General features: G+C 54.1%; 17 protein-coding genes across 17 annotated transcripts; 8 read left to right on the forward strand and 9 right to left on the reverse strand.

Annotated features, from left to right (window-relative positions):
* Positions 1–316: 316 nt before the first annotated feature.
* Positions 317–2,867, reverse strand: NCLIV_039420 (putative thioredoxin; the record flags this gene model as incomplete). The annotated part of the gene is made up of 4 exons (XM_003880851.1): positions 317–424; positions 1,247–1,390; positions 2,026–2,184; positions 2,661–2,867. 4 exons carry the CDS (start codon positions 2,865–2,867, stop codon positions 317–319), a joined length of 618 nt encoding a protein of 205 aa, XP_003880900.1.
* Positions 2,868–6,726: 3,859 nt separating this feature from the next.
* NCLIV_039430 (hypothetical protein) lies at positions 6,727–7,407 on the reverse strand (the record flags this gene model as incomplete). The annotated part of the gene is made up of 2 exons (XM_003880852.1): positions 6,727–6,940; positions 7,394–7,407. The coding sequence occupies 2 exons, from the start codon at positions 7,405–7,407 to the stop codon at positions 6,727–6,729; spliced, it is 228 nt and encodes a 75-aa protein (XP_003880901.1).
* Positions 7,408–19,835: 12,428 nt separating this feature from the next.
* NCLIV_039440 (putative serine proteinase inhibitor) lies at positions 19,836–20,666 on the reverse strand (the record flags this gene model as incomplete). The annotated part of the gene is made up of 3 exons (XM_003880853.1): positions 19,836–19,969; positions 20,198–20,320; positions 20,579–20,666. The coding sequence occupies 3 exons, from the start codon at positions 20,664–20,666 to the stop codon at positions 19,836–19,838; spliced, it is 345 nt and encodes a 114-aa protein (XP_003880902.1).
* A 3,012-nt stretch (positions 20,667–23,678) lies between these two features.
* On the reverse strand, positions 23,679–25,555 carry NCLIV_039450 (hypothetical protein; the record flags this gene model as incomplete). The annotated part of the gene is made up of 4 exons (XM_003880854.1): positions 23,679–24,353; positions 24,623–24,745; positions 25,101–25,163; positions 25,553–25,555. 4 exons carry the CDS (start codon positions 25,553–25,555, stop codon positions 23,679–23,681), a joined length of 864 nt encoding a protein of 287 aa, XP_003880903.1.
* A 12,263-nt stretch (positions 25,556–37,818) lies between these two features.
* Positions 37,819–38,981, reverse strand: NCLIV_039460 (hypothetical protein; the record flags this gene model as incomplete). Its single annotated transcript, XM_003880855.1, has 2 exons — positions 37,819–37,885; positions 38,782–38,981. 2 exons carry the CDS (start codon positions 38,979–38,981, stop codon positions 37,819–37,821), a joined length of 267 nt encoding a protein of 88 aa, XP_003880904.1.
* A 1,214-nt stretch (positions 38,982–40,195) lies between these two features.
* Positions 40,196–41,424, forward strand: NCLIV_039470 (conserved hypothetical protein; the record flags this gene model as incomplete). The annotated part of the gene is made up of 3 exons (XM_003880856.1): positions 40,196–40,386; positions 41,029–41,090; positions 41,315–41,424. The coding sequence occupies 3 exons, from the start codon at positions 40,196–40,198 to the stop codon at positions 41,422–41,424; spliced, it is 363 nt and encodes a 120-aa protein (XP_003880905.1).
* Positions 41,425–43,395: 1,971 nt separating this feature from the next.
* Positions 43,396–44,269, reverse strand: NCLIV_039480 (hypothetical protein; the record flags this gene model as incomplete). Its single annotated transcript, XM_003880857.1, has 2 exons — positions 43,396–43,605; positions 44,195–44,269. The coding sequence occupies 2 exons, from the start codon at positions 44,267–44,269 to the stop codon at positions 43,396–43,398; spliced, it is 285 nt and encodes a 94-aa protein (XP_003880906.1).
* Positions 44,270–49,143: 4,874 nt separating this feature from the next.
* On the forward strand, positions 49,144–51,473 carry NCLIV_039490 (hypothetical protein; the record flags this gene model as incomplete). The annotated part of the gene is made up of 4 exons (XM_003880858.1): positions 49,144–49,239; positions 49,685–50,059; positions 50,534–50,962; positions 51,288–51,473. The coding sequence occupies 4 exons, from the start codon at positions 49,144–49,146 to the stop codon at positions 51,471–51,473; spliced, it is 1,086 nt and encodes a 361-aa protein (XP_003880907.1).
* A 3,200-nt stretch (positions 51,474–54,673) lies between these two features.
* Positions 54,674–80,005, forward strand: NCLIV_039500 (hypothetical protein; the record flags this gene model as incomplete). Its single annotated transcript, XM_003880859.1, has 34 exons — positions 54,674–54,704; positions 55,628–55,785; positions 56,074–56,095; positions 56,450–57,646; positions 58,054–58,164; positions 58,431–58,478; positions 58,730–59,704; positions 59,935–59,997; positions 60,816–61,136; positions 61,528–61,800; positions 62,126–62,197; positions 62,593–63,363; positions 63,610–64,149; positions 64,520–64,615; positions 64,919–65,326; positions 65,658–65,978; positions 66,366–66,398; positions 66,785–67,012; positions 67,354–67,527; positions 67,893–68,156; positions 68,425–68,634; positions 68,944–69,006; positions 69,265–69,336; positions 69,525–69,662; positions 69,888–69,959; positions 70,713–70,850; positions 70,978–71,232; positions 71,473–71,541; positions 71,720–71,854; positions 72,273–74,123; positions 74,432–74,547; positions 74,833–76,200; positions 76,362–76,661; positions 77,336–80,005. 34 exons carry the CDS (start codon positions 54,674–54,676, stop codon positions 80,003–80,005), a joined length of 13,563 nt encoding a protein of 4,520 aa, XP_003880908.1.
* Positions 80,006–83,333: 3,328 nt separating this feature from the next.
* Positions 83,334–85,091, reverse strand: NCLIV_039510 (conserved hypothetical protein; the record flags this gene model as incomplete). The annotated part of the gene is made up of 1 exon (XM_003880860.1): positions 83,334–85,091. One exon carries the CDS (start codon positions 85,089–85,091, stop codon positions 83,334–83,336), a length of 1,758 nt encoding a protein of 585 aa, XP_003880909.1.
* A 2,130-nt stretch (positions 85,092–87,221) lies between these two features.
* NCLIV_039520 (conserved hypothetical protein) lies at positions 87,222–96,719 on the forward strand (the record flags this gene model as incomplete). The annotated part of the gene is made up of 18 exons (XM_003880861.1): positions 87,222–87,665; positions 87,861–88,017; positions 88,344–88,442; positions 88,889–88,952; positions 89,137–89,252; positions 89,818–90,099; positions 90,565–90,614; positions 90,979–91,012; positions 91,318–91,443; positions 91,612–91,692; positions 92,209–92,665; positions 93,165–93,417; positions 93,962–94,117; positions 94,534–94,656; positions 95,143–95,279; positions 95,857–95,891; positions 96,170–96,426; positions 96,675–96,719. 18 exons carry the CDS (start codon positions 87,222–87,224, stop codon positions 96,717–96,719), a joined length of 2,916 nt encoding a protein of 971 aa, XP_003880910.1.
* Positions 96,720–99,017: 2,298 nt separating this feature from the next.
* On the reverse strand, positions 99,018–103,872 carry NCLIV_039530 (putative DNA mismatch repair protein; the record flags this gene model as incomplete). The annotated part of the gene is made up of 5 exons (XM_003880862.1): positions 99,018–99,080; positions 99,247–99,665; positions 100,071–101,160; positions 101,704–101,878; positions 102,194–103,872. 5 exons carry the CDS (start codon positions 103,870–103,872, stop codon positions 99,018–99,020), a joined length of 3,426 nt encoding a protein of 1,141 aa, XP_003880911.1.
* Positions 103,873–106,206: 2,334 nt separating this feature from the next.
* Positions 106,207–109,146, reverse strand: NCLIV_039540 (conserved hypothetical protein; the record flags this gene model as incomplete). Its single annotated transcript, XM_003880863.1, has 1 exon — positions 106,207–109,146. The coding sequence occupies one exon, from the start codon at positions 109,144–109,146 to the stop codon at positions 106,207–106,209; it is 2,940 nt and encodes a 979-aa protein (XP_003880912.1).
* A 5,989-nt stretch (positions 109,147–115,135) lies between these two features.
* NCLIV_039550 (hypothetical protein) lies at positions 115,136–121,142 on the forward strand (the record flags this gene model as incomplete). The annotated part of the gene is made up of 10 exons (XM_003880864.1): positions 115,136–115,381; positions 115,747–116,306; positions 117,007–117,112; positions 117,324–117,425; positions 117,753–117,857; positions 118,390–118,443; positions 119,121–119,209; positions 119,407–119,566; positions 120,341–120,385; positions 121,029–121,142. The coding sequence occupies 10 exons, from the start codon at positions 115,136–115,138 to the stop codon at positions 121,140–121,142; spliced, it is 1,581 nt and encodes a 526-aa protein (XP_003880913.1).
* A 4,400-nt stretch (positions 121,143–125,542) lies between these two features.
* NCLIV_039560 (putative BT1 transmembrane domain-containing protein) lies at positions 125,543–128,584 on the forward strand (the record flags this gene model as incomplete). Its single annotated transcript, XM_003880865.1, has 1 exon — positions 125,543–128,584. One exon carries the CDS (start codon positions 125,543–125,545, stop codon positions 128,582–128,584), a length of 3,042 nt encoding a protein of 1,013 aa, XP_003880914.1.
* A 3,037-nt stretch (positions 128,585–131,621) lies between these two features.
* Positions 131,622–132,497, forward strand: NCLIV_039570 (conserved hypothetical protein; the record flags this gene model as incomplete). Its single annotated transcript, XM_003880866.1, has 1 exon — positions 131,622–132,497. The coding sequence occupies one exon, from the start codon at positions 131,622–131,624 to the stop codon at positions 132,495–132,497; it is 876 nt and encodes a 291-aa protein (XP_003880915.1).
* A 2,502-nt stretch (positions 132,498–134,999) lies between these two features.
* Positions 135,000–136,115, forward strand: NCLIV_039580 (uncharacterized protein; the record flags this gene model as incomplete). The annotated part of the gene is made up of 1 exon (XM_003880867.1): positions 135,000–136,115. One exon carries the CDS (start codon positions 135,000–135,002, stop codon positions 136,113–136,115), a length of 1,116 nt encoding a protein of 371 aa, XP_003880916.1.
* Between the last annotated feature and the right edge of the window lie 1,113 nt (positions 136,116–137,228).

The raw sequence follows: 137,228 nt of genomic DNA on the forward strand, positions 1-137,228 counted from the left end.
AGAATGCAGATAGCCCTCAGGGGAAAACACATGCTGGCGCGATATTCTGGAGGACGCAGAAAACACGAACCGCAGTGCATTGGGAAGGTCTTCTACATTGCATGTGGAACATGCGCGTGTCTTTGTTCGCAGAGCGCTCTATCGCGACCTATTTGCACAAGAGCGAAAAGGAAAGGGCTGTCCAAAATGTTGTCCTTTCGCCGGATAAAGGATATGGTAGCGGCAAAAAAATCGAACGTTTGCACGCAAAGTGCCTCTTCAGAGGCAGGCACTCAGAAGCAGGGGAAGTGTCCTTTCCGTGAGGGATCGTAGGTCCCTACTGGTCTTTTGTTGACTCCTTTTCGTTTGATGGGCTGTCTCCGTGACGAGGAATCGAGTGCGTCGCCACGAGATTCTCCCAGTCGCGGCGGTTCGCGCCAACCGCCTGCAAAAACGACAACGTCCACGAAGGGGCTTTGCATGAAACGAGGAAACCACGCCATATGTGGACAGTGGAAAAGCCATGGAAGCTTCGGGGACGTGTGTGTGTTGTCTGATCTTCGTCAGTCTTTAACAGCCCCTCGAACAGATTCGACACGAAACTGCCTTGTCCACGGTTGAGTGCGAGTTTTGACCTGCTCAAAGACGGAAACCCTGGGCAAGCACCCCGCGCTTCCAGCTACCGAGACCATTTCTAGAAACGTTGTCACCATCCGCATATATCCAGAAGAAACTCTTTACCAGAGTGTACAGGCCGGCGCATGTGTCTAGAGAAGCAGGCATGCCCCAAAGCGAGTTTGGGCTTTTTGTCAGTTTATTACAAGGAGCAAGCATAAACCATACAACTACGAGTGCTCGACTTCGGGCACTCCGTAAGGTCCGCATTACTCGACGTGATGGAATGAGGTACAAATGCGTCCCCGCACGAATACATGCTTTCAGATACACTGCCCAGATGTGGTTTCCCACAGAAACCTGTCGGTCTATTTTAAGTGTATCTGCGCCTCACCAAGCAACCAAGGTCGCACATGAGACGCCAAAGAATGATGCAGTCACACAAAAGGGTTTCAGGCAAATGGGAAAGACGCAAACGAATCTCACAGGTACTGTCGCGCGGTCAAGCAGGTGGATTTCAGTTACATGCCGATTAGATGTTGGGGACCAAAACTGGGAGATGTACCGGACACTACGGGGAGCAAATACAACAGGCAATGCCTGGAAACGAAGGAAAGGCAGACAAAAGCATCAGAAGCGTCTAGAACCTTACTCGCGCTACAACTTCCCACTTTCCTCCTGAGGGCGCCATGACGCAGAGAGTCGGAAGGGCCTGGACCGCCGCATCGTCTGCGCTATCGGGGCACTCATCCACATCCACCTTCACGAACGTTCCCTCGTAAAAAACACTAAGCGCCTGTACAAGGTAACGAACACAGGCACCGGAAAGCTCATGCTGTTAACACACCTATGGGTGTCAAGTTATGGTCTCTAGAAAAACGAGAGACATCAACTATCTCATTAGATCCGGTAGAGACAGACATTCAGGATCCAAACCCCATAGATATGGATGACCGCAGTAAGTGGTCTCACGGCATCAATGTCAGACCGCCGCTACCATCTGCTTTATGGGATTTCTATGTATGTAGCGATGGCGGAGATAAACGAAACAGCTTCGAAGAAGATACCAAGATGTGGCGCCTCGAGTTCTATCTGTCATCAACGCCTCTTCTTCCATCGCGAAGGCAGAACATTCGCGCTTCCTCATCGGAAGAGCCACAGATAGGTTGATGATGCTCCTTTCGGATTCCTTATTCGGTTGCAATATTGGCGGATGTTCCATGAGGGGACCCGTGGCGGCAGCGAAGGAGCTACAGGCGCCTACCCGGAAGTGCAGCATCACACTCATACTAGAAGAATGTTAAAAATAAAACTTAATATATGGCATAGGATTTCGCCACTGGACAGATGCAGTTAAAACGTTCGACAACAACTGTCGTCACTTATTCCCTCCTACCCGCCATGTTCTCCGTGTGTCAGGAGGTAGGTTACCTCAAAAAAGGGGCACATGGATTTGCAAGGTTGACACCACGTCGCGCCAAAATCGACAAAAATCATCTGGGGTTTGTTTCCACCGGAAAGCCGCCTTTTAAGCGCAGCCAACTGGTCATCGGAGTGTACAGACACCGCTTGAGATGGGTATTCGCCTGCCTGAAGGCATGAATCAGCAAAACCGTATACATCGTGTCAAAAGTCCAGCTGAGCCGAATTGAAACAACAGAACAGGCCTGAAGCACCATTATGGGTTGCCTATTATGTATGTAAGAAAGGACAACTACACTGGATTTAATAAACAAAACCACTTCCGATGAGGAGCATGTGCAACAGTTATGCCGACGGAGGTTAACACAGTCCCTTTTACCTTCTACCGCCAAATGCAGTTGGCTTTAGTTTTTCAACCTCACTTCCTTTCCAAAGGCGACGACATGGAAAGAAGAAAGTACAGAAAGGGATGTTTCTAGGAAGATAGACAAAAAGAAGAAAATTCTGTACAAGCCCAGTGCCTGTGGACTGCGTCACTTGGTAGCCGTGCTTGGGCGCTGTCCTCAACACGCTTTTCAATGCACATTTCTTCAGTCCGGTAAGCGAAAGATTTCTCTGGCTCATTTGATCCGGGCGTGTCTCACCGTTCTCTTGAGAGCGGTATCTGTCGTTCGAAACAGTTCCAAGTTTGCTACTCTCAGTCCTTGCGCTCCCGTCTCTGCACAGTGCGCTCTGCGCTTGCAGCACCGACTATATACATAAACAGCAGCATTCTTGAGGGGGTTCAGAAGAAATGCCCCAACAATGCCCAGCTGCCAAATAGGCACGCAGACAGGACCAATGCAGATCATTTTCTTCACCTTTCTAGATGTCTCACAGACGATTCCACCTGCCGGTCCCGCTGCATGCCCCCGATTTCCTCAGCAATCAGGGAGAACGTAATTTTCTACGGCCGAAGGAGACTCAAATAAGAAGCTTCGGGAATATGAATGTGAAAACATAATATAGCAGCTGTCGAGCCTGCGGTTCACGCAGTCTCTATCAAATAAGTAGGCTAGCGGGAATCGTCAAAGCGCTGGGCACACTTGCATGCGACCACAAAACTGAGAGGCAACGGAGAGCGCTACTGGAACAAACTGCATTATTTTGGCAGAAAAGGGGCAACCAGAAAGAGAACGGCGAGTTTCCACAATATGTGTTGGACGCCAGAACAAAAATGAAAGCCTTCTGGATGCAGTTTTGCCGTTGGATCGACAGCACCCGGTAATCCTGCGTGTGCATCATCACGTGCAACTGTTCGACCGGCAGAAGTGAACGAAGAGGTTCTGACGTCAGGGACTACCACAGCCGCTGCCGCAATGGGAAGCATTTAGCGCTTCCGAAAGAAGTGGGCAGTGGATATGCAATGTAGGGGAATCAGTGTACCAGCGCAGCAGCCCGTCTTTTGCCGCCCTGTACTGCGCATGCGCAGAATTTCTACGTCGGAGCAGTGTCAACAGGAGGCTCCTCCGACTCCAAGGAACCTCGCGCGCCCACTCCAAGCGAGCAGCAACTGTATCTCTAACTTCGGCGGACGTTATTGTTACAGCTACGCTTTTCCTGGTACAAGGAAACCAAGAAGCGCGACGAAAAGAGTAGTCAGATACCTCTGGCTGCGGTGCTGGCTGATTGTCGTGCCGCGTGTGGGCATTAGCCTATAACCAATGATGAAGGCTATTTAGTGAGCATCACGAGGTACACGGTTTAACCCATTGTTTGACGCAATGTGTCAGACAGAGTTTGGACAACACTGGAAAGAAAGAGGACGAATGCTCGTGGCGTGAGTCGTCAACTCAATCGTTGGCATACCCAGTTCGTTACCTAGGGGGTTACCCAGTGCTTGATCCGTCGCGGTCACTAGGGATTTCCGGGCAGTTAAACTCGGCTGGATGCACAGATAGGGTGCACTTTCTCCTTCTAAGATGACGATTTTTCCGAGAAAGAAGACGAGTGAAAAATAAGGAATGGATGGTGCCCAGCTGTCGATGGCTACGAGGACCAAATGACGTATAGTGGCAAACCAAGCCGACCCAACAGCTATGGATTTCCGTGTCTCATTCACAATCGTAATACCTGACTGCACGCACCATCTGAGTACAGTTCTTGTTCGAAGTTTTGAAGAATTTGAGCAGGGTGCTCTCTATTGGACGTATATCTGTCTTTGCCAGCTGTCTCGACGGGTCCGGTCTTTCCGTGTGTAGGCGTAAACCCGAGGCACGGGCATCCTCTGACAGCCAAAGCTCTGAACATTGGGTCACATACGGGATGATGATACAGACAGGGAGGTTGCTGGTAAGGGCTGCCTTGAAAAGTCAATACAAGACTACATGTGGCGTACGGGCCATGCCTCGTCGAACACTAAATTGAGTTTGAATTCTCCTTCGCTGGCGACTTTACGTGTCGTTACACAGCTCTGTTGGGATCTGTTTTCCCTGAGCAAGGATGCATTTACACCAGGAATTGACTTTGTAGGAGAAAATGGCCCGGGTGTGTGATCGAATGTACGACGCCATGGGGATAGCTGACACCGCTCTGGCCAATCAGCATCGGATTCCTCCTTTCCCTAGATGAGATTTTGCAATGGAGAAAATGATGACACGCAGAGGAAGTTCATGTACATTGCTTTCCCGTCTGGAGAGTTCGTGTCTCACGTTCAACGCGAAGCGACGAGCGTATCTTTTTCCTCACACTTTCCATGTCGACATGTACACCGACAACGGCTAGAGCATGCGGATCCACTACATCCACACAGGGGGTTTACGCTGATCATGTTTTTGACACGACGTCCATCAGGAGCTACCACGCTGCTCACTGTGATTCGACGAATGTTCCCCTCTTCGGAGGCACTGCGTTTCGAGGGATACGCAGTCTGTGATGTTCTGCTCCAGAGTCAGTTTTCCTAATTATACGTATATGTCACAACTGCACGAGGTTGCGCTCATCGGCAGAGAACAAGCGCGTCTAGTTTAGTCGAGGAACGACGCAGTGGGTCCGTTCATGACGTGTTTGCTTCTGACATAATTATTGCATGTTGCATTAAACACCGACGACTTAAATGGATTCATATAAGGGCCAAGAGCGACCGGTTGTGGCACCGGCGATTCAGCTGAAAAGGAGAACGGCACTCTTCCACCAAGCTGGTGGAAAGGAACCCCGTATTGATCCCTAGTCCAACAAGGTTGCTCCAGTACTACAGACGTCATAAGCAGCAGTTGCAGGGCATATTACAGGAATATCCAGTGATAATATGTGGATCACTGCAGCTTTCTTCAAACCGCCGACCGATACGCGTTGTTGAAGCGGCATGAGTTCTTGCAGAAAACAACATTCGATCCTACCATGTGCGTGCTTGTGCACTGGAGCTCGGTAGATCAATGATCCAGTCTCGTAATGGTTCTCATCGGCGTTCCAACTAATCCTGGAAAAGTAAGTTCCTGGGTCTTAGAAAAGCCTCTGTAGCGTCCCCTACCTGTGGTTGCCACACAGAAACACAGCCGTCAGGAAGCAACAATGTCCGAATTCTCACACCAGTAGGAAGAAATGGAAGTCGCATCGTCGCCTCTGAAGTGATTTGGGTCATGTGACCTGCCGCAGAGTCCTGTAGCGGCCACGTACACTGAAGTGGGGCTTGTGCTTCCGTCACTCTCTCCGGTGGCCATCTCGGGACCGCCAAGCTGCTTCAGAGGTCCGTCGTGAGCTTGCTTTGACCTGTCTCGTCACAAGAACAGGTCTCCTCTCCAGCGCAACTAAATGATCGTTTTTGTTCGGTAACTTCCTTACGTATTTTAATGTGTCCCTACCGGTGATTAGAGAACAGTAAGTCAGTGTAAGGGTACGCCTATATTACGCTCAAAGCCTTTGATGCGGCAGCACTGCTATTTCAGCGGCTTCAGCGGAGGAGCAACCAAACCCACGGGAGATGGCGTTATTAGCAGCTACCATGTCCTACATCTCACCTTGCAGTTCGCAGGGGCCTTCATGAAGCAGACGTATGCCTTGACACTCTCGCTGGCAGTGGTTTATGTACGTTGTCCCGTTCTCGCCACAGTTCAGGAAAACAGTCGACGGGCACACGTCGCACCTTATTGGCTCTAATCGGTTCAACAAACACAAACCCAATACACACACGACAGCTGGGGTTGAACAAGATGGTACTGCGCAGATAATATTGGTGTTCAGCCTGAAGTTCTAGCTATCAGGTGCTCTTTTTCCTGGACGTTTTTTCTGGGACCCAGGAGAAACCAACACGATGTGTGGAACCAAATGTACCCCTGGGGGCTAGCCTAGGGTGTTCCACAAAAGTCTGTCGACAATCCAATGCTGCTTGCTGCTCGAACCTTTTAATCACGACCACAATGAGGGGCTGAAGCACTAACGTCACCCGTTCAAGGGTAAGAGGGCTCTTTAAAAAATCTTTTACAGGGAGGGAAACTCACTGTGTGAAGGTCTGATTGTCGCTTCCGTAGGGGCTGTATCTGTAGACAGAGACACACGGTTACTTCATAACTTCATAACTCCCTTCTTGTCTTTTGTTTTGCTTCTCTGGATTCGTTGATAAAAAGAGCCGACATAGACAGCCTGATATGAGGATGAATAGGCCCCACCAGAATTGCGGTTTGTTGCCGTATAGAAGACTGAATTCGTCATCGCCTATTCGTTAAAGCCAAAGCGCTACTTTTGGGCTGCCTTGTCACAGGATCTGTCGTAAAAGTGAATGGTGTACCAGGAGCGTTTGGCGTGTCGTTCGTCTGTGGAGATGAAGAGATAGTGCTGTTCGTCATTGTCATTGTCGTCGTTGTCGTCACGGTCGTCGACGTTGTTGCCACGGTCGTCGTCATTGAAGTCGTTGTCGTCGTCGTGACGTTTGGGAGGGACGGTTTCTGCTCTGCAACCGTCAAGCCGGAACACACATCCTTGTATTCGGGGATCTACAGCGGAACCCGGATGGCACAAACTGCACTGCATATTCGCTTTTCAACCCTGGAATCCGCCGTTCTCACCATGTCGATGGCATAGGTATACGCCCTCGTGTTATACCACCACGGGACAAGCACTGCAATCACGTTTGAAGTCTTGATTAGTTTCTCAATAGAGTGTAGCTGCTTAATATCTCGGAGCGTGCCAAGCGGCCCCTTGATGTGAAGGACGCACACCGTTGATTCACACTTCTTACTCACTGAAACAGCGGAACGCCTGTACGATCAGTCCACTGCATCGACTCTAACGTCCATACCGCGCAAGGCGGTTGGAATCTCTAGGTGATGACTTTCAGGAGAGTGATATCCTTCGAGCAGATCCACAGACGAGCGCATAGACATGTCGGAGCTTGAGGCATTACCTGAAGCGGGACATGGCCCCAGTGAACCGAGGGAGACGCCTTGACACTCACGCATACAGTGGTTAGCATACGTTTTTCCGTCTTCGCCGCAGTTTAGTTCAAATATGGGGGAACAGGAACAGTCTGCGACAAAATATTGGTCACAGTGTACATTTAATGCTAGAACGGGGAGTTATCGAACGACGGCACACGTGTCGAATTCGATAGATTGCGTGTTTGATGCTCTCGTTGGCGTGCGCCTTGGTGGGATATCTGCTCCTTCCCATACTGCTGAAGCTGGAGACCTGGGGCACTGTATTTGCTGTATTGGCAATTCCGATCGTGTATTCCTTGGTACAGCATCACTCGTGTACGATGTTGCCTTGTATGGCTCGATGGAGAAGAAGGCTCCTCCATGTGAAGCCTTGGAGGTGTACTCGTATCTCAGGATATCGAAAACAGCGATTGTGATCCCCGGGCATCACCACAACAGTTCCTTGTGGAAACTAGGTGGCAGGAAGCGTTTGACATGCCCTCTAACTTTGTTCAGAGGCGGCTCGCTCACCTTCTTCTGTGCAACGCCCTTCGTGTTTAAGTTCAACGTCGTGGCATTCTCGGAAACACTGGTTGACATACGTCTTGCCGTCCGCCCCGCAGTTTGGTTCGTTGAGCTTCGGACAGAAGCACGCTGGACCATGCGGGGACGAGGATACACAAAACCGGACTCACCCAACTGCAATCATATCCCTGGATCATGTGATGCGACTCGGAAGAGGCCTGGATCGGGAACATTCACTTTCGACCCCATGTTCCTTTCATTTTTGAAGCGTTTGTGTAGTGGTTATATGCCATGTACGCTCAAACTCATAAACTCTTCAAAAACCGATCTGCTGGTGATACGATAAGCTGAATATCCACCATCGAAATTGGAATCGCTGAAGACGTGTGAAACACATGTTTATGGCTGGTGATTGGCACAGATATGAAACAAGAAAAGGCGTGGCCTCGTACGCTGGGCAGGAGGCGTGACGGGGGCGTTCGATTCCGGGTCTGAAATCAGCAGGGGAGAGCACATCCAGAACACACCCGAATGGCGAAAAGGGCGGCAGCTGTCGTAGCCATGACAGGGCGGTAGTACATACTAGAATGTTTTAAAAATGAAATTCTAAAACTAATGACGGTAGATGTTCCCTCCTTTGATTACTCTCGGTTGTGTACGTTATCTTGTCCACAGGCACAACTACGTTTTCAAAATCAAGCTTAAGAGGAGCGCGGTGTTCAGCGACACATTCACAATAGCTCTGCACGGGCCTTGGCTACTTTATTACCGAAACAGTCTGGACCTTTACTTTGGGGAGCATATACTACATACGACTAGTGGGACGGCAATCCTCACCCTCGGATACGGCCAGTCGGAGAAGCGATTCACTGTTTCGTTCCTCATTCCTGTTCTAGAACTGGGCAGGACCTCAGTATAAAGTTGTTCTACCAATGAGCATGAACATGACGAGTCAACTTCTGCAGCGACATACACTTACTGTCATATTGGTCGCACGAATCTGTCCCCTTGAGGCCGACACCCTTACACTCTCGAAGGCACTGATTGGGATAGGTCTTTCCATCCAGCCCACAGTTGATATCCAGCGTGAGGGGACAATCACACTCTGTACAAAAAGATTCCACCTAGCTTTCTCACATCATAGATCAATCAAACAAGTTTTTCAGCATCTCGAGGCACGAACGTATCGTTTTGTCCAATATTTTTCCTCTTATTATGCTTTATTGGAACTACCTTTGCCCAGTCGAAAACCGAGGCGTAACGAAAGTTGAATCGGATGAAAGTGAGCGTATCCCTGTGGCGGAATAGTGGCAGCCATTCGCGTAAAACATGTTTGTTTGTTAACACGGAAGCTAGACTGGCCTCTTGTTTTCATAGTTCAGGACGAGCAACTCCTGTGCTAACAAACTCGCGCATGGTACATCGACGATGGCCATGCCCACGACTCAAAGACAGGTTCTTACGTGCGCTCGGCCAGATATAAAGTGTATCTGGTACTGCGTAGCTGGCCGGAGCAGACTTGACCAGTTACACGATTTGTCCTCGCGTTTCCTTTGAATACTAGCCAGATACAAGTTCATATTGCAACGCTGGCGAAGAATCTGGCTGCACTGTTGAAAGTGAAATTTTGGAGCACGGATGCTGAAGTTGCAAGTGTGACATTTATCTCTTACCCTCGTCGGTACACGGGCCTTCGTGGAAGAGTTCTACGCCTGCATGCTGCCGCAGGCAGTGGTTGGCGTATGTGAGTTTGTCTGTGCCGCAGTTTGGCTCGTAAAACCTTGAGCAGCCGCAATCTGGGAGCAGAAAAGCAAGACCGAAGGGGTAGCCAAGGCTCTGCAGACGCGGGTGTTCTTCGTGTTAAAACGATGTCTAGGTTAGCAGGACGGTTAGTGGGGCCTTACGCTGATGACGACTGTTTTGATGCATTCTAGGTACTCCATCACCTATCAGCAAGCGGGTTCGTGCAACTGGATGGCCGCCCCCTGGCACTAGTATCAATATCAACACGCATCTAGCTTTTTTCCATAAATTTTCGTTCAGATGGCGAATTTAAGAACAACATCGACTGTCACCGAACGTGGAAGCACTTCACAAGTCACTCTCATTTTCTCCATACCTCTGTCTTAACCCCTTCTCTGCCTGTTCTACTGATTCCCTAGGAAGTGATACAGAACACCGGTGCGCGTGCAATTTTGTCACACCCTGGTCTCTCGGCTCTCTCACCTGACTCTGCTTTGCTCGGCGGCATTGATGTTGTGGTTGTCGTTGCTTCAAAACAGCAATGGAAAAAACTTAAAGCGGCATTTTTGGTACAGATCCTTGCTCCAGACAGCGCATCTTCGTCGAAGCCGAGCAGGCGATTTTCCTGATCTCAATTAGGACTTCATTCAAGTGGCAATCAGGTTTGTGCCAGCACATGCATCGCAGCCAATTGTAATCGTTCTACAGTTGGAGAAGGCTGCGTCTACGGCGGTTTCACTTCCCGTCTCGTGCAAGGTAACCGGGGAGTATACTTCTGGTCGCGGTTCTGTGAAACCAAGATCATCCTCAACGCGTGCGAGGCTGCTAACTCCACAGAAAAGCAATTTTCCCTATCGCCGAGCCACAGCGACGGCGGTTCGGCCCATCAACCATTCAACGTTCTTTTGGGTGGAAGACACTTTATCGTAGACTTAAGGTGTTAGGCTCCCTTACCCTCAGTTTCACAAGGTCCTTCGTGTTGGATAGCCACGTTGTCACATTCGCGAAGGCAGTTGTTCGCGTACGTCTTGCCGTTCACACCACAATTGAGCTCTACTCTCAGAGGGCAATGACAGCCTGGAAAGCAAGTCCGTTCACACAAGCCAACGTGCATTCCCTTGTCGGTTAGGGTTCTAGGGTAATATCTAAAACGTAAAGAAGCTAGAGGATTCACGGCGATGCACAAAGATTATCACCGCCTGGTAACTTGTAGGATTGGAAGAAGCGGCAGGCCTTCTATGGGCACCAGATAAGATAATTTCCAATCCGGACACCCCCATTTCGAGGAGACAGCCTGTCCCATCCGTCTACGTGCGTGATTCTTGGCAACACCTTCCACACAGCGCACAGAACGGACTGGGCATAGCAATGCGTTTTCGCACGCATATGGTAAACGGGAGCACCAAATCACAAGTAATGCTCTTACTCTCTTCCACGCAGAAACCCATGTGTTTGAGGCCGACCCCGCCGCACTGCCGAAGACAGTGATTAAGATAAGTTCTTCCGTCGTCGCCGCAGTTCAGCTCTAGAATTTTCCGGCAGGTGCATCCAAGCACTGCGCAATCACATCCTCACTTCCAGGAACAAAGTGTGAGCATCAATGACGGGTCACCTCAAACTGCAACTAACGTGTTACTGAACCAGTTTCAGACAAAATGGCAACTATAGTGATGCGGGACAAACAGTCAACAGAGGCCAGCATAATCCCTCCACAACTGACAAAGGCCGAGGAAGGAACTAAAGTACAGGAAGGTGCAGAGATGCCTACACATTTCTTTCACGACTTATATAGCTCCAAACTCTTGAACGCGACGCAAGGCGCGAAAACTCCTGCGTTTTTGTTGAGATGCGCTCCTTCAATCGCAGGGACGGCCACTCCAGTCTAGTCCGCGCCCACGCGGGAAGTAGGCTGTTTCCTGCAAGGCTTTCAAAAACGATTAGGAGCATTAGAGGCATTCGACGATAGACTTTCATTGAACAGCGAACTGCTTCTCACCTGTATGTGGACGGTCGTTGGTTTGTTCGCCGACAGGTTCTGGAGACGGTACAACGGACGTGTCTGAGAACAAAGTTTGCAACGCCGCGTACGACCACGCAGCCCCTAGGAGTCGATTTCATTCCTTCGAGAATTAGGTGGGACCGAGGCATTACTAACCGAACGGTATGTAGACACAATCACGAAATATTCTAGAACGACAGATTCGAAGATGTCGACAAACCGATTCTCTGGAGGAAACGCCATCGGAAACCCACGCAAAACATCGTATTTGTATAAGCGTCATCGGTGGTGCGCCTGTATGGGCACCGGAGCTAAGGGAAAATATCTGTGTTGCACAATGTCGGCCTCCTCTGGAGTCCATGGGGAATGCGGCCAGCATTCGATGCGATCAAGAGGCGTAGTCCCCGCACGAGGCGCTGCGTCCTCTTATCGCAACAGGAGAGGGAGTCCCGTTTCTAAGCAGGCCTCCGGCAGATTTCTGCCCGAGCACCAAGAAAGGCTAAAAACGGGAACATGTAGCTACATTGTGGTAGGAATGCTTGCAATTTGTTCGGATGGTGCGGGATGAACCTCAATCGAGAAGTCAGTGTGCTGACCTGAAGAGATACATGCGCCTTCATGTTGTAGAATGACGCCTTCGCACTCTCTGATGCAATGATTCACATACGTCTTGTCATTGGTCCCGCAATTCGGCTCCACGTGTCTGGGGCAGTGACACTCTGAAGGCAGATCCGGCCTCACTGTTGCAACAAATTGACCTCAATGCCGATGGCCTTGAGACCAAGGGCCCACAAACGCGCAGCTGCAGAATGACAAAACTGAGCGTCCCTTCAAAGGCAACAGATATGGCAATCTCAAATTCGTTGTCAACCTATGCGCAAAACTTCGGCTCACGGCACTGGAGTATCCAGATACTGGTCAAAGACACAGACGACAGAACGTTACAACGTTTCACTTGGTGGAAAGGTTACGGCTACCGCGGGCACGCCGCGGACACTGAAGGAGGAAAGGCCCCCCGATGCAGACCTGAAGCTGAACGCCAGACGGCGGTGCGACGCGCTCCCAGTATCATCGTCAAACAGAGAAAAGTTATCCTGGTAACGCAGCTTACTCGGAGAGATATTTGTCGGAGTGGACAGTGCAAACGTGTTCTTTGAAATAAACGAAACTTACCCTTAGTTATAGGGGGTGCAAGAGAGTTCGTCGTTGGCGGTGACGCAGCTGACATCGTCACAGAGGGAGCACACAATGGAAAATCGAGGCCGTTTTTCTACTTGGAAGGCTGTTGTGTTTTTTCTCTTCATTCCTGGGCCCAGGACTAGTCCGCGTTTCAACGCAGCAGACCTGTCTCTAGCAACGCTCAGTGTAGGGCAGTCCGTCGCCTCTGTCAGCAACGCCTTCTGATCGCTGACGGCGTCCTTGTGCATACAATCACAACGCGGCCTGCAGCTATCTTGAGTCACCCGAAGGCGGTCAATGTCCCTTGTTTAGCATGGTCAACCCCAGTCGCCGTATACCGTAAATGACTCTCATCAGCTAGAGAGAGCACTCGAGATTAGAGTTAAAACCATCTCGGGTCACTTACATGCCTCGTCGCAACGAGCCCACTGACCAGCGCATATATATATATATATATATATATATATATATAATGTGGGTTTTGCCTATATTTCTCACCATATATGCATACGTATATGCAGGCGTATACCGAGAAAGGTTTACCTGTTTTGTGCGAATAATGGCACACACGTCCCTGACTTCCTCATGTTTCCAAAAGAGGCTGTTTGGTAGTCACCGCATTGGAGTGGAGTGACTCGTGAAAGTCTCAAGTAGCCATTCACCATCAAGACAGCAAACACCCTGCCACGGTATTGCCCAAATGAGGCGGTCCCACAGGCCTGGTGTTACACACAAGCGACACTCCACCAACTGGAGTCGCTGAAAGTGCCGAATAAATCTCCTCATTCACAAAAACAGTATTCTCCAATCCTGTCTAGACACTAGAGTCCATTCCTTACCACGGAGGTTTTGGCTGGTTGTTAAGGCGTCTGCTGAAGCATATCACAGAGCAGGAAGGGGAGAATTCGGAATTTTCAGCAAACAGAAACAAACTTGAATTTCAGGTATGCCGTTTCCCGGAGCAGACTGTTTTACTTTGCAAGCGAACCGTCGCTGTATCTTCGTTGTTTTTAGGATCGAACTGCCGCGTTCTCCATAGCAGCAGCTTCCGGTTATGTTAGCCACACGCAGGAAAAATTGCTTACTGAAGTTGGAGGCAAAAAAAACTGGCACAGAACATGAGACGACAGGCCTCCTGTCCAAAGGCGGTCGTGCATGACCAACAGACTGCCAGGGTCCGGAACCGATTTAAAACACACATAGGAACAAGAGCACTGTGAAAATCTGCCGACACTCAACTGGCAGTAATGGAAAATTACTACAACAGGGCATTACGTTCTCCTGTTGTACCGGATCTGTAGGCCCATTAACATCTGTGGAAGCATCCAGTTCTGCTACCGACAACATTGCGACCAAAACGGACAAACAGAAAATATCTCTCTCCGCTGCTATGTCCACCCCGCGCAGTGAAAAGGCGTAGGAATCGGGTGAAGTTGCATTGCCTGCTTTGTATCGCTAGACGCCATATATTCTGGGTATTGTTTCCCCTACGGGCTGTGGAAATAGCACGCTTCCGCCAACACAAATGCACCGCAGTTTTGCCCAAATTGCTGCAGTCGGGTGTGCTGCAGTACCATATAAGCCCCCTGATCGGTCTTAGTCACATTGTTCCTGTCAGCACGGTTTCCGTCATTGTGGGGTTTGACCGCATATACGATTGCTCGCTGTGTCTGCTCCGAATCAACCGGCACATGTCTCCACCCATTTGAGGAATCTGTTTTAATCGTAGCTACTCTAGCATTTTCATCCTGCCAAGTGCGCACGGAGCTTTATTCTCCCGAAAGTTGCCACCACTTCGTGACAAAGGTAGTTTCGAACTAAACCGCATGTACGTTACGTGTTTTCCAACAGAAGGTAAACAACCAATCTCTGCTGCGTACTTATCTTCGAGGTACATGGCCCTTCGTAGTTCAGTTGTACACCATCGCATTCCCTCATGCAGTGGTTGTAGTATGTGTTGTTGTCTACGCCACAGTTCAGCTGGGCCTTCTGAGGGCACCTGCACTCTGAAGGGACATGCACACAAGGACTACGAGGCAATCTACCAGTCAGTACGTCGCATGAGAACCCTTCGGTTTGGCATGTAGCAGGCACCACCCCCCTGACAGTCACATGCACCTTCCCCGAGTATTTCACTTTCCATCCGGAAAAAAGTTCGTGTGCTCTTGTGGGCTTGCACGAACGAACCAGCGAATGACCTTGCATCCGCTGCTGAGCAGGGTACCTACCTGTCTGCGTTGGCATGACACTCTGACCCGACAGTGTGCCTGCATTAACAAGATCGCAAACGAATCAAGAGAAGTGTAAACTCATATCGCTACAGTGGCACCATTGTTCGGGTACGCATTTGCCTCTGGGTAGGGTTTATGTGCGGTCGACAGACTTCCTTGGGATGGCCTGCGGCGTCAGCAATTGGCCTAGTGGAAAATCAGCAAGGCCACGAAAGGATTAGCTAAACAAGCTTGTCACAGTATTTTGTATTATCAGACGGCAGTGAATTGAGCTTTTGTGTATCTATCTGTCTATCTATTTACACGTTCATGCGGGAAGGCACATCGACATACAGACATGAGATCGCTTTCGGCTCGAGCACCATGCACGTCCGTCATATACGACCAATAGGATCTTGTAATTCGGCGACAACAGATCTGTTGTGATGTGTCAGCCTGACAGACGTGTTCTTGTTCAATTACGACTCTCGTTAAGTACACGTTTGTTACGCCACACGGTGTTCAGGACACGCGGATACTGCCGCAATTCGGGACGACAGTGTGCGCATTTAGCTGAAGCCGTCTGTTCGGACGGACTGAGTATCAGAACATGATAAGCTTTCGGCTCTGTGTGAACGATTTTGAGAACATTTCGCGGCTTCCATCGAAGCTTAGTTTAGTTCAAGTCGTGCTGGCATGGTGGCAGTCAGCCTTGGAGCTTAGGTTTAATCGTTCATCCTGTAGTCCCTGTCGACGACATCTCCTGGCGGTTCCCGAGCACGCTCAAGCACAAAGGCCTAGTGGGCCGCAGACGAATGCCACATCTCTTCCCCTCGTCGATCCGATAGTCCCCGCGGTTGCTCTCGTTTGGTGACGAGTCCTGACCGGTGACAGTGAAGAACTTTGTAGAGATGCGCTGGATACCTTATGATACAGCGCGTATATCAGCAGGCATATACTCAGAAGCACCGAATGACTTTGTCGCTTGGCGCTTGCTCGCTTCCGTCGTCAGAGAGCGCTGGTACGTGGTCACCAGGATCGTCCTCGTATCGGTAAGATTTTGAGATTCGACTCTTTTCTTTGGCCTCAGCTGTCTCTGGTAACCATTCTTGGAGAAAGGAAGGCCACTGAAACTCATCTGCTACTAACACAGTCCCTGCAGTAATTCGCAGTGGCACCTCTTGCACCGCATCGGCGCGGCTGCTCGCTTCAGAACATACGCTAGCGCACCCAGAATAAAGGCTCCTTCATTTGACAACCAAGAGTCTTGTTTTTATGACTTGTGGTAGATCGCCATCAGCTCGGCGGTCAGGATGATCCATCCGAAAGTTTGGCTCTACGAGGTCACCTGCTGCATGTTCAACGCGGGACAGCGGCTTGACATCCTCATCTGCGACTGCCTTACTCTCCGGATTTGGACGGTGTTAATAATTCGGGGACAGTGGCGCAATGCGCGTCTACGAGTCAGTGGAGTGACGAACCGAACGGAAACTCCATTCCGGCTGTGTTCCGGTGTGCCACCTCCACCAGCCTTGCGCCACTCTTTGATTCGGAACTATGGAGCTCGCAAGGTCCATTATTCTTGTAGGAACCTCTCAAACGTTGCCGTCATCTCTTGCTCTCCCTTCCACCACTGTCGCATTAATATGTTGAGTGTTGGTCGGCGAGCCGATGCCTTCCTCACGCACCACCAGAGCTGGCTATGACACAAACACTTTATATGCGTTACCTAGGAGCGGCGCATGAACGTGTTCTCTGGATTGCTTGCAGAACACAGGGCCTTTACGAGTTCCTCCGATATAGTCGGGCTAGGAGAGGACTAAACCATTACTGACACGGGCACCAGTCAGCAGCCACCCTTTTCCCTTTTTTTAACCTCAAGGGCGAAGGCCCCCCGGCGTGTGTGTACATATATTTGTATGCACTCACGTACACGTACGGGCGCGTACGTGACGGCTGGCGGGAAACTTCCAAGCATATATTTCCTCTACCTGTCGTCGCAGGCATTCCGTTTTTATTGAGGTCAAGTCGTACTTAAATCATGTGAAACACTATGCTGTGGTAAAGAACTGTGACTCCCTGGCGACCTTGCCGTACCTTCGGAAAAGCAGATCTAAAAGAATGCATTGTATCACATTCGGTACAGGCGCTGTAAAAAAGAGTGCATTTTGTTCCATACGGGCTGTCTGAGAGCTTACCCGTAGAAAAGGGGCTTTATTTGGCATACCTGTTGTGCAGTAACCCAGATGCTTGAGGCGCACGCCGTTGCACTCTCTCAAACAGTGACTCGAGTATGTCTTGCCATCCATCCCGCAGTTGACGACAATGCTGGCTTCGCACTGGCAATCTCTCGACACCGCTGAATGCACACGAGAGATTGAGGGCAACATCGCACAGAGTCTACACATCTGGCTGCCGTTCAAGGTCTGTGCAGCAAAAGGGCACTCATCTCTCCAACAGCAACAATTCCAAAAGAAAGCTGAATGCGTGGGCATCCCTAGGCTTCTTGATGAAGCGTTACGCTTCACCTCCCTATGAGAAGCCGGGAATTATTTGACGTCAAAATATCGAGTGAGTCACAACGTCTGACGGATAGTTTCGGAGTCGGCATGGCAACCTTCGTTTGAATCGTCATTGCAGACGAACTTTTGAGAAGCCCCAAAAGCGAGCAAATTGGATACCCAGTTAGTGAAAAGTGGAACAGTGTCAGCTGTCATCAGAAGAAGCACCGCACTGGACAACTACTCTATGCGAAGATATCTTTGCAAGAAGACACGGTTCTCGCAGACCTCGGCCTAAAATAGGACATCCCACTCTCTCTCAGAAACTACTCCAAATGCATACTTGGCTGTCGTTTCCACTACACATTCTAGTAGAGCACTGACACCTCCCAACTCGTTCCCTACAACATCGTTTGAACTGCGATTGCGTTTTACTGCAAAATTGTCACCACGAGCTCGAGAATATGGGAGACACGTGACAGAAGGTGCCACAGCGCGAAAGACTTTTCATATACCCATTCCAAAAACCATCGCTATGAGCAACCTAGCTACAAACACAAACCGAAACGTGGAATGCCAGCGCAACGACGCAAGGCGTCTTCCAAAGAGCCGCACGCTGAGTTACGTTACGAAATGGCGATATTTGTACGAAACAAGCAGCGCTGGCCATCAACCTTGGCTGCCGGAACTCCGAAAGCCAACTTACAGTTTGTCGATATTCCCTCCTCTGCGCCAGCCAGTGGCTGGTAGACGGAGACCAGCACGAAAATGAGAGACATGTATCTATTCATCGTTCAAAATCACGAACATACTCATCCGCAAGGTTCCGTGGTCAGCGATGGCACATTCTAGGTCATGTGGTACCGTGCCACCCGAAAAAACTGGGCAGTGCACAGGCGGTATGTCTTCGCGTGGACACGAGGGTGGTCCCCCCAGAAGCCAGCTCAGTTTCAGATCGGGCTCTCAACAAAATGTACACATCCACTCCAGCCCACAGAACAGCAGCAAGACAACGAGGGAAGGCGAATCCCAGTGTATTTTGGGCGGGATCCACCGAGAAGGCCGATCACCGCCACTCAAATCGTGCTCGAAGTTACGTTTCGGATGCGGGAGTACCGTATAATAATTGAAGCTGTCGCTTGAGCCTATTTCCACCTTCTGAATGTGGATAACAAAATCTGTGACTAATTGTTTCTGTGCCTACAGAGCAAGAAAGTGCCCCCCGGCAAGTTTTTGGCTTCCCTGCCCCTCTATCCATCGTCGGGTGTACGTCTCCTCGTGTCTCGAGAGCCACGACTTTCAGTAGCTATCGAGCGGGGCCTCACGCATCAGTGACAGCCTTCATTAATCAACGCGTCACAAAGACGATCCGGTTGGTTCGAGTACATGGTAGTATTCCAGCCACGTGTTTGTTCGTCCAGGCCAGACTGTTTTTATGCTAGAGAAGCAGTTGTCACTGTGACCATCGGAGCCTCATTCACGGGGGCATTGTCTCTTTCCCTTGAAACATTTACAACAGAGTTAGCACGTTGCCCGGCAATTTCATTTGCATCGACGTTGCATCATTTTTCCTTGCCCACCGAGGAAACTCACTCACAGCGAAAGATACCTGAAGCAAACTAGAACCTATATCCACAGGCCACGCCCTCTATACAGCAGCTGACGCACTGCAGAAAACTAACTGCGGGGGGTGATAAAAAGGCGGTGATACAAATAAACAAATGGGGGATAAGGAGGAATTCACGGCATGTGGAGTTGGGAGGGGGGGGGGGGAGGTTTTCAGCGGAAGTTATCATGCGTCGGTTCTCTCTTTCCATCCCCACTTAAGTGCTTCGCATCGCAGCACCGCGCCCGATGTCCGAGAATTTTGGATTAAAGAAAGCGGTTCATTGTGGAAGACGACTCGGAAGCATGTCAATGTGTTTCTCTGGTTACCTTGGGAGTTGGAGTCGTGGCGACATGGGACAGGGAAACAGTACCACTAGACGGGTCGACGGAATTGCGTTATTTTTCTTTCCATCTGCAACAATACTCTGTGTTGGAAGCAGGCCGTCTTCACCTTGCAAATATAGAGAACTTCGACTTCGACCAGCGCGAGCATCGCGACTTCCATGTATATATATTCTTTAAAGCAACCACCGAATTCAGTGTAATCAGAGGTTTGTGCTAATCTGCATTAGAGTGGTTCTGGTTTTTCGTAGAACCTGCAACGCCTCATCGTCAGCGAAAGTGCAAGTGCGCGTCGACGCTTCATCACTCCTAGTGAAACGACTTAGCACGGCCCTTCGTACGCGAGCTCAACCCGAGCAGCTTGACGGAAGCAATCGTTGCCGTACGTAACGCCATCAGAGCCGCATACTGGAAGCTCATTCAAAGGGCAGACAACGGGGATCTCCTCAGCACCACCTGAAAGCATTTAAAGCCAGCAAACACAAACCGACTCACCACGGGCGGCTACACGTAGTTTGAGCAGCGGCAAATTCGTCATTGGCGTGGCGTTCCACCTTTCCATACTTCAAAACTGCTACTCACCGTAGGCTCATTCTCCATAAACATGCAGGGCTACACGCCCTGCCTGACCGTATTTTGGTACTCTAGCCGAGCAGAACGCTGGCAAAGGAAGAAGAGACCTACCTGGTGGACAAGGCCCTTGCCTAGCGACCGCAGTGCCAGCGCACTCCAACAGGCACACGTTTCCGTAGGTTTCACCGTCAGTGCCGCACACCGGTTCTAGAATTTTCGGGCACGCGCACACCGCTGAAGACAAAACCAAGAGACTCGGCACCTGAGTATCGACCGCGGTATGAGCCGCTGAACGCCGTTGCTTGACGTTGTCAACCCTCTTACAAAAAACTGACAGTGCCCATCATAAATCCAGTGGTGGTTAGCTGTCCGCATCAATTCAGTGTCGTACTCCTTCCACTCAGCAGTTTTGTGTAATAGATCACACTTAGGCAGCGTGGCCCTCAGCAGCTAAGGGTGCTGAAGCGCATTGAGTGGTTGCATCCTACTTACGCGCCGTTTCCGGCGTTTGTGCTTTGCACACCGCCACGTACAGGGCCGCAGTGCCCAGGTAAAGAGTCAGCTTCGACATGAGCCCCATGCTATTAAACTCCTGAAGAATGAAATGACACACTTGCGGTGGACAGGGAAGCTACTGACACTTCAGGAAAATTCAAGATAGTGGGTTGTCGTCCCTTTTCGTTCAACGGTTTGCTGTATCCGTTCATGGAGTCACAATCCCCGCCCGAAGGCGAAAACACGAGGGCCCGCCTGCAGCTGGATCAGCCGGCACGCGCACGCGACGCCGCGGTAGAGCGTGCCCGCTAGAGGACGGCGAAATAACCGCCGAGTAGCGCGACGACGGGACCTTTGTCGACGACCCCCGGTGCTGAGCTGGGGTTCCGCATCAGCGTTTCTGTCTCCCATCAATTTCGGGACTCAAATTCTTTTCGGAACCCGTACCATGGAAGTAAAGCGGATAAAACAGAAGAGCTGGCTTCTGCGCAACAACACTTGAAATATGTGTGCGCCGGATCCAGCCGGTGCAGTGGATTCGTGGCCGGCTAGTAGGACCGCTTGCTGGGTGGGTACGCGAGACTTTTGTGCCTTGCGGGAGGCCTCGCCCTGGTAGTACCCCTTCTTGCCATTCCAAATCTAGTACGTAGCACACACAACCATCACGTGGCGTGTAAAAGCTGACTTCGAGCTTGGCCAGGATTATATTTGTGCGCATATCTGTTCAGAACCGCCACGAGTTGAGCTGCCAGGACGCAATGCATTTTCCACTCCCAGCAGCGAAAACTCTTGCTGCGATGACTGCCACCAACTTGCCGGCTGGGTCGTGGCAATGTCTCGTTCCCAGTTGAATACCGATACACCAAGTGCATCATTGCTCCTTCAGGCTTTTGCCGCTAGCTGTTTAGACTCTGAACTTTTAGAACCGGGGCTGTGGAAGCTCAAAGCAAGGAGCAGGCATTGTTGGATGTCAGTCGACCCAGCGGTAATCAGAGCCTCGAATATTTCCGGACACCGTTCACACCACATTCAGCCCCACAAATGCTAAACATGAAACAATTTTTCTTCTGCTCGTGAACACAATACTTGAAGGCACGTGGGCACTAAAGAGGGAAGAACTGCGATGTTTGATGAAGACTGCAGAGGCACATTGCGCTGTGACTACGTCAATGTGGGCCGGGCATCAGTAATGCTGTAGTTTAATGTTGTATATCTTGACACGTTAACAAAGTATTTCTGTAATGCATCATGGTAGCGAAGCCGTGAGATTTTGTCCTAGTTGCTTGGCATCTCTTGAAGGGGAGCGCTGCCGCGGCGGGGACTTGTCACTGCGATGTTCAGTCGCGGTGCCATTTCTGTGTGTGCGGTTTTTTCTCGCGGACAGGAATACCCACGGGTGATAGTGGAGTAGCGAAAAATAAAATAAAAGTGCAAGAGAAAGCCCCGTGGGCCGCAGCAGGCATCGTTCAATTCCCGTCTACTACGTCTGGATGACGGCAGCAAGCAGTAGATGAATCAAAGGTGCGAGAGAGACCAGACAGTCAGTACTCGGGCGCCGTCAAAGTTCGCACGATAAGGGTAGCGAGAGGAGGAACACGAGGAGTATCAAAGCTGTGTGTTGAAACAAGAAAAAACTCCCCAGAAAAAGGTAGTTTGTATAAACCTAGGAATCCCATTTTATAATGTGTAACAGGGAGTCTAGCTTCAGTTGTTATCGGATTGGTATTGCATGCCCTAACTATATACGGAAAAAAGCTGTCTTTGGTGTACGAGCTGTATTGGCAGCAGCCACGAGCGGATGTGACCAACAGAGTGAACCACCCATGTATAAGCAGTGTAAGCACTCTAGAAAACATAACGCCTCAGTGACCAAGTACGAATATCGCACATAGACCAAACTCTATGAAAGAATCAACAGTCTTAACGATTGGATAAGAAGAGGCGACGAGATGAAGTCGTCCTGACAGGGGCGCAAAATGGACGAGAGAGCAGGGCGCAACACAGACGAGAGGGAAAGGAGGAAGAGAGTTTGACAGGAGGAATCAAAGGGAATGACGGAACACAGAAAGGAGAAGAGGGCATTCTTTTGCTCAGCATAGTAGTTTGTGTCTACATTTTATGTTTCCTCTGGCTTCAGTATATGACGCCGCATATACATTGTTGGTCGAGTTCCGCTGTGTTGTCCAGATAGCAAAATGCACTAGATTGTGAATGCAATTGCCAATGGAGGCCCAATGAATCTCTCTGTCATTTACCTAAAACTCGTTTATCGGTCTTCTGCATCGTAGTGCCGTAGGTTTCAACACATACGGAACAGTTTTAAAACCGTCACGTTGCCGGAGACTGTGCAGGTAACACGGGCACGCGGCATTCACAACAGTGCGATTCTGTTCCGTCCATATGACAGTACCTGGACAACGGAACAACCGTAGGAAGCTCGGCCGCTGGAGCTGGTTATCTTACACCACTTGAAACGCTACGGCAAAGACGCGTGCACGTGCCTTTTCAAAGGCAGGTGTCGGCGGAGATGCAGTAGCATTTTACAGGACATCACAGACCTGAGTACGCATCATGCCAGCGTTTGAAACATGGGGACAGATATGAAGCCGAATCTCTAGAGAACACAAACCCGCCTGGCTGTTCGAATCATACGAATACCTTGTGCACGTATCTTCACATCCACCTCACGGAGACGGAACGCAATTTCTCGTGACCAAGTACGAATACACAACAGCAGTGTCCACCTAAGTACGCGCACAAGTCCTCTTGACCACTTAGTCACAACCGTCCTCTGTCGTAGCATCATTAGCATTAGTACGGCCAGGAAGAAATCTGTCCAGTAGAATGCTTGTTCGGGCGGGCATTCAAACCGTCCCGTTTTATTTAGCCCACTTCGCGCTCTCTTACTCGCAGCGCCTGGCATCGCCAATCTCGTAATCGTCAAAGGTACAAAGAAAATAGTAGACGTATTTGTTCGTCTCACATGAGAATACCACTTATAGCGGGATTCAGTTAATCCAAACAAACGGACTTTCATGGACACGGCACCGACGCTTCTCGTCGCTTATCATATATCCCCCTCGAAGAGTGCTCATCGTTAATATGACCGCACCGCGACCACGGAGCGCCAGTGATTCCTGGCGGGCTGGTAGTTAAAATAAACTGATGGGGCACCAGGTATCAGCGGTCCGCACGCTTGCCACGAGTCCACGTGGGTCCCGAATGCCGAATTGCCTTTTTGATCTGACACATGCATCCACACGTTGCATTTCGCCATTTTCGCGAAAACGCTCAGCAGCTCATCCCCGCCCCAACGGCCTGGCATCGCAACAAGCATAGCGTACTGTTCTGCCAGAGTCTCTGTAGGCTCATCTGACAGAAAAGGTATGTTGGCGCCGGTTAACTCGTCAACCATCGCAGCCCGGGGAACGGAGTCAGGGTGTGTAAGAATGTACTCAGCAATCCGGTTCCGCACGTGTTGGTGGTTGAGAGGATCGCCCGTAAGCCAGTAGGCGAATGCTGCGAACAAGCACTCGCCTGGCTTGGGTGACGTGAGACCAAATTGTGTCGGTTTGCCTAAAAAGACAGCTGGTTGAAACTGCTGTTCGACGTTGTGCTGAGTGAATCCAAGATCCTCTTCGTACTCCCCTGGTTGTTCTACCCCATCCCAATCAGGGAAGAAATTTTTCGCCATTTCTCGTCGCTGGGCGGGGGTCGGGCATATGAAAGGCTGCCCATATGATGGTGCGGGAGGAGCAGAAGCGCGTGCGTACTGGGAACAGACAAATACACAGAAAAAAAAGCGACACAACAAGTCCGGCAGCGTGTCGAACGGTGGCTCCGATCCATGGCTTCCACTCAGGCATTAGGGAGGCGCAGTAGCTTCACCAGTATCGTCGATCCACACATCAAGTCAACATACGGCCGGATTCGCCGTACACAAGGCAGGACGGCACGTCGAAGCGTTGCCTGTTTTGTCACGCTGCTTCCTTGCCTACAAGGTAGGCGCCAGGTGCACATTATGTTTGGTACAGAACTTACCACCCGGAGAGCTGTTGCGGCGACTGTGGGCGTTGGTCCCTGGGGTGTCGTCGAGACAGCGACAGCTGACTTAACAACAAGTTCATCGACGCCTTCAGTTCCTGGAGGCATGTCACTGATGAGCTGCAGGAAAGTACAAACACCGGAGAAGAGACTTAATCCTCAGCCGCTGCCATTGTTCAGTCAGCCGTTGACAGAAAGGCTTTTTCATCTTGAGACCATCTGCAGAAAAGTGCCGGCAACCGTGCGGTGGTCTATCGCAAACATAAGGAACTCCGTAGAGTGTAACATGATAACTTGCTCGATGAGGAGCAATGGGTGTACGGGAACATTAACATGCATTGCATGCCCAGATCCCCCTCTTCGAATGATCTAAGTCTTGCTTTCGCGTTGCCGCAGTTGATGATGCCGTTGCAAAGTCTGTGTAGTCACGGGTATATCGGTCTCAGAAAATGTTCGTAGAGAACTCTGGACCCACCGAGGCGAAGAGGGCATTTTCAGCGGGCGTCAGGGATAATGGCGGTCGGGCACGGTTAGGCTCCTGCATGTCACAGAGTTACGGAAAAAGGCGACACGCGATTCAAAGTATTTGTAAATCCTTGATCATCAGCCCGCAGGTTCTTGGCAGGCTGCTGATGATAAAAGTGATTCCTTCTCTGCAGAGTCCGCCAGAATCCGGTTCAGCAACTGAAATGAAGTCGAATATGCCAGCAACGCCCAGATTCGCACAGCAGCGGCATTGGTGGCGAGGATCAGCGAACGATAGCCGCTTGGGTACACGCCAGAACTGCGACGTCACTATTCGGAGATGCAACCTTTTTACAAAGGTTTTCGTCTCAGTACAAAGTACCGGAGTCCTGTTGCGGCCGCGCTGTGGGGCAAGCTCAGTGATGTACGAGCAAAGGCGCAAGTGCAACATCTTGGACTTACCATCTGAGAAAAGGAATGTCGAGCAAATCGTGGGCGATACATTGTTCAAACGTTGGCCTCAGACACAAAGAAGTAAGACATTTATGTATCTCATGTATGCACATCCTCTCTTATACGGAAAGAGGAATACGGATTTCGGCGGCGGCTCATGTGCTTGTAACTAACGACAAAGCAACGAGAGCTGTCGAGGACTCACTGATGGCTGCCCGTTCACTACACTGAGAGCGCAAGTGCAACATCGTGGCCTTACCATCTGAGAAAAGGAATATCGAGCAAATCGTGGGCGATACATTGTTCAAACGTTGGCCTCAGACACAAAGAAGTAAGACATTTATGTATCTCATGTATGCACATCCTCTCTTATACGGAAAGAGGAATACGGATTTCGGCGGCGGCTCATGTGCTTGTAACTAACGACAAAGCAACGAGAGCTGTCGAGGACTCACTGATGGCTGCCCGTTCACTACACTGAGAGCGCAAGTGCAACATCGTGGCCTTACCATCTGAGAAAAGGAATGTCGAGCAAATCGTGGATCAATACTCTGTCGAAATGTTGACCCTGTAAAGCGAGAGAATATGAAAGTCGAGGTCACATGTGGAGAGCTGTTGATTCAGGAAACGGTTGTGTTTCCAGACCATCAATTTTCTTTTGGTCGCTGTCTCCTCTGCTCACGTCTTGGTCTGAGGCAGCCTCGAGGTTGAAGCGCATGCTATGTGCGACAGCATTTTTAGTTCGCTCCAGAACGGTTCAAGTACAACATGCGCACACCGACGCGGACAGGTGACGTTGCTGTGAATGCACACGGGGAGAAGGTGACCTCTTGTCGGCACAGCCTCTGAGCATCACAAGAGATAGTTTTAATGAAGTTATGAATGGTCGGCACGTCTCATTTCCAGTCGGCGAATCCGCATTCACCGTACCTTGATCCTCCACGGGCAAAACTGAAAACCTTTCCACGCGGTAGACATTCTGAGCGGTCGCTGGTCAAAAAAGGATTCGCTGCCTGCTGCCTAAAACTTATCATGCAATGGATTATCCCCCTGCTAATCGAGTGCATCTGCTATTACTCCTCCCGAGTCGGCAATCGGAAACGCCAAAGATATGAGGGACGAGATATGTGGTACGCTTACCGACTGTCGAGGACATGTACAGTAAAACAGTGAGGAAAAGGCTATTTTTTTGTGTCCCTTGTCCTCTGCCCCTGTTGTTAGGTACGCGCATCAAACAAGAGAAGCGAGCACACAACGAAAACAAAGCAAGCGAGGTCATTTGCTGCCTAAATGCACGAACGCAACATATTGACTCCAACGGCAGAGCTGGCTGCTCACCAATGTTCATGCTGAGAATCTGCGGGAACTGAAAACGTGGCCATGCGGTGAATGTCACGTTGTAGAACGCATTCCATTCCTGTTTAGCACCCACGGTGCAGAAACGATACTCAAAAACCGGTGAGACGCTCGGTTTGTAAGACATGAACCCAAGGATTTCGCCCAGTCACCGTCAGTGGTCCCCGGAATACATAAGGGTCAGGCAGCGCGGATGTTGATGTCGTAACCTTCCCTGCCGTTATATCCGGATGTGCATATTTCACCTTTTGCGTCATGCACAAAGTTGCCGAGGTCCTCGGTTGAGCTTTCAACTCACTCGCGGCCACTGAAAATTACATGAGTGGTTACGGCGGCTGAAGCCAATGATGAATTATCGACAGCTGTTCACTGAAGTTGTCGATCTTCATACTTCACTTCACTGTTCCAGAAACGATATAAACGTGAGGGAAGGTGATGGCGTTAAGTCAGAACGCGTGACGTCATCAACAAGTGAGTCAGTCTAGCCGACGACGCTACATATCGTCTCACAGGCCGGCTGATGCCGCATGCTGCCCATCATATTCAAACGGACTCGCAAACGTACATGTAACACATCCTTAAATGGTCCCGCAAACTTACATACACCTGTAAAGTCATGCGCGACCACAAATTCCAATCATCGCAATAATCTAAGGACAATGGCATGCGACAAGAAACGGATTTGCTTCCAGAAGGCCTCACTAGTGTATCCCTTATTCACAGAAACGGCTTTCTCGCTTGGTGGATAACAACTTGGTACGGTTTGGGTTGGTTCCCCGCCATTTGCTACGCGCAACAGAAGGCGTAGTTCATTTGCTGAGTTGCAGCTGACTACAGGAGATGTAAGATAGACACATAGATGTACATTAGCCTACAGATATGCGCACATTTTTCAAAAAGAAACGACCGTGACCAGCGATGGCTCGGCGCTGCTTCTGGCAAACCAAACCGTTGCCTGCTCTGGGTAAGAAAAGACACGAGAGCGCAACTGTTGGAGGAAAGCCTGGGCAGTATCCATATCTACTGACTCTAGGAGACACGCACGGTACTCTGCAGTTCGCCTGCAGGTCTGGAAGCCGGTAAGAACTGACGCCGTCCAGCGACAGTACAATCTTTCACATGAGCAGCCCTTTTCTCGGAGACAGGGCCTGCCATTCGTCGCGTCTTCCACACTTTTTTGCAAACAAGTTTTAAGTCTAAATGAACTGCCCATCGAAACTGGCCATATGAACAACATCTAACCTGGCGAGCACGTTTAGGCGCGCGTACAAATACATCGCTGGGACGAACGTCAAATCCCATGAAGGTTTGTCATGGTCTCCACAGATCCCCTTGGTCCCAGCTGTCGGGCAAATACCGCTTCCCGAGCCGGTAGGCGACACACCTGTGGCGAACCCGTCGGACACCTGCCGTCCATAAATCGTCAGCACAGCCAGGCCTTTGGACAAGGGGTCTTCAGATGCATGCCGACGAGATACGGCCTACTCTGCGACTGCATAAAGACCACCGGCTCAGTACGCCCCGCGCTGCCGAACCATACACCAAACACATTCACGGTTTTCCTGTTCGATCGCCACTGCCGTGTTTGACACTCCGGCCCCGGCTGACGCATGACGTGGACCATTATGCAGTCATCCAATACAGATACGAAGCCGGGAGGCCTCCTGACGGATCCCGACTTCTCGATGCTCTCAACTATCAATGACGGATCCCTCGATTCATCTTCGACTGGTTCATGTTCACCTCACACACACACACTCGCCGACGCATACCATACCCAAGATACCAGTGCACGCATTCCCGAGTTCGCGCGGTCCGACCCCTGTCCCCCCCCCCCCCCCATCACGCCTCCCTGCTTCCTGTCGACCGCTTATTTCGTCGTTCTCTGCCCTGCTGAGCCTCCTCGTGTCCTGCTCAGGGAACACTTACTTCCTGTGATCATCCCACCAGAGTCGATTGCAGCTTCCACACCGTGAACCCAACCCCAGGTCCCTCCCTTCACACTGCCTGACGTGCTCAGGATACACTCTCAGATGATCCGCCTGTTCCGGACAACACCTCACCTCACACGCGGACGCATCGCCAACCCATCAAAGCAGCGCGAACAGCCCACCCCCAGCCACAACTCCCACCCCAAGCACACGCCCGCACACAGCCACTCATGCGACACATCGTCTCACGCTTCCGCACAGTTCTCTGATTTCTCCCGCCGGTCTCCAACACCTCGGGCAAATGCCGTCGTCCAACGGTTCCATTCAAACTGTTCAAACGCCGTGGAGTGCCGTCGCCCCCATAGCCCCCGCTTGACCGCGTTCCCTTCTCCGGACACAGCAAGACACAAGCGGGAGCTGGACTCCCCGTTACAGGTGCTAGACGCCGCCATCTACCTCTCTGTTCCAGCCACGGAAACCCGTCCTATTTCCGGTCTCCACCACGTACAGTTGAAGGCTGAATAAACACGTCACAGACTCCGTGGCACGCCACTCAATTCTTCGCCTCCCACCCAGGGACAGCCAATTCCTCCACATAAAAAAAAGGGGCCGTCACCTAGCGCTGGTGTCGGTTCTCGGCCGCACCACGGTTACCTACGCACACTGACTCATCTACCAGAAGGAGTCCGGGACCGCGGTTTCTTCGACAGTCGCCTGACACTCGAGTGACTTCTGCTTCTTTGTGTGTACCACCGTCTCGAGCCTGTGTTGGCGACGCCCAGTTCCGGGACAAACTCCTCAGCGGCCTCCTGCTACCCGCCCAGTGGCTTACACCCGGAGCCTGTAGGTGACAAGATCGTAGCCGGTCGCAACCTACTGAAGCGTCTCCGCGCTATAGCAACTAGTGTCCTCGCATTGATGCGTCGCCACCTGGCACAAAGTCTATCGATTCCACCGCGTCTCTCTAGACGTGTTGACGCGAACATCAGCATCCACGCGTCAACCGCCGCCGCGCCTCTCTACCGCACCTGGGCACGAGATAGGGACGACCGCCGCTGCAGACGTGGCGTGCCGCCCGCTGCTTTGTGGATCTCGCTCGGGGTGAAGGTACGTCCAATGGTTGCCTCACATGGGAGCTCTGCAGCGGCTCACGGCGACGTCTGACACTTCCACCGACAGCGGGTCCCATCTGGAGAGCAGGTGGCCTTCCCAGCTACACGTTCACACGGTATCACGACCCACCAACAGAAGCCGCAATGCCGTGAGCAACGACCCCGTTTCTTCTGCGTCAGTGCTATTCCAGCTGACTCACTGCCTCCGCCTGACGCATGACGTGGACCATTATGCAGTCATCCAATACAGATACGAAGCCGGGAGGTCTCCTGACGGATCCCGACTTCTCGCTGCTCTCAACTATCACTGACGGATCCCTCGATTCATCTTCGACTGGCTCATGTTCGCCTCACACACACACATACACACACATACACACACACACACTCTGATTTCTCCCGCCGGTCTCCAACACCTTGGGCAAGTGCCGTCGTCCAACGGTTCCATTCAAACTGTTCAAACGCCGTGGAGTGCCGTCGCCCCCATAGCCCCCGCTTGACCGCGTTCCCTTCTCCGGACACAGCAAGACACAAGCGGGAGCTGGACTCCCCGTTACAGGTGCTAGACGCCGCCATCTACCTCTCTGTTCCAGCCACGGAAACCCGTCCTATTTCCGGTCTCCACCACGTACAGTTGAAGGCTGAATAAACACGTCACAGACTCCGTGGCACGCCACTCAATTCTTCGCCTCCCACCCAGGGACAGCCAATTCCTCCACATAAAAAAAAGGGGCCGTCACCTAGCGCTGGTGTCGGTTCTCGGCCGCACCACGGTTACCTACGCACACTGACTCATCTACCAGAAGGAGTCCGGGACCGCGGTTTCTTCGACAGTCGCCTGACACTCGAGTGACTTCTGCTTCTTTGTGTGTACCACCGTCTCGAGCCTGTGTTGGCGACGCCCAGTTCCGGGACAAACTCCTCAGCGGCCTCCTGCTACCCGCCCAGTGGCTTACACCCGGAGCCTGTAGGTGACAAGATCGTAGCCGGTCGCAACCTACTGAAGCGTCTCCGCGCTATAGCAACTAGTGTCCTCGCATTGATGCGTCGCCACCTGGCACAAAGTCTATCGATTCCACCGCGTCTCTCTAGACGTGTTGACGCGAACATCAGCATCCACGCGTCAACCACCGCCGCGCCTCTCTGCCGCACCTGGGCACGAGATAGGGACGACCGCCGCTGCAGACGTGGCGTGCCGCCCGCTGCTTTGTGGATCTCGCTCGGGGTGAAGGTACGTCCAATGGTTGCCTCACATGGGAGCTCTGCAGCGGCTCACGGAGACGTCTGACACTTCCACCGACAGCGGGTCCCATCTGGAGAGCAGGTGGCCTTCCCAGCTACACGTTCACACGGTATCACGAACCACCAACAGAAGCCGCAATGCCGTGAGCAACGACCCCGTTTCTTCTGCGTCAGTGCTATTCCAGCTGACTCACTGCCTCCGCCTGACGCATGACGTGGACCATTATGCAGTCATCCAATACAGATACGAAGCCGGGAGGTCTCCTGACGGATCCCGACTTCTCGCTGCTCTCAACTATCACTGACGGATCCCTCGATTCATCTTCGACTGGCTCATGTTCGCCTCACACACACACATACACACACATACACACACACACACACACTCTGATTTCTCCCGCCGGTCTCCAACACCTTGGGCAAGTGCCGTCGTCCAACGGTTCCATTCAAACTGTTCAAACGCCGTGGAGTGCCGTCGCCCCCATAGCCCCCGCTTGACCGCGTTCCCTTCTCCGGACACAGCAAGACACAAGCGGGAGCTGGACTCCCCGTTACAGGTGCTAGACGCCGCCATCTACCTCTCTGTTCCAGCCACGGAAACCCGTCCTATTTCCGGTCTCCACCACGTACAGTTGAAGGCTGAATAAACACGTCACAGACTCCGTGGCACGCCACTCAATTCTTCGCCTCCCACCCAGGGACAGCCAATTCCTCCACATAAAAAAAAGGGGCCGTCACCTAGCGCTGGTGTCGGTTCTCGGCCGCACCACGGTTACCTACGCACACTGACTCATCTACCAGAAGGAGTCCGGGACCGCGGTTTCTTCGACAGTCGCCTGACACTCGAGTGACTTCTGCTTCTTTGTGTGTACCACCGTCTCGAGCCTGTGTTGGCGACGCCCAGTTCCGGGACAAACTCCTCAGCGGCCTCCTGCTACCCGCCCAGTGGCTTACACCCGGAGCCTGTAGGTGACAAGATCGTAGCCGGTCGCAACCTACTGAAGCGTCTCCGCGCTATAGCAACTAGTGTCCTCGCATTGATGCGTCGCCACCTGGCACAAAGTCTATCGATTCCACCGCGTCTCTCTAGACGTGTTGACGCGAACATCAGCATCCACGCGTCAACCACCGCCGCGCCTCTCTGCCGCACCTGGGCACGAGATAGGGACGACCGCCGCTGCAGACGTGGCGTGCCGCCCGCTGCTTTGTGGATCTCGCTCGGGGTGAAGGTACGTCCAATGGTTGCCTCACATGGGAGCTCTGCAGCGGCTCACGGAGACGTCTGACACTTCCACCGACAGCGGGTCCCATCTGGAGAGCAGGTGGCCTTCCCAGCTACACGTTCACACGGTATCACGAACCACCAACAGAAGCCGCAATGCCGTGAGCAACGACCCCGTTTCTTCTGCGTCAGTGCTATTCCAGCTGACTCACTGCCTCCGCCTGACGCATGACGTGGACCATTATGCAGTCATCCAATACAGATACGAAGCCGGGAGGTCTCCTGACGGATCCCGACTTCTCGCTGCTCTCAACTATCACTGACGGATCCCTCGATTCATCTTCGACTGGCTCATGTTCGCCTCACACACACACATACACACACATACACACATACACACACACACACACACACACACTCTGATTTCTCCCGCCGGTCTCCAACACCTTGGGCAAGTGCCGTCGTCCAACGGTTCCATTCAAACTGTTCAAACGCCGTGGAGTGCCGTCGCCCCCATAGCCCCCGCTTGACCGCGTTCCCTTCTCCGGACACAGCAAGACACAAGCGGGAGCTGTACTCCCCGTTACAGGTGCTAGACGCCGCCATCTACCTCTCTGTTCCAGCCACGGAAACCCGTCCTATTTCCGGTCTCCACCACGTACAGTTGAAGGCTGAATAAACACGTCACAGACTCCGTGGCACGCCACTCAATTCTTCGCCTCCCACCCAGGGACAGCCAATTCCTCCACATAAAAAAAAGGGGCCGTCACCTAGCGCTGGTGTCGGTTCTCGGCCGCACCACGGTTACCTACGCACACTGACTCATCTACCAGAAGGAGTCCGGGACCGCGGTTTCTTCGACAGTCGCCTGACACTCGAGTGACTTCTGCTTCTTTGTGTGTACCACCGTCTCGAGCCTGTGTTGGCGACGCCCAGTTCCGGGACAAACTCCTCAGCGGCCTCCTGCTACCCGCCCAGTGGCTTACACCCGGAGCCTGTAGGTGACAAGATCGTAGCCGGTCGCAACCTACTGAAGCGTCTCCGCGCTATAGCAACTAGTGTCCTCGCATTGATGCGTCGCCACCTGGCACAAAGTCTATCGATTCCACCGCGTCTCTCTAGACGTGTTGACGCGAACATCAGCATCCACGCGTCAACCGCCGCCGCGCCTCTCTGCCGCACCTGGGCACGAGATAGGGACGACCGCCGCTGCAGACGTGGCGTGCCGCCCGCTGCTTTGTGGATCTCGCTCGGGGTGAAGGTACGTCCAATGGTTGCCTCACATGGGAGCTCTGCAGCGGCTCACGGAGACGTCTGACACTTCCACCGACAGCGGGTCCCATCTGGAGAGCAGGTGGCCTTCCCAGCTACACGTTCACACGGTATCACGAACCACCAACAGAAGCCGCAATGCCGTGAGCAACGACCCCGTTTCTTCTGCGTCAGTGCTATTCCAGCTGACTCACTGCCTCCGCCTGACGCATGACGTGGACCATTATGCAGTCATCCAATACAGATACGAAGCCGGGAGGTCTCCTGACGGATCCCGACTTCTCGCTGCTCTCAACTATCACTGACTGATCCCTCGATTCATCTTCGACTGGCTCATGTTCGCCTCACACACACACATACACACACACACACACACACACTCTGATTTCTCCCGCCGGTCTCCAACACCTTGGGCAAGTGCCGTCGTCCAACGGTTCCATTCAAACTGTTCAAACGCCGTGGAGTGCCGTCGCCCCCATAGCCCCCGCTTGACCGCGTTCCCTTCTCCGGACACAGCAAGACACAAGCGGGAGCTGGACTCCCCGTTACAGGTGCTAGACGCCGCCATCTACCTCTCTGTTCCAGCCACGGAAACCCGTCCTATTTCCGGTCTCCATCAAGTACAGTTGAAGGCTGAATAAACACGTCACAGACTTCATGGCACGCCACTCAAATCTTCGCCTCCCACCCAGGGACAGCCAATTCCTCCACATAAAAAAAAAGGGTCGTCACCTAGCGCTGGTGTCGGTTCTCGGCCGCACCACGGTTACCTACGCACACTGACTCATCTACCAGATTGAGTCCGGGACCGCGGTTTCTTCGACAGTCGCCTGACACTCGAGTGACTTCTGTTTCTTTGTGTGTACCAACGTCTCGAGCCTGTGTTGGCGACGCCCAGTTCCGGGACATTCTCCCCAACTTCCTTTTGCTACCCGCCCAATGACGTACAACCGGAGCCTGGATAATACCGGGATATGCTCCCTACGGGGGTTTCGATTGCCGCGTGTGTCGTATCTTGCTATATCTCTCTCTCCCATGTTCGCGTCTTCGCGGCAACAGGAGCGTCGTGTGACAAATGGTATGAGCGTACCAATGATATCCGTGAGGTCTGTACAGCACACCGTCGCCTGTTAGGAACTCGCTGCTCATCATTAAGCAACAGCGTCCGCCTGCTCATGTTGCCGGCACTACCCGCTTCCACATCCCTGTTTCTCCTTGATGGTTTCTTGCTTTTAAACGGAAAAAACAGAAGCGATCTGCATCCTGCTGCCTCCCACGGAGCGGCAGTGGCCACTGTTGTCTGGGGGGCGGAGTTCAACGGAAATGACGCTGTCCGTGGGTTCTAGGACCGAGAGAGCAATTGCCAACCGAGCCTCGTGTGCGCATGTGAAGCAAGAGCTGCTCCATCAGTGGAACTCGCACGCCCCCTCCCCCACACCACCTTAGAAGCTGCAGCGGATAGTCAGGATGCCGACAGGGCGGCGCGTTGTGTTTCTACCCAGGCAGCTAGAAGGCATACTACTTCCGCCTGAAGAACGAGGAAAAGCAAGTAAAATAAAGCCCGCTGTTCAACGCCTCGTGGTACAGCGGCACCTTTCTCCACGCTGCTGGGGGCACGAGCTTGCCCTTCAGTTCGTGCGGAGCATGACGACGTTTGTTCAGAAATGGGAACGAAGTGGATATCGTGCACAGCGCCAGGCCGTCTAGCGGCGACCCTGCGTACATCCTTCTCTTCCTGAAAGGCGGCATCACGATATCGGAGAAGGTAGCTCGACTGGAGAGTCGTCTGTGTCTTGTGTTTCCGTCCCAGCGGGTACCACATGTACCTGGTTCACTCACCAGATGTATCTCTCATCTCAGATAACGGGGGTACTACTTCTGGACCTCCGGGACCCTTGAGAATGACCCTCTCGCAGTGCCTTCGAAATGGACGCGCCTACCGCCGCTTCACCATACTCCCGATAAAGCCACAAGGCGCTACAGAGGAACAAATTATCCCTGTTACCGCTTGCGCCCTCTAGCTCGTTTAGACGGCGCGCTTACCACGTGAAACAGAATACGCATTTCCGTGCTATCAGGAGAACGGAAAAAACGGTGAGCTATGCCTAGGTCCGGGTTCGAACTTTCCGCGGCACCCTTCGTTAAGACCAAATAGCACCCTTCATTTACCACGGAACCGCCTCGGGAACCATGGTAAGGGTTCAGCGGCTTGGAATAGGCGTATGCCTGCTAGGGCCGTACTGAGAGAGGCTCCACAGGCCGCGCTACCCATGATGCACTGCGTCAACTGGCGCAGATGGAACGGCAAAGCATTAACGAGCTCCAGGGTATGCGAACTCCCCCAGACTATACTTTCTGGCAGCAACGCGGAAAAGACACATTGTGTGGGCCCCCAGTGACAGGCGCCCTACCAACGGATTTGATACATCTGCTTCCCCCACGTGTTCCCCGAGACCAGGTGACGCACATGGTTCGCCACCACTGCGATGACGAGTCAATAGTCACAGCCAACCCAGTCGGCAGCTAGGTGCCCAATCATCGTGCCTCCACACATTCCACAAATACAGATTCAGTGTCTGCCGCATTCTAGTACAGATTCGGTTTCCAGGTGGGTCTGGGGACAGAGAATCTTTTGTGTCATTCTCAAATGGGAGGGGGACCTCGAAAAGACACCAGACCGTGCTGATGAGGCCGGACGGAGTGAGCAAGAAGAGAACACCGCATGCGCCTGCTGCTGGTCCAGACGCGTATATCCACTGAGCCAAGTGTTCTCTGCAAGCTTGTGGAAGCTCACGTCCCTCACGAGCGTCGGGAGCACGGCGCAAGACCTCGTTGACTTACTATCTTTAAACACAAGGCATTGAATACCAGTTCGTTACCCGATACACGCAAAGGGAGACTACAGGACTTGTTTAGAGTACCCCTTGGCACCTCGTACACCGTTACAGTGACAGGGCGGTCGAGGACGGACGTGGGGCAAAAGTGTGTGAGTGCCCGTCTGCGTCTTCGCTCTAAGGGTTCCCACTCGGTCAAAATACGTCCTTCAGCTCACTTTCTGTAGGGGTAGCAGACAGGCAGAAATCATACGTTGCACCCATGACAAGAAGGCGTGATGAGGTATCCCTCAGTTCCCTTGGAATCTACACCCTGCAGAAGCGATAAGAGTAGGATCGCGGATCGCCGCCAGCCCGCGGCAACCTCGAAGGCGCACACGTCGGACGGCACACGAAACGGCAGTCGGTTTCAAAAGAACGCTGTTGACTGTGACGGGGGGGTGGCGGATGGTCTCCACAAGAGAGGTCGTTCCAAACGCTGAACACTTTACCTGCGTGGTTCCATGGCTCTTGCATGGCAGTTCATGGAGCCGGGCTAGTGGTGACCCTGTTTCAAGACGCCAGTACTACTCCAGTTCGCCAAAAAAGTCGGCACGCAATCATTGGTATATCTCCTAAAGGTCGGTGCGCCGCCCATGTTATCACGCGATGTGCCGGTGTGGGAGCACAGCCGTACTTTCGCTGGTGACTGTGGTGAAGAGACAGAACAATCAAAGGTCGCTTGTCTCCGACGCGATGCTCTGTCCGAAAAACATGCAGAGCTTTACTCTTCGCCTGAGCGGATAAATGCACCCGAGTCCTGAGGCGATGTAACGCACGGGTGCGATGACGTTTGGGTAACCGCTCCATCGTTTCGGTGAGGGGATAAGCGCTCAGTTCCGGAGAACAGGCACGTGAAGGACGAGGGACAGATGGGGAAGCGAAGCCTCAACGTCAGACCCATTAAGGGCGCGTAGCAGTCTCGTACATTTCTCATGTGTTTTAGGAGTGACGCTGATCTCTCTCATTAGTCTGAGGCGTTACGATTAGCCTTGACTGTCTGCTGTATCAGGACTCACTATAAACTGCATTCGTGAATGCGATTGCTGTTTAGGGTTCTCGCACCCGAGCTTTCCTCCACCTCCCGTCCCTGAACGCCGGCACAGCTTGCAGTGCTGGCACCGCTTCTGGCTGCGAGTGTCTCTATACAGAAGATGAAAATCTGAGCAGTAGAAAATCTGAAATCTGTGATGTCACCCTTCAGCGACGTGCTTCAACCGTGGGGTTGTCGGACAGCAAAACAAGACGCTGAAACTCTCTGACAGGTTTAAAGTGGACTTACGCATTCGTCGTCATCTTCATTACCATTTGACCCATCCTCGCCGCTCCCGCCGCTATTAATCAGGCGCCGCGAGGTCGTGCCTTCACGCAAATCCCCCCGTCGAGAACGCGAACCGGCGCAACGGCGGATCCAGGCGGAAAGAGCAGAAACTGTCAAGACCAAGACGGCCAACGCCGCTATCCGCCTCGGGTTTGATATTCTGGAGAAGCGTCGCCTCCACAAGGCTCTGAAGGGAGGAGCAAAACGAGCAGCAAAATGACGAGTTCTTCGCGCTGAGCTGTATCTGTGCAGGCTCTGCTCAGAAGAGCAAGATGTAGGCGGAAATCCGTAGCTGAAGCTACTGGAGACATAGTTTCCTGGCAGCGAACTCTCCACCGAGAAATCGCGGGGCCGGCTTCGCGTGTGACGACACACGGCGGATGAAGCGTGCAGGACACGTTCATTCAATTCAGAGTCTGCAGGAAAATGCGTGGAATGACGGAATCAGAATATACACAGACAAAAAATGGAAGACCGCCGCAGAGGCGAAGGGGCGAGAGGAAGCCGCAGTTGCTGCTGCGCTTGTATCAGCTCAACTGAACGATGTGAGAGTCAATGAGACGGGCTGTCGGGGCCGATATGTAAGAAGATGTACAGGTTTCACAGAGGCACGCCAACAGTCTGGCAGCGTCGTTGGGTGCTCTGGGTTGAGAGAGAAGGTGTGCACGGCAGGGACGGGCAAGCGACGGAGTCACTTGGTGTCTGGACAGGGAAGCGTGGCACACGGTACAGACCCTAGCCCAAGCCAGGAATGAGAGGTTCGGCTGCCAAGCCGCATTCCAGAAAGGGAACACTTTGACGTTAATACGTACAGAAACTGCTGGGGTTTTCTGCAGCTTTGCCTCACACCATTCCCTCCAGAGAGCGCGCGACAGATCTTCACAGGAGTGACGAAGTTTCGCAGCTTACTGGATGTTGCTCCGAGCACGGGGATGACTGGATATGTCATTACGTTGTAACTGTTCTTCGACATGTGCCTTCTGCACCAGACCTGGTGTGCTGGAAGCAGGCAGTGGCGGAGACTGCAAACACTCGGTTCCAACGAAGCCACGATGCAGAAGTATGCTGGCTCCAGGCAGCAGCCAGAGAAAAAAACGTGCCATCTTCATCTTGACGTCACCGTGTGCCACAGACTTTCAGTACCTGCTTTACTTGAATTGAAAATGCGAAGGAGTCACGCAACCTCGCCAGGGAAAGAGCTGTCGACAATCTTTTGGTGGAAGAACGTACGGCGGGCTGGTAGGCAAGTGCTACTACCGTTAAAGAAGAGAAACGGCTAGAAGGGTGAGAACCTCTGATGTAGCCTCACCACAAGTCCTGCCAGAGAAGCGCGACACCACTTTTGCACAAAGCTAGACTAGCGCCTGGCGGTGCTACTTGAACCTCGACGGGGACGCATGCTCCTAGCGGACCGCATCTGAACGAAACTATCTTTAATTTCGGTATATACGCAGGTGTGCCTACAAGTGATCGACGCATCTAAGCATGCAAAACTAGACGATATCCAGATCTCTGGTGTAATTTGCAGCGCTCCTGGAACGGCGCTGTCGTTGAGTGGCTTTTTTTGCATGCGGGCTCAAGGAGTCAAACCGGTCTCCCAGGTCTCCGTGATCACTGCAGAGGCTCGCCTCCCCTCGCGAGTCAACAACCAAGCCCCAACGCACTACCCCCCCGGCGCCCAGAACCCGGCACAGCGCAGACGGACGACAGTTGCCCTCAGTATTTTGGGGAGCTGGCGATATATATGCGCGCGAAGTAGCAGCACATGTCGTCCACCTACGGTCGGCATTACTGAAGAGGTTAAAACATTGGACGGGAAATGCTGGCAGCTGACGCGGTCCACAGAACCTGGATGCACAGAGAAAACAACCGGGTTTTTTCGGGCTCCATTGCCAAAGAGTATACGAATCAAGTTTCAAAAGTGTTTGCTTGGAGTCGGCGCCGTTCCTTGGACGCCTGAGAATTATTTAGCAGTGCAGCGTCTCCGTGTTTTCCCTCGACAGACACTCGAGCTCCACAAAATCGGGTACCTGCGTCACAGAAAGAGAACTTGGGAATGAAAAGGCCACTCGTAACGTTTGCTCTCTGCGTCTCACTTCTGGTTTGTGTAGTCGACGAAGTATTCTAGGCAGACTCTCTCTGTTGGCCGGGCGAACTCAGTTCGCTCTGACCAGCTCTGCCATACACCGTTCATGACTTCTGCGTTTGTTTCTGCAACGTCCTTATCCCAAGCCACCCCTTCGCCTCGTTTGTGTACAAGCTGCTGTTTTTGAGAAAAAGCCGTGCGATCCTATATTGGCGAGCTTCCTTCACTTTCGCAACGATGGTCAAGTACTGCGGGGCCAAAAAGTGCGACTTAATCGATCTCCTGAATGCTGCGACCACGTCGAGGGAACGCAACAAGGTCGTGAAGCAGCTAAAGAAATTTGACCCGTGCCCGAGACGGGAACTCGATGTGGAATTCGACGCAAAAGACTGCAGCTGCAAAAAGTATAACCAGACGCAGTACTTCATGTGAGAACATCCACGAGCTCTCTTGAGCCGATTCAGGAACTCTCGTGCTTCCGGGGTTTTTTCGAAATGTGGAAATTGCTCGTGTGGACTTCTCTAATGTGACCCCTTTACGAATCTACCGTTTCTGTTCATCTCACGTGATTCTTGGTGAAATGGGGAGGTGACTACTAGTTCTGTGAACATCCAAGTTCTGCCTTCGTCGAACGTTAGACGGAAGACGGCATGGTTTGCTGGAAGTTTGTCTAGGTGGGGGAATACTACCAGTTACCTTTCTATGTACGTGTACTTGAAAAACACCCGGGGGGTCAAGTACCTCACGGGATTTTTTCAATACGCATATGGTGTTTGCAGTCGCCGGTATCACCATGTCAACGCCTTTCTATGTGTGACATTTCGGCGCATTAGCTCCACACACTAGTGGTCACTATTGTGCAGAGGAAAATGCTACATTTTGACTACCAGGAGAAGGTTTACTGGAGCTTTACAGGCGTAGACACTTGTAGAACACAAAAGATCAGTGGTGACTTACAGCAAAGCACAGATTTCCATTTATCAAAAAGGAACGTCTCATTTTTTCACTCAATAAGAATCGTCAGCGGAATTGTCACAAATGGCTTGGTGCCCATCGGTCTTTGTTTTCAGGTGCTGGAGGTGCGACAAACCAAAGACGACGTCAGTCAAAGTCATGTGGAACAGTCCCAAAGGTATACAGATTTTCCGGCTGGGAACCAAAGGCTGCAAGCAGATCCTCCTATTGTTTGTCTTGTCTTAGCGAAGAGAGAAACACTCTGTTGGGACTAAAACGTTTATTTTCAGAAGACGCGTGCCAAGAGAGGAATTGGTCGTCGCTGCACATTCCATTTTTGATCCTCTGGTCATTCGAAAGGCCCATCACGTTCTCCATATTCTGATGCCTGTTTTTTTGCAGGTTTGAAAATAATATGCAACACATGCTACTTCGCTTTGAACGCGAATGCGGACCTGGAGAGGTCCAGGAAGGAAAACGCGCAGTACTACGATTTCATGAAGAAAAAGTAGCGACTGCCTGTCCAAGCAGCCCGGTTCGCCCGCGTGTCGGCACGCCTCGTCCTCTTCTAAAGTCTGCTTCTGCGGAAACCTCGAAGGCCGTCAGATGAAGTTTGTCGTATGCCGTTTGCTCTCAGTTGCGGGGGCCGTGATAAACTACTTTGGAACTAGTGTCGAACTCAGGTCTACCATACCATGAATAACGTGCGGATGCCTATGCACCAGCCTAGGGTCCCAGGTCTGCTACGTCTTCCTGTCAGCCGCAGTCACTCCGCGAACCAAAGTGCGTATAGAAATACAACGCAGAAATCTCCCACAGAACAGGATGGGGGCGATATCGATATTTGTTGAAAGAGAAGTCAGGGTAGTGCGAGCAGGTGGCCTGGGAGTTGAAGGCATACACGCGTCACACCAACCCACCGCATATTTACAAACTGCTGTCCGTGCACCATTATCCCAGACCACGGACGGATGATATTGACCAAGATTCCCTACAATGTTGAGGTTATCACGACGTCGTCACGTCTTGTGTACCACCGTTCTCATGTTCCTTCTGTAGAGCGGACGATGCTTCACTGTTGCGTTCTGCACTGCCTTGTCACCGTTTAGGTCACTACAGAAACTTCCGTAATATGTACCGCGCGGTGTCGATTTCGCAGATAAGCCGCTGCCCTGCTGCATTCACAGATCAACAGAAGAAAAGTGAACTGTGGAGACAGAACGGGGATTATGCAGAGCATGAGCATGCATCCTGTAAATCAGTGGTCAATTAAGTATAGCAGAACCTCGTTCCTGTCTTACGTATTTCTGGTATTAGTTGCTTTACTTCTTTTGCAGTTCTCGAAGAGGCCGTGCAAGAAGCAGGTAGAGATTTGTTTCTCGATTTCGAACTCGAGAGTGTGTGAGCCGTCAGTAGTTGTAACACCTCGACCGGATAATAAGCCTAATTGACATTCCTGAACTAAATCTGTCTCCAAATTTCTAAATAAAAATATGCTCAGTTCCCCACACTACGGTCGCCTAGCAGCAGGTTCGGCGATTCAACACATATATGTACGGGGTAGCTGAACACCTCAGGGCGAAAAACGAAAAATGTGCCCACCTCTTATCGCCCCATTGCATCCTCTTCCAGGTCTTCGTAGCCCTGTTCTTTCCGCGCCCTCAGCGCCACTGTATACGAACATCTCTACCAATTTTCGAACTTTTACTAGTGGTCTCGTCCTCTTTCCGCATCGCACTATGCATTGCGTGCGTTGGCGACGCAGCTCAAAAAAAAAGCAAATTCCAGCGGAAGCAAGTCAGGATCAACACCTCTAGCTCTGGTATTCAGGGTAGAAGCCATCTGAACAAAGGGTACGTACGGGAGTGCTACAAGCATCGGCTGCTGCACAGCAAGGGAAGACAGTTATTTCTGTAATCACAACAGCTACATTGTTGCTAGCCTCAACGTTTCCTGGTTAATCTAAAAGCCATCCTCATGTTGGAACCGACAATTTCATATGGTCTTTTACTGCTCTGCCTTCCCTTCCGTCCGGTAATGAGACCTGAAGGGAAGGCAGGCGACGAAACCACGGATTCTAACCCAGGATTACTGGGCCACTAGCTGGTAAGACAATAGGGAATTGCTTTCTTTCTAGCTTCGTACCAGCTACATACCGTTGCTCGGCACCTCGAAGCTAATTTTCACTGCTGCTGAACGGCCGCATGCGACCCGAATGACTCCAAGTAGTGAAGAGCACGAGACTTGAAATGCCTTCGGAAAAGCGCGGGCAACCCGTCGAGTTCTCTTCATCGAGAGAGAGAGAAGCCGGTTACATATAGCGGGACAAAGCTTGCTCATACAGACCATAGTCATTCATAGTTAAGCAGAAAACAGGCACCTCTGACTTCTCCCAGCTCGACGAAACCTCAGAAACATACAACGCCACAACAGTCCTTTATATCGTTTGCATACATGCAAGCAGCAAAAACGGTGCCAGCCTGTCATGCCCCCCCCGTTTGCTGAACCATAGCATCAATAACATCTCCGTCTTCGATACCCATATCTAAGGGGGTTTTCTCCGGTTTTACACGCTCTCCATCGAACAGAAATCTTACAGCGTCCATGTGTTGGCCTAGACGATTGCAGTATGCCTGCATAAGTTTCTCAAGCTTAGTCTTCTTCTTGATTTTGAAGTATACCTCACTTCCGTCCTGCATACAAGCCCGTAGATGGAGAAAGACGCAACACTCACCTCGTGAAAAGTCGTCTTTGCCAACCACTCGACCACCCTCATGATTCAGCAAAAGCCACGTTCACTTTGAACGGACAGTGCACCACAGCAATCGTTGTTCCGTACTGTTCACATGGCAAAGTTCTTCCTTCTATGATATGAAAAATGAAGGCGGTCTGGATGTTACGTGCGCAAAAAAGAGTTGACGTAGAAGCTCAACACCCCCTTCCTCCCGGTGTGCGTATGCATACACCTCACGGTACCGGTTGGCCGAAGTAACTACGCCAACAACGCCCAAACCAGCGAGGCTGCTCAGTTGCGGGATTGATGAAGCAACGTGCCTTTCTTCTCTTGAAGTTGTCTCTGCGAAATTTCTCCTCTGCAGCAACAAAGCAACGCCCTATTGCGTGTTGACACACACCCATAGGCGATCTTCCAGGAGACGTAAAGCAGAGTATTAGGCAACGCGCGCATTGCCTTGCGGCCACGTTACCAACGGGACGCGATGGTGTTCAGAGAAAGAAAAATCATCTATAACTCGCTAGGGAACAGGAAAACGATCCACTTACGGGTGAGCGAACCTTAAGCTGCATATGCTCCTTTTCCCCAGCATCGTCCTTTTTGTCGTCCGACATCGTGTCCATAAAAATCGTTCAGGGAAAACGCACTTGGACTGATAAATGGTAGAAGCGGAAGAAGTGTCAACCGTTTGCGTAAACACGGCAGCCTTTCTATCTAAACCCGAAATGACTTTTTGGAGCACGGGAAAACCCACAAGGGTCTGCAGATTTTACGAGGAAGGGAAAAGTGTAGAGTTTTTCAGAAGTGGTATTGCTGCTTGCTGGAAAGAGCGCCACTTTCCGCGTGCCAATCGCGTTCACGCTTCACGCTCGCATGCTGTCTACCTTTTTTTCTTCCTCCTGGTCATTCTCCCCCGTCGCCGTCCAGCTCGAGTATCTGGAGCTGTGACGCACCACGACTTTACCCCCACCTTGGGTTGCTTTGTCGTTGATGTCAGCCGCCGCGGCAGCAAGGATGCTACAAGGGTGGCGTCGGTTTATCTGCCGACGGGAATCGAACCGACAGGGAGGTGGGAACGTCTCGAGTTTCTTTCGTTAGCCTCAGCACACGAGCGACTTTCATCCGGCCTTACATGCAACCGGGGATGTCGCTACGCCGTCGCAGGATTCATGCTCAGTAACCCACCGTGCAGGAACAAATATTATTTCTTTTCATTTTGCAACCTAGTATCATTGTCGACAGATCGAAATATTCCTTGGTACCGCCAGCGTCGTATAGATCAGCACAATTGTTCCAACTTTGATGACAAATTTGCAAAACGAATCGGATCCCGGGCTACGCAGCACAGGGTCACGTGAACGCGATATTGCACTGCATGCAACGAATTTTTCGTGTGTCAAACATGTCCGTACGTTGAATTATGTGACTGAATGTTTTCCACAAGTGCATAAATGGTGTAACGCATGACCCACTCGTGTCTCGCACTCAAAAAAATGGGGCCGTGCAGTCGTGCTAGCGTTGCATTACTTGTTGGACCGTGGTGTCGCTTGAGAGGGAGACAGTGTCTATTTGAGCTCTCGGCATTTCTATCTGTGTCTCACCACAAAGACAGCCACAGCAGGAGAGGCTGTAGGGTCGCACAGACCCGACAGTAGACTGTAGTAGGATACCTTTTTCACCGCGGTGGGAGTAGGTGATATTGCCCGTTGTGGTATTGACCGTCCACAAAGCTCTTTGTCGCACGGCTCGACTCTTATGCAATCTGGTGCTTGTATCATGGTTGTAGTGCACTCGCAAGATTCCTTTCTTGACATCTGTTTGCGGTACTTTGAAAATAATAACATACGATAACCTCGCAACTTGTCCGCCGGACGCTGACTGTGCTACAACATCGCAGAACGGGCGGTGATGACTTCAGCGTTGAACCGGGGGTTGGCAACGTTGCGTGTCTAGCCTAATCGCCAGTTGTAGCCTGTTTTTTTTTTGCGTAAATCCCCCTTATAATTTATTATCTGTAGCTACACAATTTTACGGAAATTTCGTCAGCAATGCGGTCAGAACTGAGCAGAGAATACCGATGAGTGTTTCAAAAAACAGATCCAGTACTCAACGCGAAAAGCAAGGCATTCGATTTGCGAGGGGGCCTTGCGGGGCTCTGAAAGAGATTAGACTTCTTGAAGAACCATGCCATTGGCGCACAACTACAGTTTCAGGCAATCTCTGCAAAGCGGGCTTCCGTTACGGGTCACCCGACAAGGCCTTGATAATGCAAATATCCTGGGTTGGATCCAACAGCGAACGGTTTTCCCATCTAGAACTCCCCTATAAAGGAAGTATCGACCATCACTCGCAGTGACGACATTTTCTCATCGGTTGGGCAGCCTGAACAAGAGGTTCGAAACAAGCAGTTCCGACTGTCTCGCAATGCATTCGCACACGCCGTTATCCTTGTCATAGTGACAGGTACAGCAGCAGTTGCGAAGCCTTATGTGTGAAGAAGGTCAGTCAGGAGTGACCTTTGAAACGGGGATTGATCCGTAGCCTGTGGGGAAACTTTTTCTAATATAAGCCTTCATTTTCCTCACGTTGCTCCGCTTTCTTCGAGATTCAAATTTGACTTTACACGATGCCATGAATCCCTTTCGAGCGGGGACATTCCTCCTGGCGTGCAGAGTAGCCTGTGTTCGAAGCCCTAGTCGGGTCATGTGAGCGACACTAGTTGGAACAATCTCTCCCCGCTGCAAGTCGTCGTGGCGGTGAAACCCTTTAGGATGAGTTGAACTGTATATAGTGGGGGCACAGTGATTGTAACAGACTGCCCGTGTCGATGGCATGGCTACTATACGATGAAAATGTCTGTAACAAGACTTTATGAGTAGTTATAGAAAAGAGCCTTTAATGAATCAGATGGAACTGCATGACCAGGAAATCAGATAAACCTCGGGAGTGCATTGGGGTATACTCGCAGTGATATTTCTTGCCAAAATGCAGCTGGCACACTGCCGCACACGCTCTTACCATAGTTGTGTATGAGCCGTACTGGAGCTCCAGATTCGGTTCCCCATTATGATGCAAGTCAGCCCATTTCATACAACAACCGTAGCATCCACTCTCGAGGGACCGCGGTGATGGTTCTGACTGCATGGCGAAAGTGACAGTCCCAGCTGAGATCAGAGTGTGTTCACCTTTCGGAACATAGTGGTGATAAATGCAAAAGGATACCAAGGTGTTCATTCAGCAGCCTGGCGCTTTGACCCACTGCAGGGTGCAACGGCGCAGATGAAAACGTAGCTCACCGGAGAGAGCAAATCCGTGTAAGACCGCCGATGAGTCACTCATGAGACGAAAATCGTCTTAATCCTATGCCCACAGCACGGCTCAAACTGGAATATAGGTACGGCTTCTTACTTCTATAGACTGTAAGACGCAGCCGCCGTAATTCATCATATGATTCAAGCAAAAGTAGATTTTCTTCGTGCCCTGTGGACACCGGAAAATGCAAATAGGGAATATGCAGATGATGAGAGACATGGGTTCTAGTGATTGGGTACGCCGCACACCGTGCCCGCATGTGCCGATTGTTCTACAGACACATACCATGAGATGCTGAGGCAGCGCCTTAGACTTCCTAGCAGGTTGTGACTTCTTGAGGGGCCCTGATGAGGTGATGATCAAGCGATGAAACTCTTTTCAGTGCGGATACTTGAAAATACGTTCAAAGTGACCGTGTGTGGGGCTTAACTTCGACAGGTTGCTGGTGGCGCTAGCTGTGGACATGACGGACCTAGAAACTGTGGTAGTTGCTTAGCAGAGCAGGCAGGGACCAGCAAAGTCATTGAAAACAGTGTGGTTGTTAATGAGAGTATGCTGAGTTTGCAGGTTGTCTCGAGCCCCCCGAAAGTGCCTGGTTTTTCGTCTGCGACAGAAGAAAAGGTACTAACCTAGCGTAGTGTGCGTGATCTGCAGAGCTACCCAGTCAGATATTCGATGCGGTGTCTGAATAAAAAGTGCCAGGTTTTGGGATTTACATGGTTGATGCAAACAAGCTGCATGAAATGAGGATTCTTGCCCGTTCACAACAGTGACAAAATTCAAAACTGCTTGCTCTGGGGGAGAGCCCACCTATAGCAAGAGACGGCTGCTACCGTTGACCCCAAATCCCGGTGAATCACTTGTACAATACTTGCCCTAAACGCTTTTCCGACGGGCTCTGCAGTCCAGAGCGTCGACTTTCCAAGTTGCATCACTGACTACAACAACGTTAAAACTTACTACCGCATAAGGCTGTCCTACACACGTGGATCCTCACACCAGTAGCTACTCTTGTCACAGCGGCGCTGTCATATAACGCAGGTGAAGGCGGGGTGAATTCATCTCTGGTAGGCGTAAATCCATTTGGCCTTCCTGTTTGTGGCTGGGTGTGCCTGGCGAACTCTTAGGGGGAACACGAGTGAAGAGAATGGCCTATAACACATAGCACCACGCTCCTTTTTCACGACAGTGGCGTATTGTTAGCTCCCACGAAAATGTGGCATATCTATGTGCATCTTTCTCCATCGAATTTTTCTCCTTTCGCTTCCAGGTGAAAGGATGCGCAGGGTTTCTACGCTTCGCCACATGAACCCATGCACACTCGGGGCCTTCTGCCGAGACACCGCGCCACCGGCAGTCGAGCTACCGACGCTGTTCGCGGCCTCGGACCTGCATGCGAACTCTACCTGTCTCAGCCGAGAAAAGTACTGTAGGCAGGATCGGATGAAAGATGCTCTTTGTCTTGTGTCTTCAAGCGCGCTACTGTGCTAGCCTCGTGGTCTGTTTTCTCGTGTGCGGCCGGCGGATAGTGCCCGGAGCAATGACGGGAGATTGGCCACTCCGTCCATGGCTAATCGCATGCTACTTTCCAATATCTCGGGACAACTCCTTCCTGTAGTCAAACATATTATTTAGGCGCTTGGATATAACGCTTTCTCCAGTTAGGAGCAATCGTCCATCCCTGAGCTCAGTCCCTGAAGTCACTGTCTCGTTCCACGCCGAAGGTTGAGGCCGCAGCCCCTCCATTATTTCCAGAGGAAGTTCCCCTGAACGAAACAAGTGACAGGACAAGAATTTTGTTCATCCTGGAATTCATTATCATGTCCGAAGCAGAAAACGTGATTCGGAGAACTTCAACGCGGAACGGGTTCTGCAGCGTACATTGCCGAAACTCGCTTGACGGACGCTGCCACGACGGTGGGCCAACTTCTTCTGTTGCTGGATGCTTAATCCGAAAAGCGGAGTGGAATTAACTTTTCAGGCAAGGTCGTCATGGTGCTACGTCTTCACTGTTCACCTTGATTCCAGAGATCGCCCCTGGGTGTGAAGCGCCAACCTGTCGGCACCAAAGACAGGCCAAATCCACCCTCCGTATAGGATTGTCATTTCCGTATCACATTCATTGTTTTTTACTTCTGCACGACACTGCAGGTATCACTCGACATCGACCTTTCTCGGCACCAAGATGAACGCCACTGCACAACCAGAGGGGAGCTCACAGGCTATGAATGGACGCTCGGATACCACAGATGCTGTGGAAGATGGGAAAGCGACAAAAAAGGTATGAGTTGTACCGCTGACGACAGAATGCTGCCTGGCTGCTTCATCCTGCCTGAAGACAAGAGAGATATCCTGCACAAGGGGATCTCGCTGGCTACGAGGAGAGCTCCCCCTTGCGTGCTATCTTTAATGGCCATCGTAGACAAACGACGTCCACGTGTTTCTCTTAGCGCTGCCCCGTCGGCCGTCCATGTTCCGCCGGGTATCGTTTGCACAGTTTAGCATACCTTTCCGCGTTGGGTTTTATCCTTACACAGACACCGGCTACCTCAGAAGACAGAGTGCTGCTGGATAGCTCTGCTGCAGCTAGAGAGGTAGTGTCGGTGCGACTTCTGTGCACCAGTCATGAGAACTCGTACGTGTCACTTGTGTATACGTTCATCTGGAGGCTAACATAGTAGAAAACGGGTGCATGAAGTTTTCTGTTTCTGACCCGATTTGTGCAGTCCTACTCAAATAATGCATGGCTACAGAGCCGGCCGGCTAGACAAGTTCGCATGCTGTGCGAGTATCTAGAGGTTCGGGATCGGCTAAGACAGCACCGCATCCTGGCAACCTTCCTCGTTATCGGCACAGCGCGGGCTCTTACCCACGACCAGTGGAACAAACGAATGAATGCAGCAATGACCCTCCTCAGGCGTTTGGAGAACGACAGAAAGGAATCCGACGGTGCGCCCGTGAGCGATCCTGAGGAGGTTCTTGCCGTGGAACAGGAGATTTCACATCTCCGTCGTCTCGAATGGCTTTGTTCGTTTTCCGAGAAGGTCACTAGGCTAACACGCAGACTGGCGGAGTGGGTGCTAACGGACGAAGCAAGGGCTGTAAGTTGTCGGATCACAAGCTTGCTGGGGTACACGATTACTCGGCGTAGGAAATAATCTCTGTCGGAACCCTGAAATGTAATTCTGTACGATTGAAAATAGCGGGGTGCCCGCACGGAGGTCTCCTGAGGCCGCAAGTGAGGCACAACCTAGTGTGCTCATCGGAAATGTTAATCGCCAGCACGAAACTGTTCACGCCGACGAACGCAGTTCCCCACACGTCGACGCAAGCAGACACGCGCACACACCGCCATCATTGACCCTTGTTCTATTCAGCTTGCTCCAGACTGTATCTTCAGGTGTGCAGCAGAACAACACTTGGAAGACGAGTGACGACAACTATACGGGGAGGGATAAATTCGGAAGCCAAAAGGCAAGGCAGGGCGATTGTGGACACTGGCCGGCGTACCGCGGCAAGAACTGCTTTCCCTTTAACGATTTCCGTTACCAGCGCTTCTTTCCTGCCATTTGCAGGCCGGCAAAAAGATCCTTGACGAGTTTCCGACACCATTAGACAATGCTGAAGAGTGGGGCCCCGAATCAGGCTCCCAGAGTCAGCAACTTGTCTACTGCCCCGTAGCCATTTGCACGGGGGGGGGTCCAGGGTTGATGGAGGCAGCGAACAAGGGTGCGTCTGAGGTCCCGGGCGCTCGGACTATTGGCATGGGAATAAGTCTTCCATTTGAAAATGGATTGAATCAATACGTAACGAAGGAACTGGGCTTTGAATTTCAGTATCTCTTTGCGCGCAAGTTCTGGATGGTCAACACTGCTCTCGGGGTCATCGCTGCGCCAGGAGGATTTGGAACGCTAGACGAACTCATGGAGGTGATCGCACTGAAACAGACGAACAAACTGAAACGAGATATCCCTATTGTGTTACTCGGAAAAACATACTGGACGGTAAGAGAATAAAGCAGCCACGGGCGAAATCGCGATGCGCCTCTGCAACTTCCACTGTCTCTGTCTCCACGAAACGCATGGCTCATTTCGTTGTTTGCCGAGGCGCTGCACGTACGACGGAAGGCACTCTTTTTTGTGACTGGATAGCACATTACTCATGGCCGTTCGCCTGTACACCGTGGTCAGAAGTCGAGTGACAGTCACCAGTATTCTTGCGGTAAAATGCAGATCAGCTTGTATCTAATCATACTCTTTTTGTCTCTTTGGATATAAACAGCTCCATGCGCACCGGGCGTTGTGTGGGCATTCTGTACTGTTCCTGCAGAGTATCATCAACTTCGACAAAATGGTGGAGTTTGGAACAATCAATAAGAAGGATTGTGACCAACTATTTCTCACAGACGACGAAGATGTGGCCTTCGAGTACATTAGAAGCTTCCTCCTGGGAGACAAGGCGACAAGCGGAGAAGGCTACACCCAGAAGTCTCTGGCGAGAAGACACCGAGAGTAAATGAAAAACAAGTAGATGAAACAAGCAATAATATTAAAGTCATGCCTCCCGACTATAGCACTTAATATAGTATCGTAGAGGGAAGTGCTACCTTAGTTGTGAAGTGCCTTTTCGGCTAGACACCTGCGTGGTGTGTTCGCTGGACCACCAACTGGTCCTGTTGCCACGCTGTGGGCAATTTCGTCACACTGTTTATGCCGCTTGAACCATACTTGCATTTCGTCCTAGTGCCAAGTATCTTGTCAGTCTGAAGGGGAAAACCACGTGTCCTCCACTAGGGGTATGCCACACAATAGTTACCCTGAAAACCAGAAGAACCCAAAGCTTTACTGCAGTATGAAGCAGAAAGTTTCAGCATCCAAGAGCTTTGGGTTACTAGGCATGTGATACTGACCTCATCTTTTGATATTTGTTCGTCGATAGCCGCTCGATTTGAAAGTGAGCTTCAGTGACCGTGTAACGCCAATTTCGATATATGCGTCGCGCTACAGCTCCACTGAAAAAGTGTAAAATCCGGTTTTTACCGCGTTCCCCGCCATCCAACAACACGAATTCGACCCACCTAGCGAATAGACCCCGTTTGCAGTCAAGAGATCAAAGGGAGCGTGTTGTTACTTTACTATACGCGAACAGCGGTTGGATCTAGTGAACAGACAAACCACGAGAATCTGAGGGGCGACCGCTAGAAAAGCACGCGAGCTGGTGCTCCGCATCCCGTTTTTCTAATACGCAGTTGGATCAGAACCGGTCTCAGCACCACTGATGGGTGTAAAACTCAAGTGCACGTTGACGCACGACGGCTGTGGCTCTTGGGGCCTCTGAAGCAGGATGCCTGATTTGCGCAGCGCAGAGGCACATTCCCCTCATGGAAGGCGAATAGCTTCTTGACTGTGTTCGCTTGTCTCAGTGTGCACACGGATCCGACATAGGCATGGCACCTACCTCCCTGTCAGCTTGGAAGTAGTGAACACCGGCAATACCAGACCGTCATATCAGCCTTCTAATGGATTTCAACTCCCGCGGCGTATCATGTGTCACTTGCTTGATAAAACGCAGAAGCGTCATGCCACACCACTTTCTTAGGTTTTTTGACTCGCGTTTGCAAACGCCAACAGTGACAGAGATATTCACGGGATCTTGCATTCGGTCCCGGATCTTGCTGAGTTGTTCTGAACCAGCAGCCACTGCAGCCTTCCACTTGGACCTCCGCGTTTTCCCCCGATGGCGCCATGTCTACGACTCTATCCATCCTTGACAGTGCAACGGGCGCATGTACACAGGTGCCGCCGTCGTCCCAGACCGTTTTGCTCCGTGTTGATTGCGGGTCCACAAGCATGAACGGTAGTGACAATTTTACTGAATCTCACTGAGGGCCAGGGCGCGTGTACACCTGCACATTATCGAACAGCAAGAACGAGTGAGTGTTCCGACCTTTCTGAAGAAAAACCGTTTCTGAGTTTTCACGCCAAGATGTTAACCCCCCACCAACGGATCTAAATCGTGACGTCTTTGTCATGTATATAAATCTAGTAATGTTTGTCAAGTTCCCTGTATATACTTAGCCCACTCCGTGTCTAGGATCTGACCAAAAGAGTTCACTTATGGTACTAGGAACTAGGAGATCGCGTTAGTTCTTGGGAACACGACTTCCGAACCCCCAACATAGATTAATACAAAGAGGTTACCGTATCCTCCCTACAAACCCGGCAAAAAAGCAGCTTATTGTCAATGAAACATGCTAATTTTAGGTTTTTCATGGAATCTATGTGGAGGAAGGAGCTTGACAGTCCTACCGTGCAGCCCTAGTCGCTAGAACCAGAGAGACACGGCCAGTGCCAAAGGGTAGGGATACGCACGACGGAAACTCCTACTGGTTCTGGTGACATTAAAAAAAAGGGCACAGGCGGCGAAAGAGATCAGGTCAAGAGGGTCCCGATCTCTGTTTTCAAAGGACAGCTTGTACTGGGGCCGATCGTTCAGCCAAGGGAAGTGCAGCCTTACGGTGTGGCTGGTACTTGTCATTGGAAAAAAAGCTGCAATCCTTCAAGTCTTTCCGGCATTACATCGGTTCGTTCAATGAGGAAGACGGCCAAGCCACGTAGCACGAACGCCTCCGAGGATGCACGGGAGTTGCTCCCCGCCTGGGATGCAGCATGCAAACAGACAACGCTGCAAGCGTGAAGACACCGGCTAGCCCTTTGGAGATAATCGCCCCCCCTCACAGTAGACATCGGTGATGGAGAGCTACACTGCAGCGCTGGGAGCGCGCCGTCGAATATCCGCGCTCTGAATTACGGCGCAAACTGTGACCTCGATGCTTTTAATGTAACCCGTTTCCCGCTCCCTATTCGTTTGTATCAAGCCTGACCGGACGCGTGTTCTCGCGAAAAACGTGGCATCCTGCACTCAACCTACTGCGCTGGAGACACCGCTGGCGGACAGTGTTTGATCAAGCACAAAAGTTTCGTTCTAAGCGCGAATCGCAGCCAAGACGAGCGCTGACTGCGACGCTCCGTTGCCGTCCTGCGTCTGCCCCCTCGAATTCCAGTCCTACGTCTGGCGTTTCGTGTCTAACATTTCTGATGGTGCCGTATCTCTGAGAAACAATAGTGCTTGACTCCATTTCGGTCCTGGGAGGCCACCAGGGTTGTTGATAAATGCGCTCTCCCGGGCAACCTCAACTGTCGCCACTCCGTTCCCGAGCCAGCTGACGAATTCCGCGGTTGGATTGCCTTTTCTGCTTGATTCTGTGCCGCTGGCCTGCATGCTAAATCCGCTACAAGATGAAAATTCACGGTCTGCAGTACCTCTCAACAGCTTAAGGGTGAAACGACACTATGGCGGCCTTACCTCAGCCGCCTCGTTGTCGCGGTTCTGCCTGGCCGCAAACTGGTCCGGCCTCCTCAAACCGACTTCGACAAGCCTCATTCAATGAAATTGATACTACAGCTTCTTGCGGAAGGAACTGCCACCGGCGCCCGTATACATCGGAGTCGCCAGCGGCAACACACAGGAGGACATGCACCCGGGTGTATAGGGACTGCTTGGGCCTCGACGCTTCAAGCTTTTTGCGTCCCGTTCAGGGTGCCTGTCGGTCGAACATGCTTCCGCGTAGACTTGGAAAATTTCTAGACACGTACTGCTTTCCTCTCTTCGTCTGCCTCGTCTTGCTTCTAGCCTCCCTTCCAACATGCCTCTGTATGCCAATTCCTCCAACGGGATTCCACACACGTGAGTTTTACGTTGGTCCTCACGCCATGGAGGTCGCCTTAAACTACACTGTCTGGGGGTTTGATCTTTTTCCCCTGTGGCAATCCCAGTAGTTCCTGACACGTATGACGGATCCCTTGCTTCCACTGTTCTCGCCTTTGCGAGGGAGAGTGGAACTTGTACCTAATTATTCCTTTGAAAAGTTTTTTTGCATCGTGGGCTCTTTTTGTCGCGCCGATAGAGGGATGCAATATGGACCCGCCTCGGCCCCGTACTTGTATTCCCATGCGCTTGCGCGTATACCACCGAAAACCCACACACGCTGCGACGGTCGTCCCGGCAAGTCAAGCTGTGCGTGACTGCTTGAATACACCGCTGTAGATCTTTCTCTTGTGTGTTTCCGCGCCTTGCATAATATGCACGTAGTCTGTTCGTGTGGAGATCGCACTACCGACTCAGTAGGGTGTTGCCGTGCTTGACGGGAGACGTTGTTCATGTGCCGGATTAGCGATAGCAGCAGAATCAAAAAAATGATGCTGTCCCCTTTTACACGCCACCAGCTCCGGGTACACACGACCTTCCCGTCATGGCACTTGCGCCCCTGGTCAGTGATTGGAGTGTAACTGGGAGGCTTTTGAACGGAGCCGGCCGACCCGTCGAGGCGGGTCCCACGTGGCGCACGTACTGTGTTACCTAGCGTGATAATGGGGCAGGTTAGTAGCGTAACGCGCAATGCCAATGCTGCAAAGCACATCTCTCATCTTTGTTGAGCGTTATGCTTCGGCTACCCCTGTCAACTGCTATTGTTGTACTTCTGATTATGTCAGAACCAGTGGACACACGCAACAGTCCTTTCCTACATGGAGCACGGTGAGGACACACATCATCCGTTTTTTCCCCCACCTACTTTCGCCTCCTTTCCCCACTTTCTGTTTTCTTTCCAGGTTTCGCTTCTCCATTGTCGTTCGGGGACCTCTTCACTTCTCCGGAGCCTGGCTTCGATATCCTCCTCAGTACCCGATGGAACGGCCAGTTCTCGGCTCTGGTGCAAGCAGAGCTCGTGGGGTTCAAGTACGGCCTTACGGCTCCGCGCCCGTTACGCGTAAGTGCAGCGTTAATACTGGTAGGGCGAGTGGTTGAATTTATGAGCGAAGACGAGGCGAGAGCCCTGATATGGATATTTCCGTTGTCGGCCCTGGCGACTTGCCAGTTCACAGGTCACATGTGTCGTTTGTTTAGAAAGTGGAATGTGTCCCACGAAGCAGAAATCAAGAGTTAGTCTATCTCATCGGAGTTCATTTGTCGACGGTTCAGTGACTCGGCTGTTTCGAGTCAGCCTCCGGTAATGGTGCTCTTCTAATGTTCTGGCGTGTGGAACTGCGGCGTTCAGAATTCTAGGGCGATGTTTGCAGGTATGCTACAACCAAAAGCACATCATGCTTACTTGACTTCTCTGGTCGAGAGAGGCTCCGGGCCATGAAGGGAGTTCGCCCATTACGTTGTAGTCATGCTCAGGTTTGAATGTCAAATAGAGATGGTGTTATCACCACCCGTTTAAAATCAGTGGAAGTTGTTAGCGTTCCTCACCGGCCCCATACTGTGAGATTGCTAATGACTTCTCTGGAGTTCGTTCAGTGGAGAATTGTTGCGAGTAGCAGGCAGCCCCCATGGCCACGAGTTGCCGGCACGAGTGAGCGAAGGCGCTTCTACGCGAACCGGCTCCCTGAGGTGCACTGATGTCTCGTTTGTCCTGACATCTCTTGCAGGCATTGTCGTCGAACGGTTTCCCAAGCAGGCTTGTCAAACCCTGGTAGAGGACCTGGCAGAAGCCTCAATGCTGCAACGTCCAGCTACGGAGTCCTTTGGCGCAATTCGAGGAACAAAAACCGTCATGGCGTTGCGGCGACTTTTTGAGAAGGTTGTCCACACTCGTAAAGCGGTGCCGCTTTTAGAGCAACCCCGCATCAATGATCTTCGCGTACTGCTGGCGAAAGAGTTGAGATATCTGGTGAAACATGGCAACCTGGCGTGGTCAGACAGACTGACAAGCTATTATAAAGCGGAGGAGCTGGCCCGAAGGAAGCTGGCCGGGAAATTCATGGAGAATATGCAGACTGTGAAGGAAGATTACGAACTTCGAGTCCTTGTGAGGGCTGCGGAAACGTCGGACGTGGGCATCCAGAAGATATTTCTAGTCGATGTGCTAAGCGAGTTTCCTACTGTTCTTCTCGAGGAAGATTTTTTCTCTTCGAAGCTCCAGGATTTCTTTTCCAGCATCCTGCAGTATCCACGTTCTCGGGTTACGATGGACAGGGAGGCTATGGACGCCCTATTTCAGACTCACATGCAAACGAAGTCGGCGAGCAGCGAGTCGCTAACGAACGACCTCTTCAAGCACGTCAATGACCCAGACCAGTACTTTCACTCCTGGGCAAAATCATTGTTTGTCGATGTTCTTGCGCTGGTGTGGAACTACTATTACGAACATAGCCAGGGGATGCTTCAAATTCTTTATGACAAGAAAGAGGCATTCGATTTCCTACTCGAAGAGATCACACGCCTGCCCGAGATGACTGCGGCGACAGAAGTAGGCCCTGAGGGCAATCGCCAAAGTCGCGTCGAACTGGCCGGGGGTCTACTCGCCCGGAAAGCTTTTTCACTGGATGCTTTTGGTTTCGGCACCATTCTTCATCTGGCAAGTTGGCAGGCGACAAACAACTACGGCCACTTGGCCGTCGTTCAAGGGACCTGCCGCTTCGCCTACATCGCAGTAGCGCGGTCTGAGGTGAAGAAGGCGGCATCCGTGGACAATTCGGCGGTCATCAGTACCCGATTTGACGCCACATTTCAGCCACCGCCTTCAGGTATTTTCACTGGAACCTTCTATCGTACCAAGAAACCGTTCTCCTCAGCTCTCTACCGCCGCCTGAAAACATGGAATAAGCTCGGACGGCCGCGTGAAGGTAAGTGAAAGAGTCCCAGAGCCCAAATGCGGCCTCAGCTCGGTTGCCAGAGTTAGTTTCAATCCCGTTGAATCTTCAGTGTATGACGAGCTGGGGATAGGTTTGTATTATTGGGTTGCCAGTCGACCACCCCTGCATTGCTTTACTCCACCGCTCCGCAGTCCTCAAGTTCAAAAACCGTGGCATATTGTGGAGCTCTGGGGTAATACGTGCTGGAGCACCACGAGCTCTCGCTAAGGGTTCGGATGACCTCATGGGAAGACCCACAATATCTGTTCCCTACTGGTTCGGTTTCTTGCATGCTCTAGAACTACCTTGATAGATCTCTGTTAATGAACTTCTCCGGAACGCTATGGCGCGTTGCAGAGGAGCTTGGGGCTGTTCGATGCTGTCTGTGTGCCACTCAGACATACGCATCCGCCATCTAACTACGGCTATGGCGACAAAACTCCGTCAGAACGTGTTGGAGGCGCCTGAACAAAACTTGCAGGCTACTTGGGATTTTGCATCTCTGTTTGGTAAGGAGGGAACGCGTTTTGCGCTCTGTCTGAGCTCTGGGCTGGATGTGCAACTCGAGAACTACGGCCGATGGAGCCTGGCGTGATGCTGTAGGCGGCAAAGCACCCACCAAACACCTCAGCCGTGGAAATTTTGCCACCATGTTCACCTCGGGCACAACTCATGACCTATATGTAGGTCCCAGGTCGGAATCGCGCTGAAGGATCCACGAATTGAAGGGTTCATTGTGGATCTCTCTTCTGTTGGTTTCGCGCTTCCTTTTTAGGGCCAAGTCAGGCAAATTTCATTGACTCCTTCAGGGCTGCGGCAGAGGGTAAGTCAACAGTGCAGTAGATTAATTTTTGACTGACAGAGTCACGACTCACAGCTCTTTTGCTTCTGGCAGTCAGATGGAGCCGACTGTGCAGTTTTGGTCTCAACGTTTCCCTCGTGCCTTCTGTTGTCGTTTTTGGATCGCGGACCTAAGCGGGCGGAACTCGCGTACGCTTCAGATCCTTGCAGCTTGGTGCCTGTCGCCTGGCCACAAAAGTGTGTTGTCCCTGTGTGTGTCGCTTTTTGCTGTAGCATGCTTTGACAGCATGTTTGTTAACGCGACGTCGTCGCTGAGGCCGTTGTTCAACATCGAGTTGGCGCACCTGGTTGCGCGGCGGAGTACTCGCGCCGATGAAACTCCTCTTCACCCAAAGAAACAAGCCCTGAGAGAAGTCCTGCGGGCGAGGCTGGTAGTAGAGCGTTTTGAGGCCACGAAACAGTTTTCTGAGAGACTGCGAACCACTGCGGAGGATCCGAACGAAAACGTGGTCTCTTTCCGGATACAGCCGAAGTTGATCGAGACGATTCTCGAACGCCCCTTCTTCTACGATTACGATGTGCTGAACTCTATCGAACTGATTAGCAGTATCCCCGAGCTCAGCGACGTGCGCCTTGCTTTGCAGATCAGCATTCGTGGGCTCCTCGCACTGCATCGCCTTCTGAACCGCTCGCCGCTGACTCTCCTGAACTACAAGGTCGCAAAGTGGCTGCATCTGTACACGCCGGTGGGCGCTCAGGACTCCATGCGCCATTCTTTCATCTCTCGTCTGAATACTGTAATGAAACTTGCCTGGCAGTTCCACTCACGCAGCTTTGATAACCATATCGACTTGCTGCCTGCAACTGAACTCGGCACGATCCGGGAAAAACTCATCCAGGCAGGCTTGGCTGCTCCCGCAGAGGCGCCTCGGAGGAGAGCACTTTACGGCCCGGGCGTTCTGCCAGAGGCATTCGATTCCTCCGGATTTACAACCGCTCTTGCTCTCGTCGCAGCAGCAGAACTTAAATCCACTCCGATCGAGTATCTGGACGAGACAGGCCGTCTGTTCTCCGTTACTTGCCGCAAATGTAGAAATGAACGCGAGAGCTTCATCGCCACCAGCAAAGGTCTGGTACGCGTTCCGTCCCCGGGGCTGCCCGTCGCGGTCCTTGCTCTGCCGTCGACTCCCCCCGATCATCAATTCTCGGGACTGAAAATATGGGAGGCACCAAGAGCATCTATTATAGGTACGCGGAAATCCTTCGTTTTCTCGTAGGCGCAGCAGAGCGGCGCGACGCAGAAGGGTTATCACGTTGCCGTTGAGGCTGCGGCAAAGACAGGAAGAACCATCAGCGCCAGAGTCAGGCCTCCGCGCTTCTTTGAACACCAGCGTGACCCTCAGCTTGGTTCTCACGCGGCGACGTGCGCGAAGACAGTGACCGCACCGTGCCTGTCCTTTCCCTTGTGCCTTCCTCAGCGCCCCGCGCGCCGCGTCCTCATCACGTGCGCCGCATTCTGAGCCGTCTCCAATCCTTCTTCGGTAAGCTCTCGTGCTTTTACCGCTGCGTCCAAAGGGTGGGAAGGTCGGAGACACCCTTCGCAGGGAATCGCGGTTTCGTTCCAACTTGCAGTTGCAAATGGCCCGTCGCTAGTCAGGATGCGGAGACCGTCTATACCGAGCTCTTCAGTGGATGCTGATTAGACATCGGACGACAAGAAATGGGTTCCATCCGACCACACATCAGCCTTGGTGCTCAGTGAACACTTCAGATGCCAGCGAAGATCCCGTTTTGACAGTGTGGCAGGGAAACGAGGCGCTGGCCGACCACTGGTTTTTTGCTTGGATTCTGCCGTTGGGGTTGAGCACTCACGTGCTTGCCGACGGTGCGATGCAGTCTCCCGTGGACGTGATCCAAGCAACCATCGCGCATCGCCAAAACCAACACCCCCGAGTCGCTTGTCCGTTGCCTACAGGGAAGAAACAGAAAAGTAGGCGGAAGCCGGTGGACCCGAGTCGCTTTACAACTCGTTCAGCTGCGTGTGGCATTACCTTCTACCGTTTTCTACAAAAATGGACGTAGCTGGCGGGCTAGCTCCTCGTTGAGTCGGTACTTTTACGCTACGCTTCTGTGGAATCGCGTCGTGAGCAGTTAGTCAAGGTTGCAACACCAACACGGATGCACCCTGACGGAAGCCCATCCAGAGACAATCCCTCTGTTAAAGTGTTTGCAGCCGGGCCCGCGTCGCGAGCGATACGCGCACCTATCAGTCGAGAAGGGGAGATACTCAAACGCACGCGCGTACAGCGGCGCAGATTGCCGCTCTGTCTTTTTTCGCCTCATTTCTGGTTCCTTGCAGGTGCGGAACGCCGCGTTTCCCATCTGACCGCAGCGGTGACTGAAGCGGTCATTGCTCGCGCGGAGCTGCCCAACGAACATAATATTTGCACGACGCTTTCGCGAAGTTTTCCCAGCTGTCTTGTACAGCCTATTTTGAACTGTGACGCTGGGGATCAGATCTGTAGAAACAAAATCGACGCAGTTTCGGCCGATTTTGAAGACATGTTCGACAGATTATGGCTGGAGATCAGTAGCGCGCGTTTCTCAGCGGAGCGGCTTCGCGCCGAGGCTCATTGGCGTCTGCTGAGCCCCGCTCTCGTCAACCTCGTCCGTGCAAACAGTGAGTGGGCAACCTCCGTAGAGCGCTGCCTCGCGGCGAAGGGCGTTGCCGGCTGGTTTCTGGAGGCCGCGACCTTTGCAGGGAACGTCTGCGATGGCGTAGCCACACTTGCTCTTTGCCCGTTGCCGCCGGAGACGGATCCACTCACGCGGTACACGCCGCTCCCCCAGTTGAAAGGCCGCAGCTTGCTCAGTCGATACCCGAGGCGCGTCCTCCTTTTGATGAGCCTTGTCTTCTAGCTCCAGAACCGGTCGCCCGCGTGTAAATTTCTCATGTCTCTTCCTGTCTTTCCATTGACACGCGAGCCGACAAGCAGCGACGGTCAACTGGCTGCCTGCGGAGTGATCGGGAAGACGTACTGCATTCCCTCTGCCGTTTTTTCTGCTGTCAGGTCCAGACCTTTCTCCTGAGGAGTACCGGCTGCTGACAACCACGGATCCGCAATACGCACAGTCGGCGGAGGGCCGGACTGCCACGCGGATGCTCTGGATCCGACTGATTCTCAAGCAGCCACAACAGCTTTCTCCCGCCGACTTCGCTCGACTGCAGATCCCGTTCGAAGAATTTGGCCGGGGTGCGCCTGTCCCCACAAAGGCGATACAGCAGATCGCAAACTACTACAAAGAGGAGATCGCTGCTGCAGCCGCAAGTGACAGTCAGCTGGGTAAGCGAGTTTGTCAACTTCCACCGATAATGGGCGCCCGTTTCTCGAGCTCGGCCTTGAAAGGCTCAAGGCCTCTCTTCAGTTGAGAGCGCGATGAGTTGATGAGTCGGGTCCTGTCTGGCACCGATATGATTCGCAGCCGCTCTTCTCCCGACGCCACCTGTCTCAATCAGCCCGAAGAGCGCTGCGCATGCACCCGCGCAGTCTGCTCCAAACAAGACACGGAACTTCTCGCTACTTGAGCCGGAGAGCTGCGTGAACGAGTTTGGTGCAAAGCTCTTTTGATCTGGTCTTTCAGAGTGTGTGCGGCACTGGTATCTTTCAGGCGAGGAGGCGGAGTCAGCTCTTGAGGCGGCCACGAATAAGGCTCGTAAAGAATTTGCTTCGCTCGGAATATGTAAGCCGCACGAGAAACGTAGCAGTCCGGTTCTCTGGGTGTCCACCTCCGGCATGCGTTTTCGACGCAGACGCAAGTGGGTCATGAGCACCCGGTACTGAAGAAGGACTGAGTGGGAAAGTCGCGCAGTCCTGGGAGCCGCTGGAGTCGCTATCGAAAGCGAGAACACCCTACAGACGCGTTTTCGACAAAACCGGGGAGGGGGGGCGGGCGAGCGGGCAAAAAGGGGACAGCTACAGAATGTACAGAGACGCGTCCGCAGAACTGACAGCACTGCCGCAACGTTTTTTGGTCGTGCCTGTTCTTCTGGCCAGCGCAGGTGGTCAGGGCAATGGGAGTTCTACACACACACAAGTCGCATTCGCGTTCGTCCCCTGATTTGTTCTGTGGCGCAGATGAAGCGACCGACAAGCGGTTGCTGAGGAAAGTGCTGTTGGATCTTTACCACTTGCGGCACGAGTCTCTTTTCGACTTTTTGCTCGGATCTCTGCCGACTGCCGAAGACTTTCCTCCGATATTCCGGTCCAGTCTGACTGCATGCCTGTTGGCTGAATGGAGAAGCGAACTTGAGTTCGACCGCATGATGGGCGAGCTGGAACAGCTTAGTGGCCTTCCCGCTCTCACGCCGCATACCGTCAAAGATTGTTTCACAAAGGCAACAGCGGCACTGGAAACGGAATCGCCCCGTGAAGGGGAACAGGCTCCTGCCCTCATCCCCGCGCAGGTGCCCGCACTAGCGAACAATTCCTACTTCCTGTTTCTAACCTTCTACCGCTTCAAAAGTGTTCTTGAGGCTCTGGAGATGTTTAGAGCTCTGCGACGTCCTCGCGAAAGAGAAGTTCTGGAGACGGTCAACCTTCAGCAGTTGACTGAAAACGTTCGTCTCCTCACGAAGGGCCAGTTCCGCGGTCTGCTTCGCCGGACACCGGGTTTTTGCGAGTTTGCTTACGCGCTCGTGGCTGCGCGAACACGGAAGGATCTGTATATTTTGGAAGCACCAAGCCGCCGCGCGCTCGCAGGCAGAATTCTCCGCATCGGCGCTGCCTCCACCGGACTTCTCAGCACGCGCGCCCAGAGAAGTGTCAGCGTTCTCTGCGTCCCGTTTTGTCACGTCGTGGGGCAGAACAGTCTAAGCAGCTTCGATCTCGTCGGCACCGTGGCTGCAGGTCCGAACCCGTCATGCTCAACCCACAACCTTTCGAGCCGTCGGTGTAGTACACGAGTGGCCACCGCGCACAGAGATGCGCGTTTTAGCTGTGACGCCTCTGCGTTTCACGCATCTTGAATTTCTGCTGCAGGCTCGTGACGCAGTGAGGGACGCGGGTGCGCGCTCGTGCTGTGTGCCGTTGGATCACAAGAGTCGTACCAGTTTCACGTTTTTCGGCGTACACGATTTGTGTGGCTGTTTGCAGAGGCGAAGCGGCAAATAAGCGAGCGCGCAGTATCGCTTCGTCAGCTCGTGAGCGGCGTTGTTCCGAAGCTGGCGTTCCTAGCTCAGCTTCCTCGCTCAATCCTCAATTCTGCGGGAAAACTGTTGCCAGCCCAGAACCAAGTATTCGTTCCCGGCGAATCCTCCATTTGCAGCGAGACAGAGAGTCCCGTCTCCTGGGTGTTCGTGGTGAAGGAGACATGCGCAATGACAAAAGTGTCCAAGGCGTACTTTCTCGAAGCGCTCACCTTGACGCTGGGCATCGGACAACTTAATCCACTCGCTTGGCTGCGCTTCTGGCTCGCCGGCAACGATGTTCTGCTCGGCCTGGCCAAGGAAGTGCTGCAGGCAAAACGTGCAGAACTCAACAGTGCGGATGCAAATAACTGGGAAGCCTTCGTGAAGGACCCTGAGTGGCGCAGGATGGTGCCGGCGATCTACGCAGAGGTCGTGCTGAGACTTAACAACTCCTTGTCGAGCTTCCGAGAAGTCGTGAAGCTTCTCCGATGGATCAGGCCCGCAAGTGAGTTCTCGTATTCACCCGCCAGTTGCGCGCTGCTGTTCCTCAGCGCACACGCCGCCGTTTGTCTTCGCTTGGGCGTCCCGTCGGGTGGTTCAAGGGTCCATGCTTGTTGTCCAAGCTGTAGACCGGTTCACGTCGACGGGAAGGAACTGAAGCGTAGGCAAATCGCGGGGCTCTTCCCGAGGATTATAACTCCAAAGAGTACCTGATCTGGGGGCTCCGCAGAGCCTGTGAAGAGCCGCCGCTGTCGCGTCACAGAGAGGCTGCGGTGCAGTCGGGTGCGCGACAGAGTTTCTCTGAGTCGGTGGGAGAGTGCCGGAGGTTTGGGTGGAGGCGTGGATCTCTTCTGGACTGTGCGTGATGCGGACAGCACGAGCTGTGAAAAGGTCCATCGCGAGCATTCTGCGCTTTTTCGAGCCTGTGCGGGAGGAGAAAAAGCAAAAGGAAGGAGCCGCTGCTGTCAAAGGTGAGCACCCGCATCTGTTTCAAATCGAGACAGCGGAAGCAGTGGGGCGGATGGTGAAGTCGCTCGTGAGGGGTCAGATGCGCAGCGCTGAAGGGTTCTTTTTGGTCGACGGCTGCTTCCACCATGAGAACCCCCGAGGCAGCCCTATTCCATCAAAAGCCAGGTGAAACTGCTTGTCTCACGCAGAGGCAGATCCGCTGTTTTGCACTCGCGCATTTTGTCAGGTTTTGTGCAGTGCACTTGGCGGTCTGTCTGCAGAAATAAGACCCTTCTTGATGCAAAACGTCTTGGACACGGATTCAGTCGAGCGCCTCCCAGACGTTTTTTTCATGAAGAACTGGCGGTCCTTCTCCATCTGCATGGATAACGGGGAAGACGGACTTGAGTTTTCCACTGCGTACCGCCTAGTCGCTGCGATCGGTACGAGTCTTAGAGCTGCTCAGCGGTTCCCCACGGAGAGCTCCCTGATGTACGGCTCCGTTCGGGGAGAACGCTCTGTCATGGCGGCCTTCAATCGCATGGCCGTTGATTACTTCATCGGCCGAGGAGGGGTTCACGATTCGGCCAAGAAGTTGATCGAGCACATGCTGCTGGCGATTCTGCATGAGTGCGAGCGATCAGCCTCCTCGGCAGATATGGCTGGTTTCTGCGAGTCCGCCCGAGCCTGCCGCGGCACCAATTCAAAGAAGAGCCGAATGAGGTTGACGGAGGGTAAGTGCTCAGCGTTTTTGACCAGACCGTGGCCTCCCGCCGCGGGATCTGCGAGAAGGCGTGAGCTAGACTGGCGCACCACGGAACAGCGGCGTGTGCCGACATAGGAGCCACAAGCTAAACCCGTTTCGCTGCACGTTTTGCCGGGGACTGCAGACAGGAGCGGGGACACACAGACATCAACGAGACATTTTTTGCACTGAATCTCGAGGCAAAAAAGACTCGCCCGCGCCGTGCTGCGGCTCAAGAGCCGGCGCACGGTCTTGACGCACCGTGCAGCTTGCTTAGCATTCGTCCGTTCCCGCAACGCTCTGTGCTTGGCTTTCGTCAGTGGAGTGCGTCATGAAGTCGGTCCAAGACGTCCTTGCGTCAGATCACGACCCAGGCCGGCTGCACGCCGTCCTCAACATGTTCACTGGACTGTTTGAAGAGCTCGGCCACCGCGTGGCGATCTGGAGCCAGCCGCTGAACAAATTGTTCACTTTCGAGACCACCGTGCAAAGTGTCGCCGACTCTTTCGCCATTCAGCTGATTGTGGGCCCTGGGGGTCCGGCCACCGTGGAAGGGAGTCCTCCAGGTTGTGCGCTGTACGTGGTCTCCCCCGCTTTCTCACTGAAGACACAGCTCGAGATGGCGTCGCACCACAGGGAAGGTGAGGAAACAGAGTTGGCCCATCGACGACCGCTGGACTGACGAGGAGGTCGTGGCGCGCCGCCGAAACTCGCTGCGGGTTCGGAAATGCGGACCTTCACCGGGGTGGAGACGCCAAGTGCCCCGTGACGGGAAAGGGACGGTGTAGCTTGACGGCCGGGCGGGGCGAACTCCGAAGCCGGAGGCTTTTCCTCGGGCGCAGGACTGACCCCAAGTGGGTGGACGGCTTTCTGTCCCCCTTTTTCGTGAGACAGACGTCTATGGTACGCAGCTGAGGCTGTTCTCTGCACGCTTTGGTTCTGACACAGATACCCTTCTATGCTTAAGTATCTATCCCCCCGTTTTTTCGGAGCAGGCGTTAGGATGATTGTGCTGCTGTGTCTCGCAGGAGCTGGTGCACCGACGGAGAGCTATTCTGCCGGTAAGAATGATGGACACCGAGGCAGGCGTTTGTGGAAGCGCTGCCAGCCCGGTCAGCTGAATGGGTTGGTAACCGCCGTTGGACGAGGGTTGCCTCGGACGACGATGCGCCGCACGTGCATGGAGAAAGGCCCCAGATCTCCTGGCCACGACTGCATGCAGCTGGATCGTAGTCGGCCGGCTCTTTTCAGCACGGACTCCCGTGGGTGCCCGACGGTTGTCGATCGGCAGGAACAGGGGCCAGTTCTCACTGCCGTTGTGCGGAGGCATCGTCTAGCCTCTACGTTTTGCTGCCGGGAGAAGGATATTGCCGACCCTTTGGGTTTCCTACCCTTCCCTCAATCCAGAAGCCTTCGACGTTTGCGCGCTGTTCCGTTGCACTTTCAGAGGCAATAGAGGTTCTGGACCTTTTTCTGCAAGAGCAGGCTGCCGCTGTCGAGGCCACACACTATGTATCTTCGGCACCGTTCGATTCTCTAGCTGCAATAGTCGACCGGATCGTCGCCCATCCTGAATTGGATTCACTCAATGTTCTGGTGCCGGCGCAATTAACTAAAGTTCTTGGGCTCAATCCCGAGAACGAAGAACTCATTATGCAGCAAAGCGAATTCATTGGTAAGAAATTTGAAGACATCTCAGATGTTACTAGCACGTGAGAGCCACCCTGGCACCGCATGCACCCTCGTGGGTGTCCTCGCTCGCGCCCTCGCGTTTTTGCGGAGCGGCATGCCTTTGACAGGAAGGAACATGCCAAGTAGAGGCTTGTGCGCTTGATCAGACTGCCAGAGTTCCTTTTCACATCGAGACGGACGCTCAGATAGGCTCACCAGATTGGTCCAATCACTGTTGCTCATCTGCGGCCGTATGGAGGTTTCGGTATGAAGCGACAGAAAGGGGTAGTGTTTTGCTCACCTCGCCCGCGTGTATTTTGCTGTCTGGGTTACGGCTGTTGTTAGACGACTCTCTCCGGCCGCATGTCGGTGCGGCGGTCGTCGATTTGGAAATTCTCAGAAACCTCACGATGCGCCAAGCTCTTCACGCTTGCACGGTGACGCAACGTGGCTGCCCAAACGTGCTGGAGGAGCTCGAGAGGCGTGTCTCGGCCGCCCTCAACATTTGCCAGGAGAAAGGTGAGGAGCTGCAGAGTCGCGTTCACTTGCTGTCCGCGCGTCGCTAAACATGCCGGCAAATATCCGCGCTCGCACCTGGCGTCAACGCATTTCTGGCACAGCCACGTTTAGACTCTGCGGGCATTTGGGCCAACGGAGTGTTGTGCTCCACGGTGGCTGTGCCGGGTCTGAGGTACCCTTTTTCGATCCGTCGCCTGTCGGTGGGCAAGCTCAGACAAGGACCGGGATCTTTTTGACTCACAGGCGTCCGCACAGGAGGGCCGGCTGCATAATGCGATTTTGACGGCAGGTGCGACCTCTGGAAAGCCGGAGCCGGCGCAGGCTTTGAGAGTGATCTGTGGGATTTTTGTCGCGACTGTGTCCAGCGGAACACGATTTGCTCTCGGGCGTTAGGCGAGGTCAGCGCAAAAAGCTACTTACGACGATCGAAGACATCCGCCGCACCCTAAGCACCGCGGAATGTGACGCCGGGGGCTGCAGAGTGGTCAGCAAAGCAGACGTGGCGTTCCGTGCCTTGTCCAAGTTCTACGCGCCTGCCGAGTTCCGCGCAATGTATACGCAGATCTTTGATGTGCCGATACCTGCGGCCGCAACGGACTTGGGAGAGAACCCCACAAAATCGGTTGACAGTAAGATATCCCTGGCATGCATTTCCAGGCACTGCAGAGCGTTCCTTTCACGTTTCAAGGCTGTGGAGTGCCGGTGTGTTCCAAGCGTTCGGGTGCGCCCTAATGTCGGGCTTTCGAAACCGAAGGCACGCAGCCGATCACTTTAGGCAGTTAGGACGCAATTCATTCCGTTCACTACGTGGTTTGCCGTTCGCCGCCTCTCCTGGTCTCCGGCGCTCCGGACCGCGATTTTTTTTCATGAAGACTCCTCGCGCTTTGGTGCCTGCAGGTGTCAGGTCGATGCTCACACTCCCGCAGTGGGCCACGATCCTGACCGAACTGAATGCCGGCGTCGCCTCAAGGGTAGCGTCTGCCAGCCAAGGACGGAATTTCGATATCCTAGAGCAAATACGCCTGTTCAAACGGACATGTTTCGACGTCGCACAGCGGCGTCTCCGCGACTCGCTTGCTGTGATTCAGATGACCGTGAAGAGGAATGGTAAGGCAGCAAGAAGGCGTGCGTGGCCGATTCGCAAATTCGGCGAGTCTGCCACGCACGCTCTATTCGCATGGACTCGACCCTCCAACCATGGCACTGCTACATGCCCTTTTCATCGCTTTCCTCCCGCGTCAAAAGAGAACAGCAGCAACCGCCCGAAAAGGGCGGCTGCATGTCTCCCTGCCGCGCTCCGGTCTTCCTTCAGTTACCGGATGTAACGGCTTTGGGACCGCGTTCGTCAGCGCATCCGCCTGGAAACGCCAGGAACGCCCACCGCACACCTGCACTTGTGCTGCTCTGGTCTTGCAGCGCCGTCATGGGCGTCGGAGATCGAGTTGGAGTTCGAGCAGCGTGAGCGCCACAAAAAGCAAAGTAAGGAGCATAGGCACTGCCTTTTTCCTTTTTTTCGGGCAGGCTCCCGTGAAAGAAGAGGAGGTACCTGGATGGGGGGACGTAACGCCGAGTGGAGAATTTTGGACGAGCATCGCGCCGAGCATGCCTCCGTAGACGATCCACGTCTCCAGGTTGCTCCTTCCCCGACACAGACATTTGCCGAGAGCAACAGCGGCGCATACACTGAGAGGACATGCGCTTTTTTTTGTCGGTCTCGGGTGTCGTCGTGCGCTTCAGTCATGAATTCGGTCCTCAACGATTGCTGCTCCAGGGAGAAGTTCGCCCAGCAGGGAGCGACAGTTGCAGCCCGTAAGGCATAACCGCTTTATTCTTGCCGTTTCAATGCCGATTCACTATGCCCGGGAGTCGGAAGGTTAACAGGCAGCAGCATGAGAGACGCGTTGAGCGAGGGCCGCAGATCTTTGCACTTTTACGTCCACCCCAGTCCAACAACAGGAATAACCCAAGTGTTGATGTCTCTCAATGCTTCTTTTCAGACCAGCTTATCAAGGGATTGCGGTCGCGGGGCTTGGCCACAGACTGGGCGGAGGTGTTTGAGAACTTGACGGACAATCGCCTCAGCCACATAACGTGGATGCAGCAGGCAGTGAACATCGACGTCAGGAAAATGGGAGGTACGGACGGTCCCGAAGGCCGATTGCATTGAGTCTGATGAGCTGCGAAAAAAAAGCCGTTCGACAATTCAGCCGGTGACGCTCTGGTGAAGAATCGCTGGGTCTCTGCCTCCGAAATGCGTCCAGGGTCGAGAAGCGACAAGGCGCGCCTAGATGAAGGCTTTTGGGGGAGGACGACAGACTCATGCATGCGAATTCGGTGCTCTGTGCCTGTTCCTCTATCAGACAACGAACGGGGGATGATGCAAAGTTGCCATGAAGAAAAATTCTGGAAGCTCGGCGCCACCGCATGCACAGGTGAGACCCTACGCAGCAATGCGATAGAAAGCCATGTTTGGGGTCATACCCTTCGCGTTCTGCACGCAGAGGGGTGAGTGGTGGAGCATAGCGACTGCAAAACGACCTCAAACGTGGCGAAGAACACTTCATAAAACGGCTTTGCGATCATTTCGTTCTCACCTGCTTGTGAGTGTCGCCTTTGCGGGGGCTCTGGGCATTCCACGCAGTAGGACCAGGCACCAAATTCGTGCGCACTGCACTACTTTGCTGCCAAATGCCGACAAAACAACTAGTCCTGATAAACTACACGTCTGCTAAAACTGTGTAGAGGTACACAGGGCCGGTTCGAGTTCTACATCTTGTCAGTTTTCGCGACGTTTCTTCTCGGGGGGGTAGCCGGGGAAGGAGAGAAAACCGCTAGGATCAGCTAGCTAAAGACATTCAAGGCGTGCACCAGGAATTTCCATCGTAGATACTCCTCAACAAAAAGGGGATCAATTACAGAACCTCAGGGAGCGCCTCGCCCAATGCCCTCGTGGTCCCTTACTCGGATCTCAAGCGATGTCTTTCGCTGGTTGTGCTCTCGATAACAGTATTCCCTGTATATATATATATATATATATATATATTGCAGAGAACATAACCGCTGTAGAAATCTATCTATGCCGTAGGTACTTACTTTCACCGCTTTTCGCTGTATGGAAGCGAGTGGGGAGCTGCCGCACACCGATCGTCCTACCGCGGTGTTTCCGGTGTTTTCTCTCTTTGCAGCACTGTTTCTTAAGCGCATGCGTTCACGCGGTTTTAGAATGACGCGGTATACTCCTGTCACCAAGGGCGAGCTGGAAGACTTGAAACAGACCTACGAGGAGTGGATGGACAAGGCGAGAAACGTTCTCCTTGTGGAGAGTAAGAAAAGACGGATGCCATCACTAAAGCGACGGTTGTCCTTTCCGTTTGCAGGCAGGCATTGACTAGCGTGGTGCTGGAATCGTGTGCGGAACTGTTATCCGACTATTGCTTGTTTGCAATGCAGAAAAGGCGGGGCACAGCATCATGAAGATCGACAGGTACGCGAATGCGGAAGCGAAGATCTGGGTCCGCATTGCAGAGGCTCTCTACGCTCGTCCAAACTCGACCTGGCCGTCAGTTCGGCAGACGATCGTCAACAGCGGCGATCGAGTCTACCTAACCGTCCTGGGAAGGAAGAAGGCGCACCGACTCTTCGGCGCTGTCCAAGGCAAGTGCCCACCAGGGACAGCCGGTCGCACTCTTCAGATATGGACGCGAAGTTAGGGCAAAAACCTGTGCACGCAGCGGTCTGGCCTGGAGGGCCTACGCCGTCCATACACCCGACACCATCCCCGCTCGCAGGCGACAGCTAGTAGTCCTCTGGCGGGGGCGCCAGCTTCCACCCAAAGTACATGTTGAACTGCGCACAAGTAATCTCGTCTTAAACGCCGGATCCAAGTTCTATTCTGCTCTCGTTAAAATAAGACTGTGAACCTTACCTTTTCTGCGTTGTGTTCAGGTCTTCACCGAGCGGTGTCCTACGTCAAAGAGAAACACTTCAACCAATTTGGAGCCTTCTTGGTGACAGGTAAAGAGAAAACACGCACCTACGCTAACGTTTGCGGCTGTCTCAGCCAGAAGAGGCAGCATCTAAATCGGTTACTGCTTCGCGCAGTCGCGTGGTGACACCACCTGCAGCGCGCTGTGCCTAGGCATTTCTCTTCATCAAGTATCTCCATGTTCTTTGCTGTGCGGGGTGCCCGCAGATGCTTTGGTGCGCCGCCTCAGAGAACAGAATATCTTTGACGCTGGCAACAGTGCGATTACCATCGGGAACATCAAACGAATTAGGACGTTCGCGGAGTGGAAACGGAAGGTTCTACTGCTCAAAGTCTCGACAGGTAAGGGCGATTTCTGCGTCACTGACGCTCAGTGAGTGCATTGCTTGCGGCAGGCGCTTGCCTCCCAGTGGGGTCAGAGACATCTCCAGCATTCTACAAAGGCGAAGCTGACCCAACCGATGGAGCCTCGGTTCGAAAAGCGCGTTTTTCGCATAGAGCTGTGTTCAAGGGCGTGTTTGGATTCGCTCCCTTTCGGAGGCACTCTTTATTTTTCCTTGCGGGGGCTTTCATCCCGAGGGAACTCGGAGGCTGCTTCACTCTGGGTTGGCGAAGCGCATTGGCCACCGCACTGTCTTTCGATCGTTTTCCTCTCGTCTCTGCTGTTTGGAGATGGACACATCTCGAGGCGGGCATTACGGATCAAGGACACCTTACGGAAGTACGGGCTGTCGATGCCTTCTGTTGTTGCGATCCTCAGAGATGATTCGCACGCCCATTCCGGTAGCTCTCGTCCAGTCCATGGGCCAACATAGGCATCTTGTCCGCCTGCTGAAATGGTTTTCCAAGAGCAAAAGCATGACGAACATTATTCGCACCTCCGTCCTTTCAATCGCGCGTTTGGCGCTTGGCCCAGCTCTCTCGCGGATTGTGAATCCGTGGAAGGCGACGAAGGCTGCAGACGCCCCTGATGGCGCAGCGGGTGGCGTATCGGCTGCACTTGTCACCGGCTTGGTGATGTCGAGCATTTTTCTGGACAACTACTTTGGCGTGAAACTGCCAGTCATTTTGCTTCTGTTGCCGCCAATCATTTCCTTTGTCAAATCGTACTCGATGAAGAATCTGCTGGAGCAAATTATCGACAGCATCGAACTGCCGGAGCTCGCCACCAATATACTTGAACCCTTCTTTCCGCGGCTGGAACAGTTTCTGGTCAAGTGTATCCGCGACTACCTCACGGTCGACTTCCTGGATGGCGTCATCAGGCAGTATCTGAGCAGTCGTTTCAACCTCGATGCCCTCAAGTTGTCCTCGAAAATCAAGGACGTCGCCGAGTTCCTGGTCAAGTTCATCAGACGGCGCGGTCCAGTCGTCCTCACCACTCTGAAACGCTACTTCGTCAGTCCAACGCTCCAAGACTACGTGCGAATCTTGAAAGACTTTGTCGTCACTGTTGTCACGACCGGCGCAGATGCGATCGCCAACCGCTTGCTGTATCGGCCTCGGAAGCTTCACCCGGCGCTTTTCCAGTACATTGTGCGCGGGCCCTCTTTGACGGATGCCGTCGGATTGAAGGATTTCTACGAGGTCGTGCTCGCGGTTTTCCGAGACCGCACCCTGGCAGCGATCAACCCGACGATCGCCATCCCGCCAGAAGTGACCGCGGCGCTGACGCCGCTGGAGAAGATCATTGCCTTTGGGATGTTCCCGCCGGCGCATGCGATGAATCCGTTGGGCTGTCCCTCGCTGACAGAGAAGGCGTGGCAGACCCAGACGAAAAAGTACAAACTGGACTTTTACCCCACACCGCGCGTGGCGGTGACAGGCTTCGTGGGCGAGCTTCGTTTGACGGTCTTGCATGGCCAGCGCGAGGTTCCCCACCTGTTTCTAATCAAGGAAGTCAAGGGCATGACTCTGTCGAAATTGAAGAAGATGCGTGGGGTCCTGAAGCAGCAGGTGCTCGTTTTTGAGTTCAAGCGGCATAGACAGGTGCGAGACGTCGGGGAAATTGTCGTGCGCCATCCTGTCAGCAAGATGCAGTGCACGCTCTCGGTTCGATTTGGGTCACTCTTCGCCGAGGCCGTTCAAACCGGCGCGCTCGTCGAGGAGTTGAACAAGACCATTCCCGGCATCATCCAACACCTGCAGAGCATTAGCTCCGAGGGACTCGAAGATATTTTGACGCATCTGGCGACGCACCTACCGGGCATCGAAAGCCCCGAAGCTCTGGTGGAGGAAACCCGCAAAATGATCGAGCGGAAACTGTTCACCCGCCTACTCCAGTACGAGTACCTCTCGGAACCGAACTGGTTTGCTCTCGATTTTGGTCTCACGGTGACTCTGCCGCGCGAGGACGACGCCGCAGCCGCCGCAGGACCGACTTCTGTCGAACTCACTGTCTTGGTCGGAGAGCACGAAGTGGCCAAGAGCTACTTGGTCTCCGTGTTTGACCATCAGACACACATCACGCAGCTGGACCAGACCGTGAAAAAACGCTGCGGCGTCAAGCCGACGCTTCTGCAGCGGATCCAGGGTCACCTTGGATTGCGCCGCCGCACAGAATCGACCGTAAGGTGCATCAAGATCGTCGAGTTCAGCACCGACCAGTCCGGTAGGTTTCCGAGAAAATGCTGCTCTTGACGCCTCACAGAGGCCGATCTGTGTGCACGGAACCGTCGGGATCGTGGGGGACCTTCGCGGCCGTCGCTGGCGCGCTCACAGGGATTTCGAACTTTTTGACGCAGCGACGACCTCTCGCAAAGCGCTGCTGGGCTCCTGGCCTCGTCGGGGTTTTGTGCGCGGGTTCTGGAGAGAGCGCGCAGAGGTTGTTGCCCGAAAGCGTGTCTTTCTTTTGCGAAGCACCGGCGCCACATACATCGAGTTTGGTGCTCGAGTGCGTGAGTGTCTCACTGCCTACAGGCCGCACGTGGTTGTCTCTGAGCTGGAAGAGCGACAATGGCTACGTCAGCCAGCGGTTTATGGTTACGCCGACAAACAACCCAGACATGACCAAAATCGTCGAGCAACCCGCTGAGGTCCGTCCAGTCGCCAAGCAGGCTTGGCCTCCCGACCTTTCCATGTGGACGGGGAGTTCCCGGGTCTCTCGGGCGCGCTAGCAAAAGATAGACACGAAAGCGAGAGTCCCAAAGACACTTGCGAAAGTGGAGGTCCTCGCGCGACCGACCCTGGCACGTTGACGCGTCGCAGAGCGCTTTTCAAACGGCCAGTGTCGACATGTCCCTGCGTCTCCGATGAGAGTTGCGCTCGTGGCAGCCTTCCCTTACGATTCTGTGGCGGTGCTTGTGTGGTCCGTTCCGCAGCGTCCGTTGTCGGACGAGAACCTCGAGGACCTCAGAACCCGCATCGCTGCAGCGAGCGCTCATGGCGGCAACAGCTACGATCTCATCCACTGGGCGGCGTTCACGGTGCTCTTCAAGAATTCACTCATCAATGCATCCTATCGGCGCCAGCGACGCGAGTTCCGCCGGGTGATGTCGGCGACGAGCGACTCGGGCAAGAAGGTGTTCCGGGAGCGCGACTACTTGGACAGTGAAATCTTCGGGAAGCCCCAGGCGTCGCTCAATCCTGCGTGGATGATTAGCCTTGATGCACTGCTGCGGCAGCCAAAATATCAACCGCTCGTCGAGATGCTGGGGGACAAGTTGCACGTTTACAAGGAAGCGCTGGCTCTCGCGCTCTCCAATATTTCGACGGCAAAGAGCGAAACTCTGACTTCAGGCGCCGAACTGGTTACAGCGGAACGCCTCTCCCAGCTCTGCCCGCAAGGCCTGCAGGAGACGGCGGAGTCGCGCGACATCTGTGAACAGAATAACGGGATGTGGGGTTCCCTCTGGATCACCGATCGCGGGTCTCCACTTCTCCGGTTCATTGGCAAGAAAAAGATGAAAACGCCGGCTCTGTTCAAGTACTGGCTCGCCGGTGGCGCAGAGACGGCGGCCAAGTATGCGGTGGGTGACTTGGACGAAGTCGAACAGTTCCAGCACAGTCGGCACGACGATATAACCGTGAAGATTGTCGCTCTAACAGTCGTCAGCCAGCAGCTCCTTCTGCAGCTCTACGACAACTACCTCGAGGCGGAAGCGACCGGCCGAGTCAAAGACACTGACGAAAAGTACCAGGTTCTGAAATACGCGCACATCAGTCTCCTGCGCCTCCTGCGGACGTACGCGTCCGTGTCGGGCGAACAGAATGCGTCGGTGCCTGAAGTGCTCCGCAACGCCGCCCAAGCTGTCCTCAACACCGTTGAGCCGGCTGCAGTGCTGACGGCGGAGGAAAAGTACACGTGGACCAGCATGCTCGAGGCCCACTCTGAACAGGTCTACAGAGACATGGAGATCTCCTTTGGCCTTCGCGAACTTTCCTTCACGCTCAAGACGCCGGCAGCAGGTGTTGCTGACGGCGGCCGACCGCGCTACATGGTCTACCTGATGACCATGTTGCACCAGAACCCGTATGTGGACGGGACCGGATATCAGTCTTCGCTCCAGGATCCGGCAATTCGCCAGGGGTGCTCAGCTTCTCCGGTGAACTGTCCAAGCCCTGAGGTGTTGTGGAATCACGTCTACACGTCCCTCCTGGTCATGGTTCAGCTGGCGCCTTACCCGGATATGCTCGAACATCTTCTCTCTGCCCGGAATCTGGATTTCTCCGGACGCGACGACCCTCTGGTAAGTGCCGTGGCAGGAGGCTGGCGTCTTGGTTAGGGTGGCAGTGCGGCCTCTCGAGGGCCGAGCTGTTCGTTGGCGAGATACATACGCGAAAGCGCACCCTCGACTTTGGCGTCTCTACCATCGACTCCGCCGGTCGTGCGTCTGTTGGCTGCCTTCAGGAACCTCTGAACTTTGATGAAGCCATGTCCCTGTTCCAGTACGGTGTGAGTATCATTGCAAAGTGGAAGGTCACCCCGGAAGTGGAGGACTACTTCTCAGGCAAGGTGGACCTGCAGTGGATCAGGCGCATGTTGTCGCTTTTCGACGATGACGAGACGCTCCGTGTCCTGATCGTGTACACTCCGCCGCTTCACTTGAGAACGACGGTCTTGCAGAACCCTCGAGTGGTTCTTCAGAAAGCTACCTGGAACGCCCTGGTTGCACTCTGGGGGTTCCGCGGAGCCTTCGGCCGCTTCGTGGTACGCGCCGCCCCACCAGTGCCGCTGCCGCCAGCACGCGACACATTTCGAAGTGTCTGCCTCCTGTCGTGTGACTACCTGCTCGAAAAAAACCCGGAAGGCGGGAAAAAAGTGACCGCGCCTGTATCTGCATCTATGACCTGTCGTAGACTCTCAATACAGCGCGCTCACATGATTCTGCCATTAACAGAGCCGCGTCCCATTTAGTCGGCTTGACACGGCTTCGCCACTTCCCCGCTTTCTTTCCGAAGTTTTGTCTCGCGCCACTGACAGCAGGGGCGATCGCGACAGGTGGAGGGTGCGCCTTCACGGACGCGCGCAGCTCGTAGACTAGGCACCCACGTCTCTCTTTCGCCCTACGGTTCGGTCTGCGTCTTCGTCGCCACGCGTCGGAGAGGTGCTGGGGCGGAATGTGACTGTATCGTCCCTTCTTTTGTTTATATATATATATATATATAAAGGGGTTCAAGCACGAGTTTTTATACCTACTATAAACTAATATTTCGATTTTAGCACTATAATAAGTCGATCCTTTAGGGACGATCTTTGGTGAGAGCACGGAGATTCGGGTACGTTCCGAGGAGGATCCAAGGTTCTCCCCCGCGCGCGGGTCTTGGAAGCGAAGGGGATCTGTGAGACTTGCGTGCTGTTTGTGCGCTGTCTTCTCTCTGCAGCTGGAGGTTCGCAACGGCTGGAAGAAACAAGTGGAGTACGGTGTGCCCTACGGCTTGGCAACATCGGATATGGATTCACTGCGAATGCCTCTCCCGGTGCGAGAGTTCCTCGAGACCGAACTTCGCGAACTGATGGCTGACGAAGCGAATCCGGGAATGCCGGTCTTGGTTCTGGAGAGTCCTGGCATGAAAGTGATTGACAATGCGCTCCTGGATCTTGTTCCAGTTTTCCGCCGGGCGGGACAGCTACCCGTGTCCCATCCCTTATTTCTGCAGTTGATGCGGAACGTCCGAAGTTATCTGCACACGATGCGCGCCGCACATGGTGCAAAGTTCGCGAAGGAAAAGCTGCTGGACGCTACGGTCCGTACCCGCTTTCTCTCCATCATTCGTGAGGCAGCACTGAAAGCTGCCTTCATGGAGCAGCTGCAGATAGATCTTCCCCAAAAGATCTTGTGGAGTCGGAATCAGTTTTTCCACATCAACAACATGGCCAAAATAAGCGAGGACTTCTCCGTCAACGGCGTGATGCCGTCGGACTACAAAGAGAGGCTGGAGGAACTTTTCCCCATCGTTTGCGACACCATCTCAGCTTCTTCGACGGACGCGGCACTCAGCATTCTTGGAGTCGACATTGCGCCGATCGTGGAGTTCAGAGAGAAAGTCATCCACACTCGCCAGTTGCTGCGAGATGTCGGGGCCGAAGTGCCGGTACACCTGCAGCACCACCCGATCGAAAAGTTCATCTTGGTGGCCCGGTGTGAACCCATCCGGAACCTTCCGCGGAAACATGGGAAGGTTGAGAAGGCCTGCACAGACCTGGAAAACACCCGTGAGAAGGTGCTGAGCAACGTTAGCTTCACGGCGGCCTTCAGGCGGCAAGTCGCGGAAGTCGAGGCCAGTTTGGCGGAGCGGGTGAACTGCGGAGTCGATACGGAAGATGGGCAGATCCTCCAAAAGTTCTTTGTCCAGCTGATGGAAGACGCGACAAAGAACGCGGGCATCATCGAATACTGGGACAGATTCATGGCCCTGAGAGAAACGTCCTTCGATACGCCGGCGTTCGAACCTCTCACTGAAGCGATCATCGCGTCCGTGCTGCACAAGCTCGCCTTGCATGCGCGCTCGGGGACATTGGACGCCGACCTCGAAAACTCGGTCTATCCCACCGTCTGCAAGTTCATGTCCTACGTGCGGCGAGCCCGAGGCGGGAAGCCGATAGCGGACTTCTGTCGGACCTTCCCGGCTGGCCGGCCTTTGCTGTCTCGCTTCTTCCAGCAAAGCAAGGAAAATCAGATCATGCGCCTGGAGTTGAACAGCTTCGCATTTACGCGAGGACCGAACGCGATGTGGATGGACGACTTCAGCGAGCTCGCCCACACAAGTGAAACGCTGTACCCTCCCCGAAACTCCGCAGTAATTAGTTTCTTCCGCATGGTTCGCGCAGCCAGCTCGACGCCTCAGTCGGCTGAGGCAGACGCACTCTCCGTTCGACGGCCCTCGGCTTTTGTCAGAAGCCTGTCCGAAGTGGCCGACCTTGTGCTGGACAAGCTCCGAAAGAAACGGAACACGATGAACAAGTGGAGCCGACGGCTGGTAACTTCGATCTTGCGGGTCGTCGACGCCGCTATTTTGCTCGCCATTCAGGCCGTTCAGCGCTTCGCGGCGACTTCGCGGCGACAGATCGCCATGGCGCGCGAGGAGATCAAGGTGCAACGTGGCCTCGAGCGGCGCGTGAGCATCTCTTCCCGACAGGACGGGGTTCGAGGCCGACAGGAGGGAAGCGTCGCCGCACCGCCGGCTGCCCCACTCCCCGAGGATGAGCGACGACCTAGCGCAGTGGCCATGGTTCAGGTGGGAGTCACGTCCGTCACGTCGATGCTCTACAAAAGAATCGCGCTTGAGCTCCTCAAGGTTCACCGCTACATTCCCGGATGGGTCGCTTCGGCGCTGGGAACGAGCACCAAAGACCTCGCGTTCCTGCTGCGCACCAAAGCGACGGTTCCGGGTTCGGTGAAAGATATCGCGATGTCCACGTGCGTCAACATTTTCGACAACATCGTGCTGCCGACGCTGACGAAGCCGAACGTCCTGGCCCCCGAGACCATGATTCGGAATGTGCTTGCCCAGCTGACCAGTGCCATTCACTACACGGTCATGCCGAACCTCGGAGCCGTGGAGGAGAAATTCAGGAGAGCCCGGTCGCAAGACGGTATGCTTCCCCTCTCGGCGTTCCTTCACGGGATCGTGCTGTCGGCCGTCACTCAGCTCGAGAGCCTCATGCAGAACAACAAGTGGCAAACGGAAATGGTGCGCCTCGTGCAGGAGCACATTCGAACGTTGAACAGCGCCGTCATCGGACTGGTCAAGAGATTTCGTCTGGCCGATGCCTTGTGCGGAATCACAGATCCCCTCCTCGACGCTGTAGCAGATGTCGTGGAGAGGAACGCCAGGACCCTGGCTCACTTGTTGACGGACCTCATGCAGGCCGACACGTTCGGCTTGCTCATCAATTTTGTTCAGGCACAGCTGTTCAAGGAGCTGAGGCTCGCCGCAGACTCCGGGGAGGTGCACGGTCTTCTGCAGATTCTGTCATCTACGGGTTTTCTGAACTTGTTGGCCGACGGAGCGAAAGGTCTCTACTACGTGTATAATAAGGAACAGTTGTAAAACGCTTGTGCGATGCCGTTCCGGTTCTTTGCTGGTAAAACGGTAGTTTTGTTGGCAGAAACACTCGTGTACGTGCCGCGCGACTCAAGTATGCCTTGTCCCACTGTACGTTGCTATATCTCGTGCCCGTGAGGGACGTCTCTTCCGTTTTTCCGCACAGCTGACTTTCTGCTGTCACAGAATCTGCTCGCTCGGTTCAGTCGGGCTCCACGCAGTCGCACCATGCGTCATGTGCACATTCCCCTGTTGCAACAGCGCGCACAGGTCAATCCATTCTTTGACAAACGTGCCTCGGCAATGCGCCAGTGCCGTGAGTTGTTTTCGAAGACTGTTCTCGGACCGATCTACCCGGACCTTTGCCTTGCTGCGATGGCGCCTTCTCAGGGTAGCTTCAACGGCGCTGATTACCATTTTGGTCAGTTGTTTGAGCCGACGGTGTGGTGAACTGCAGTAGCTCCTGCCTGTGGAAGGAAACTTCCTGCGTTTTTGTCAAGCTTCGAAAGGCCGCCGTTACGAGTCCCGCGGCAACAGCCACAGACTCCTGTTTCGTCCAGCGTATACAAGCTGTACAAAAATCATGATATTCACTTTGGTAGTCTCCTTCTTGATGTTAGTCTGTACGGAATACACGGATCGGATTCTTGTTGGCCTTGCACCTGTGCAGTCACTGGACGAACGCTTTTTACGCCGAGCAGGGCATAGTTAAGATGATAACTAGTGTGGAAATAGAAGCCTCTTCTTCCAAATAGATTTCAGGGAAAACCTAAAATTCGCATGTTTGGTTGACATTTAGCCGCTAATATACAATCATCCAAGATATATTCATCTGTTGCAGGAGCTTCCAGTTAAACTGCATATTAAAATGAGCGTATGTAACCTAGTCTTAAACACACCGCTCGTCACGTAACAAAAAGACATCGCGATTTTAGATCGGTTGGTACAGAATATCAAACCTAACACTGATTAACTGAGTTAAATAATACAGGGTGTTTCGAGAATACTCATTATATCCGTGAGTCTATTCCTGGCACACCTTGTCTTTTATCGGTGTGCCTTTTATCTAGTAATGCTTGTCAAGTTCCTTGTATCTAGTTAGCTCACTGCGTACTTAGGATCTGACCAAGAGTTCGCTAATGGTACTAGGAAATAGGAGATCGCGTTAGTTCTTAGCAAAACGACTTCTTTGGTTTTTTGGTTGCAATGACCTTTGTACTCCAGATAATCTAATATGTAACTCCGTTCATGGAAATCAAAAGAGCTGCTGGACAGCACTATACTTAATGCACTTAACATGATGGTCATGAAAAGCACGATGGAACTTGGATCCGATAGGCAAAGACATTCAAGATCTAAACCAGTCCGTCGGATTCCTAGGTTTATACAAACTACCTTTTTCTGGGGAGGTTCCGTATGATTGCTGTACACCACCACCCCACTGGACTGCTTAAGACAGCTAAAAGTGTTGGATTTCAATATCCTACTACATTAAGGTTATTCCGCATCGGTCGGGGCGGAACGCAAGCACGAATGGTCCAGATATGCAGGCTTTCGATCTGCGAGTCACTCATCAACGCACCGTCGAAGACTTTGCGCTGGCCACACCGGCCGCATCTCGAGGTATCGCTCACTGTACGAGCGGGCACCGGATGTGCCTGCGTCGAAAGGCTGGGGTGTCCCGGGCAATAAATGCGAGCAGACGGTCACTTATGCAGTCTGGCGCCCCCACCCCTTTCCTTGTCTGCTCAATCTGTGCTGGAGAGTCCGTTTCACCGTGTCGACGGAGTGGAAGCGCGCCGCTCTGTGAGACGTTTCCTAAACGCTTCTCCCTGGTACCTTGTCGCCAATCGCCTTCATTCGTAACATACCACTTTACCGAGACGACAAGGCGGATGGCTGTGCTTAGCAATAAAAAACGCGCAGGTGGGAAGGTGCAGTATAAATCTGGTCTTTTCTGTAAAGAATCCTTTTGGCTCTCCCGACCTTGTCCAGTTCAGTCCCCTACGCTGACGAGCGGTGCTGCCGCGATGGTAAACGCGAGCGAAAAGCCATCCAGCGCGTAACGTTCTCCAGGGGCCTCTATATTGGTCGACTCTTTGACACATAGAACGTTCACTCCCAGATAACTCCAAGCACCAGTCAACCGGTTCGCAACACCCTATCGTACCTCGCTGGTATTTATCACGTGCTGCGACTCCTACGCGCTCAGCAATGGGACCGACTGTAGCAAAAGCGATGGAGATAGGCCTTTGTCTTTCAGGATGTGCGGCCGTCATGCAGGGGTTCATTGTGTATGTGTGACGTACCAGTGCGCGGGGTTTTGCACCTACTGTGAAGAACGCACGGATTTCAACTTGCCCGAGGATCTCGCAGCCCTGGAACAGTTCTCTGCGCGTGAACTCAGCCACTCCGGCACTTGCGAGAAAAACGTAACGGCTGTGTCGTGAAGAATCTAACTCCTGCATCTTCGGTATTTCCGATCGTCTGCTCCACGTGAGACTCTTGCCTTTTTTGGGCCCCGGCAGTGTCGGGTGTGCACAGCTCCGCACTCACCGAAAGCTGCGTCGGGGGGGTCATGCTCCCCGGACAAGGGAAGTGTGATCCCTGGCCAGCGCAGCGACTTGGTGAGAGGCTCCGACTACACTGCTATATGGAACTGAGACCGCAGGGGTATTAGGGTCCCCCCACTGGCCGCGAGACCCAACGATCGTGGAACCTACAGATTCGGCGCAAATCGTCTCTCTGGGACTCGATCGGCCTCCAGCCAGAGGCCGCTTTCTCCCGGGAGGTGTTCTGGGCGCGACAATCGTGTGCAGCCGTTGGACAGAGCACTGGCGGCGGACTCACTCTGTCGCGGCTGTCTTCTCGAAACTTTTAGTGCCACGCACGTTTCCCAAAACACGGCGCACATGTGAAGCATAGGAAACGGAAGGCATAGAAGTCGCACAGGCATTACCAAGCAGTTCTCTCGCCACAACCCTTCTGTAGCAGTGTACGTCTCGTGTTGCGCTGGGGAAATCGGGGGAAGCCTGTCGTGGTGTCGATCGCGTCAACGTCTGTGTGCTTCCCTCTGAGCGTTGTCCCGCTTCTGTTTCCTCAGGACGTCGTGTGTGTAGCCCCGGAAGAGGCCGCCTCGAATCGGCGCTGGGGCCTTCTGCGACAGGAAGTCCCCGCGCCCGGTCACCTGTCTGACCCCCAAACGCGCGCGTTTACAGCGTCTCACCGTCCGTTTTTCTTCCTCCCGGGCAATCTCCGCACCTGTCAACGCGACATCGCGAGCAACGCGACGCTCTCGGGAACGCGTCAGTCGTGCGCTTCCCCTCCGCTGGGCTTACCCTTCCGTCGCCCGAATCACAGACCGCAGCTTCGTTGCGTCCACATTGCTTTCCGCTGCTTGGCGAATCTCTTCAATCTTAGATGTTGCTCTTTCGACTCTCGCTTCCAAATCTGCAACCCTGGCGTTTACAGCTGTTCTCTCCGCTTCGATGCGCTCGATCTCCTCGCACATCATTTGCATCTGCTGTTTGCTCTCCTCCTCCTTCTCCCGTTGGGGCCTTTCCGCCTTTCGCCGACTGTCGGCGGCCAGGCTGCCGACACGTGCCGCGATGGCGTCTCTTTGCGTCGTGGCCGCCGCCACCCGGTCGTTCAGCTCGTCGAGCACCGTGAGCATCACCCCTGTCTCGCTCTCCACTCTCTCCATCTCCGCGCTTTCGCTCTCTGGACTCGTTCGCTTCGCCTTCCCTCCCGCTTTCTTAGGAGGCAGCCCCTCCGCGAGCATCATCAGCTTAGCCACGTTCAGAGAGACCGCGTTCAGTTCCTCCTCGAGGACCACGAGCCTCGCTTCGAGATGCTCGACCTCCTCGTTTGCTGCCACCATCTGAGCGGCAAGTGCGGCCGCCTCGTCCTGCTGCGCTTCCCTGCTGGCCTTTTGCTCCTCCGCCTTCCGGACAGCCTCCTCCATACTCGCGACATCCGCTTCCGCGCGCTGCACGACTTCTCGCAACAGCTGCAGCCCGCGGCGAGACTTTTCCAAGCGCTCGGTGCGCTGCCGCTCGGCGTCCGCTTCCGCCTCCTGCCGACGCGTCTCCAGCTGAGCAACCTGCCGAGTCAACCGGTCCGCGACTCTCTCCCCCTCGTCCGCCAAAGCCTCGCGTTCCACGGCCTGACGCTCAACCACTCCCCACCTTCCTTCCACGTCCCGGGTCTCCGCTCGGATGGTTCGGGATGTGACCCAGCCTGCAAAGTAGAGCGTTGCTGCAAAGACGAACCACTTCCCAAAGCTCGGCCCCACGTTCACGCTTCCCGCGCCCTGGATCGCACCTGTCAGCTGTGCGAGGCCGTCCTGAACGACGCCGACCAAGTAGGAGGCAACTGACGCCTCCTCCGGCTCACCACGCGCCTCGAAGCCGCCAAAGAGCCAGGCAACCACGTCGCCAACGCTAGTGTCAGAGGTCTGCGACGAGCCCGAGCCCAGCTGCTCGTACGCCAAGCGTTCAATTTCGGCGGCAGTCCGCTCCACCTGCGGGCCGCCAGAGAAGAGTTGGAAAACATGCCGCACCAGCGAGGGCTCTTCCGGCGGAGCCGCCGGCCGACGGAACAAGTCGAGAAAGGGAAGACGGCGGCTGTACAGAGCGAAGCCAATGGCGGTCGCAGCCAGGAAGAGCGACAGGGCGTAGTGCTGCCGCGCGAGTTTCTTTGTGAGAGCGACGCCGGCGGTGCTTTCTGCCCCATCGACTGTGTCTCGCGCTTCGGGCCCAGCGACTGCGATTCCGAGCGGGCTGAGAACGTCGAGAGAGAGAGGCTGCGCCTCGGGCACGGCGGCGGTCCGCTTCAGGGCCGGGTCGTGCTCAGCCAAGAGCCTGGTGAGTCTCTGTCGATTGCGGACCAAAACGTACGACGCCACCGAGAGCAGGATCCCGCAAAACACCAACGTCTGCACGCCGAAGGAAGACGCGTTCGTCCTGGATCGCCGCCCCCTCCGCCGTTCCGTTCGTCCCCTCCATTCCGTCCGACTGTCGTCCCAACCGCTCCGCTCTCCCCGCGCTTCAGCTTCCCCCGCAGTTACCTTGACAGTGCCGGCGACTTCCATTTTCCCAGATTAGTGCTTCCGAGGTGTTCGGCGTCGACCGCTCCGCTGCCTGCCGCCTGCCTCCCCAGTCACGCGCGCTTCGCGTTAACAAAGGTTCGCCAACAAACCTGGCGCTGGCCGCGTCAATGCGGGAGAACAGGATCGAACACGGGGGACTGCCGGAAAAGGCACAGGAGACGGGAGCGGGGACGGAAAGGAAGGGCGGGCGACTCAGCGCATCCACGAGAGCGGATCTTTCCTTCGACCAGGGAGGTTGTGCGGCGGCGGAGAGCGAAAAGGATCAAAAAATGAGCAGGTTCGTTTTCTCGTCTCTCTCGTGGCTTCTCGGAAGCGAGAAACGCGGAGACGCCCCGTGTTCTTCAAAGGGAAACGGCACTTTCCAGGGGTGCGCTGCAGAGCCCTCACACCAGAGTGTGCAGTCAAAAACCCCTGCCGTCGGGTCTGGTACAAACTGCCTTCGACGCCTCGCTGACAAGACGTGAGGCAGCAGTGCCTGTAGGGGTAAACGATTTCTCGCCACGGGGAAGGGTGCGAGGCAAAATTCTCACCTGCTCAGCCCTGGCACGGAAAACCCCCTTCAAGAGAAAATGCCTCGTGCACATACGGATTTCTGAAGCTGATATTTGCGCTGGAGATGCGCCTCAGATTACAGACACATCGCCTTCGGCTGCCCTTGCTAGTTATATACACCCTTATAGCTGTTTCTGTGGTGCACAGCAGTCATAAAGAACTTGGCTGCCTGTATCTCATCACTGGAGCCGTATTCAGGGTCGAAAAAAGACGTACAACTCAGCCTTCCTACGTCTCTCAGGCTCTTCGCATTCGAAAGCATCTGCGCTCGATTCTTCACAGACTCTCGCCTTGAACGCTCCCGGGCGGCCGCGCGTCACACGAGCCTCCCGAGACGGGGCGCGAAGCAGACGATCGTTGTCGCTGCGTTAGCCATGGCTAGGAAGTCCGTGGAGCGCGTTTCAAACCCCAGTTCTCCTGTTTGTCGGCAGCCGACCTCGGGAGAACAGGAAAGCCTTGCGCGTGGTGCAGTCGCGACGGTACACTGTTGAGCGGACACTGCGCCGCACGAGCGAGAAGCGCAGACCTTCCGTTGTTGGGAGGAAACGAAATTTTCAGTCACGAAACACAAGCGCGTGCGAACGCGAAACTCGCGGGCAAAGAGGCGAAAACCAGCCAACCCGCGACTGCTTTGTACGGCTTTTTGAAATGTTCCGCCGACGGCTAGGAATCGACGCCGACTCCGTCCCTTCGGCTCTCCCGGCCTTCTTTCTGCGCAACGAGAGACACACGCAGAACATGCCCACAAAACGTTGCATGCAGCCCTCCTGGCGCACGCCGCGGAGTCGCAAAGAGCCGACTTCTTCCGCTCGGCGCTGGTGGAAAGCTGTCTGTACACCGCAGAGGAGCGAAGCAAAAGAGCCTCGTCGCTCTCCGCACGGAACGTCCACACAGGGACTCGATGGAACGCACACACAGGTCAAGAAAAGCGAAGATCCAAACCCGGTTCGAGGCTTCGTCGCTTGCCAGGAAGGCGCGACTCCACCGCCGCGTGTATAATACGACGGGCGGTTCGCCAGAGGACGCAGCCGCTGTTCTTCCTGCCTCGCAGTTGCTTCAGAAGAAAGGGAGAAGAACGGGGTAAAGTCGTGGACGAGAACTGCAGGAGACCAGAAACTTGCCTCGGTTCCCTGGCAGGGAGCCCCGTGTCTCTCGTCCCGTCGCGCTTTGCTGCGCAACAAGCGCAGTGCCAGCGTCTCCGTTGAGAGCGTCGCACAATCGACGTCTCCCACCTGTTGTCCTCCTCCATTTCGACTCCTATCAAAATCCGAAAGAAGGCTCCCTTTTCCCTTTTCGTTTCTCGCTGACATATCTTCTTTCCTCTCCATTCGCTTCGTGGCCCCCCTCGTCCTAGTCCCTCCCCCGTCGCGCAAAATCAGCGTTCGGCTCTGTACCTTTCTGGTCAGCCTGCGTTTCTTCGACTCCTCCCCTCGCTGGCTGCCTTCTGACTTCGTCTCCGCTGCCTTTCTCCGTCCCCTCAGTTTTTTGTTCCCTCTGATTGTTCGCTCCTCGCTTGCGGGAACTGCGGTCGGCGCCTTCTCTCCCGCGCAGCCGCCCAAGATGGCGAAAAGTAAGCGGAGAGGCGGGCGGCGCCACAAGCGGGTAGGGACCGCGGCGACCGTTCCCCTCCTCGAAGAAGGCGAGGAAGAGCCGTTTCAGGAAGGAAGCGAAGACGCGGAGGAGGAGCGAGAAGACGCGGAAGACGACGCGCTCTCGTCCTCGACGCGGATCGCCGAAAAAAAGGTCAGCAAGCGAAAAGCGAGTGCTGCTGAACGCGCGACCGACGGGGACCAGGCGGAGGCCGACGCCTCGCTGGAGGAGTCGTCGTCGTTTGGTCGAGCAAGAGCCGAAAAAGAAGGAAAATCAAAGGGCGGGAAACGCACTGCCGATGGTTACGTGGAATACTTGGCGCACGTGAAACAAGTCATTGACGAGCGCGCCTTCAAATCCGACGAGGAATGGGAAACCTTCGTCGCTGCAACGGCCGAGGAAATTGCCTCCAAGGTAGGTCTGGACAGAGCGCCGCGACAGTCCCTCGTCCGCTCCCGCCCCACTCTCTTCCCGATTGCCTCACGCAGCCCCGTCTGAGAAAGACTCGGCCCTCGCGCTGTCTTGCGCTCTCTCCGCCGCGTCTTTTTGTCTTCTTTCTCCCCTCCTTCCTCACGCCACCATCTGCCTCCTGGTGCGGTTCCTCCGCAGACACCTTTGGCGCTCACAGACCAGCGAAGCAGCAAAGTCGTCGAAAAAATCCTCGGCCTCCTCGCCGGGTTCCTCTCTGCTCGAGACGTGCGACGCGACCAGAAACAGAGCGTCCACGCGTTCCGTCTGCTCCTGCGAAAGATCTCGGGAAGTGCAGGTGAGGGGGAACCTGGCGAGGCAGCGGAGTGCCTGGGCTTCCGCGGCTGCAGCCACAACGTGCGTTTCTTTCCTTTCTCAGGCCGCGCGATCGCCTTCCTCGAATTGGGTCGCCCCTGCAGCTCTCTTGTCGCTTGACGCCTTCTGCCGCTCTTCCCTTTCCCCTCGTCGTTTCTCTTTTTTTTTCTCGCGCCTCCGTCTCTCCGTTCTTCGGGTTCCTCGCGTTTTTAGAGTCCGCGCGAACCCCGGCCTCTTGTCGGCGCGCGCCCGTTTCGGCTTTATTTTTGTTTTGCAATCTTTGCTCGCGACTGCACTCGCCCCTCGCAGGTCAGCTGGCGGTTCACGCGAGCGGATCGCACGTCCTCCAAACGCTCTTTGGCGCGCTGCCGTGCGTGCTCGACGCGGAGCGGCGACTCAAGCAGGCGGGTGAGCGCGTAGTGACCGAAACTGGAAGAGCAGCGCCAGGGACAGCCGCAGATTTGCGAGTCGGGGAGTTGCATGAAGGATGCGGGTACCGCTCTTCGCAGCGACCGCAGCAGGTTTTCGGCGCCCCGGCGGGGCTCCAGAGTAACCTGACAGGCGAATGCGAGCTTGCCGCACGGGGAAACAGATGGGTTCGGCATACAGGTGAATCGATCCGGCGGTCAGCGAAAAGGCCAATCGGTCGTTTGGTACGCAGATAGAGAGGCGCGCATGCGCAAAGTACTGAGGGGACGTGAGCGCGATCGATTGCGGAAAAAGTCCAGTTTTCAGCAGGAACTCCAAAGGCACTTCTGCAGCGGGGCTTTCGATGGAGACGCCCTCGCCGTGACTGAGAGTTGGGCGAAAAACGCAGATCTGTCTCCGTCTCTCTCTGTCGTTGTCTTTCCTAGGCGACGACGAGGGCTCTGCGCAGTCTGTCGAAGACCTGGCGCTCTATTCACTCCATGCGATCGAGTGAGCCGCACATCTGTGTTTTTCTACTCTGTCGACGTGTCTTCCCTCCGCGTCACTTTCCGCTCAACACGTGCTGCCTTCCGCTGCGCTTCCGCGCCTCTCGCTTCTCGCCTGTCGCCTTGCTCGTTACGTCCTTCACCGCTCGGCGTTCGTGCCCGTCTGCCTCCTGTGGGTTCCTCTCCAGGTCGGAGCAGGGCGGTTGGGTTTCTCTCATGAGGCACAGCTCCGGCTCTCACGTCTTCCGCGCAGTTGTTCGCGCCGCAGCAGGCATCTACTCTCTGCCGTCAGTCGACGAACTCGGTGAGGAGCAAACGCGAGACACGCGTCTTTCCCGGCCTGCAGCCCCACACCGGGAAGTCTGTGCTGCGGTGGACTGCCTGTGTGAGGCCTTCGCTTCTTTTTTTCAAGGGCAGGCGCACGCGCGCCTGCTGGGCACCTCCCAGCTCGACTCTGCGAAGAGTTCCCGTGGAGACCGGGTCACTGGGTTGCGCCGTCCCCTCTGTCGCCGTGGCGCTCGCGCTTCTTCGATTCCCGTTTCCCGTTGCTGTTTCGCCACGCACTCCCCTCAGCCGTTCCTCTCCTCCGTCGTCGCCGTCTCGACTTCTGCAGCCTTCTTTGCCTTCGCGGCCATCTCGCTGTCGTTGTCTGTGTAGAGTCGAATTCAGTGTCACGGGCACTACACAGCGTCTCGTGTGATTTGAGGCGCACCCGTGTGACCACGAAAACGCGAGAGACTGCACCGGAAGGCTCTGGAATCAGAGAATTGGTTTTTCACGTGCAAATCGCAAAGACACCGCATCGCCGGTGAGAACAGGCAAACACGAACATCTGCTCTCTGTTTTTTGGACTCCCGCCTCGTTCGCAGGACGACGCAAACCCCGGAAAAGCCGCCAAGAGACGACGGAGAGCCTGCCTGTCCTCTCGCAACCGGGCGGCACGCGACACGACTCGGCGAGTGATGCACGAGGCGCACCCGGTGCTCAGCTCTTCCCTGCGAATGAGTCTCTCCTGGCGCTGCTGAAACAGATCGCCAAGGACGTCGCCGCTGCTCTCAACGCGAATCCGTATTCGCTGCTGTTTGACGTCTACGCGTCGCCAGCTCTCCAACTCCTCCTGCACGTCACAGCCTCGACGCCCCAGTTCGAACGTACGCCGCTCTCTTCTCTTCTCTGCAGACGCCTCCTTCAATCTCAGGACATATTCCTACACACGTAAAACTCTATGTATACATATATGCATATATCTGTATAATTTACATATATATATATATATATAGAGAGAGAGAGAGAGAGAGTGAATGTGCAAAGATAGATTGGTAGATATACAGGCGTGCACGCATAAGGTATTTGCGTGTGTGTGTGCATAGATGGGTACATACACGTGCATGTGTATACATACACGTATATGCTCATATGTTCATATACCTACACGCTATGTATATTTGTAAATGTGGGGATGTAGATTTGTGTGACTGCAAGCCATTGCCAGGCGCCTAAACACTGGGTGCCCATGCGGAAGAAACTACCACGCGGAGAGAGATCACATGTTCACTGTCCTCCATGTGTTGTCAATTTGTGTTTTTGTCTTCGTCGTCTGCTGTGCATGCGAACAGAGGCCAAAACGCGACTTCTTGCAGCGATTTTCCGACTCGACACACAGGCTGTAGGTTCGGAGGTTCCCCGGCGTGCGGCGTGTGCCTTTGTGTGGCCGTTGCCGCCGCTCCTCTCGCTCCTCGCGCGTGCTGCGCTTTCCGTCTCCTTTCTCGGCGCCAGTGTAAATTCGAGTCGCGGTGGCGACGACGAATGATGCGCTTTCCTGAACGCCAAACCTGTGTCTTTTCTCGTTCCCGTGTTACGCGCAGCTGTGTGTCTCTGGGTTAGGTCCACATGTGGAAACTGTTACACAGGCGTATATACATCTGCGCATGTTAATGTATATATCTGTAGACTGAGGCAAACAACAGGATCCCATGGAATGTCTAGAATGGCTGTTCAGTGTTGTTCTTTGTCGTTCGCCTCAATCGCAGGAGACGCGGCGAGAGGAGATGATGCAGCTTGCAGGTAAATCCGCCGACCCGCTGCTTAGCTAAAAGTGTTGGATTTCAATATCCTACTACATTAAGGTTATTCCACATGGGGTCCCGCCGCTTTTTGTGCTTCCCTTTTCGCTTCGTTGTTTCCCCTTGCCTCGTTCTCGTCCGTCCTTGCCTCTCGCGTGCGCGTCTCTTTCGATTCGGCGCGGCTTCCCGCCCTTCTCGCCTCTTCGTGCGGGCCTCCCGTGCGCGTCTCCCTCCGCGTGCGCCTCACCAGCCTCGCACGTTTCTTCCCGAGATCGACACTTTTCCGCTGTTGCTCGTTCCCCACAGATGCGCTCGTGGACAGCCCGACTGGCAGTCGCGTCCTCGAAGTCGCCGCCCTGATGCTGGCGCCGGAAACCTTCCAAGTGTTCTTCTCTTCCTGGATGCTTAAGCGGATTAACCACCTTGCCCAAGGTGAGCTGTTCAAAACGACGCCGCGCGGTCTCTGCCGAGGCGCCCGTAGGTGAAACCCGCAAGACTCCCGGGTGTTCTCGGCCTTCGCTCCGCCCCGCTTGCGGCGGGGTTTTCTCGGCGTTCCACGGAGAGTGCGTGTCTGCTGGTCCTTCCCTGCGGTTTGCTTAGGTCGCTTCGGAAATTTCATCCTTCAGAAGTTACTGGCCTCTCCCCTGGTGCAAACCGCGCACGTGCGACAGCTCGTCGGCGGTAAGTGACGGAGAAGACGGAAACGCTCAGGGGCTGCGACGATCAGTGCTCCGGACTGGGCGTGATGTACTCTCGGAGGCTCCGCAGGCGCGCAGGCAACAGACAACACAGGCCGTGCACAGCGGGTCTCTCGGAAACCGACGCCGCAACGCAGAGAGAAGGGAGGAACTGGGCGGGGAGGCGGGAAGGCGGTGGATCGCGGAGCATTTGTACAGAGACGCTCTCAACTTATCATGTGATAACCGGTCATGGTGTAGCCATGATCGTCATGTTCTGTATGCGCCGGATTTCTGTGCTCTGGCCGAGAAACCCCAGACGCGGTGCATGAGTGCCTCCTCGGCACCCTCTCTCCGTGGGCTTCAAAACGAAGTCGGCGCGGACTTTGGGGGTTGTCTGTGCTCGCGCGGCGTCGCCTGTGCGGCACGCGTCCTTCCTCTCTCCCAGCTCTTTTCTGCGGTCCGTGCCCAGCGTCTGTGTGTGTCCCTGAGCTCTCTCTGGTCGCGCGTGTCTTCGCAGCCCTCGACTTCGACGCCTGCTTGGCTTCCAAGACTCCCGCCGTTCTCTGGCGGCTCTCGGAGGCGTGCCGGCGCGTGCGGGCGTCTCAGGGCGAATTCGCGAAACGGCTATTCGCGGCGTTGAACCTCCAGAACCCGAAATACCTCCCGTTTTCCTGGTTCTCCCTCCTCGCACTCGCCCCCCCCGAAGCGCTCTCTCCCTCGCTCTGTTTCTTCGGCACGCCCGACGACCCTGCGGCTGAAGCTGAAGGCGAGAAGAAGGTGCACACGTTGCGGCATTTGAGCGAGATGATCACCCCGACAGGCGTTTCGATTGTCCTCAGTCTCCTGCGGTTCGCTCCAGCTGCGATTCAGCCGCTCATTGCGGGATTCAAAAAATTCGTAAAAATCCTAAAACGAACGTCTGTTTCTGTCAGGCAGTGGAGAGGCAAAGAGCTTCCACCTCTCTGGGAAGAACGGTGAGGCGAAAGCACTTCGCGGCCATCTTGCCACTCAAACGCATGTGCAGATATACGGGTCGGGCCAAGCCGGGGTGTCCTGGCAGCTTTGCTTCTTCTTTCGTGCACTGCCGGTTGACACACACGTTGACTTGTAAAGTTTCCGTTTTTGGGGCATGCATAAAACGCCAAGCGCGCTCCGCATGCAGTCGTGACCGCAAGAGACCGTCCCCACCCGCGCAGCCACCCTGCGGAGTCCCTCTCGCCGTCTATATTCGTCTAGCCCTCTGTATATATCTATGTACATATCGTACACATCCGTCTGTCTAGTTTTCAGTATATCCATAAAAAAGAGAGATCAGATATATACACATACACATATATACATCCATCTATACAAATATATATATATATATATATGTATGTATATATTTAGGTGTGTTCACAGACTTGTAGCAGTGCTTTCGCGCACGCGTCTCTCGGTCACTCTGGCAGTCGCGTTTTCCTTCCCTGTGTCCAGGCCAGTGATGCTGAGCCTCGCCATCGACGCGCAGGGCTCCCGTCTCTTGGAAGGCGTTGTCAAGACAGCTGCCGTCTCGCACAGCGCGGCTCGGCGAGAAGACGAAGGCGATGAGGCGGACGGAGGCCGCAACGCTCCCTTTCCGCCGCAAGCGGTGCAACAGCTCTTGAAGGCCTTTTGCGGGAACTACGCTCAGGCAGCTTTGCATCCGACGGGGGGATTTGTGGTCACTACTTTCTACGATGCGGCCACGGTAACTGCACGGGGGAGCAGGCACGAACGCATGCATTCCTGAAAAACAAAGAAAGCACTCACCGCCCTACTGGGAAGCCGAGATAAGACACCTGCGACAGGCGATCTCGCGTCCAGGACCGTAGTTCGTTTGCCAGCACGCAGTTCTTTTTATCCCCGACCACCTGTGTATATGCGCTAATGTACATATGTATGTGTGGGCGCGGGTGCGACGATATGGGTGCTTACGCACTCCTTTGTATAACTCTGCACGGATGTGCGCCGCTGCCTGCGTCAGTGTTTTCGCCGACACATGAACCCTGATGTGTCTGCAGGCACGTAGCCGTGCGGTATGAGACGTGGATTTCCTCGCAAGGGATGGGTCATGGGTTTCCGGCTTTTGTGTTGGTGCCGTTTGGACCGGAGATCGGGTTTCTCCCGTTCTTCCTTCGATTCACTCGTCGCGGCCAGCGAAATAGGCAAATTGACGCGGCGAGCCGCGCGGCGACGCGTCGCTATGGCGCCTGCTTCCCACACATGGATGTTCACTTTGCTGCTTGCGCCAGGTCGACGTGAAGAGGCGCATCGTCCGCGAGTTGTTGGACGTGGAAGAGGAACTGCGCGAGAAGAACTACGCAGCCTACGTTAAGTGCGAGGTTCACAAATTCAAGCAAAGTGAAGAAGGATGGACAGCTCGCCAGGAGAAAAAGAGCAAAACCAGGGTACGGGTGTCTCCCGGGTTCTCGGGCTCTCTTTCGCGTCCGTCGCAGTGTTTTTCCGAGCGAGGTTCGCCTCCCCGTCTCCCCGGAACCTCTCGCGCGCACACATCTGAGTCTGGTGCGCATGCGCGGTGTGTATTTGTGTATCTTTCCAAATATATATATATATATATATATATATATATACATATATATATATGTAGGTACGTAAGTGTGTATAAATATACATTTGGATATGATAACGTACAGAGCTTTAGGTGCATCAAAGAAGTTTGTAGCACCCCCGGGCGAGGGCGATCGCATTGGGTGTGCGCGTGATAGGCCGTCGAAAACGCATGCTCGCGAGGGAAAGTGGCCACGCCGTTTCTGTTTTCCCGCGCCGCCCGTGCGGGCGTGGTGTCTGTGCGTGCGTTTCGCAGGAGCTTTTCAGGGATTTGCTTGCGGAGGACGAAGGCGTCGAGGCGACGGACGCGACCGTCGCCGAAGAAGCGGAGAACGACGAGCAGCGGGCTGCCGCCGAAGCCGCTCGGGCCTTCATTGAGGTACGCAAGAGAACGGAAGCAAACTGCAGTGGAAAAGGGAACCGAGGGCCGCTTGTAGTTTCAGATTAATCCAGTTGTGATAGGCATTTAGCATCCGGCATGGGGAGAGACGGAGGCAGCCGGGGCAGCGCGTGGCGGGCGTCGCCGCTAAGAGGTTCTTTTCGGACGAAAACGACGCGTTTTCTCTCTGGCAAGCGAGACCGCCTCTGCCGTTCACACAGGCTTGTGTCACTTGCGCTCTCCCTACTTGTATCTCTCTTTGAGCTCTGCGAGTCTCCATTTCGGCAAGTTCCTTTTTTGTTTTCCTATTCGTTGGCGCTGACTTTCGTTCTCGCTGCACGCCCCCGTTTCCTCTCTGGCATCTCTGTGCATGTTCGCCTCTCGCTTTTCTCCTCGTCGTCTCGCCTCGGCCAATCTTTGTCCTGTTCTCGCCGTGTACGCGTCCACGTTGTTCGTGATATTTTTCGCCCTCTGTCTTTTCGCCAGGGAGACGCAGTGGCATCGCAGCTGCTGGGCGTGGAGACCACGAAGGGCGAGAAGAAACGCGAGAAAGGAAAGAAGCGCCCGCCGCCGTCTGACAGTGACGAGGATGTCTTTGGAGAATCAGGCAGTCCACACAGCGAGTAAGGTTTCCCGCGTTTCATTGTTGTCTCCTGGAGGTTTTGCACATTCCATGTCGAGCCCACAGATAAGCCTCCTACCAAACGGCCGGCATAGCGCCCTCCCCTCGTCGCCACTGTAGCACACTGAACGTGCATATCGATACAGGCATGCATGCATCGATTTGGAGACAGGTGCATTCGTAGATATATGCAGATTGGCGTAGTCCTGCATTTTTGCCACGGCAAGGAAGGAGAAACTGAACCATACAATCTGTATCACTAATATCGTACGTGCTCGTAAGTATACAAAGAGGTATGTGTGTATGTATGCACATGCAATTAAATGGGTGTAGAGGTATGCACATCTCTCTCCTTTTCGCTGTTCTTTTGCTGTGTAGCCGGTAGTCGCCACGCGAAAAAGCTAGGACGATTTGGCAGTCTCCCCGGTCGAGAGAAAATACCCGATTGCCTTTCTGTTTGTATTTGCGCTTTTGCTGGCTTCTTCCTATGCTTGGAGAGCAGAAGCTCTTCCACATGAGCGTCGGCCGGGGAAGCGAGAGAGACATGCACTTTTGTTTTGTGGTTTTGTTCTGCACAGCGCTCGGCAAGCGACGGCCCCGAACATCAACGAAGGTAAGCGCGACGATTCCGTTCCTTTTCCTTGCGCGGAGACGACATCGACGCGTTTCTCTCTCCCCTCGTGTCGGCAGCTGCTCTCGCCTCTGTTCGCCGTCGGTGACACCAGGCAGTCTGTCTTTCTATCTCGCTTCGAGTCCTGTTCTCCCCCGTTTTTTTTGGCCTCTTTCTGTGTCCGTCGTCTCTTGTTCCGCCGCGTTACTCCCGTTCCCTCTGTCTCCACAGGCTTCCCTTCCCCTCTGCCAAGCGCTGTCTCTCGTGTGGTGCTGTTGCAGATGGCCGCGGAAAGAAGCATCGCCGCGAGCGAACGAAACGCGACGAGCAGGGAGAAAAAGAAAAGCGCAAACAACCCAGCAGTGGAGCGCCTGCAGAAGCGTCCGACGCCGCGAAAAGAAAGGAGAAAAAGAGGAAGGACGAAAAGGCGAACGCATCCACACACGAAGACAAGACTCTGGAGGCGGCCCTCTTCTTTATCGAAGGAACTCGTTCAGACCTGAGCAAGAGGCAACTGGCGAAGAGAAGGAAACTGGAGGTAAAACGCGGATAGCGTTGCATGTCAATGACTAAATATGCGGCCAAAGCACACACGCGCTTGCCCCTACGTGCAGTGTTCCCGTCTCTTGTCACGTTCGTGTTTTGCGTCGACTTCTCTCGATGCCCGTTCCCCTCTGTGCGGCAAACCGCGTTGCGTTTTTGCCTTTTCGTGAGCTCTTGTGGGTATCTGTCTCATTTTTCCCTCCCTCTCGCTTTCCTTGTCCTTCCCGCGGTCGCCGGTTGCAGGCCTCCAAACTTGCCGATGCGGGAGCGTCGGTTGCAGTTCACTGAATACGCTTATCCAGGGCGCGCCTCCCCGTCGAGCAGTCTTCCTTCGCCTTTCTCGACGCCTTCCTTCGCCTTTCTCGACGCCTTCCTTCGCCTTTCTCGACGCCTTCCTCGCCGCCATCCTTCGCCTTTCTCGACGCCTTCCTTCTCCTTCACTCACTCTCTGTTGTTGGAGCATCTCTGTCATTCTCTATCCTTCCTCGTTTCTTCTTTCGTCTCATCCTATTTTTCTCTCTTATGCTCTGCCGCCTTGGCTTTCTGCCTTCAATCCGCGTGAGTGCTGGCCTTCATTTCTTTTTGTCTTCCGCCTCACCGCTTTTTGTTCTCCAGATTCACGTTAGCAGGGGGATCCGGAGGATTCTTTGTTCCCGGTCGCGCCTGTTTCTCCGGCGGAGCCTGTTTCCTCTCAACGGTTTTGCTCGTGTCTTGGTTGTTTTGCGTTGGCGTACTCTGTTCTTCCTGTCCGTCAATCAACTAAAAGACTCCGTCTTTCTCAACTCTTTTCTCGGGAAGGCGTGAGACCGTGCAAAAGCGGAGAACGGCAAAGCGGCGATGTCGAAAACAGGCATGAGCGCAGGAGACGGGAAGCAGAGAAAATCAGCGCGTCAGCGCGGAGAGGGAAGCGAACAACGATAAGGCAACTGGGAAGAAGAGGACAGCGAACCGCTGGAGAAAAAAGCCGTCGAGAGGGCGAGAGACCGGGAACAGAAAGAGGACGACCGAGGAACCTACCGAGAACAAGAAGCACCGCAGTAGCGAGGGGAGGATATGCGGGGTAAAGGAAGAAGGAAGAGCCACGAGATTGCTGAAAGGTCGAAGAAGGGGAGAACAGCACATGCACAGAGAGCGAGAGGGAGAGAGAGTTGCGCAGAGCACTCCTGCACGTCGAGGGCAGGCGCAAGCGTTGCTGTGTCATTGAGTTTCGGCAATCTGGAAACGTTTTGGTGAGACTGCTCACCGTGACTCGCGCGAGGCCCAGGCAAAATAAACGTAACGAGCAGCGGCGTGCAAAAGAGGTAGAGTGGACGGCAGCGACGGATAAAAAGAGGACGAAAACGGTGGTGAGCGAAGGAGCCGACGCTTGAAAAGAAAGAAAAAGATGAAATGTGTCGAAACAAAAGAAAAGGGAACCTCAAGTCGGAGATAAAAGCCGAAACCAGTGTGACTGCGAGACAGCCCACTGTCAAAAAAAGTGACGCGCGCCGCACGGACTTCCAGGCGCGAAGTGAGAGTCAACGGGGCACAGCGTGCCTTGCTGCTTTTCTCTCTATTCTATTTGCCTTCCCTCTTTCATCTTTTACAACGCTTCTCCTTCTATCCGTTCTTCTAGAGCTTCTTCAACCCGCGTTGCATCTCCTTCAACCTGCTTTATCTCCTCCCTTCTTGTCCTCTTTTCCTTTTTTCGTTTATTACTTTGCTCCCTCCACCTCGTCTCTGCCTTCTCTCCCGTGCCTTCGTGTCCTCGGTCGCGTTGCTCCTCTCTCTTCCATGTCGCTTCTCCCCGTTACAGTTCAGCACCGCTCGAAGACGCGATAGAGCGCTGGCAGTGAGGCCACAACTCGTACGGTCCCGTCAGAGAAAAACCTGAGAAAACGGAGACAAAAGGAGAGCCCAGACGCGTGACGGGAGAGGCGCAAGAGGAAACGAATACGAAACGCGGGAACGCTGGAGAACGAGGGAAGATGGAGGGAGAGTCGAACGAAGCAGGAGATCAACAGGGCGAACCAGCAACCGACCCCGAGAGAGAACAAGAGAGAGAAGAGAAGGAGCAAGAAAGAGAAGAGAGAGAAGAGAAGGAGCAAGAAAGAGAAGAGAGAGAATGCGGTCGCGCTGCCAATCGAGAGAACACGTAGACGACAGACGAGGTGTTTCTGACCCTTCGCACAACAATGGGGTACGCGTTTTGGAGGAACGGCGTCACTCTACTGTAGCCAAACAGGTTTGGAGATGTGTGAAAGACGGACTTTCTCGGTACAGCGCATTTCCAGCAGCCTCGCAATGCAGGCAGGAAATGCAGGGAAAAAATATCTCGCACTTCCGGGCAGACTGCCAAACTTGAATCGGAAGCAGCCGGAGCAGGCGGGACTGACGCGAAGAAGCGCGCAAACGCCTGGGTAGCACCTCGAAGACAAGACACCTCTTCACTCCAGTCCACCTGCGCAAACGCAACGCGTCGATACAGCGGCGTGGGGAAGCTGAAATGAAAGCATGCATGCACGCGTGCACATGCATGCGCCTTTAGGCATTGGTATCGATGTACAGGCGCCGCGCATACGCACACAGGTGTAGGCACACACCTATTCAGTCATCTACTCCTACGGGCTTCACCCACAGACGTGGCGGCACGCCCTGAAGTTTGCAACTCTGCGCACGCATGCGTACACAAACGCACACACGTCTACAAGTGCTCACCGATATATATATATATATATATATATATATATATATAGGTGTATGGCACAGTATACGTGGAGATGGGGAGAGGAGTTTGTTTCTTTTGCTGTGCACCCGTTGTCTGTGGAGGACTCACGTCCAGAGCGAGCTCGAGAAGAAGGGTCGGGAGACTCTGGAGGGGGAAGTAAGTGCCGCACGCCAGAGGCATTGTCTTGAGGAGCCATGTCTGTTTGGCGATTTCCTGGCCGTCTTCGTCCACCTCTGCTCTCGTGCGTTTCTTCTTCAGTGGCGCGCGCGGCTCCGCAACCACGCCGAGACTGAAATAGTCGCAAAGGAGCAAGCGACGGCTGACCAGACGCCTCAGCGCGCGCTCGGCGGTCGCTGCATGCGCCGCCTCAACGCCGTTCCCACTGGGCTCTGCGTTCTCGTCAGGCTTGGCAACTCGCTGACGCCGACGGAGAGCCGCGCGGATGAGCTCCGAGAGGACTAACGGCGGACTCAGAACCAGCGGCGGGAGACGGCCGAGCCGCATCAGAATCGACTGGTACAGAAACGCTGTAGCCCCGACGGGGGGACGACAAAGGCACATGCATACACATGCATACACATACATACACACATATATATATATATATATAAAACGGTGCAAGGAAAAACTTGCGGTTCTCGTTTTCGAGTCTCAGTTTTCCTCTTTGCTCTTCCCGTCTCCCGCATCTCGTCTCCCTCGTCCTCAAATCTCTATTTCACGTCCTCTCCTGCTTCCCGTCGTTTCCCCTCCGCTCTCTGCCTGATCTGTAGGATGAGCACCTCTACCAGAGAAACGGGTCCGAGTGTTTCCCTTCTAGCCTCCGTCGCTCCTAAGCGTATTCCCGCTTCGCTGTCTTTGACCTTGTTCTCCACGCAGAACCCTCCGTGTTTCCTTCTCCCTTCTCGCGTCGTTCTTCGTTCATTCGCCCGTACCTCTCATGACTCTCTGGAGGTCGACGAGGAGCAGAAGATGATTGTGCTGGAGAAGCGCATGCGTTTCGCTCACTGGTCCCACGAAGACTGCCTGTTGCAGCCAAGCGTCGCGGCCTTCTTCCGCAGCGGCGCCGCCTTCCCGCGCTCGCTCGCTCAAGCGCGCCGAAACGACGCCCGCGCAGCGGGCCGCCTGGAGCAGCGATTGCACCGAGGAGAGATACAACGCGTCGCTGGGAAAATTGCGCAAGACAAACTGATCAAGGGGAGGACGAGAGCGGAAGAACGACGCTTGTGGCTTCACCCCGCTGCATCCGGGAGACGACACAGAGGACCGCGCGACCGGGGCTGTCTCTCCCTCTCCCGCAGCGTCGGACGCTCTGCGTGGTTCGTCCTGGCACGCGTCGGGTAACGAGAGAGAAGAGGAAGAAGTGGAAGAAGAGGAAGAAGTGGAAGAAGAGGAAGAAGTGGAAGAAGAGGAAGAAGTGGAAGAAGTGGACGAAGCGGAAGAAGACGAGGAAGAGGAAGAAGAGGAAGAAGAGGAAGAGGAATTTGATTTTGGGGTGACGGTGGTTGAGCGCGCAGTGGCGAGGAAGGCGGAGAGCGTTGTCTGGCGAAAATCGGTCCGAACTCGCGCTGGATTCAACAATTTCTTCGTCGCCACTGGCTGAGAAGACGCGAACGACGAACGAGAGGAAGAACAGCACACGGGGGAAGAGGAGGCGCAAGGAGCGGAGAGGTTGCTCGACGCGCGATCGTTCGATTGAGCAGTGTCTCGCAGTCTCGCTGATAACTGTCCATCGTCTGCATTTGTTTCTCTCTCTTCGTGTCCTGTCCGAACTCCTCGACTCTCTCCCTCGCTGTCCACAAACGAACGAGAGATAAAAGAAGAGGAGGAAGAGGAGGAGCAAGGAGAGGGAGACGAAGAAGCGGATGAAGCAGAGTGGTCGTCGGCCTGCGAAGACGTCCAGGGAACGACAAGCAAGCGTTGAGAGAGCGCTGCAGGCGAACTGGAGGAGGCAGGTGGGCCGTGACTAGATAGGCCTCGCTGAACGTCGAAGATCTGCGAGGATGTTTGCGAGCCGAGGCGTTCCTAAAGAAGCAGAAAGACACGAAAACGAAAAGTAAAGAGAACTCCACATGAGCATCCACAGCGGATGCACCCATGAAAAACACAAATTGAAAACAGCAACGAAACATAACCGCCACGTTTCTACTAATGCGCACGGCTCACATAGATATGTGCACACACAGATACGTACATACATACACTTACATGCATGCATACATACACTTACATGCATGCATACATACACTTACATGCATGCATACATACACTTACATGCATGCATACATACACTTACACGCATACATACATACACTTACATGCATGCATACATACACTTACATGCATGCATACATACACTTACACGCATACATACATACATACATACATACATACATACATACATACATACATAGGTACTTTTATGCACATGCATATATAATTCGAAAGCATATGTGTACAGTTGTGAAGGTGCACAAGCAACATGCGCTTCTGTTACTGGTTGAGAGTCCACAGACTCGTGGCTATTGGTTGCGGCATGCATGTGGCGAAAGGGCCTTTTCGACGGACTCGAAAGTGTCTCGAGAGGTGCGCCGCAACGAAGTCCTCGTAGAGAAGCTGCACGCGTTGTTTCGTCGGATGCACGTTGACATCGACGAGCCACGCCGGCAGCGAGAAAGAGAGGTACACCCAAGCCTTTAGGCCGCGGGGCATCAGTTCCTGGTAGACGCCTTCGATGCTTTTTCTGGAGAAAAGGAGACGCAAATGGGAGAAGAGACGCGAGGCGCTTGAGGGAGACAGGCGCTTGAGGGAGAGAGGCGCTTGATGGAGAGAGACGCTTGAGGGAGAGAGGCGCTTGAGGGAAGAGACCGGAGCGCGCCAAGGCAGGGAAGAAGAGAGGAGCGAGACTCTCAGAGAACGAAGGGCGAGGAGGGGGAGACAACGACAAAGCGAAATATGGCGAGGACGAGAAGAGAGAGACAAGAGCAAACGGAGGTCAGAAGAGAGAAAAGGAAGCAACGGGAGTGAGGAAAAAGTCAAAACAGAGGACTGGCCATACCTTAGAGCTGGAGCATCGACGAGTCGGCTGTTGATGAAGAGAATGAAAGTTCCCGGAGGTTTCGCGCCCGCGGAAACGCGGCTTGCATATCCCCACACCGATACTTTGCATGCGTTTCGCTGTTCTTCTGCCTGCTTCACTTCGTCCCCTGTGTCCCTGTTTCCCGTCTCTTCCTCTTCGTCTCCACACTTCTCGCCCTCGACGTTCTCCCTGTTCCCTCCTCTCTCTCCTCCGGCGCGGTCTCCGTCCCGCTCGCGGTCTCCTTGCTCGCGGTTTGTCTCCTTCCGCGCGTTCTCTCCGCTCTTTTTCTGTGCTTCCTCGTCCTCGCTTCCGGTTCCGGCGTCTCCCTGCCGCTCGCGACCCGCGTCTCGGCACCGTGAGTTGGGGGCGAAGCGGCGCGCTGCGTGGGGAAGAAAAAACGAGAAGTCTATTTCCATCAAACCCAACCGCACAGTGGAGCCAAAGGCTCTCTGGATGACGGCCAGCGTCTGGCCGCCTCGGCGACTCTCTTCCTTCCTCCGGCGGAGTTCTTCCGCACTCGGCGCTCGTTCCTCCTCTTCGCTCTTCACACACGGAACAGAGAGACGCGACAGGGAAGAGACCGAGGAGGATGAAAAGGACGAAGAGGAAGAAGAGATACACGGAGAAGAGGAAGAAGAGATACACGGAGAAGAGGAAGAAGAGATAGACGGAGACGAGGAAGAAGAGATAGACGGAGACGAGGAAGAAGAGATGCACGGAGAAGAGGAAGAAGAGATACACTGAGAAGAAGCAGAAGAGAGAGATGGCGAAGAAGAGAGAGATGGCGAGGATGAGGAAGAAAGCCGAGGCCATCCAGAAGTGGAGAGGTCTGCCTGCGTTTTGTCTTGGCGTTTGCATGTGAATTTAATATGAGGGTTGTCGATTGCGTAGCGCGTGCAGACTTCGAGACACTTGGAGTATTCCTCTTGCGGGGACGCGAGCATTTTCCGTCTTTCCGGAAACGCGTGGAACAGCTGAGAAACGCGCAGAGTCGTTCCACGGCTCCGCGCCGCCACGGACACCCCAGCAGGCACTGGCGACGAGCCGGAGGAAACAGAATGAGAAGCCGGCACAGAAGAGGAGAGAACGGGTTCGCCTTTGTCGTAGGAGCATCGGTATCCGTGAGGAAGGGAGGCGATTCGGGTGGTGACTTCAACATGGCCGACGACAGATAAACTTGCGAGAGCTTCTCCTCTGAAGCCAAAGGTGCGCATGCACCTGAGATCGGCGAGGGACTTCATTTTGCTGGTGGTGAACCTGTGGCACAAGATGGGTAAGTCTTCCGGGTAGATTCCGCAGCCATCGTCGCTGACGGCGAGTAACTTGAATCCGCCATTCTGCACGGTCACGGAAATCGAAGAACTCCGAGCGTCCATGCAGTTTTCTAAAAGCTCTTTCAACGCAGAGGAAGGACGCAATACCACCTCCCCTGCAGCGATGCGCTGAACGACGGACAGATCCAACTTGCGAATCCGAGGCAGTGCGAGAGGAGATGGAGAAAAGGAAGACGGAGAAGACGAGGAAGACGAGGAAGATGAGGAAGATGAGGAAGACGGAGGCGACGAGGAAGCGGAAGAAGAGGAGCAAGGACTGGGATCACGCTGGGAGCTCTCGAGCTGAGAGTTCAGGGCGGACTCAGTGAAGAGAGGGGCTCCCATTTTCAGAAGAAAAGATAAGAACGGAACAGGAAGTGGGAGAAAAACAGAGGGAGGAGAGGAAGAAGAGGACGGGGTGAGAGACCGTGAGGGTAGGAACAGGAGGAACGGTTGCGTGGAGACTTCTGACGTGAAACGAAGAAAGAAGGAAAGAAGAAAGAAGCGATAAAAAAGAGTAGCGTGGAGAAGAAGAATGTGCGAGAGGGTTTTAGCGCGCGTGCGGAAACCGAGGGAGACAGAGACAAGCGGCGGCGAGTCGCAGGAATCTTTGCTGTCATCGAGATCGAGATCATCTTCCGCTTCCAAGGAGAAAGGGCGACTTGGAAGAAAGAGGGAAAGAGAAAATACACAACTTAACCTCTCACCACCAGGCCTTTGGCAGAGAGACGTCATGTGGACAAACGGGGGCTCGGGGCGGTCATCGGCTTTCGCTCCAGCCTCACGAGGCGTGACGCCGCAGCAACGGAGAAGAAACGGTGACACGAGCTTTCTTCTCCAGCGGTTTACTGCGCATATTTTTTCAGAAGAGAAAGAGAAGAGAAGAGAAGAGAAGAGAAGAGAACGGAAAGACTGGAAGGGGCAAAACGAGAAGAAACAGCGGTGACGTGGTCTGACAAGACAACCTGCCAAAGCGAAGAGTCGCGCTGCGGCCTCCTGTTTTGGGGGGTGAGAAGACCTCCGTTCTTTTCCCCGCAACACTCCGCTGGGATTTTTTCTCGAAGACCAAAGGCATGTTCCTCTCTGAGTTTCCATTCGCCAGTTCTCTGCCTCGGAAGTTTTCCCCTCTTGTTCGTTTCCACAAAGTGCGGGAGTGTGCATGCGATCAGCTCGAGAGCCGCGATGTATGAACACCGAAGGGGCTGCGACTTGACTGATTCAACTTGTTTCCAAGCCTGGTGATGAAGAAAAGAGATCAAGAATAAAGATTCTTGGAAGGCAGAAGAAAAAAACAAAACCAGGAGAGCAGAGAGCATTCGCTATCCCGCGTGTAGGTGTGTGCTGCCTTCAATCGCTCCAAAGGCTTCGCACAAGTCAAAGTTTTCTCCATGTTTCTGAGAGTGAGACAAAATGCAAAGAACAACTGACGTACTTGTTTCCATTCTCTATGCGAGGCGAACCGCCATGTCGAACAAATGCATCATTTGCCCCAACAGTCACAGCTGCATCTGTGGAGATCAATGATGTGAAGATATCTCCGTAGATGCGTGTGTCCAAAAATCTGTCTATGCATTTGCAGATTGATAGAAACATATAAATATGCATGTCTAAATAGATGTGTCTGCCTACTTACATACTTCTGTGTAAGCATGAAAGAAGCATTAGAGGCTGCTCGCGCCCCCCAGCTGAGAAACACCAGAGTCGAGACTAACATGTGTCGCCGGTGCGGCGAAAGGTCAAGGCAATATCAATAACGATGAAACTTTCTTTTGATTAACATAACAACCTAGAAGATTAAGCTGCATTACGTTCAAACTTTACACTGGATACGTTTCAATCGGCGAAAAATTGAGGGGAAGGGGAGCAACGACTCGCCCAAACCGACGGCGAGAGGGCCGGAAGTTTGAGTTCGTTGGGAAGGCGCACGAAGGCGGTACAGAGAGGCTGACCCGCCGAAATCACACAACTGCTTCGTTTTGCCGTCATAGGCAGCTGCGCAGGCTAAACTGTCGCCCGTCGAAACGGAGTGTCTGAGAGCGGCAGGCATAGATCTATGCGCACGAAAAGGGGCGTTTTGACGCTAAATATGCAGATGCCGGCAGTGCTACTTCTCCACGTCAACAGGCGTGCACATCTACTTACAGGGACATCTGAACGGGTTTTAGAGATACACATCTGCAAGTTCGTATATCCATGTATACAGTTATGCGCCATCTATGCAAGTATTTGCGTGTATGTGCAGATTTATCGTTCACGGAGTTCGATGCAGCTAGAGAGGGAATGACAGAGACGAAAAAGAGAAAGGAACGGGGAAAAGAACGTGAGTCGAGGCAGGCGGAGCTGGAGGCTGCCGGTCGAGTCGAGGATCCCCCCTCCACGCAAAAAGAAAAAGTTACTTTTAAGTTCTCCGGAACAGAGCGAGACGGGGCGGGAAGGCCTTCCTTCTCCAAAGAAGAGACACTCCAGCGTGTCACGGGAAACGGAGGAAACCGAGGAGCGAGGAAATGGGAAACGAGGCGCAAGAGCCCGAGGCGAGAAGGGCGAAACAAGGGGCGTCCAGAGTAAAATCGAAGCCAACAGGAAAACGGATAGACGAGAAGAAAAAGAGAAAGCATGAAACCGGCATGGGATCATAAAAGGACTATGTATGTGCTTTTCAGAAATTCGGGCCTCTGTGTCTCATTGTTGACGACATCCGTCCTCAGGATTCGACCGCTCGCTTCCTCGTTTGCTCCCTTCGTTTTGTTTCATATGGTTTTCTTTTTTCGCCTCCGGCCTCCCTGCCTTCCAGCTTGCCTCGGATTGGGTGACTGTGTCGATACTCTCTACGAACGCCAAGAGCTCGTCTTCGTCCAGTTCTCCTTCCAGCAATTTCTCAAGCGGCTTCCGTAGCAGGTGTTTGAGTTCATCGCCTTCGCCTCCTGCGTGGGTTTCTAGTGCCTCAACGAAGCTGAGAAAGTCCCGGAGCATCTCCTCGTCACCCTTGTCGACTTGCTCCTCTGTTCTCTTTTGTTTCTCCTCTTTTTTCTCCTTTTTCTTCTCTTTTTTCTCAGTGTCTGGTGCGTTCGCTCCTTTCCCTTGTGCCTCCACTTTCTCGTCGCCTTCTCCCTCTTCGCGCGCGAGTCGCCTGGACAAGCCCTCTCTCTGCTGAGCTAAAAGGGGAGAAGTCACGTCCGCGACCGTCTTCTGGAGACGCTCAGGGGAACGACACAACGAAGAACAGGAAGAAGAAGAGGAAGAAGACGACTCTGGAGAAGGCACAGAACAGGAAGCCGAAGACGAGACGGCTCCACGGTGTGTCCCTTCTTCCGTCGCGGAGCTTCTCCCTTCTTTCCAAGGAGGGGGTGATCTCAGGGAAGGGGAAGATTCTGAGTCCTCGTGGACTGGACAGTGCGGCGCACATGCAGACTTCTGTTCCCGTTGTGGTCGGCTAATAGACGCATCTCTTTCCGCTCTCACGCGGTGTGATACATGGCAATCTTCTCGTCTTTCGGCTGCAGCGTCTTCTCTTTCCTCGGCTTCAGGCATCAACGCGTCCAGCACTTCCTCAGGGGGTTCCCCGTACTCTCGGAGCTCATCCAGCAGCGCCTGCAGGCGAGCGAACTTCCCACGCACAGGAAGGGGGTGAGAGACTGATGAAGAGATAGAAGACGAAGAGGAGAGAGAAGACGAAGAAGATGCGTTCGAGGACGAAGACAAGACATTCGAGGACGAAGAGGAGACATCCGAGGACGAAGACGAGACAGAAGATGAAGAATTGGAAGACGACAAATCATGGGGAGACGGGGGAGTCAAAGGAGGGGAAGCCATCTCGGTCGAGGAATCGGTCTGGTTTGAGGTTAAATGGGTGTCTGTCACCTCTCTCGCTGCTCTTTCGTGACTTTGAATGCTTTTTCCGTCTTCCTCTTCTCTGGGGTTCGCTGGAAAGTCTTTCCCCCGCTCACCGACTTGACGTGCACTTTTCCTCTCGGCGAAAGGTGCTCCGTCCTTCGCGTCGTCTGGGCGCCCGCACAACTCAACCAGCTGTCTGTACACCTGAATTTGTCTCATGTACCGCATTCTGTCTGCCTCCGTAAGCTTCCTTCCTTGTCTCTCTAGCCACGGCTCAAACGCCCCGAGAAGACGACTAAAGGGCTCTCCGACTGCGACGAACAAAAGATTCGCCCCTTCACCCGCGTCCTCTCCGGCCTCAAAAAGAGCCAGGAGGTCGTCTTGCAACTCTTGTGCGTATTCTGTCGGTCGCTCTCCGCTTCTCGGTCCACTGCGCTGTGGACTCTCGCCCGCCGCTTTCGTCTCAAGAGAATCCCGACCCCAAGAAAGAAAGACTTGTCTCCACCCTGACGTCGCTTCCTCGGCAGTCGCCGTCTCCTTCTGTCTGATGCCTTCCGCTTCCCTCTCTTCTTCTGTGCCATCCAGCAGCTTCAGAGCAGCTTCCAGGACAGTTGAGAGCTCTGACAGCGCGTCCGTCTCCTCCTGTGTCCCTTTTTCAGGCGACGTGCGCGAAGCTGGCGAAGATGCGTCACCGCTCACCCGGTTAGCCGTCGGCGCCGCCCCCTCTGGAGAGAACTTCAAGGCGCTTGCATGCGCAGCGAGGCCGTCTAGGCAGGCGACGAGTGCGTTTTGAGATCTGCCTCGCGAGTGCGTCTCTCTCAGCCCTTTCCCCGGGTGAGGAGTCGAAGGAGCAGAGAGGGGAGAAGGCCTGTCCGACAAGCCATCGGGAAACGCACCGGCGGGCGAGCTTGCGGAAGGCTGCTTGTCGCGAGATGCGATCGAGGGCCGAAACACGAAGCCGTGTTTTTCTTCCTCCCGGTCCTCGACGGCTCCAAGCGACGCCCGGTCTGTCGACCAGCGTTCCGAGCGCGTGCTGAACTGGCAAGAAAACGAGCTGTTCTCGGGTGTACATACACCTGAGGAAGCGAACAGCTGAGGTACCGCAGCAGATCTCGCCGCCTCGCCACTGATTTCACCAATCACGCAGTCCATGTCTTCACGGTTTTCTTCCGACTGGGGGTTTTCTTTTCGTGCTTCTGAGGCAGACCAAGGAGCAAGCGACGAGGCACCGCCTTGAACGGCGGAACAGGAGATCGAAGAAGACAGAGTAGAAGACAAGGAGGAAGAAGAGACCATGGTACGGGGAGGAAGAAGAAGAGAATGCGACGGCAGGGGCGCCTCGGCGAAAAACCCTGCCTCAACAAGTGCGTCAACAGACGCTGCAAGGTCAGAAGAGAGAGGCAAGATCGGCTCCACGATATCCTGCTCTCTTCTTCCTTCCCCTGTCTCTCTTCTTCCTTTCCCCGTTTCTCTTCCTTCTGTCTCTCTTCTCTTCTCTGCGCTTGCCGCTGTGGCTGCTCGTACAGCCTTCTCTTGCGTCGATGCCTCCCATCGAGATTGCTCAGCAAACTCAAAACGCGGCGAAGACGCCGAAACAGACAAAGACCGAGCAGGACACGGAGCAGGCGAGCAATAGAAGGACAGGGGTTGGTCAATCTCGTCGAGAGTATCCTCAATCAACTCCTCCAGAAACGTCGAAGGCGCCTCCGCGCAAGCTGCGGTCACGGCATCTCGCGGTTCTCCGGAGCGACGAGACAGCGAGCGATGCGAAAAGGCGGAGCGTCGCATAGGGACTAGGGGACGAAGAAAACGAGGAGGAGAAATGAGAAAGGTGAAGGGTCAGCGAGGACGAAAACGCGAGCGAGGAATCCGCGTGTGAAGACAGCCTCCAGAAACAAGAGAGACGGGACCGGGGGGCAGAGAGGGAGCGCTGAGAGGGGCGGAAGAACAGACGGAAATGGAAGAGACCGGGAGCGACAAAGTCACCAGGAGAAATGAAGGGTGATAGCGAAGAAAGGAGGAAAAAAGCAAGAGAGAGAGAAGGGGAGAGAGAGACAAAAAGGCCGGGGTCACCGTGGGAGGCTCAAAGGTGCCGGAACTAGCAAGACGCCCGAGCCGACGGACACACGGAGAGAGGAGGCGGAACGAAGGTTTTCGACTGAAAGAAAAGAAAAAAATTTAGAGAGGGAACTGTCTCTGTCGAAGAAAATGGTGAATCGACTCACACACTGTCGACGTCGTAGAAAAAAGCCTTACAGCCGCCACGGGAGACGCGCACGAGGAAGAAAGAGCGGAGCAAAAACGGCGCGGAATTGCACAGTTGCTTTGCGAGTCGAGAAAGGGGTGCGGAGGCCGCCTTCAAGGGAGATGTGCATCAAAGCAATCCGCGTTGACAGAGTATGGGGCGATAAAAGAGGCTTCAACTCTTTAAAAAGAAGCGGAAACGACAAGGAAGAAGAACGCAGGCAAAAAACGGATCGCCGGCGCGCTGTCTCGCGGAGCTGGGCTCGGGTGTCTCGCCAGCTCCCAGCGGGGCAAAATCCAGGAAACGCGGTTTCTCACGGAGCGAAAACGCGGAAAGAGAAGAAAGGCCGCTCACATTGGGGAACTTGCCTAGGAAAACGGAGGAAAAGGCAAAAAGGGGGAAATTTTCCAGAGCCGCTGCGCTCGCCAGACAATCGCGGGGGTCGCGCGGAGGAGCGAGAGGATGTCAAGGCCCTCTCGCCGATCACTCGACTGAGGAGCTAGGAGCAGTTGGGGGTGAGTCTCCCTCGCACAGTTCGGCACTGCAGAGTTTCTCGAAAGGCTGCCTCCCTCCCCCCTGGGCAGAAAAGGAGTGGGAAAAGGACAGACGAAATGAATAGCCTGCGGGTTTTTCGCGTCGTTTTGTTTGACGACTTTACAAGCAGCACACAACTCACACAGCGGAGCCAGAGAGTCAACAAAAAGGGAATCACCTCTTACCGGAGAGACATTCGCTGTATAAATGTATATAAATACATATATATATGCATATATGCATATACATATATATGTGTGCGTCGCATCTCCTGGGTAGGTTGACGGTGCGCTGTGCCGTCCAGAACGTCACGATCCTCCCGATGGTCCCCTGGCGTGCCTTAGTATGGCTTTCGTGGCCGTGAAACCGCAGCTTCATCGGGGGCGAAGGTATGAATAGCTGCGACTTTGATTTCGTGTTTCGCTGTCAAGAGTATCCTAGACCGGGGCTTCACCGAGAGTCGAGCCTATTCTTCCAACCCTTGGTGTTCTGGGTGAAAGGCAGCGTCATACACGCCTCGCTTTGTCGAGGCGTTTATGACTAGTCCTCCAGCCATCAACCCTCCAAACACATCAAGGGGCCTCGAGGTGTATGCGAAACACCTGTGAGGTCTCCCTGCAATTCACACGGCTCAGAAGCGATGTTCCATCAGTTTCTAGGTTTCTGCTGAAACGCACAGACAAAGAGTGTGTCCCTTTTGTCGGTGAACAGGCGTCTCGGAACGCCAAGAACGGTAAACGCTTCGCGGTCCTCTCGCATGTTTCCCTCTCTGAGAACATCGCCATCCGTTTGGTCTCAAATGGAAACGACCTCGTCGCTGACGTATCTCGATAGGTGGCAAGCAAAAGGTCGTACTTCTTGCGTTCATCGAGGGTTTCCGTGCTCAGAACCCGTCCTCTTCAGAGGCATCAAGCCGAGCTCGAAGGTGTGCGCGCCGACGGAATACAGCTGCTTTCCAAAGGCAGGGAGTTTGAAATTGCAGAGAGAGGGAACGTACAGGAAATTGCGTGTGTGCGATACCCGATATGACACAAACGCTGGGATGCAATGGGAACTGTCCATTCGAAAAAAAAATGGAGTTTTCGCAACGGGGGTTTTCTGCACATACCGGTCGGGTCGTCGACCGGCTATCTTTCTGCACGTGTCGGCAGGAAACACGGCGGGGTTTCCTCGTTTTTCCTGCGAAAATGCGTGAACAAAAAACGCCGACGAGAACAGACGGACAGGCGCAGCGTCGATAACCGATGCCTGCCTGCCGTAGATCAAAGTGAGTGAGAAAACGGTTCCAGGCGACGGGATGTGAGTCAGTTGTGCCATATGTGGCCCTCTTGGTTATTTCCCACGAGGACATGGTAATTCTTCGTGCTCGCGGCGCTGCAAGCAGATGTGACGCCACGCGCTGGCAATTATACACGGCACAAGATGGCTGCATCATTTCGGTAAGAGGTCAACAAAGAGCTACAGGAAAGCGCACTCCGGTTAGAGATGTGCGGAACAGTGAACTTGGAACTCTGGCAGTAGCCGAGACGGAATACAAAGAGACCTGTCCCGTGTTTTAAGAAAAATCCGGGCTTTCTGCCGAGTCGATCTCCATCGTCGGCAGCTCAGGTAGACTGGCTGTTTTCCCGCGGTGTCTCTGCTTTTCTTTCGATTGGCGAATTCCGGTGTGTCTGAAAGCATCCAAGCCCGTTTATGTGATGCTCCACTCTAGCACGATTCCCGCAATTCCAGCAATGTCTCACAAGTCATATCAAGGCGCATTCACGTGGCGGGAACAGGCAGCGGCGTTGGGTCGGCGCCGCTACAGGAACGCCGCAAAGTTCCTTCTTTTTTTCAAGGGTTCCTCGGCGACTGGCATTCTGATTCAATTCTAGGCAAAAAGAAGCAGGCTCTCTAGCGAACTTCTACTCGATCCATCAGCACATCCCATACGGCTATATTTACAGAAACATTCCGTGGAGCTGTATATATGGAGATAGAGGCAGACGCGAAGAGTTCCTGCATGCACAGTGCCCCGCTTCTTTGATGCTTCCGTGCAACCGGAGAGGCAAAACCACCAAGGTAGATCTTAGATGTGTGCAAACCCTCCTTTCTGTAGACACGAGAAAACATCTGCGCAGAAAAACGGTGGTGCGCGACGACGCATCTGTCTCCGCGCAGAGGTACTACGTGGATCGACACAGAGAGGGAAACATCGCGCAAAGTATATCCGCGCACAAGAGCTACTAAGAAGCATGGCGCTCTGGATGTCTTACTGGATCTGCTCTAAAGTTCAAGTTCTCCACGCCGCTCTCTCAGTGTCGCGGTCCGTGTGTCTCTGGTGCGCCTCACGAACGCGGTTGCATGCACTGTGACTGCATGGCTCCAGGAACTAGCGCATGTGCAAGGATGTTACATCTGTCTTGGAGTCGCGGGAAACGGTTCTTTCGTTTCCGAGGCAACACAGAGGGGCGTTGCTGGAACCAGAAGGAAAGTGAGTTCACCGGAACCCTTTCGGGATTTTCCAGTCGCGCGATGAGTCGCGATTCAGGTTCAAGTGTCGCGACACAGAGCCGGGTCAGAAGGCATGCAAGAACTCGCATGTTCTCCCGCTTTCTCAGCGCTTTTTCTGTGTAGAGAGAGCGGCGTTTCTCCTGATGATTTCTGGAACACAACGCGAATTCAAGTCCCCTCGCTTGTCCTTTCCTCCCGTCGCCTTTCTTTGCAAACTGAGTTTTCTCCTCAGCCTCGACAAAAACGCGCAGAGGTGGGCTGGCAGACAGGGCTGCACACCGCATGCGGTCCTTGTTGTATATTTCTAAGAGTGTCTCTCCGATCGTTTTGTAATGCGTCCTCTGAAAACTTCCCATTTTTCGCTTCGTATCGCTCTTGCCTAGGGAAAACGAGACGCTCTTCTTCCTCTCCCTCGCCTCGTTAGCATCTCTCAAAAAATCGTTTGCCTCTGTCGCCTGCTCCGTCGCTGCAGGCCCCGCCGCCGTCTCGACGAGTCGCTTGCATCCTCTGTGAAAATCTGTGAGCGCACACGCGTGGTGCTCTGCTGTCTCTTCTTTCTCTCCAATTCCTCCAACGGCCCTTCCTTCCTCCAGCGCCTTCCCGTTCTCTTCCTCTGTCTCTCCGTCTCCCCTGAAGTCTTTCCACGTCTTGCCGCCGAGCTTCCGCCGCTCCCGCCGCGCGAGCTGGCCCTCTCAAGAAATGCAGGACAGAGAGGCAGCCAACGAAAGAGAAGAAGCGAACGAAGGAGAAGAAGCGCACGAGAGAGAGGAAGGGAGGAAAGCCGGCGCCGTCGAGGAGAGGAAAGGCGAGAAGACGCACACGAGCAGAGATGCACCACAGAGTGACGCCGAACATGCGTTTTGCTTTTCCCTGGCAACTCCCCAATGTCAACATGGCAGGCGATTCAGACGGAGACGGAAGGACCGCAAAGGAGGCAGAGAAAACCACGCGAAGAAGAGACGGAGGCAGACGAAGCGAATACCTCTGAGCCGCCCGGGGCAAAAGAGCCAGAAGACCACGCGGAGGCGGATCCCGGGCTGCTTGCATTCGGGGCTTCCCTTTGCGAAACAAAGATGGCAGGGCCGAGATATCTGCTTCAGCAGGGAGGATGTGACTTCATGCAGAGTGGACAGGAAACGGACAGCCCTGTCTCTGGTGTATCCACCCCCCAAGCCTCGAGTCTCCTCCCGTCGTCTCGCCCATCTCCGTTTTTGCTTCGTTCCTCGTCTCCACCTAGATGTTCTTCCTCTTCTTTCTCTTCGTCTTCTTTCTCTTGCTATTCCTCTTCTTCCTCCTCTCCCTCTTCGTTCTCTTCCCCTCTGCCTTCGTCCCCCCCATCAGATGGGTCTCCGTCTTCGCTCATGTCTCCGTCTTCGCTCTTGTCTCCATCACTCCTGTCTCCGTCGTCACTCCTGTCTCCGTCTTCGCTCTTGTGTCCATCACTCCTGTCTCCGTCGTCGCTCCTGTCTCCGTCGTCGCTCCTGTCTCCGTCGTCGCTCCTGTCTCCGTCGCCTTCCCCACATCTTGCCCCTCGCGCTGCATGCGAACTCGCTCTCGGCGATGTGTCTCCCTCACTGCAACCGCAGATGTCTCCGTTCTCTGTGCGCGGTTTGTCTCTCGGGGCTTCGCGCCAAAGAGCGCGCCTCGCTTCTCGCCCGTCCCCCGCTCGAGCGAGCAGGGCGCCTGCAAACTCTCTCTCGCCTCGTCCAGCGCTCGAGTCTCCTTCCTACAGGGCGGCGCTTCATCCTCTCACGCCATTCGCTGCCTCCGCTGTACAGTCTCCGCGCTCTGCGACCTCTCTGCTCTCTCGCGGAAAAAAGCCAGAAAAAAGAAGGAACGCTGCTTTCCCCAGACTGCCTTCGAATCCTGCTTCGCCTCTTGCTCGTCCGCTGGCCTGTCGCCAGCGACTTTCGAAAGGTCTCTGCCCAGCCCCACCGCGTCCTCGGCCCAAACACCGGGTCCAGCTTCTTCCTCGTCCCTCTGTCTCTGCCTCCTCAGTTTCCACGCTTCTCCCTCTGCTCCTTCTCCAGTCGATCTTCCACGGATCCGTCCCCCGTCAACGCGGCTCTCGCTGTTTCCCTCCTGTCTCGCCGCAGTCTGTCTTGTCTCTTCCAACTGGCTCCGCCTGTTCGGCCTCGTCTTTCGTCTCCGCCGGTTCACGTGTCTCCGCGAATCCTCCCGTCTCGTCTCCGCCTGGCTCCGCCGTATCTGTCGCGTCATCTGTCTTCTCTGGTTCTTCTGTTTCTGGTCGGTCCGCCTCCTCTTCCGTGTATCGTCTACTCGGTCTCTCGCTCTACTTCCTCCTGTCTTCGCCTCTATCAGCCTGCGAATCTGCGCCGTCGTCCGCCGCTGCTGCGCGCGCCTCCTTTTCCTGCCACGCTCCCTCTCTCTGTCGGTTTCCCTTCGTCCCTCCGGCGCCTCTGAGTCCGCTGTATCCGTCCTCGAGTTCGCCCTCCTGCTCTCCATTGTGTGTCGTTCCCGCGTCAGTCTCCTGGCCTCTTCCGGATGTTCTTTCTCGCCGCGACAGGAGCTGGCGTGCCGCAGCCTGCTCCGAGAAGTTCAAGTCTCCCGCGGAAAGACGGCCTTCAGCGTTTGTCGTTTCACCCTCTTCTGCGCTGCCGGTCTACGGCCCTACGCCCCGGCACCAACGCACAGGCAAATGTGTCTCTGCCTATCCCAGGAGGCATCCAGGAGGCGCCTCTTCGCGTTTCTTCCCAGCGTGTACACGAACCGGGTTCATCCGTCGAGAAGGTCGGTCTTGCGCGTCGACGCGCCGGCCTGTCTGGTGCGGGTTGGCGTTCAAGGCTAGAGAAGTCAGAAGGCCTCTCGCTGTCCAAGGCTCTCTTTTACCTCCTCACTGCTCCGTCTCTGCTTCGAATCCGCTCCACTCTCTCTCGTATTTCCCTCTTCTCTCGGCCGCTCCCGTGTGTGCCTCCCGTGTTTCTGTGTCTTCCTCGCCGCTGTCGCCCCCGCCGCCGGTCCTTGCTTCTTCCACTTCTTCCCCGTCTCGCCTGACTGCTTCGCTCTCGGGGACAGGCGGGGCGTCCTTGAGTGCAGAGAGGGCCCGAAAGCTGGAAGGATTCTGTTTCTCCCGCGCCCCTCCTCGCCGGTGCCAGGACAGCCGAACGAGCGCTCGCGGGTTGACGAGAGCTGGAGATACACCGGAGACTTCGCTCTGTTATCTGGACCCAAGGCAGCAAGGCGACGAAGCGCAGGGGAACGGAAGTTTGCGCGCGACATTCTTCAACTCCCTTTTCTCCTTTGGAGCGAGAAAGGATGACGACAGAAAGGCGGAAGAAGCGAGCAACGACACGCCTCAAGACGCGGCCAAAGAGACACACACAAAACTCACGGACACCCAACAGACAGCGGACGCCCGCGAACCCAACGGGAGGGAGGCAGGGGAAGGCGAACGAGGCGAGACGAAGACGCGACGAGGGAAAAAGGAACAGAAGAAGGGGCAGAGCAAGCCAGCGGCGGAGCGAGACACTCGAGAACGCGAGAAGAACGAAGAAAAGATTCGAAACGAGGCCAACGAGAACGGCGACGTGGTGGCAGTTCACTTGGAAGCAGACGGCCGCAACTCAGCGGAGCCCGTCGAAGGCAAGACGAGAAGGAGACCGTGGAATTACGGTCGCCCGTGGACGGAAGAAATTCGACGGAAAATTGCAACACGGTACAGAAATGCTTCCTGTTCGCTCTTTGCCTTGTCCTCGGCCTCGTGAACTCGTCTTCTTTCATCTCCATATACCCGTTTCGTTGCTTCCGAGCTGCTCCGCTTCTGCGGCCTCATTGCCGTCGAGCCCCTGCTACCTCCTTGCGTTCGTCCTGTCACTCCCAGCCGCGAGACTCCGGCGCTCTGGAGGCGCATCGCTCGGCGTCAAACCACGCCGCTTGCAGCTTTTCCACTTACACAGAGAGCTCGCCATCGGCACATGCATTGGTCGAAGAAGGGAGATGGAAGACAGAGGTTTCACCGCCTACACATGCCTGAGCATCTTTGCATACGAAATCATGGAAGCAACTGCGTCTCTCTGGATCCGTGCATCTGCATGCAGTTGCATGCGCATGCATGCACGTAGCCGCATGCACATCTACTCGCGTGCGCCTATGCAAACACAGTTCTTCTTTCGCGTGGAAATGTGTGGTGGCTTTTTTCGCGAACGACCCTCCATTCACAGAACAGGGAATTCGGTGTCTAGACTCCGTCTTTGAAGAGGCACAGCTCTACGCACCTTGCACGAGCCGTCTGTTTTCGCGGTTCGCGTATTTGAGAATGACAGGCGGTGCCTCCCCGCGCGCGGTCTGGACGCCTTTGTGATTCTCCGTCTATAAGTCAGATGTGGATGGTGCTCTCGGTCTCCGTCTCCGTGCAGGACTCGTCTCGCGATGCAGCGCCTCAAGTCCGAGAGAGCAGCCATGAAGAAGGCGCGCGGAGAAGAAGAGACGGCACCCCGTCGGGCAAGCCCCGCCGCTGCGCGAGTAAGATGCACGCACTGCGGAGACACCGCGCGCAGCGGTAGACGGCCTCTGAGCTGTCTCTGTCTCCCGCGAGAAACGAAGAGAGCGAAGGTCAGCAGCCGCACAACGAGCACGCGAAACTGCCGATAGGGGACAACACACAATTCGAGGGACTGGGGAGACAGGTCATTCGCATTTTCGTGCTTTGCTGCGTTGTCACTTGTCTACACAGGCGCCTCTCTCCCATGCGACGAGGCTGAAACTCTCCGAACGCCTTCGCGCACGATGGCGGGATCCTGAGGCGCGAGTGAAACTCCTTCAACTCGGCCGGGAGGTAAGGGAATGCGGGGCGATGAACCCTATGACCTTTTCTCGAGAGTTGTGTGTCTCACTGTTCAAACAGATGGAGAAATGGACACGTCGCCGAGGTGTAAAGGACAGCCGTAGCATACGTGTATATGTCGGCATCTCGGAGCCTTGGTCGGCTGGTGTATGTACACCGGAATGTGAGAGGGCGAAACCGCGGGAAATGAGGGCAGCCGAAGACGTTTTTCCAGTGCGAACCGGAGGCGTTCTAGGCCAGTTCGCGGGGTCTACGAGAAGGGAACTTCCAAAGAGTTTTTTCTCAACTCACTGCTGCGCCTCTGCAATGGATGTACAGCGGACTCAGTCGGAGGCAACGCGTGCCGCGATCTCTGAGAGCGTTCGACGGAAGTGGAGAGAAGATCCTGGATACGCGGAGAGAGTGCGGGAGGGTCAGGCGAAGGTGTGTTATGAATCGGGTTCGACAGGCCTCTCGGGTGTCCTACACGCACGGACGCCTCCACAAATTGCGATGCATGCACGAGTAGTTACCCAACCATGCAGATTCACAGATGTTTCGAAACATGTGCGGCGGGAGCGTGCAGGCCGGGCGTCTGTTCTCCAGGAGATACCTTCGTCGGGGTGTCTTGCATCGGTAGCCTCAGATCGTTCGGCCTGTTCGTGTGTCTGCATGGACACGGACTTTTTGCATGCACCGGAGTGTGTGCACATTCCACCGTCCGCCGAGGTCCAAGCATTTCTTTGTATCCTCGAGTGCACGTCCACATGCGTGTCCGCAAGTGTGCACGCATCCATACACCTCCACATCTTACACAGTGGTACATATATGTATATATACAGATATTTGTATATTTGTATTTGCATGCATGCGTATAGGTGCCAGTCTATCAGAGAGCCTGCATGTGGGCTGCAGAGTGCGCGTCCTGTGACAGAGGGAAAGAAGCGAAGCTGTCTCTGCTTTTTGAAATGTTCAGGTGAATGCCGCCGGAGAGAAGCGGAAGAAAATATCCGACACACTCAAGCGCCTGGTGAGTCCCACTTCAGGGTAGAGCAGTTCCCGGGATTTGTCTCCCTGTGATCTGCTTTTGGCACTAAAACTTACCCACAGGTCATCCCTGTATTATTTAGCGCGGCTCGGCCTCAAGACAGACCGGCGTAAGGAAACAACGTCTCCACGTTCCACTACGGATGCTTAGTCCTTTCGATATAAATATATATATATATATATATATATATATATATATATATATATATACGTGTATATATATACACGTAGGTAAATGTGCCTTTAGGTATTTGTATGTATCTCTGTAGAGAGAAGGCGCGAGAGCCATATCTGGATTCTTGGAGTAGACATCCACTCATCAACATCGCCGTCTCGCTAATTGCGCGGTTGCATGCACTAATATCTCACATTTGGATTGCCGAGTTCCAGAAAGCATGAAGGGGCAGCATGCATGAGCCTACAAAGGACTTTATATATATATATATATATATATGCATATATCCAGCTCGTGTGGGACTGTGCATTAAGTTGCTGGATAGATGTGGTGCGTATGTGAATAACGCTGACTCGAGTCGCATGTTTCTCCGTTGTTTTTCTGGAAGGTGCGTCTCGGTGTGATGAGTGCTTGTATTCGTCTGCATGCGGCTTCGCTGCACAATGTGGAAACAAAAGACGCCGTGTCATTTTTGTTCTTTGCAGTGGAGAGACGAAACCTTTCGTCAGCGCATGCGAACAACGCGACGCCCGTACACAGAGGAACGACGCCGTGCTCTCAGTGCGAAGATCACGTGAGGTTTCTCTTTTCTCTGCGCGTTTCCGTCGCTTGGTTTCCCTCTTTCGCTATTGATTCTCTTTCCTTCGTTTTCCTCCTCTTTCTGCCTCGCTCTGCCGTCTCCCGTTTATCCTCTCGGTTTGTCTCTCACGCCCTCCTCCAGCTTTTTCTCGATGCCAGTCTCGCGTTTCTTTCGCTTCCTTTCTCTGCCAGGGCGATGTGGGCCGAACGGACAGATTATCGAAGTCGCACTGTGGATGCCATTCGCTCGCGTTTCGATCGCTTGAAAGTCGAAGGATTCCCTCGAAAGCTGGGAAGGACGAAAATCCCAACGCAACGCGTGTTTTCGCGTTTTGCTTCCGGCCCAGCTTCGGTAAGAGCACGATCCTTTGAAGTCCTTCGCTCCTCATTTTCTCTGCAAAGCTGTGGTTGTTTTCACGATTTGAAAGTCACGCATCTGCGTGCATCCACATATACAAGTATATATATATATATATAATGTCCACGGACGATATGCTTCCCTCCGCATGCGTACTTGCTCTGTGTTTGCACACCGCGGCGGGATTCGTCCCGCGTATGTTTTTTACAAAATGGCGGAGCTTCGTTGGAGGCGGCCCTTGAGACGGAATGCCACGCAGTCGCCTGCATTTCTGCGGATGTTTTTGCGGGGATATGAATCGCCTGTGCGTCGCCGACGGCGTACACACCTGGACGCATGCAGAATTCTGTGTCTGACGCATGCAAGCGCATGCAAGGATGTGCAGTGAATACACCACGCAGATGGAAAAAAGACAGAGACAAGAGCTAGCCCTTTCCTGCGGCCAAGAAATGCATGGTAGCACTTCGCTGCGGGGGAACCTCTGAAGGCGACCGCAGACGTTTTTCAGTCCTTTCCTGCCGTTTCTCTTCGCTCATTCCGTGGGTTCGCACTTCTCACGCTCTGGCTTTCTTCCTTCTTGTTCGGTTCTTGGTTTTCTTTTTTCTCATTCCGTCTCTTTCTCCGTGTGCTCTCTTCCTCTATTGTTCTTTGTCTCGAATTTTGACAATCCGTCTCTGTGTCCTTCTCGGGTTCCCTTTCTTTTCTTGGCTCTCCGCCTTTCCCAATTCGCCTGGCCTCGCGATCTCCGTGGCATCGTGGCGCCTGCAGGGAGGTTCCCGAGCACCAGATCTGTTCAGTCTGTTGGTGAAGCAAGTAAGCCAGCACGGGCGCGGCTGTTTGCTTGCGGTTTCGCACGCGAGTAAAGCAAATATGCGGTGAATGAGCAAAAAAAACAAACGTGTGCCTGTGGACGCACCTTTTTGCACCTTTATCTCAAGTTATAGACACCGACAAAATGAGGCGGCGATGCGTGACAATGCAGAGAGAGATAGTAGACAAATAGGTGCGCCGAGAGAGAGACAGATAGAGGGACATAGACAGGCAGAGAGGTAGCGAGACAGACTGCCAGGGATAGGGAGGCTCGGGGACTCGAAAGTCTTGGAGCAGCACTCTGGGGGGGTTGGAAGCGACGAGCGCAGCGTCAGACGAGACCTTTTCAACGTCGCTTTTTGTCGATTCCGTAGTCGCTCGATCGATGAGAACAACCGAATAGTGGCGACTCGAGCTTGGCTCTAGCGTTTTGAACAGGAAACGAAACAGTAGAGAGTGGAAGCTCTCGTGTGTCCCTCGGCGCGGAACACACGTCGGGGAGCCTGGGGCCTCGAAGCCGCGTTCGGTGTCGAGAGAGGGAGGTATTCGGTTCGGTTCTTTTGTGCATGATTCGCGGTTTTTGTGTGTGTTGCCGGACAAGCGTCTTCAGCCGAAACTCTTCCCCTTGCAACCCCCGCACTCTCAGCGCCAAGAATTCTGGCAGCGCATGTACCAGAAATTGTTGACAGAAGAGAAGGGAGAAGGCAAGGTCGCGGAAGACGAGAATCAAGGCGCGCGCGATGCGGGAGAGCACAACTAACGCTGGCGCCGGCGGACTGAGGCTTATTCTCAGAAGCTGCAAAACCCCTCACACAGGAACACATGCCGATGCCTCACATATGCCGGCACCGCACTGCACGTCGAATGTCGGCACCACGCGGAGAGAAGCGACTCAGACGGCGCTCAAGGCTTCACTCCATCTCAATCCCGGCGAAAGAAGCAGCGAGCTCTAAACACTCTGATGAAAAAACCCGAGGAACACTTTTTCGGCCTCAATGTCAAGAGCTGTCAAAGCTAGGGCTCGTCCGCTTCAACGCTCTCCTTTTCCTCCTGGTTCACATGGGTGAAAAAAGGATTACACTTCCATAGATCCCCATGCGCATATATATATATATTTGTATAGGGTTGTCTACCTGGCTCGTTAGGAGCGTACATGCGTGTAGCTCGAAGTGCACATGCACTTGCAGTTGCGCAAATTCGACGGGGAGGACGGAGCTTCGGCGGAGATCCGCGGGATGCCGACGACAGCTTCAAGCCATGTGAGAGGGGCTCTCACAGCATGCGGCCCCCGCTGTGTAGCCCAACTCCTCGCGTGTTCGGAGGCGGGAGGGAGGACGTTCTGCTGAGAAAAGGAGGGAAAAGTGGGGGGACGGGGTCTGGGAAGGAGGGCGGGGACATCGGTTGTCCCGTTCTGGCACCGGGACTGTGCATTTGTTCTCTCGTGTCAAGCAAACTAGGTTTTCCTTGCTTTTCTCGCCCAGTCGAAACCTTTTCAAGCACTGTACAGGAAGGCATTTCTCCCGTTTGGGTGGTTGGTACCGTTTCAGGCTTTCGCCCTAGGAACTGCAGGCCTCCGTTTCCTGTGGTGCTTTGTCGCTTCAAGTGGAAGGCGCACTGACGAAGGGAAGGACTCCTTCCGTGCCACGTGCGGTGTCGGTAAACAGGGGTGATTTAAGGCTGGTAACAGCGAGGAACTAGGGGAGACTGGAGAGGTGAAGCGCCTCAGCCCTGGTTGGCCGCTGAGCCGTCTGACTGGAAAAGGCATTCCTCTCGAGCAGAATGCTGGGCTCTTTTTTACCGGCAGTTCTTTGAAGTTTACCTACAGCCGGAGAACCCGAGGAGAGACCCTTTGGAGCGTCCGAGAAGTTGCGCCAAACGCTGGATTCTGTAGGCTTGAACGAGGAGACACCGGTGGACGAAGGGAGCACTCGTGGCATCCGGTTTGCTTTTGTCAATCTCTGGAAACGCTGCTGTAAACGATTCTGTGTGCACCGCTAAATTGCTGCAGCGAGACCGTCGAGCACCGCCCCGGGCACCAGCAACGCCAACGCAGAAGTCCCGAACGCCGTCGTGTGGGGTGCAAACGCGCAAAAGCAGATCTGGACGAGACTGCAACGGGTATTGCCCGTACACCGAACACATTCGGGAAGCACGTCGATCTGCGAAAGTGGAACGGTTACGCTGGGCAGACACGTTTGGCCCGCACGAGTCCATCTGTTTAGCGATTACTAGACGATGTCCGGTGCTCTGGTTTCTTTGATGGCAACTTCCAGCGACCCCCCGTCCCAGACTTGCACAGTCTCTGTTCGTCCTCGTTTCTCTGCTTCCTGGAAGCTCCGGGTAAAAAGACAAAGGTCGGGACGCCTCTGTTCTAAAGTTGCCCCCGAGTCACCCCACACATGTTTCTTTTCTCTAGTTGTTTCCGCACGCAGAAACGCAAAGCACACAAAAAAACCTGTCGCTAGCAGGAGTAGCCCCAACCCCCCCACCCCTGCAGGCCCCCGCAGGGAAGGTGCGATATAAAGCTTTCGAGCGCTGGGTCTGCGCCTGTCTGCGCGATTATCTGAAAAACCGACAGAGGCTGCTGTATACCTGGATTCGTGTGGACAACTTCTGGTGTCGCCGATATATGGCTGGCGACTGAAAAAGAATATATCAGCCCGCTCCAGAAAACACGGAAGCTCGTGCCAGAAGCCGAGTCATCCCTCAGAGATGGGTCTCTGCACGTTTTTGGCTCCGCTGTCCTGTACGTCACCCAAAAATCGGCTGTTTCGATTTTCCGCTCTGTTCGCGAGCTGCCGTAGGGAAAGCGAAGAGACGCGTTCCGACAAGCTATTGCGCCTTTCAGCTGCCTGTTCGCCGTGTGTGGCATTTTCTGGGATTTTTCGAGTGGATACCTGGAAACTTGCGCACCGCGACCCGAACAGCTTCCGTGGGGGATGCCGGCCGCGGAGTGGGAAGACCGACCATCTCCGGGGGGTTTACGATTTCTTCTCGCGCGTCCCGTCCGCAGTGGGCGAATCTCACACGTCGGCGTATGGGGTGTGGAATCCAAAGTGGCCTCTTTTTTCCTTTCTGCTTTCTGTCTTATCTGACAGAAGAGGCAGCGACGTCCCGTCGCTAGCTTCTTTCCGACCCTTTTTCGAGGCCCGTACAACCGTTGCTGACCTCTTTACCTGTCTAACTTTTACCTCGGAAGTCTCTGTGTGGCCCCTCTCTCCGGTGTCCCAGAAGACGGCGTTCCGCTTGCTTCCGCCGGGAAGTCACCAGGCACAAACACGGTGTTTGTGCTTCTTTTGAGCCGCGGGGAAGTTGGCTAGGGGTGTCGAAACAAGTTGTCGAGGTTTGCTGTCTGCATTTTCCCTCGCTTTCCTCTCCCCACAAAGGTCATGCAGTTCTATCCCATGCCATGATGGAGAACCCGGCCCGTACGCAAGTCCCATCCCCTTCTCCCACTATCAGCAGTGCTGTGCTACGGGGTCACGTCTGTTAGAGTTTTTTCCGCTTCGCGGGCTCAAGTTGTAGGGTAGACTGACATAGAGGCGTGTCCTCCGTATCCTCATGTTTCCCCGCAAAACTCCTGCGGTGATTCACGGGCTTCCTCCCTTCCCCTCCCCTCCCGTGATACACGTGCTCCGTAGTGACGCAGGGGGCTTCCACGACGGAGGCGGCGACTGAGTCTGTGGAGTTTCGGATGCTCCGAAGGTCTTTTCCTTTGTGCCCAGACGTTTGTATAGTTAAAATGATCAACGTCCAGGTGTTATCTGTACAATAATCGCGGTGTTTTTTACGTTTTTGCCGCATTCGACCAGCCCTCTCCTGCCCCGTGTGCTCCCGGGTAATATCCGCGAGTCCGCAAGAATCAGCTTTGGCTTCCGGGGCGTTTTTTGCATTTCCACGCTCCTGTCCCTTGTACGTTTCGTTTTACAGTGACGGTGCACATTTCTTCCAACACATCGCCTCCCACCCGTCGGGAACTCTTGAGTGAATACCTACGCAAACCCATGTAGAGAAGGGCTGCCGGGGCTCATCGGACGCCCTTCCTCGTCCTCTTCTACCCCTCCCTCCCCCCTTCCCCCCGCTGCCGCATTCTTTTCTGTCTTCGCCCCCATATTGTTTCGTCGTGCTCCGACTCCGTCCCGTCTCCACCTCTCCCTTCAAACCCCCCTCCTCTCTCAGCCGACGCGGAGGATCCGCGCGACCGGTTTGTTGCTTTCTGCTTTAGGGAACGTACGTTTTTTTATCATATAGTTGTGTGCACATCGACGCGCAAGATATACAGCCATACGTGCATGAATGCAAACTCCTGTGTAGCCTGTGTCGTCGCAGTCCCTCTCGAGTGTACAGGCCCAGGCCACGATGGCGAGCCTGTGGAGTCCCAAGCACGGGACTTGCGCAGAGCGTCTGCGTCTCCCCTTGAGGTTGTGGTAGTTTTTCGAGGTTGGGAATTCCTCGATCTGTATTTTTTCTGTAGTTTCGTTGTTTCGCTCCCGTTTTCAAGTCCAGACCACCCTCCCGGTCGTCCTGCGCCCCTCCCCCTCCTCCCCCCCGTGTGGCGATGATTCATATATCTCTATTATGTAGATGTATATATGTGTATATATCATTCCAATAAGGAAGTACATAAAGCTGCACATACGTCCTCCCCGTTTAGTCAAGGAGAGTGTCGTTTCAAGGAGAACGCAGTTGATTCCTCGTTCGTCTTTGAGCAGAAGTGGACAATTTCCTTCCCGGTCTCATGCCCCGTTGTGAACGCATGCAATCTTTCGGGTGCTCGGCCTTCGAAGTGACGCGTGCGCATGCACCCGTTTTTGCCGCCCAACGCGTGCACAGGTGCCAGCGGTCTCGAGTGTTTTCCTGTGTGTAGAGTGCTGAGGAACTCGTGCACCAGAAGAGGGAATCTCTGCTCGACGCAGACTACAGAGAAATCAGCTTTTCCGGGGAGCGGGCGCACGCGTCTGGTCTCGCCTCGAGTTTCTCAGTTTCCGCCGGGAGCCTCGACGAAGACCGTCGGCGCACGCGGGGTCGGCTCGGCGTGCTGTGTGTGGACCCCGTGGTGTCCAGTGCGTCGGTCGCCTGTGTGTCTCGCGTGTATCTTTTCCCGCGGGCTGTTCCCGGCGGTTGACTCCTTGTTCAGTTTGTGTGCGTGGCTTTGGCGCGATGGCGTCTCTCGCGTGTTGTTTGTCGGCGAATCCCCTCGCTGCGTTGGCCGCAGGTTGTTGGGGGCGGTGCGCCGGAAAGAAGTCGGCCAGCGCTCAAGACGCCTCGGGGCCTGACGTCGTTCGTCTGTGCACCTGCTCCAAGTCCCTCTCCGGCAGCTTCGCGAAGCAGGCCTCGGGCTTGTCCGTCTACGCGGACCGGGGATCAGGTGGGGAATCGAGGCCTGGCTTTCTCCGGAAATTCAGCGGTCCAGTGGTGTCAAAGGGCGACAGCAGCCTCGAGGACGGCGCGGAGGAAAGTGGAGCCAAGTCGTCGCGATCCAGCGACAGAAAGCATCGCGCCTTGCCGCGCGCGGACTCGGACGATGTCGAGATGGGCGCGGGGGAGTCGGGCGCGGGAGCAGACACAGAGGAAAACTTGGAAAGTTGTGTGGAACCGGTGCCTGGACGCCGGAACGTCTGTCCGACCTGCGGAGGCGTTGTCGCGTCTCCCGGCGAGACCTTGATTCTTGTTCCGCCCCTGGAGGTCGACGAAGAGGACAGCGTCGCTGAGCAGCGACGCAAGAAGACTTGCCAGGAATCGTGTTTCGATCGCCTGGAACACATCAATCCAGTGAACCTGCTCCGCTTCGCAGCTCGGGTTCGTCGCCATGTCGGAAGTCCTTTCTTCCTTCTCCTCCTCTCTGTGTTTGGCGGCGTGCGCGGGATCTTGTACGGCCTCACGCACCGCTCCCTGCTTCCCTACTTGAAGAGTATCGACCAAGACGCAGCAACGTACCAAGGCATAGACGCCCTCGGAACCGTCATCTGGGGCATGATGGGTGTGGTCGGTACCATCAGCGACTCAGTTCCCCTGGGCGGGTACCACAAGCGCTACTACATGCTCATCGCGAACGTCGTCGGAGTGTGTGGGGTCACGCTGCTCGCCACGTGTCCCGCGCACCTGGTTGCGCAGAACGTGTGGATCGTCGGGTTGGCCATGTTCCTCATCTGTACGCAGATGAGCACCTTGGTTCTCATGTGTTCCGGCAAGTACAGCGAAATGATGGAGAAGAATCCGGAAATGAAGGCGGACATTGTGACATTTGTCTTCATGTGTTGGATGGTCGGGAACCTCATCGGAACGTCAATTGTGGGTCCCATCTCGGACGCCGTGGGGACGCAGCCGCTGTACTACCTGGCTCTGCCCATTGCGGCCCAGTCCGTGGTGCCGATCGTCCTGGGTTTCCTTCCCGAGGAAAAGGTTCAGTTCCGGATTCTGACGAACAAACTGTTGGGACACAAACGGTTCTTCCTCATGGCTTTGGCCATCGGAGTGGCGGCGACTGGCGTCGTCGTCATCACCATTGCGTTCCCCGGTTCGAGCGCCGTCATGATTCCGTACTGCAGCCTGGTTTCCGTCTTCCTCATTGCTCTCTGTCTGTTCTGTCTCCCTCCCAAACTCGCCAAGTGCAACCTGTATCTCTTCCTCTGGGGCCTAGTCAACGTCTCCGTCTCCGGCGCCCTCGACTTCTTCTACACAGCGAGCCCAAAGTGCCTTCCCGATGGCCCTCACTTTGACTACACATACTACGCGACCTACATCTCCGTCGCAGGCGCTCTGGCGAACTGGGCGGGCATCTGGGTGTTCCACTCGTTCTTGGCGGACTGGACCTTCCGGCACGTCTTCTGGTTGTCGATTGCCGTGCGCGCTGTCGCGTCGCTCTTCGACTACGTCATGGTGCTTCGGCTCAATCTGTACATTGGCATTCCTGACAAGTTCATGTATCTTTTCGGCGATGCCATCATCCTCAACTTGGTCAACACGCTGAACCACATGCCCGGATACATTCTGACCTCTCGCCTGTGTCCGACGGGGCTGGAGAGCACGGCGTACGCCGTGATGGACGGCATGTCACATCTGGGTTGGAATTTCTCCAAGCAGTTTGGTGTCTTCGCGACGGAGCTGGCAGGCATTGCGACGGGCGAAAACAGCCCGGGAGGCTGTGACTTCAACAACCTCGGGAACCTCGCTCTCATTACTCAGGTCGCACTTCCGCTCCTCGCAATTCCCCTGTCCTTCCTCCTCCTCCCGAACTCTCCAATGTCTGAGCGCGTTCGACAGGACCTCGACGAAAATGTGGAGGCCGACAAGACGGATGAAGGGAAGGGGAACCTCGAGCTGAAGGACAGAGGAATTAGCGAGAGCACCAAGTGCTCCGCCATGGACCGGGGCAGCACCACGACCAGTGTCGCCGAAACGGTGACGCCACTGACAGGTGTATGTACACCGGGAGGCACGAGTGCTGTGAGCGACGTTGACGACGGTGTATCTCTGGAAGTCGACGATGATCTGTTTTTCAAGCCGGCCGGCGGGGACGGGTCGCAAGATGACGTGGAAGCGCCAGAAAGAAGTTACCTCGGCTCCGAGAGGAGGATGCGACTGGTTCGAATAAAGCGGACGGACGCAGACATGAGCGACACGTCCCAGATGTCTTCGGAGATAGAGCCGGCTGGCCACGCCGGAGAGACTGAGGCACTCCGGGCTCCAGCTGGCGACGGGTGTGGCCTCCCAGAAGGTGGACGGTGGTCCCGCGGCGAGTTGGAGTACCCGAGTTGGGACCGGCCGCAGCGGTCGGGTTCGAGTCACCGGGTGGTGTCCCCCTTCCCACACGTGCGTTCTGGGTTAGGTTCCTCGCGTGCAACGCGGGGCGACGAGGGAGGTGACGGGAATGGGTACATCAAAATGCGTCCCGAGAGGGAGAGCCGTGGAAGCGTCAGTCGCGCGTTCCACATGGTGTCGAGTAGTCCCAGCTCTCCGGCCGGCGATGACGCTGTGCGGGCGAGGCCTCAGCCAGGGCCGAACAGTCAGAGTGCGTTTGCATGTGGTGCACAGCGTTCTGACCATAGTGAAAGCGTAGAAGAGACGGGAGAGGGAACGATCCCTCTCGGCCTTAGGCACGGCAGTTATTTCCTTGCAAAGGGAGGCATTCTTGACTACGCTTGCGACCACGAAGTCGGCGCAGAGTCGCCGACGAATGGTTCCTTGGCCCGTCTTCAGTGAACGAGACAGAAAACACAGGAAGAGTTCCCAGCTCGCCGCTACGCGAAAATGCTAGCAAAAGGGTTCGGGCACCGCTTCTGTGGAAAGTTTACGGGTGGGCACGTGCACGAGAATTCGGGGTTGTCAGGAGCTGGAACAGAAGTGACTCCTGACGAACCGTCAGAATTCTGAGAGGGGAGAAACGATGCATTATTCAACAGTCAGTGAGCCAGGTGAAGCAAGATTGTGAAACATCTGCTTTCTCGGTGGACGGTCGGTACCAGAAAGCCTGCGGGAGCGTAAAGGTGGTTCCATGTTTGTGTTTGCTCTGGGAAGAGGAAGGTGACAGTGTCATGGCCGGGCATTTACATGGATAGGCCTGTACAAGCGTACATGCATCTATGTAGTTGAGTCTAGCTCTTCTGGTGTTGAACGGAAGAAGGACCAGCATCGATGGGGCTTGGAGTCGCAAGCGCCTGACATCGATCGCCGGGGTGCTGCCTCTCCACTTGTGTATGGTGCCTGTGAAGAGGTCGGGCGAAACATTCGTCCATCTCAAAATTCTTCGAATTTGCCTGTAGTATGTGCGCAAGTGCGAAAGGTTGCATGATCCCATCCCTAGGCGTGTATGTGTGAATAATTGGAGCGCGATCCTTCAATTCAGAGCACCAAAAAGACTGGTGTTGCTTCTGGACGGGATTTGTTAGTGTGACGAACTCCGAGGGTGGCTGTCAGGGAAAAGAGAAAGTGTGTCGTGCTCCGCCCTTGTGATGCAAATGCAACGGGCGAGAACGAGAACTGCTCAGCGGAGGTGAAATTTCAACGCTATACTGTTGTGCAATAGTGCGTGTATGTGTTCTTGAGTATATCGTTGATTTGGTGACAGCATCTGCAGGAGTTGCGGTGACGCCTAATCTATACATATATATATATATATATATATATATATTTCTTTGTGGATATATTTTTTCTAGAGATTGTGCGTTCGCAGAACTTTTGACGTGTCTAGACCTTTCGGGAGGGTTCCTCATTATTTTTTTCTTTGCAAGCTCGGTTGAGAAACGTCGTCGCTGCTTCATATTTTCCAAAAATAACGCTGGTTCAAGGATTGTCTCTCGTTTGTTCTCTGTAATCCGCTAGTTCGGAATTCGTTTTGAACTCCGAAGGATTATTCATCGTCGAGCCAATTCATCGGTCAGCGAGGCGCTGTAATGTGATCTGGCAAGCGGTGGAATGCGGTCCGGGACAAATGAAGAGTGAAACCAAAGCAGGACACAGGTCGCTTGCCTTTCCGTTATAGCTCGCACTCGTGAAAGCAGCCCTTCACGTTGGAGAATATCTTACATTTTCCACGAACACAACAATCCAGTCGACAGGCATCTCACAGTCGATGTGGTTCGGTCTTGAGAAACCAGACGACGTCAGGCAGCTTCCGTTAACGCGGGGCGAGATATCTGGTCTCGGTGCACTGTTCTTCTGTGGGGTGAGGGGTCATACGCAACGAAGCACGTAGTGTGGAAGGCAAGAGGTATCAACGGCAGAGGGAGTGTCTTTCTTTAGGAGTCGAAGGCACGCACAAATCCACAAAGATTCGTAGAGCTCCGAGAGAGGATGGAGAGTTGTGTGCGTCATGACTGTCACACGTAACTCAAAAATGTGCATTTGGTGCCTGTTCACTGTCGAGCGGTCGAAAGGAACCGCGCGATAAAGTGAGAAACACTATCTTCAACTGGAGTGAAGCGGAAACAGCAAGAGGCGATTTCTTGGAAGTTCCAGAAACAATGTAAAGCCCTAAGATGAACCTGGACACAGGGAACCGTCTTCGTGTGGACGGAAAAGGAGCTTTTACCGGGGCACGAGGTGTCGTGTGGTGAAGAAATACGGTGCTTGCAGGACTCCTGTTGCAGGACCTTGACTCTTGTAACTTATGAGATCAGGCAACACGCATTTCGGCGCAGCATCATTCAGCTTTCCTCGCGTCTCCACCTACGGAACCGTCTTTTTCGTTGAAGCCCGAGCGGCTTTTGGGACTGTAAGTGGAGCTGGAGAAGTAAACAGATGAATACAACGTAAGATTAAATGGGGTCAGACAAAAAGCAGTTCAATGTATGTAACGGCTGTCACATGACTGAGTGAGAACAGTCACGATTTGCAATACGCGGAGCACAGCTGACTTCCAGAAGAAAGCAAAGATATCCTCAAGCTGACTGAAAGCGACGTCTGCTCGCTAACATGTTCAACGACTATCTTTTTGTTGTTTGGTTCATTGGTCGCGACTGGGCCCGTGAGCGGGGGGCTCTTGAGACCACTGCTCGGGGCACATTGACTGGCCGTTCTACCGAGTTGCGGCCCCCAAAACACGGCTCTCGATGCGGTTCAACACTTCTTTCTCTGCTCTGGAACAAAGGGTCACCATTCAAGTAACAAAGGATCCTCAGCCGTCATGTATCCCAGAGCCTCACGGAGTTGAGTCGTTGTGAAAAGTCGCCACCTGATTATGCGGGTAAAGCACAGATTATCCCTGGCAATATGTCTCCACAATATTTGCACAGCGCATATCGTGAATACTTCTACTGCTTACTTTGATAGAAAATGCGCTGACGGTGTCGAGAAACTACAGCCTGCGGTAACAGGGCACCCTGTCGAAGTTCGTGGACTTTCGGGGGCGCATGCAACGAGTGGCCCGAGGGGTAGAAACTGCCGCGCCCAGTGGTCCAACTGGTTCTTCTTACCCCTTCTCGTACACAACAGGACGCGTTATCCCGTTATTGAACGTGTATGTTTCCTCTCTTCTCGGAGCCCGTTCCAAGTGTGCCTTGCGGTGGCAAGCGATTTCCTCGCCTGTCGTGGTCCCCCCTGTCCCGATGTTGTTTGCTTGGAAGGAAGCCAGGAGCTCCATTTTGCCGTCTCTCTTGGGAGCCAGAGTGATTTCCTCTCTCTCAAGTGCAGCTTCCGACCACAGACAGCGCTCCAGTGTGCCTGTGGTGTTGAAGACACTCGCTGGTTTGCCACTCACTGGAAGACCAGTCCCTTGACCTTCCCTTTTTTCGAGCTACAAATGAGACGACTGACATCATGTCTAGTTCTAGGAGAAAATAGTCTCCTTCCTACGGCATCCGGATCTTCTGTTCCTTCAGCTTGGCTGCGCCCTCCCCGGGTTCCGGCAACCCCGCCTTTCTATGGGTGTACGGCGCTCGATTACTCGCACCATTTCTGGCGAAAATGCTCCAGCGCAATGCGAGATCGGAGCCGCGGGTGCTCTCTCCCGACACGGTGGCTGACCAGAGTTGAGGGCCCGCGGACCTTAGCGCTGAAGTCCGAATCCAAGGCAGGGGACATGACAGGAAAAGAGTGTGTCGGTGTCTTGCCCAAGGCACGACCCTCCACGGAGCACGGCAGAGGCAAATCTGATTCACCCGACGCGTGCGCAATCACCTCTATGGAGTCTACAGTATTATTTCCGCGGTTCCCTTTGTTGCTTTCCGTTTCACCGGGTTCAGCCGCCAACGCTGTAGAATGTACGACACACGGTACAAGCATTCCTAGCGGCATTCATCGGCTTCCGTTGTGTCCGCATTACAGCGCCATCTGCGGTCCCACGCCGGGCACGCAAGCTGACAACGAAATTGCGGCTTTATGCCCGTTTCCGAGGAAACGGAAACTCGTGGGCGATGTTACTTGCTGCTCGGCACAGACCCAGGCAGTTCCTCGCATGGCGTCGCCTGGTCTCGCCAGAACTTGGGCGTCACCTCTGACGTCACTAGATCCTTTCGGAAGTCGGATAGCTCTCAGTCTCGAAGGACTGTTTGCTGACGGAAGTAGACGGGGTTTCTCCCGTCGATCCTGGCAAACAAATAAACGACTACGTTCGTATAAAGCAAAGAAGCGGAAGCGGTACATTCGACGAGGCGAAACGCTTCTTCGAGTCAGTTAGAGTTTTGATCTAGTCTCACGTTGCTGTCCTAAGTTGCGTAGAACTAACGGGAACCACCCAGCTCTTTGTCCCCGTGTTTTCACCTTATGCATATACGCCTGTAACTGCAAGTGGTTAGTGAAGCGTGGGTCTGATGAATTTTCCCCGTAAGGAAAAGAAACATAACAACGGCAGAGCATACGAAGGTTCAGTTGCCGTTGGAAACGAAAAAGACGCTGGGTTGGTTAATCGTTTTTGACTTTTCAGTTAGTCTCGTTGTAAACCTGGTGAGTCTGGTTACGAACAAAATCAATAATTTCGAAGTAATATGGTGTTGAGAAGTTTTCTGCCTAACAACTCTAGAGAACGTCCACGCTCCAGGGCACGAATTTGTGTAGCACTCGTTCAGACCTGATACGGACATGTACCGATGCGGTTCGGTGTTCCGCCTGTGAAGTTAGAGGTGGGCGAGTGACGCTGGCGTTGTCGGAGTGTGTTGCGGTGAAAAACCTCGCGAGCGAATGTGGCACTACATGCCACGCCGTGGAGAACGCGGTAATCACTTCATGGGAAGTCAGAACACTACTGTTCTCACATCTTGTGCTTGCCTGTTCGGGGCTTCTCGCTTTGGTACGACTCAGTGTGCACCGTACAGAAATAGCTCTGGCTTCCCACTCATAGTAGATACTTGATACTTGAGATTTCGCCGTAGTCTTTCTCAGTTTCGTGGTCTCTTGCGGTGTCTGTATGTGCAGGAGATAGTAACTGCACTTTACTGTAACCTTCCGGCGGAGATCCAGCTTCACGCGCATCTTATCACAACTACTGTGGCACTCTGTACTCTATCAGCTTGGATAGATGGGCCTCGCCGGGGATGGCACCATGGTTCAAGTTAAGCAGGCTCAAATATTTGAAACCGCTGTGGGGCATCGAGTAACGGCAAGGGCAGGAACTGGAGGAACGGCACGGTTGGTGGTGGTGTCAGCCCCGCATTGCTGTGGGAAGTTATGTGACAACTGGTCTGAGAAGATGATGGTCTCTCACGTTGGTCGCTTCCCTACCAAACAGTAGTTGCCCGCGTGAAGGGGGAAGTGTAAGCCTTTGAGGTAGGCGCCAACCCCCCCCCCCACCCCCCCACAGCTTTATTTGTTTAGCTAAAATGGAGGGATTCCTACAGTCCGCTGGAATGGCAGCTAGCAGTGTGCTGGCTGAATTCCCAGAAACGTGTAGAATAGGGAACGCGACGCATCTTTCGTAGATGCGGGGTCTCTGCATGTGTCTAGCTTCGGGCCTGGAATACACCAATTCCTCGTAGTGTACAGCCTGTCGCTTCGAGGGTTGAGGCGAGGAGACACCCGTTTGATCCAATATGAGCGGGTACCGGGCTTCATATTACCCAGTGGACTGTGGCGTCGTGGGAGAAACAGGGATGCTCTTTGGACTAAGCGACGGATGTATTGGAAGAACAATTTAGCCCGGAGACAAAGACACCCGTGAAACGGCCTGTAACATTGGCAACATACCCGTTCCACCAGGTAGCGTGCCGAGACTGGTCCCACAACTTTGGGACGTGTCCTGGAGCCGCTCTGCAAGAACGCCAAATTACACGGCCCCCAAGGCGGCGTTTCCGCGATTGTGTGCAGCTCGAACCCGGGAGAATCCCAGATCTGGAATGCCCCTCACAAATGCCCCGATGCAGGCCCTGAGACAAAGCCACCCTTGGCGCTTTCGTTTGACGAGATCATTCAATTTTAGCACCTCTCAAGCCGTGCATTATCTAGTCGGTAGTCTCTGGATGAGTGTAGCACGACTGCACAGTGCCTGCCCCGCGACCGGGGGAAAGGGTGGGGGCGAGCAAATGTTTTGTATCTCACATGGAGGAAATGGCTGTATCCACGTTTTTTACCTTCGTCCCTGCCTCGAGCACAGTCAGTTATGGCGTCGTCTTTTTTGGCTGTTGGGCTGAGGTCCTCGCGAAGGGAGATATCTGGGTTTTCTCACGCTAGGCCCGCGCCGGCGGTTTGTCTCTGGCCTTGGCGGGGGCCAACCGGCATCGGCAAGCATCACGCGCCTCATTCCGGGGGGACGGCGGCGTCGCGACGTGCTTCTGGAGAACTCTAGCGTTGCAAGAGTTTTGGATCGTGTTAAACTTCCTTCGGATTTCGCCTGCTCCCCCGAAAATGGTGTATTGTACCACTCTTGCTCCAACCCACTCTCCTGCATCGCATGCCTTATAATCCCCCGTCCACGCCCGACATCGAGACCCCTACTGGGTACCCAATTTCGCCGCGAGTATTGGCCGGGCTCTCTGGAGCTGGATAACCTGCGTTGCCAGTCTGCGGACGAGGAGCGGCGCCTGTGTACTGAACGGTGGAGCAATACTTGAGCAGGTTTTTCTCCTCGTAGGACTAGGTATGAAAAGGCTCGACACTGTTTTATTCCTTCGATGCATCCACCGCAATTCAGGCGGTTTTGTGTCTTTGGAGATTATTTAAAAACCGCGTAGTCTGTTCCCAAGTCAAGATGGCATCGACGCCGGTCCGCGTTGTCTGCTTGACTTTTCTCATGGCCACGGTCTGGTCCTGCGCCGGCTCCGAGCCAAATGCCACCCTGGTTGCAACCGATTTCGCCGCCACAATCCCGAAAGACGGGCTTCCAGCGGACGTTGAGGAAACCTTTTACCTCCTGCCATCCCAGACCCTCGCGGTTCTCGACTTCACCAACACTGCGGCTTTTTTGCCAGCGAGCAGCGACAGCTCAACAAGATCGACGGGCGACGTCAGCAGCAGTGCTTATGTATTTGAGAATGGAGAGTGCAACTTCGACGAGATCATCGAGTACACGCAACTCTTTCCTGGCTACGAGGCACCAGTATGGGTTCGCGCTTCGTCTTCCGTGGAGGGCGTAGAAGAAGAGGATTCGGCAAGCGTCACGACGTACAGATTTACGAATCCTCCTAAGGAAAACTTGAATGGAGGAGTTAGTTTTTGCGTTAGGTTCAAGGCGGTCAGAGCTCCCTCACCAGACTCAGAAGGCACGTTGACGACCACACAGAAACCTGTTATCGTGGAAACGGAAACTGCGCCACCAACCTCACAGCCTCCGCAGACGAACGGAGGATCGTCAGACAACGTAGCAGGAGAATCGGATGGCGGCTTGGCAGGAGGATCGGGTGGCGGAGGCGGGGGATCAACGGGAGAGGGTAGCACGGTCGCGCCGCCTGCCGCTGGTAAACCTACCGATGGTGGTCAAAATGAGAATACCAGTAGTTCAGGTCATGGCGAAAGTTCCGGTATTCCATCAGGGAGCGTAAGTGACTCCAGTCCTGACGGCGATGGACACAAGACTGAAGAGCAATTGCCACAGGAAGAGAAACAAGAGCTCCTGGACGGATCCTCGAAAGTTGAGGGCGATTCGCCTTCGGGCCCCTCAGTTTCATCACCAACCGGAACTCCCGTTCAGAGAGATGCTCTTGGTAGCGGCTCACTGTCGAGGAGGCTGTCTGAGCAACACGATACAAAAGAGACGTTCTACCTGACGATTAAAGTGCATTCCGCTGCTTGGAGTCTCGCGAACAGCAAGGCTCCACTGTTAATTGCTCTTCCTCCCATGGCAGCTGCTATGCTGCAGATCTTCTAATGATGTAGAGCGAGGGAGAGGCGGGCTGGCGTAAATGTTCATCCATGGCCGACCAGAGAGCAGACGTGAAACAGCCTAGGGCGCTTCACGGCATGAATTGGGCATTGGGCGTGAAAAAGACGGATTTTGCTACTGGGCTGCCACGGTACTGATTGCTGGTACCTTCCCATTCTTGTCTCTGTCGCCCATAACGGCAACAATGACTACGAAGATGATGTATGTTGAATTGAAGTGGCTTCGCTTCAAAGGTCGGGTGTCGAAACGAAATGCTACCTCGCTGGACTGAGGAGGTGGAGAACTGGGGAGCACTCTAGCTAGCAGGCATCCAGAATGTTCATGAATCCCTGCCGTTCACCGCCCGGAATGCATAGACGGGCACACCCCTGCTTGTAGCTGTGTCTCATCAAGGGCCGAGCTTGAAGACACAGACGAGTGGCTATTTAGCTGAGCATGGCGCAGGAAAAGAAGTACGTTGGCAACTGGACTGAGAGGCGCCGATGGCGCACGACAGAGATGTTCTCGCTTTGACTTCTTCAGCGAGACAGGGACGAACCTTACCTTGCAATTGCAAAGTTGAACGGTTTAACTTCGTGTTGTCAACCAACACACTCCTCACCTTCTCGCCTCAACAGAGACGGCGTCGTCTCGCATGACTGAGCCACATCATTCCCTGTCCCCCGTTTTACTATTTTCAGGCAGGCGTCTTTTACAGAACACCTCTTGTCACAGACGCCACGGCTTGTGCATTTGAGCCTTCCTCTTGCTTGTTCTATTTGGGACAATTAACCGTAGGGCAGGCACATGGTTTCGACGTTACAGCCGTGCACGACAAAAAGCTTTCTCTCTCCCACTTGGACCGCGTTATGTAGCCATAACCCCCCCCCCCTCCAGCTATAGTTTGTAGTCCGATGGCGGTCGCGCAAGTTGATAACGGGAGGCATAAAGTACTGCCGTCCCTGAGAAAAATTGAAATCTGCGGCGGTGTTACTTGCTGCTGACGGCAGACAAGGCCAGGTCAGTACAAGGAATGCATCGTATGATCTCGCCGGAGCACGGGCGCTACCAATGATTTCACTCGGTCCCGCTGGAAATCCTGTCTCGCTGTTGGAAGCG

This window comes from Neospora caninum, chromosome IX (genome assembly GCF_000208865.1).
Source record: "Neospora caninum Liverpool complete genome, chromosome IX".
NCBI lineage: Eukaryota > Apicomplexa > Conoidasida > Eucoccidiorida > Sarcocystidae > Neospora > Neospora caninum.